At 45.8% G+C, this 109,229-nt stretch overlaps 2 protein-coding genes, 2 long non-coding RNA genes and 1 pseudogene across 4 annotated transcripts in view; all 5 read left to right on the top strand.

Annotated features, from left to right (window-relative positions):
• The window catches only part of LOC116978984 (probable E3 ubiquitin-protein ligase HERC4), a 76,427-nt gene extending 72,626 nt beyond the window's left edge, over positions 1-3,801 (top strand). The window contains exons 18-19 of the mRNA XM_033030365.1: positions 1,809-1,911; positions 3,440-3,801. Coding sequence (XP_032886256.1) covers positions 1,809-1,911; positions 3,440-3,654 — 318 coding nt within the window. The 3' untranslated portion in view covers positions 3,655-3,801. The remainder of the gene's footprint in view (positions 1-1,808; positions 1,912-3,439) is intronic.
• Positions 3,802-20,235: 16,434 nt separating this feature from the next.
• On the top strand, positions 20,236-105,203 carry LOC116979043 (probable E3 ubiquitin-protein ligase HERC4). The gene is made up of 20 exons (XM_033030494.1): positions 20,236-20,463; positions 25,183-25,339; positions 27,606-27,682; positions 28,402-28,623; positions 33,897-33,988; positions 35,991-36,121; positions 44,404-44,561; positions 45,366-45,442; positions 47,122-47,246; positions 49,434-49,490; positions 50,307-50,412; positions 56,322-56,408; positions 58,983-60,878; positions 62,931-63,071; positions 80,373-80,539; positions 93,607-93,673; positions 94,641-94,726; positions 99,059-99,239; positions 102,699-102,801; positions 104,331-105,203. The coding sequence occupies exons 1-20, from the start codon at positions 20,244-20,246 to the stop codon at positions 104,543-104,545; spliced, it is 4,365 nt and encodes a 1,454-aa protein (XP_032886385.1). The 5' UTR covers positions 20,236-20,243; the 3' UTR covers positions 104,546-105,203.
• On the top strand, positions 49,438-51,783 carry LOC116974412. The gene is made up of 3 exons (XR_004412357.1): positions 49,438-49,490; positions 50,307-50,412; positions 51,660-51,783. It is a non-coding gene; the product is annotated as an uncharacterized LOC116974412 (long non-coding RNA).
• On the top strand, positions 56,336-59,333 carry LOC116974425. Its single transcript, XR_004412359.1, has 3 exons — positions 56,336-56,408; positions 58,792-58,884; positions 58,983-59,333. It is a non-coding gene; the product is annotated as an uncharacterized LOC116974425 (long non-coding RNA).
• LOC116983673 lies at positions 64,736-64,826 on the top strand (annotated as a pseudogene).
• Positions 105,204-109,229: the final 4,026 nt, after the last annotated feature.

Here is a 109,229-nt window from a genome sequence, read left to right on the forward strand (position 1 = left end):
AGCCATGATTGAATGGTGGAGTAGACTTGATGGGCCGAATGGCCTAATTCTGCTCCTATCTATCTTTATTACTAAAAGTCTGATCTTGACCGCTTTTGGCTCGCTGTGGTGTGATTACCGAGAGAACGCCACCACCTACGGCCGTCATTTTTGGGCTACCTCGCTTAGAGCACCCCTCCGCCTTCCGGGACCGGAGGATTTTTCCCATCGATGAAAAATCAGAGAGATATTAATGTTTTTTAAAAATTTCCCATTCTCTCTGCTGCCCCCGCTGGCGGCAAGGGGGCAGGACTACAAAACCCGGAAGTGTAGTCCCTCACTCAGTCTCTGCCAGATCCAGGAAGCGAGAGGGTCACGGCTCTCTGAGCTGTGAATTACACTGTAAGGTGGCTGCTGCCCAATTGTTTGCCGCTTCTTTTTAACGAGTTTGTGTTCACAAAATGAATTTTGGTTGTCGGGTGGCTGCAGCCCAATTGCTTGCCTCGCCTTTTTAACAAGTTTGTGTTCACAGAATGAATTTTGGTTGTCAGGTGGCTGCTGCCCAATTGTTTGCCTCGCCTTTTTAACAAGTTTGTGTTCACAAAATGAATTTTGTTTGACGGGTGGCTGCTGCCCAATTGTTTAGGAAAAGGGGAGATGCAACGAGACCTGGGTGTCATGGAACACTAGTCATTGAATGTGGGCATGCAGGTGCAGCAGGCAGTGAAGAAGGCGAATGGTATGTTGGCGTTCATAGCAAGAGGTTTGAGTTTCGGAGCAGGGAGGTTCTACTACAGTTGTACAGGGTCTTGGTGAGACAACACCTGAAGTATTGCGTACAGTTTTGGTCTCCTAATCTGAGGAAGGACATTCTTGCCATAGAGGGAGCGCAGAGAAGGTTCACCAGACTGATTCCTGGGATGTCAGGACTTTCATATGAAGAAAGACTGGATAGACTTGGCTTGTACTCGCTAGAATGTAGAAGATTGAGAGGGGATCTTATAGAAACATACAAAATTCTTAAGGGATTGGACAGGCTAGATGCAGGAAGATTGTTCCCGATGTTGGGGAAGTCCAGAACAAAGGGTCACAGTTTAAGGATAAAGGGGAAATCTTTTAGGACTGAGATGAGAAAAACATTTTTTACACAGAGAGTGGTGAATCTCTGGAATTCTCTGCAACAAAATGTAGTTGAGGCCAGTTCATTGGCTATGTTTAAGAGGGAGTTAGATGTGGCCCTTGTGGCTTAGGGGATCAGGGGGTATGGAGAGAGGGCAGGTACAGGATACTGAGTTGGATGATCAGCCATGATCATATTGAATGGCGGTGCAGGCTCAAAGGGCCGAATGGCCTACACCTGCACCTATTTTCTATGTTTCTATGTATGCTTCTATGTTTGCCTCGCCTTTTTAACGAGTTTGTGTTCACAAAATGAATTTTGGTTGTCAGGTGGCTGCTGCCCAATTGTTTGCCTCGCCTTTTTAACAAGGTTGTGTTCACAAAATGAATTTTGGTTGTCGGGTGGCTGCAGCCAAATTGTTTGCCTTGGCTTGGCTTTTTAAATCGTTGCAACAGTTGGCTGCCAGCCCAAGAATCCATTCGGCCCACAATGTCTATACTAGCCCTCTGGAAACCAGTACCTTCGGCCTGCAACACCCATACTAGCGCAACAGAAAGCCCCCACCCCTCCACTGGCAATATTGGAATTGGTGGAGAGGTGGAATATTGCATTGGTGACCAGCCCTCCCGTGTGATGCTGGGACCCAACGGGTCCCACTTAGTCTAGTAACCTATAAACTTATGAAGTGTTTCTCTGCCCTCTCTGACAGAACGCCAGTTACGGGTCGGGCTACACAAGAATGGATGAAGCCATTGTCCAGTTCTGGCAGATGTTTCATGAGCTAACCCAGGAGGAGAAGAAGCATTTCCTGGGTGAGTCATCCAGCTGGTTTCACTCGTTCAGTCGGGTTTTGGTGAAGCGTACGAAGACCGTTTGGCGGCTCTGGGCCTGTACTTGCTGGGATTTAGAAGGATGAGGGGTGACCACCATCAGGGGTTAAGGGGAGAAGGCAAGTGGATGGGGTAAACCTCTTCTGCATCGTATCCAAAGTCTCCACATCCATCCTCTAGTGGTTGGGGGTGGGAAGCAAAGAGGTAAGTTATAGAATAAGTTAAAGTTTATAAAGGGGATTTACTGTCCAACTCATTCGGTGATGGAAGTTGGTCACATGCTCACCCGTCCACAGTCCCATACTCCCACAGGCTGGTTTCATAAGTTCCTAAATTCATAAGTCATGGGAGCAGAATTATCGAAAGATCGAGTCTACTCTGCCATTCAGTCATGGCTGATCTATCTTTCCCTCTCAACCCTATTCTCCCCATAACATTTGACACCTTTATTAATGCAGGAAAAAAACAGGAGAATGGGGTTGAGAGGGAAAGATAGATCAGCCATGATTGAATGGCATGATTGAATTCTGCTTCCGCTAGAGGAAAGATGTGGAGGCTTCAGAGAAGGTGCAGAATAGGTTTACCATAATGATGCTTGGTTTAGAGGGTATTAGCCACAAGGAGAGGTTGGACAAACTTGGATTTCTTAGTTTTCTTTGGCAAGTGGGAGGTTGAGGGAACACCATATGAGGTATATATTATTAGGAGAGGCATAGATAGGGTAGTCAGTCAGAACCTTTTAGCCCAGGATGGAAAAATCAAATTCTACACAACATGGCCTTAAGGTGGGAGAGGCAAAGTTTAAAGGAGATATACAGGACAGATTTTTTACACAGTGGTAGATTCCTGGAACACGTTGCAGGGGGGTGGAGGCAGATACAATAGTAGCATTCAAGAGGCTTTTAGATAGACTTATAGATATGCTGGGGATGGAGGGATATGGATAACATGTAGGCAGAGGAATGCATTTTAACAAGGCAACATGTTTGGTTCAGAATTGTGTGCCAAAGGTCCTGTTCCTGTGCTGTAATGTTCTATGTTCACCAACAGTAGCATAGAGCACATGGGTATTTTGCTCTGTTTCTCTGTAATAGTGAATAGTGTAAGAGGAGCGGTACAGTGGCACAGCAGATAGAGCCACTGCCTCACAGCCGCACAGACCCGGGTTCCACCCTGACCTCAGGTGCTGGCTGTGCGAAGTTTGGAAACCTGAATGGAAACCTCTGGAGACTTTGCGCCCCACCCAAGGTTTCCGTGCGGTTCCCGGAGGTTGCCGGAGGTTGCGGGTAGTGGAAGCAGGTAGGGAGACTGACAAAAACCTTTGGGAACCGCACGGAAACCTTGGGTGGGGCGCAAAGTCTCCAGAGGTTTCCGTTCAGGTTTCCTAAGTGGGACAGGGGCAGAAGGCAGCAACTCTACTGCTGTGCCACTGCCGCCCAAAATGTTTATTACGAAGCTTGCAATTGCTGACATATTGAGTTGTTGATTTCTGTTTTGTCACTGCTCCCAGCCTTCCTCACAGGTTGTGACAAGGTTCCCATTGGAGGCATGGGCAAGTTCAGGATCGTCATTCGGGAGGATTTCAGACCTGATCCGGATTTGTACTTCCCGACTGCTCACACCTGCTACCAAATGCTGGATCTGCCCCGGTACAGCAGTGCGAAGATCCTGAGGGAGCGGTTCCTCCGAGCGATTGGATGCAGTCGGGGGTTCGGGATTGCCTAGTGGCTGAAATCATCTGCTGCTCCTGAGCGTCTCTGAGCGAGTGGAAATCATGTTGCACGTGCCCAATGGTTCAGTGGTTTCTTTATTATCACGTGTAGCAAGGTACAGTGAGAAGACAGTCTCAGCAAGACCCAGGCAGAGATGAGGAGGCACCAGGCCATTCGGCCCACCATGTCAGCGCTGAACACAATGTCAATTTCCCAGCCACCAGTGCAAAGCACCACACAACGTGCTGGAGTAACTCAGAGGGTCAGGCAGCATCCGTGGCAACATGGGTGGGTGTTGTTTTCGTTCGGGTCGGGAAGGATCCTGAGGTATTCCAGCATTTTGTGTCTTGTTTGTTTGTAAACCAGCAACTGGAGTTCCTCATAATGACAGGTAGATCTGTTATCATAAGTGTTTCCATTAACACAGATTGGATGTCACACAACTGTTGCATTGGGGAACATCCCTTTTATTACTTTTATAACCTTTTATTGGTTATAATAGCATTTCGATCAGGAACTAGAAAACTGCTTAAATATAACTTTGAAAATTGCTAAGCATTAAAAAACCTGTCCTAGAGTCATAGAATGATACAGTGTGGAAACTGGCCCATTAGCCCAACTTGCCACACCGTCCCAGCTACACTAGTCCCACCTGTCTGCGCTTGGTCCATATCCTTCCAAACTTGTCCTATCTCTTTCCCAGAGTAGGGGAATCGAGAACCAGAGGACAGAGGTTTAAGGTGAAGGGGGAAAGATTTTATAGGAGTCTGAGAGGTAACTTTTTTACACAAAGGGTGGTAGTTGTATGAAACGAGCTGCCTGAGGAGGTAGTTGAGGCAAGGACTATTGCAACATTTAAAAAGCAATTAGACAGGTACAAGGATAGGACAGGTTTATAGGGATATGGGCCAAACGCAAGCAGGTGGGACTAGTGTAAATGGGACATGTCGGTCAGTGTGGGCAAGTTGGGCCGAAGGGCTTGTTGCCACAATGTAATAAAATGTGTTAAGAATTCATCAATCCCGTCCGTTAGGAATTCTTAACAATTGCACATGAAACGACAGAAATTAACGACAAATAGTTCTGCAATAATACATGTTTCCATAAAGCTCATTGGATACAACGTGATTTATGAACTAGAAACAGTATTTTTATTAGGCGGGCAAATTGGTTATAATGCCATTTCAATCAGGAACTGGAGAACTAATAAAAAGTGACTTTGGAAATTGACAATCAGGAAAAAAACTTGTCTTGGTGGTTGGGGTTGGGGGGGGGGGGAGTAAAAACTGTGTCCATGTAACCACCCCGTGGTAATCAGACATAATTGTCTCTGAAGAACACAGTCTGTCAGTTTCACCGCGGGTGATCATTGAAACTATCAAGCAGTCACTCTAGTGACGTGCAATGAAAGTCTATTAAACAATGTAACACATAGACTTGAGGATTTTTAGTTTGTACAAAAATAAACTTGTAGCTAGTGAAAACGCCTTTGGTTTGAAAGTCCAGCAGGGAAAATAACTTGTTACAGCAAGTCTAAAACTCTCAGCCCCAAAACACTTTTTTACATTGACAGAATTATTGTTAAACTGCAATTAGTCTCAGCGGTTTCTTCAAATTGTATCTATTGCATTATAGCAATACCACCTGTATTTTGTCAAAAAACTCTGGAATGAATTTCAGTTAGAGTAAAAGAGTCAAGAGTGTTTTATTGTCATGTGTCCCAGATAGGACAATGAAATTCTTACTTGCTGCAGCACAACAGAATATGTAAACATAGTACATAACGGGAGAAAAAAAGTTCAGTGTGTATATAAACACATGCACACATACTCAATAAATAAACAAATATAGTGCAATAATAATAATAGTCTGTTGCAGTTCAGAGAGGATTTGTTGTAGTGTTTAATAGCCTGATGGCTGTGGGGAAGGAGCTGCTCCTGAACCTGGACGTTACAGTTTTCAGGCTCCTGTACCTTCTTCCCAATGGCAATGGTGAAATGAGTGTGTGGCCAGAATGGTGTGGGTCTTTAATGATGTTGGGCACCTTTTTGAGGCAGCGACTTCGATAAATCCCTTCGATGGTGGGGAGGTCAGAGCCGGTGATGGACTGGTCAGTGGTCACAACTTTTTGCAGTCTTATCCGTTCCTGGGCATTCAAGTTGCCGAACCAGGCCACGATGCAACCGTGCTGTCGCTGTCGTGCGCTGGGGTAGCAGGACGAAGGCCGCGGACGCCAACAGTACTGTGCACCTGTAGAAGTTCAAGAGAGTCCTCCTTGACTTACCGACTCTCCGTAATCTTCTCAGGAAGTAGAGGCGCTGATGTACCTTCTTTATAAGAAACACTGAGCAGCCAACTTAACCAGATAACAAAAGTGTAAAACCACAGTCTGTAGTATATTCAAAACCAAGTCCATAGAAGATCATAGTTGCGGAGGCTATTGTTCAGGAGACTGATGGTTGATTGGAAGAAACTGCTCTTGAATCCGGAGGTTTTCAGGCTCCTGTACCTTCTTCCTGATGGGAGCAGCAAGATGAGAGCGTGGCCAGGGTGGTGTGGGTTTTTAACTATATTGGTTGCCTTTTTCAGGCAGAACTTCCGATAGATCACTTTGATGGTGGGGAGGTCAGTAGATACGATGGACGGGCAGTGTCCACCACTTTCAGGGGTCTTCTTCATTCCTGAGGGTTTGAGTTCACGCACTAGGCCATGATGCCAAGTCTTTACCAGTCGGGGAAGGAAGCGATTTCTGGGTCTTAACGTGCATTAATGCAATAACACAATAAATTAACAATCGGTAATATAACCAGTTCATACTTCTTCAAAACCAAAGTCCGTAGTGCAACCAAAACAATCTGCCTCAATTACCTGCTCTGGCATTCCATATACCCATCACCATTCGTGAAAAGGTTACCCCTCAGGTCCACATTAAATCTTTCCCCTCTCACCTAGTTCTTGATTTCCCTACCCTGGGTAAAATTCTCTGTGCATTCACCCTATCAATTCCACTCATGATTTTATACACCTCTATAAGATCACCCCTCATTCTCCTGCTCTCCAAGGGATAAAGTCATAGCCTGCCCAATGTCCCCCCTGTAGCTCAAGCCCTCCGATCCTGGCAACATCTTCGTAAATTTCTGCACTCTTTCCAGCTCAATGGCACCTTCCTATAGTAAGGCGACCAAAACAACACAAAACTGCACAGGCAGCACAGTGATGCAGAATGGAATCAGCAAATAGCCACCACCAAGTCTGTGCTAAACACTACCGAGGCAGCTGCTTGAAAGAGTTCCTCAATGAAGTAATTCTCTCCCTGACCTTTCCTCCCTGTCAACGTTCCCTTTTCTTGTGCAGTTATTCAATTCCCTTGCGAGAATCATATCTTTAATAAGAAGCTTCTCGAAGGTAGACAGTCAGAACCTTATTCCCAGGGTGAAAATATCAAAGACTAGAGGGCATAGCTTTAAGTTGAGAGGGGTAAAGTTTAGAGGAGATGTGCGATGAAAGTTTGTTTCTAAGTTGAGAGGGTGGTGAGTGCATGGAACGTGCTACCAGGTGGTGGACACAGATACACTAATGGCGTTTAAAGGATAGGCGACATTTCGGGTCAGGATCTTCCTGAGGAGGCTCCGCTCTTTCAACGTCTGCTGTAAGATGCTGCAGATGTTCTACCAATCAGTGGCGAGCACCTTCTTCGCTGTCGTGCGCCTGGGTAGCAGGACGAAGGCCGCGGACGCCAACAGAATTAACAAGTTAATCAGGAAGCCTGGCTCCATCCAGGGGGTGGAGTTATATTCTCTGGAGATGGTCTTGGAATGGAGGATGCTTCTCAAACTGTGGAGCATCTTGGACAATACAGCTCACCCCCTCCATGACACACTGGTCAATCTGAGGAGCACCTTCAGCAACAGACTGGATCCACCAAGATGCAACACAGAACGCCACAGGAGATCCTTCTTCCCTGTGGCTATCAAACTGTACAACTCCTCCCCCTTCTGTCATGTGGTAGACTGATTCCCTCCCCCCCCCCCCTCCAATCTTAGTGCATCCCCAATCCTGGACTTTCCACTCATCACTTTAATTTCATGTATCTTGTATCATGTCGTGTTTTATGACTGTTGGCACCAATTTCCATGCTGGGATAAATAAATTTCTATCTTATCGTATCGTACTGTAAGTGACGTTTCAGGCCGAGACCCTTCTTCAGACTCGTGGTCTGGAACTGGACCAGGAAACCAGGTCTGCTGGTGGCCGCGGGAGAGGCGAGGATTGGCCGAGTCAATGGTCGTGGGCTGCGCGCGGCTGGAGTGCAGGTGAGGGCCGGGGGTGACGGCTGCAGCCTGGCCTTGTGGTGATGTTTGGTAAGTCTGTCCACTATAACCAAAATCTGTTATAAACAGTCCGTAATGACGAGGGTTTACTGTACCACTGACTGTCTGGGTACAAGGATAAAGAGGGGCCTAGCGCGGGGGGGCACTGAGAACAATGGGGGCCCGGTGTGGGGGAGACAAAGAAGGGTCCAACATTATTTAAACAGTATTTTTTGTCGACGCCTTTGTGCACTTTGAATGCAAACCAAAATATTTCACTGTTCCTGGGTACATGCAACAAAATATCTTCATCATCACCTATGTGCATGTAGTTTCATCTCAGTAAATTTTTGTAATTTTTTGCATCTTGTTCTGTTTGACCATGTGTGAGTGCATGTTTGCACATGTTTACACATGCTCAAACATGTACCTGTATATTTTGGGGACGTTTAAACCTCCAGCGATGTATTTGGTGCATGAATTAGAGAACTCTTCTTGCATATTCATTGCATATTTCTGACTTTCTGGGAGGGATTTGGGAGGGACCTCAAGGGTGAACTGTTTCACTCAGAGAATAGTCAATAGCAAGGAATGAAGCCCTTCAGCCCAACTTGCCCACACTGATCAACATGCCCCATCTACACTGGTCATACCTGTCCACATTTGTCCCCTATCCCTCTAAACCTATCCTATCCACATTCCTGTCTAAATGTGCCTTTCTTAAACGTTGCCATAGTCGCTGCCTCAACTACTTTCTCCGGCAGCTCCTTCCATTCACCTATCACTCTCTGTGTAAAAAAAAAGTTACTCCTCAGGTTCCTATTAAATCTTCCACCCTCACCTTAAACCGATGTCCTCTGGTTCTCGATTCCCCTACTGTGGGCAAGAGACTTCTGTGCATTTACCTGATCTATTCCTCTCATGATCGTGTACACCTCTGTAAGTCGGAGTCTACAATGGGCTATGATTGTACGGTCTGCACAGGTCGGAGTTTGGATCAAACATGAGGCAGCACTTGTGTTTACACCTATTCATTTTATCCAGAGATGCTGCCCGAGCCCCTGAGTGACTCCAGCACTTTGTGTGTGTGTTCTGTGTAAGCCAGCGTCTGCAGTTCCTTCCTACACTTTCACACCGCTGGGCTGTTCTGTGCACCCTGCTCCCAGCGTGCAGCGCAGACACAGCAAGTTAGCGGGGCAGCGCTGTCCGCACAGAAACTTCCGCAGGTTCTCCTCAGCTGCCGGGGTAACGGAGCCGGAGCGGCAGCGGACCAGCGGAGGTCCCAGCGGGGAGAGGAGACCCCCATCTGCCCGCCCCCCTACTGACATGACCAACATCTCAGCAGCCTGGTCCTGAAGAGGCTGAACAGACTCTGCAAAGTTAAAGGCTGAGTGGAGCCCTGTTAGAAATCTATAACCAGTGTTGCAGTGCTAATGTTTTAGGTGCCGGAGCTGTCAAACAGGGGCGTCATTTCAGGTTCTGTTTGAGGGGGGGGGGGGGGGGGGCAAGCTAGTCTCCCGAGAGGGTCAAACAAGGCTATAGCCTATCACTACATCCCAGTGTATAACTAGTACAATAAAACATACAATACTTAATTTAATAATATGACAAAATATTGCACGGTTGTACTCACTAATTATCATGAAATATAATTATCAAGCAAGTAAAGAAAAAGGCGGTAATCATGTATTTTACCAATTTACAAGTAATTACCTACTTACCAAGTTTCACAATAATTTCCACAAAGGGTCGGGCATAATATGTGTTTGTGGGTCTGAAGCAACTCTTGTCCTGGTGTCTTCAGCTGATCTGTGGCACCGCAGCCATGATGTGACGTACGGCTCAGGATTCCACTGAACCAGAGGAGGTCCGACCGTGTAGTTTAACAAACATAAGTGCTGATACATGATTTATGAGAATTCTTGAGCGTGTTGGTGTTATTATCGTTCATGTGACTGAATCCCCTCTCACACTCAGCAGTACTAATAGGAATAACTTGTGAACAGCTCAGTAATGGGCCTATATCTTGGGGGATGTGGCGTCCACCATCCTCCACATGATCTGTGAAGGCATTTATTACAGAAGAAGAAGAAAGCTTAAACCGCTTACAGAGAAATGATATTGCAGCTTCTCCATAATTAGGTGGTATTTCAGCAGGCCAACAGCATTTACTAGGGACACACAATTCATTTAGCAGGGATTTATACATACCATGAGGTTCAGAAGAATGAGAACCTTTCAAGGATGTTGTGGTGAACATACAGTGCTGCAAATTGTTTATAAGACTAGTTATAAACTGTTGATTGATGGAGATGGTTTTGTTGTTGCTTGTTGAGGTAATTTCTCCAAACTTCCCCTTTTCCACTGCCTCTTGAGCTTCTAGACTTTTTGTACCTGGTTGCACTTTCAGTCCAGGCAGTGATCTTATGCTCGGTTGGATCAGTTTGTCTGCATAAACAATCATGGTAGTGCGTTTCTGTAAACACTGACAGTAAACCAAGTTCATGCAACGTGTCATACATTAGAGCTAAATCCAATAGAAACTGTTCTGAAGAGGGTCTTGTCAACAGACCTTCATAGGTTTTTCTGTTACTCCCAGATCTTGTTTCATCCTTCATTGTTTTTTCAAAATGAAGACACAGTGCTTCATAATTTTGCCACACTGTTGAAACTGTTTAAAACGGGTTAGCTACCCACCTGGTGCCCAGAACACGGCCTATTTTGTAAATTTGTTGTTCTAGTTGAGAGGCACATTCAGACACAACCCTTTGATTTAAAGGCGATCTACTGTAAACAGAGTACAATTTGTCCAAAAATGATTGAAAATGATTAATTCCATGAACTTCTCTCACCAAATCACCTACTGCAAGTTGTCTTCTGTGATTAAGACAATGCCAAATTATCACATCAGGATAATGTTCCTTGAGATTTGACACCAAGCATTACGCTCGCCCCATCACGTGCAAATGCTACAAGGTTGTGTTTCAAGTAAGAGACATCAGACCCATGGTTACTAAGACAGTTCAACAGATGTTTAGCAATAGTAGCAGCTTTCTGATCAGGGTCTAGATCTAGAAACATTAAATGGGGATCACTTGAGCCCCCGGCAAACACTCGCCAGTCCCGGCTCCCCGCATCTGTTCCAGCCGCTGGTTTTGCTCCCATCCCTCCTTCAGCCCCAGCTCTCCAACACTCGCGGACCATGCAGTTTATCCGAGTTTTGAAATTTTCGTTCATCACGGAATTTCTCACCACAGAGCGTGAGAAATTTCTGATCGGCGTGAGGGCGTGAGAGTTTGCTTGAGGGCGTGATTCTCACGCTCAAAGCGCGAGAGTTGGCAGCCCTGCAGCCCTCTGAGGCAGAGAATTCCACTGATTCACAACTGTGTGAAAAAGTGTTTCCTCATCTCCATTCTAAATGACTTACCCCTTATTCTCAAACTGTGGCCCCTGGTTCTGGACTCCCCAACATCGGGAACATGTTTCCCACTTCTAGCGTGTCGAAACCCTTAATAATATTATATGTTTCAATAAGATATCCTCTCATCCTTCTAAATTCCAGAGTATATAAGCCCAGCCGCTCCATTCTCTCAGCATATGACAGTCCTGCCATCCCAGGAATTAATCTTGTGATCCTATGCTGCACTCCCTCAATAGCAAGAATGTCCTTCCTCAAATTTGGAGACCAAAACTGCACACAACACAGGGCCCTAGTGTGGTCTCACTAGGGCCCTGTACAACTGCAGAAGGACCTCTTCTTACTCAACTCTTCTTGTTATGAAGGCCAACATGCCATTCGCTTTCTTCACAGCCCGTTGTACCTGCATGTTTACTTTCATTGACTGATGAACAAGGACCCCCAGACCCAATTGTACTTTCCCTTTTCCCAACTTGACACCATTTAGATAATAATCTTCCTTCCTGTTTAAACCTCACATTTACCCGCATGAAACTGCATCTGAATGGGACCCGTTAATCTCTACTCTTTGTTTCCTATCTGCCAACCAATTTTCTATCCATGTCAGCACTTTACCCCCAATACCATGTGCCCTAATTTTGCCCACTAATCACCTATGTGGGACCTATTCAAATGCTTTCTGAAAGTCCAGGTACACTACATCCACTGGCTCTCCCTTGTCCATTTTCCTAGTTACATCCTCAAAAAATTCCAGAAGATTAGTCAAGCATGATTTCCCCTTCGTAAATTGCCTTCTCCCTGGTAGGCTCCAGTACAAGCTGCTCTAAGAATCCATCACGGAGGCACTCAACAAACTCCCTTTCTAAGAGGTCCCGTACCAAGCGGATTTTCCCAGTCAACCTGCATGCTGAAATCTCTTATAACAACCGTAGCATTACCTTTACGACATGCCAATTTTACTTCGGAGTCACGTGAGTGACTACGTGAAGAACCCGCTCAGTGCGCAGGCGCGGCATTACGCCAGCAGTGCAACAGCGGCTGCAACGGGAGTTAGGCACTCCCGCTACAGAATGAAATGGACCGTCAGGTGAGTACCCTGAGGTCGGGTTTCTTTTACAGGTGAGCCTTTTTCTGCTTGTGTTTTTTACAGGCAGAGAAAAAGAGGCACTGCCCTCTGGAACAAAACTGCCCCCCGTTCAAGGAGGAACGTTTTCCCGTTGGGGAGGGGGGCAGCAACAGGCGGTAAGAGCGTTACCCGGTGTTCCTCTATTCCCCGACACCGTGCCGAGGCCAGCCCGCTAGTACCTGAGCAGCGGGCTGGATGCATAGCCACCCGAAGAGGCATCCGGCAGGTGTTCCTGATTACGGACGGGACGTCTCTCCACCCGCACGAGGGGAGAGAGAGCCGCCTGAGCCGCTGGAGCGGCTCACGGAGCAGGTGCCTGCGAGACGCGCTGCTTGAGGGGCGCTCTCGCATCTACAAGGCACAAAAGCTCCAGAAGAAGGCGGTAGGAACAATTACCGGGCGCTCCGCTATCCCCATCACCGCGCCGAGCCCAGTCCCGCTAGTGCCTGAACTACGGGCTGGATGTCTAGCCATCCGAAGAGGCATCCGGCCGGTGGCGTCCGATTCGTCGGACGGGGACATGTCTCCACCTAAATGGAGGAGAGACAGCCGCCTGAGCTGCATCCAACAGCTATTGGAGCAGCTCCAGCGAGATGCGCAGAAAGAGCGCTCTCGCGGAGGGAGGTCATGCACCCCCTCCACAGTGTTTCATGCACTGCCCTCTGCTCCCTCATTACTGGAGGCTAGCATTGGTGACCAGGGCTGAGCTGGTCTGGAACAGGGGCAGGCGGACGAATTCGGGAGTATGCCAGGGGTGCAGGAACAGGAAGAGCTGTTGGGTGTGATGGACCGCTTTGTAGCAACCCCACGGGCTGGAGCACCGCTGGAACCAAGAATGGCGGCCAGCATCAACCATCTATCCAATAAACCATTACTGGAAAAGGTGCTCGCTGAGGTGCTGAAACAACACACAGCACCAGAAAACTGTGAGGCCCTCAAAGTAAAAAATGTCAACAGCCAAATCTGGGGGCATGTGGGGTCACACATCCGGACCCAAGAACTCAAGCTACAGCGGATCCTAAGGCTCCTGACGTCGGCCATCACAGCCTTTGCTTGTTCCATGGAGACCACGGAGATGGATACCTGCCAGCAGGATGTGCTGGCATTAATGTGTACCACACAATTTGAGATCAACAATCTCCGGAGGGAAATCATAAAACCTGCCCTCAATCCCAAATTTACTGGCTTGTGTAAAGCCCCAGCTGCGGAGACGGACGCGCTACTATTTGGGAAAGATCTCAATAAAAAACTGAAGGAGATGGAGGAAGCATCAAAAACCTTTGGCCTAATGAGGGCAGGCCCCGGGACGAGCAAACCAAGACCTCCGATACCCAAGCGGCAGCACCCCACGGCATCCACCAGTCGACGTCCGCAATATGGGACTGGTGAACGCTTGGGGTCCGCACATTATCCCCAAAGATCTTTTTAGATCAGGGCCCGCAGCGGACCCTCTGGAAAATGCTCCTCCCCCCAACATCGCCAGCACGGAACCTTCAGGAAAATGAAGAAACAGAATCGCCAATAACCATGGAAGTAGGTGGGTCTGGTTCCTACCAGCATATAGAGAATAAGGGTGCTTTGTTAACAGGGGGGAGATTACACTTGTTTAAAGAAGCATGGGGTATGGTCACGAGTGACAAGTATATACTCAACAGCATTAGTGGATATAAAATACAATTCATGTCAGAAAAAACGCCGCCAGTTCAACATTGGCCCCAAAGGGTATTTCTCCCTCCGTCAAAGAGACGTGAGGGACAAGCTGAACTGGTGAGACTAATCACAAAGGGGGTCATCGAAAAGACCAAACATGAACCTTTGGAATTTGTATCAAATATATTTACTAAAACCAAAAAAGATGGTGGCTGTCGCATCATCATTGACTTAACATCACTAAACAAATTTGTTAAGTATATACATTTCAAAATGGAGACATTTGTTACTGCCAAACAACTGAATTCCAAAGGACACTTCATGGCAAGCATTGATCTTAAAGATGCTTACTATCTAGTACCCATATACAAGGATCATCGCAGATACCTAAAATTTATCTGGATGGTACAAAATGGGCTAACTTCAGCCCCAAGATTATTCACCAAAATATTGAATCCAGCCATGGCAATACTAAGAAAACAAAAACATATTGTCATGGCATATCTGGATGATATTCTGATAGTAGGGAAAACAATGGAATTGGCTGTGGCAGCAGTATCAGCTACAAAACAGCTCCTCGAAACTCTGGGGTTCGTCCTACATCCAGATAAATCTAAGTTGAAGCCATCCACTATCATGGACTACCTGGGCTTCACAATTAACTCAGTCCATATGACTGGTACCTTGCCAAAGGGAAAAATGGTTGAAGTAGCACAATCATGCAACAATTTAATGGTCAACGAGCGACCAACTATTTGACAAGTAGCAAGAGTAATTGGGGAAATGGTAGCAGCATTTCCGGCTACACAATTCGGACCTTTGCACTATCAAAAATTTACAAAGAGCAAAGGTACAGGCAATAAAACGACATACAGGTCACTATGGTCGTGTCATGAAATTACCCACTGAAGCAATATCAGAGCTACAGTGGTGGGTAGAAAATGTTTGGCATAGTTTCAGCCCTATTGTTATCACTAACCCTACTTTAGTTATTCAAACAGATGCCAGTGCTCAATGCTGGGGAGCGACTAACTCCATATCCAGCACAGGTGGTAGATGGACTAACCTAGAGTCATCATTACTACTTACACTGGGCATTAACTATCTAGAGATGTTGGGCGCCTTTTATCGTTTAAAAGCATATGTATCTAATATGCAGCACTTGCATGTTCGGTTACAAATTGATAAATACTACGGTGATGGCTATATTAACCATATGGGTGGCATAAAATCATTATCATGCGACAAATTGGTCAACATGATTTGGCAATGGTGTGTCGAAAGACATATTTGGCTATCAGCTACTTACCTACCAGGTAAGCTAAACACCCATGCCATGAGAAAATTAATCGCCTGGGTTGCAAGTTTGAACAGACCTTACCTGGAACTGGGATTGTCCAAACAAACCATCACCACCATGTCGGCATCCCTTCGAACATCCACCAAGAGGCAGTACTTAACCAGCATCAAAAAAAGGGAGAAGTACTGCCAGGAAACAGGGACAACATACGCAACAGCCACCAACATACTGGAGTTCCTGGCCTAGCTGCACCACGATGTAGGGATCAGCTACAGTGCCATCAACACAGCGCAGAGTGCTCTTTCTGCTTATCTCAAACCAGCGCCAGGACAACAGGCGATTGGATCCCATCCACTGGTTTTAAAACTGATGAAGGGCATTTACAATATCAAGCCCTAAGCCCAGGTATACCCATATTTGGGATATCAGTGTGGTCCTGACATATCTCAGGGAATGGCCACCAGCCAGATCCCTCGGCCTCGAGCAAGCTACATTAAAGACGCTCATGTTGATGGCACTTGTATCCGCTCAGAGGGTCCAGTCACTACACCTATTGCGACTGGACAACATGATCACAGATCCAGACCAGATCTGTCGTTATCCAGCGACTGATCAAACAGAGCAGACCAGGAACACCTAATCCAGTCGTGGCTTACCCACCAGAACCACGGTTATGTGCCATGACCCACCTACTATCCTACATAGACACAACCAAAATATTCGAGGGAGATGAAAAGCCTTGTGGGTCAGTCACAAAAACCTTATGGTCGGGTGACGAGCCAAACCATTGCGAGATGGCTCAAGCAGGTGCTAGAAACTGCTGGGATAAACACTAACATGTACAAATTTTATTCCACCAGGGCAGCATCCATGTCGACGGCGAAAGAATGGACATGCCTATAGACCACATCCTGGCTACAGCAGGATGGTGGGGGGGGGGAAAGACCGTTCAGAAATTTTATAATAAGCCGTTGGCAAAACCTGGTTTATTTGCAGTAAAGATTTACGAACTGCAAATATTTAATTTAAGCCCAGGGGAGCAACTTAATTCTTTGTTGTTATTGTTTAAAAAATACCATTGTGTTTTTCTACAAATAGACTCATTGGTTGATTACAATAACACTTCCTCCCTCAAGAACTTCGGCAGTGAGTGAAATGAAACTGTTACACGGTTTGAAATCACATAGCTTTGAAATCTTCACGTAGTCACTCACGTGACTCCGAAGTAAAATAGTAAGATTAAACGGGAACTTACCAGTTTGAAGTTTGATCTGTATTTTATGAGGAGTTACGATGAGGGATTACGTGCCCTCCGCTCCCACCCTCATTATATGGATCAAACTAATAAATTGATGTCTCCTTATCTTTACTATGTTTACTTCAAATAACTGTCTATCTGTTATTCCACACCGCTGCTTGGAAGTATGCCGCGCCTGCGCACTGAGCGGGTTCTTCACGTAATCCCTCATCGTAACTCCTCATAAAATACAGATCAAACTTCAAACTGGTAAGTTCTCGTTTAATCTTACTATTTTAACTCTTGATTCCACTTGCACCCTATATCCAGGCTACGTTTGGGGGCCTGTAGATAAGTCCCATTAGGATCTTTTTAGCCTTACAATTCCTTAGTTCTATCCATACTGACTCCACATCTCCTGTTTCAATGTCACCCCTTGCAAGGGACTGAATTTCATTCCTCACCAACAGAGCAACCCCAACCCCTTTGCCCACATGGCTGCCTTTTCGATAGGATGTATATCCTTGAATATTCAGTTCCCAGCCCTGGCCCTCTTGTAGCCATGTCTCTGTAATTCCCACAACATCATACTTGCCAATTTCTAACTGAGCCTCAAGCTCGTCCACTTTATTTCTTATACTTCACGCATTCATATACAACACTTAGACTTGAGTCAGGTTAAACATTGGCGCTGGCAAGAATCCTAATCAAAACTCTATATTTACTTTGACTGACAAGGCTGGGTTGGCAGTGACCATACAGCAGATGAGCATGAGCAGGTCAACAGTATTTGGTTACTCAAACCCAACTTTACTTAGACTTCAAGCAATGTGTTTTCTGAAGCTTGCATGGCATGCAAGTTCATGCCATCCATTAGTTACCAGGATTAAATCCCACACACTTAAGTAATGTTTTCCTATATAACTATTCAAAAAACAGCTACTTTCACTACAATAATCAAGTCCTTCAACCGACCTAATCCAACCTGGACAACATAACACTGTAGTCCACTTCTTGAACGACTCTGGATGTGTTTTTATTTTGCTCTTGTTTGTTTTTACACTAATGTCTTGTGTTTTACTGATACTTCTGTCACACTCTGGTGCTTTTCGTGCTTTACACCACTAGAGGGCGGTCATGAGCTACCATCTACCTCATTGGAGACCTCAGACTATCCTTAATCCGTCTTTACTGGACTTTATCTTGCACTAGATTTTATTCCTTTTATCCTGTATCTGTACACTGTGGACGGCTTGATTGTAATCTTGTGTAGAGTTTCCGCTGACTGGATAGCACGCAACAGAAAAGCTTTTCACTGCACCTCAGTACACGTGACAATAAACTAAACTAAACTATAATATTATGTGTAATTTATGTATATATTTTGAGGTGTTTGTTTGAGTCTATGTGGCTGTGATGAACAAAGAACATACAGCAGAGGAACAGGCCCTTTGGCCCACAACGTCCATGCCGAACATGTTAAGCTGATCTCATCTGCTTGTACATGATCAATATCCATCCCTCTATTCCCTGCGTACCCATGTAGCCTGTCTAAAAGCTTCCTAAACACCACTATCCTCTCTACCTTCTCTAGCCAGATTCCAGGCATTCACCACACTCTGTGTAAAAAACTTGCCCAGCACATCTCCTTTAAAATGTGCCCCTCTCTCCTTTGTCCCACCATCAGTCTGAAGAAGGGCCCCGACACAAAACTTCACCTATCCATATTCTCTAGTGATGCTGCCTGACCTGCTGAGTTACTCCAGCACTTTGTGTCCTGTTTTTATCCAGATGTGCTGGGGAGAGGGTGTTGTGTGTGGGTTGGAATCTGGGGTGCTGGGGGGGGGGGGTGGGGGATAGGGGGGGGTGAGGTTATTGATGTATTACTTAAACTAAATATTTTAAAGTGGCTGAGTTTAGAAATACAGCATGGAAACAGGCCCTTCGACCCACCGAGTCCATGCAACCATCGATCACCCATTTGCATTGATTCTATGTTATCCCACTCTCTTATCCCATCCTACACACTCGGTGTAATTTACAGAGGCCAATTCACCTACAAACCTGCACGTCTTTGGGATGTGGGAGGAAATGGAACACCTGGAGAAAATGCACGTCGTCACAGGGAGAACGAGCCGACTCGGCAGAGACAGCACCCGAGGTCAGGATTGAACCCGGGTCTCAGGCGCTGTAAGGCAGCAGCTCTACCAGCCACGCTACTGTGCCATTGGGTTAATGGGTGCCTCAAGCAAAGAGCTAAGAGAAAATTGCTGGAAGAACTCAGCGGGTTGGGCAACATCCATGTGCGGAGTGGGCAGAGGAGGTTTTGGGTGGGGTGAGTCTTAAGAAGGGTCCCGACCCTAAACATCAGTTGTCCACTCCTCCCACAGATGCTTTGTTTATTATTGTCACATGTACCGAGGTACAGTGAAAAGCTTTTTGTTGCGTGCTATCCATTCAGCAAAAAGACTATACATGATTACAATCGAGTCATCCACAGTGTACAGATATAGAATAAATGGTATAGAGTCATAGTGTGAATGAGTGAAACAGTGAGGAAACAGGCCCTTCGGCCCAACTCGCCCACACCGGGAAACAATATCCCAGCTATTCCTCTCATGATTTTGTATACCTCTATAAGATCTCCCCTCACCCTCCTGCGCTCCATGGAATAGAGACCCAGCCTACACAACCTCTCCCTACAGCTCACACCTTCTAGCCCTGGCAACATCCTCGTAAATCTTTTCTGAACCCTTTCAAGCTTGACAATATCTTTCCGATAACATGGTGCCCAGAACTGAACACAATATTCTTAATGCGGTCTCACCAACGTTTGATACAACTGCAACATGACCTCACATTCTATACTCAATACTCTGACTGATGAAGGCCAAAGTACCAAAAGCCTTTTTAACCACCTTATCTACCTGCGACTCAACCTTCAAGGAACCATGCACCTGTACTAGATCCCTCTGCTCTACAACACTACCCAGAGGCCTACCATTTATAGTGTAGGTCCTGCCCTTGTCCGACATCCCAAAATGCAACACCTCACACTTCTCTGTATTAAATTCCATCAACCATCCCTCCGCCCACCTGGCCAATCGATCCAGATCCTGCTGCAATCGTTCACAACCATCTTCACTATCTGCAAAACCACTAACTTTTGTATCATATGCAAAGTGCTAATCTTGCCCTGTATGTTCTCATCCAAATCATTGATGTGTATAACATTTAGTGCAAGATACAGTCCAGTAAAGTCTGATTGAAGATAGTTCCGATGATGTAGATAGGAGGTCAGGACTGCTCTCTAGTTGGTGATGGGATGGTTCAGTTGCCTGGGAAGAAACTGTCCCTGAATCTGGACGTGTGCTTTTTCACACTATATGTACCTCTTGCCTGATGGGGGAGGGGAGAAGAGGGAGTGACCGGGGTGAGACAGACATCTGCCTTAGTGAATGCCTGGATCTCTGCCAAGCAACGCACTAGTTCCCTGTCTCAGAGCTCAGCCACCAAGAAATGAAACTGAAACATACAGGCACTCACTCTCTGCCGAGCAACATGGAGAGAAGCATCTTTCACTGGGGGGAGCTGGGCAGTAGGTTCAGGGGATCGAAATCCAACAAAGTCCGAAAACTCATCCAGGCCACCCCTTGGGAAGAACTTGCCGACAACGAGGAAATTGACCACATCTGCTGCAGCCCTCATCTGACTGTGTTCATCCTGAGGGATGGCAGGGTTTATACACTGAGCAACAGCCACAAGAGGAGTGGACAACTAGGTGAGTGAGTTAAAAGACCAAGGTTTTAAAGACCAAGCAGTCTGAAGAAAGATCCCGGCCCGAAACATCACCCATCCTTTTAATCCGAATGCTGTCTGTCCTGCTGAGTTACTCCAGCACTTTGTACCTATCTTTGGTACCTACCAGCATCTGCAGTTCATTTCTACACAAGGTTTTTATTTGTTTGTTGCCATCAGGCAGCACAGTGGTGTAGCTGGTAGAACAGCTGCCTCACAGCACCAGAGACCCGGGTTCAGTCCTAACCTCAGGAGCTGTCTGCATGGAGTTTGCACGCTCTCTCCGTGACCGCATAAGTTTCATTCCACATTCCAAAGATGTGCTGCTTTGTAGGTTAATTGGCCTCTGTAAATTGCCCCGCGTGTGTAGGGAGTGGATGCATAAGTGGGATAACATAGAACTAGTGTGAATGTTGGTCAAGGTGGACTCAATGGGACGAAAGACCTAAACGTTTATACATGGGGTGATGGGTGCCTGGAACGTGCTGCCAGTGGCACACCTGCCCACGCTTGGCCCATATTCACAGAGTTACTCCGGCACTTTGTGTCTTTTTTTGTAGACCGACATCTGCAGTTCCTTCGCTGATGCCAGATGGCAGTTTTCTGGACTATTGAAAGTTATTCTTATTTACGCACCTGAACATTTTAAAATTCTGTGTAGTTTTAGATGTTGCAATGATTGCATAATAAATAATATAGTAGAGCAGGTGAGTTTAAAAGGTGAGCAGGAACAGTCCCTACTGAGATAACAGGGAATGGAGAGAAGGCAGGAAAATGGGATTGAGAGTAAGATAGATCAGCCATGATTGAATGGCAGAGTAGACTTGATGGGCCGAATGGCCTAATGCTACTCATGTAACTTATGAACTTTTGAATGTGGGAATTGGGGTTCAGTTGAGTTTCAAGGGAGTGTGGGAACAGTCTCTGGTGTGTTTAAAGGCAGCATACAAAGCATACCAGGGTAAGCCAGATACAGAGCCTTCACGCCCTCAAGTTTTACTGCCTTTAGTGTTAGATCTAATATTAAAAGTGTCCTTACGCAGGCAGTCTTACAATGATGTTAAGGGAATTATTTTTATATAACAAAGCGGCAAATATTTTGTAAATAATTTATTGTCATAAAATTAAAAAGAATAAATCTGGAAGAAGTAAATGATTGCTTCAATGAAATGTCTCAGGATAAGTATATATATATTGCTGGAACTTGTTGGAGGGAGTCCTGAATTTATTCAAAGATCTTTGCAGTGTAATAGATGTATTTACCTCTGTGACTTTGACATTTACTTTCACTTTCATTTCTGTTGGTCCAGGCCGTTGTAACGTTGAATAGAAATGTTTACGTTGGAAATCATTTAGCTCCACCCCGATGACACAACTTACATTGTTACAGTAAATCACAAGCACTGAGCCACAAGGATGTAATGTTGGGGCTTTATAAGGCCACATTTGGAATATTCTGAGCAGTTTTGGGCCCCATATGAAGTGGCGGCACTGCCTCAGCAGCTGCGGCTCGCCTGCAGACCATCTGTTTTTTCTTTTTTTTAGTTTTCTTGTCCTGTTTTGGTTAGTTAATTATAGTTATTAGGTTGTGTATGTGGGGGGGGAGGGGGAGTTTTGGTCTCTTCCTTCGGGGGAATGTGACCTTTCCTTGTCGTATCCCCCGTCTCCGTCTGCGCTGAGGCCTAATGGCGGAGCTGACGGCCTCCAACTGGGACCGACCTCGAGGCTCCAGAGGCTGAGCTGGCCAGGACTTACCAGCACGAGGCTGGCTGACTTCAGGGCTGTGGCGGCGTTCCAGCGACGGCGGCCTGACTTCGGGGCTGGGGTGACATTCCGGCGGCGGCGACCCGACTTCGGAGCCTCGGAGGCTCGGCCGCGGGCCAGTGGACGACATCGTCGGGAGCTCGCAGGTCACAGGTTGGTGACCTGTTTTTCCGGAGCTCCCGCAACAACAGCTTCATCCACTGGACTGGAGGGCGGCAGCTTCGGCAGCTTCGACCACCCCAGGCCGTGGAGTTTGAACCGGCCTGTTCGCGGAGCTCGGACTCAGCCGCGGGACTGACTTACTTACCATCACCCGGCGGGGTCACAACATCGGAGGCCTGGATCGCCTCAGCGCAGAGGGAGAACAAGGAGGGAAGAGACAAAGACTTTAAGACTTTTGCCTTCAATCTCAGCGAGGAGGTGCCTGGTGAACTTACTGTGGTGGATGTTAAATTTGTGTTTATTGTGTGTTTTTGTTATTTTATTATATGTATGACTGCAAGGCACGAAATGTCGTGCAGACCGGAAGGTCTAAATGACAATAAAGGATACTTTACTTTTTTTAAATATTTGAGGAAGGATGAGCCAGCTTTTGGAGAGGGTCCAGAGGAGATTAATGCGAATGATCCCGGAGACGATTGGGGTAACATACGATGAGCATTTGAAGTCTCTGGACCTGTACTCACTGGAGTTTAGAAGAATGAGGGGGTATCTCATTGAAATCTACCAAATAATGAAAGTCCTGGATAGAGTAGATGTGGAATGGATTTTTCCAGTAACGAGTTGGGCCCTCTGACGGCCCAACCTCACAATGAAAGGAGGTACCTTTAGAATGGAGATGAGAAGGGATTTCTTTAGCCAGAGGGCAGTGAATCTGTGGAATTCATTGACACAGACAGCTGCGGAAGTCAAGTCATTGGGTATTTCTAAAGCAGAGATTGATAAGTTCTTTGTTAATAAGGGCTTCAAAGGTTACAAGGGGAAGACAAGAGAATGGGGTTGTGAGGGGAAATGATCAGCCATGATCAAATGCGGAGCAGATTTGATGGGCAAAAATGGTCTAATACTGCTCCTTTATGGTGTTATAAGGAGATATTAGAGCAAAAAAAGACACAAGTGCTGGAGTAATTCAATGAGTCAGGGAGCATCTCTGGAGAACATGAATAGGTGATCTTTCTTAACCCTGATTGTAGTAGTAGGGAGAAAGCTGGAAGAGAGGTGGGGTGGGACAAAGCCTTACAAGTGATAGGTGGATTCAGGTGAGGAGGATTTGATTGTCAGATGGGTGGACAAAGGCCAGAGATGGAAAGAAGGCAATAGGTTGCGAGGGAAGGACAGAAGTGGTGTGAAGCATGAAGTCAGAGGAAGGGATGTGGGTGGAAGCTCAGATGTTGGTGAGGCTGCACTTAGAGTATTGTGTGCAGTTTTGGTCACACTGGTATAGGAAGGATGTCATTAAGCTGGAAAGGGTGCAGAGCAGATTTACAACAATGTTGCCAGGACTCGAGGGCTTACAGCACAGGAGACTGAGGGGTGATCTTACAGAGGTATACAAAATCATGAGGAGGATAGGTAGGGTGAATACAGTTTTTTCCCAGGGTAGAGAAATCAAGAACTTATGGGTGTAGGTTTAAGGTGAGAGGGGAAAGATTTAATAGGAACCTGAGGGACTCTTTTTTACCACAGAGGGTGGTGGGTTTATGGAACGAGCTGCCAGATGAGGTAGTTGAGGCAAGTACTATAACAACATTTAAAAAACACTTGGACAGGCGTATCGTAAAGATTTAAAACCGAGATGAGAAAAACTTTTTTCACACAGAGAGTGGTGAATCTCTGGAACTCTCTGCCACAGAGGGTAGTTGAGGCCTGTTCATTGGCTATATTTAAGAGGGAGTTAGATGTGGCCCTTGTGGCTAAGGGGATCAGGGGGTATGGAGAGAAGGCAGGTACGGGATACTGAGTTGGATGATCAGCCATGATCATATTGAATGGCGGTGCAGGCTCGAATGGCCGAATGGCCTACTCCTGCACCTAATTTCTATGTTTCTATAATAGGGAAGGTTTAGAGGGATATAGGCAAAATACAGGCAAATACGACTTAAATGGGGTATTTAGGTCAGCATGCAAGAATTGGGCTGAAGGACCTGTTTATTAGTCATGACTTTATAAACTCCAAGTATGCTTTAAGGAGCATTTTACAGGAGCATGCTGGAGAAAGGTGGGATTAAGGAGAAGTGGGATTAAGGAAGAGAATTCCAGAGATTAGAAGCCAGTCAGCTGAATATACGGTTTGTAGTTCTCCTGGTTCTTAAAAGGTTGATCAATGTAGCCGATAGACCATAAGCGAGTCTGAAGAAGGCTCCCAACCCGAAATGTCACCCATCCTTTTTCTCCAAAGATGTTGCCTGACCCGTTGAGTTACTCCAGCACGTTGTATCTACAATTTTAGGTATAAACCAACAGCTGCATTTCCTTCCTACTTCAATTTAGCAAATGTGCTCTCCTGTGGAATCTGTTATAACGTGTTGGAATGTCTTTTGGTTCACTCTATGGTTTGGTCATTGGCTTCTCCTGAATTTTGTAATCTTCTTCTTATCGAGTCCACACACAGGATTAGAAGTTGTTCAGCCAGAGCTGAACACGCCTCTCGGCATCTGCATACAATGGTGTCTGTCTTGTCGCTTCTTGTACTTCTTGTGCGTGGTGGTGGAAAGATTGGTGGAAACAGGGCCGCAACGTGAACGCTCTTTCCTTGACCCCAATTTTGTAATGAACACAAGCTTTGTTTACTATTGTGCAAAGCTACAGGTCGATCATAACTGAAGTGAAGAGATTTAAAATTCTGATTCCTCCCTTGATAAACCTTCCTAATAAAACCAGTGTGTGTTAAATTCTACTTTCTGCAGTTGCAATATTTTTTGTTCCCTCTCCTGCACAGAGCTGATCACTGCGATACAGGACGAGAAGATTCATACAGCGGACATCGGTGGCTCCAACATCCTCTACGTGTCTGAAGCAGGAAATGTATACTTCAGTAAAGTCCCAAACCAAAAATGTGGAGTGGCAAATAAATCTTTCATCGTCACAAAACCAAAGTAAGAATTATCTTGATTATTAGATTGTGATTGTGGTTCGGCTTTGGCTGCCGCTGCTCTCTCTTCACACTGTGTTTTTGATTTTCTGTTTTTGGATTGAATTCTGTTATTAATTTGTGTTTCTGTGATGTCTTTATTACTTGTTGTATTCCGATTATATGTTATTCCGATTACTATGTAAGGTGTCCTTGAGATGTCTGAAAGGCGCCCATTAAATACAATTTATTATTATTATTATTATCTGTTATCTGTTAGTTGACATCTATGTGGAGAGGAATGGTTAATGTTGTGTAGTTTAAGTTTAGAGATACAGCATAGAAATAGGCCCTTTGGCCATCCAAGTCCATGCCAACCATTGATCACCCGTTCACACTAGTTCAATGTTACCCCACTTTCTCATCCACTCCCTCTACACGAGGGGCGATTTACAGAGGACAATTAACCTACAAACCCACACGTGTTTAGGATGTGGGAGGAAACTGGAGCATTAGGAGGAAACCCACGCGGTCACAGGGAGAATGTACAAACACCACACCGACAGCACCCAAGGTCAGGATCAAACCCAGGTCTCTAGCACAGTGAGGCAGAAGCTCTACCAGATGCGCTACTGCCACCACAAAAATGTTTCAACTTTTAGCAGCGCTGGTTATTGGCCTAAAATATTAACCTTGTTTCACCCACCACTGAAGCTGCCTGATCAGCTGAGTATTATCAACATTTCATGCTGTTGATTTTTGAACTTCACCAACCATAACATTTAGAAGCGTGAAAGCATCTAGCACTGAGTCAGGAACAACTTGTTGCCCGCTGTTATCAGACTACTCAGCGATGCTCTCATAGGTAATGTAGTCCTCAACTTAAGGGCCTGTCCCACCAGCATGCGATTGCATGCGTCTAGCGTAACCAAACGGAAGTGGAGTTCGCCTTTAGTTTGCGCTAAATTTGCGGTAAGTACACGCAAGATTCGTGCGTGACGTAATTTACGTCAAACTCACCAAACAGCTGGGCAGGAGGCGGGCCGACTGAATTTGGACGTCGCACGACGTCGGGCGGTGACGTCATCGCGCAACGCCACGCGCTAGGCGTACACTGTCAAGACGCTGCGTACGACGTCAAGATGCTGCGTAGAGCATCAAGACGCTGCGTACGCCTATCGAGGAACTGCATACGGCCGTCGAGGCGTTGCGTACGGCCTCAATGCGGCTGCGGGCCTACAGGCCGTTGTCGCGCGGGAATTTTCGGAAAGTGCAAGATTTTTGGAGCCCCGCGCGATGTTGGGACCAGCCCCGCACAACTCCATTCGCCTCCGCCGATCGAAGTGGGACTGGCCCCGCCAGTCTGTACGCCCCAAGCGACCATGTTTGGTCGCGCTAGACGCATGCTATCGGATGCTGGTGGGACAGGCTCTTTACACCCTTGCCTCAGGGGGGCATCATTCAGATAGCCGTGTGGAAGAAGTTGTTCCTGAGTCTGGTGTTATGTGCTTTCAAGCTTTTGTATCTTCTGCCGCGTGGGAGAGGAGAGAAGAGGAAATGACCGGGGGCGAGAGCAGTACTGAGGGAGCGCTGCACTGTTTCTTTTTACCAAAAATAAATGTCATCAATTATTACAAGAATAATAGGCACAATACAAAACAATACCAACAAATCCACCACCATAGTTCAAAGTAAAACAAATAATCCTAAATATCAAATATACGGAGTATTATACAACTATGTTACAATCCTTGTCAAGGATATATTCCAACCCCCCGCGGTGCCCAACGGTCCTGTATACCCCCCAGGGTGCCCGTGGACAGCGCCTATTACATCTCTAGTACCAAACAGATGCGGACGTAACCCCGGAAAAGGGGCAGGCAGCCGGTTTGGGCCGAACCCTCTCCACCCTGGCAGAGGGGGCCCCCGGTCGACAGCAACCAAGTTCCAGACCCTCAGCAGGTCCCAGTAGAAGCTGCCACTGCATTGTCCTTCCACTGACTGGTTAGCATGCAACAAAAGCTTTTCACTGTACCTCGGAACACATGACAATAAACTAAACTGAACTGAGCACATTGTGTCTCTACGGTATATTCTAGCATCTGCAGTTCCTTTCTACATATCCAATTAAAGCTCTGTAATGTGGTTGATGGGTGACCAGGACCGCATGAGGACGGTTCAGTTGCCTGATAACAGTCGGGAAGAATGAGTAATGAGTAACACGGAGAGTTTCTGGGCTGAAATGAAGTTCTTGCCTGAGTGACTGACTCGTGGTTTATCTGTTTCCACAGGTTACTCAGCAGCTTTGCAGGGAGGTGTGTCGTTCAAGTTGCCTGTGGAAGCAATCACTCTCTGGCTCTCTGCAAAGGTAGGAGTATCACACGGCAGCAATGGGCCAGCTGATCACATTGGTCAATAGAACGCATCGGTCTGGGAAACGTGGACCAGGCAGATTGCCTCGCTGTGGGTGGGGCAGTACGGAGCCACTCTCGGCGTAGAACGATACCCTTGATCAGTAACGTTGTCAGAGATTATGGGGAGAAGGCAGGATAATGCGGTTGAGTGGGAAACATAGACCAGCCATGATTGAATGGTGGAGTAGACTTTATGGGCCGAATGGCCTAATTCAGCTGCTAGAACTAATAAAATTAGTACAGCACAGGAACAGGTCCTTTGGCCCACAATGACTATGCCAAACATGATGGTAAGTTAAATTAATCTCCTGTGTTTGCACGTGATCCTTATTCCTCCATTCCCTGTCCATGTAAGGTCTTTTAAATACCACTATTGTATCTGCCTCCACACCATCCCTGGCAAAGAGTTGCAGCTCGATTATAATCATGTATTGTCTCTCCGCTGACTGGATAGCACGCAACGAAAGCTTGTAACTGTACCTCAGTGTACGTGACAATAAACTAAACTAAACTAAACTACACTAACCGGTCCTGCACCCTCTCCAAAGCCTCCATATATGAAGTATCCAATGAGAATTAACCTAGCTTAATCGAATTATACGTGAGCAGATGTGACATAAACTTTCTGACGTGTAATTTTTGACAAGGTTTTCATTTTTATCTCTCCCTCGAGATGGTCAAGTCTTTGCGTGGGGCAAGAACACAAATGGTCAACTAGGAGTGGGCGAGGCCGTTGGTACCACACACAGTCCGCAGCACGTGACAGCGCTGGCTGGTATTCCCTTGGCTCAGATCGCAGCGGGAGGATCCCACACCATTGCAGTGTCTCTGTCAGGGACAGTGTTCGCTTGGGGAGCAAATCACCGTGGACAGCTGGGTCTAAACGATGTGAAAGGTAAGAAAAACGAGGACGGGGACCTTCCCAATTGTACTCATGCCCATCTCTGGGGTCCAGGCCTGGCCGTGGGGAATTTTAGTTTAGTTTAGTGTCGAAATATACCGCGAAAACAGGCCTTTCGGCCCACCAAGTTCACACTGACACTTGTTCTATCCAACACACAAAGGTTGATTTACAGAAGCTAATTAACCTATACCTGTCAGGGGGGAGTTCCCCCCGCCACGGGTACCATGTAATCCCGTGCTACCTGCTCCATGGTCGGATAGTCGGATAAACCGTCTCCCCCACCTTGTTTGCCAGGTGAGGAGGGGGCTGTGGACCTCCAGCAGGACCAAAAACAAGACCTATCAAAGGGCGGATGAGCTTCTAGTGAGCCAACGGCCATCCACACTTCAGTAGAAGTTGCGATCGCTGTCGTACATAGCATTGTAAGGCACCGTGCCCCTTGATGTTTTCAACGATGATGATGATGATGAATTAACCTACAAACCTGTACATCTTTGGAATGTGGGTGGAAACCCGGAGAAAACCCACGCGGTCACGAGGAGAATTGATTACTTAAGGATTACTTGATTAGTAAGGGTGTCAAAGGTTATGGGGAGCAGGCAGGAAACCCATGCGGTCACAGGAAGAACGTACAAACTCCACACAGACAGCACTCGAGGTCAGGAACTAACCCAGGCCTCTGGGCTGCTAAGAGGCAGCAGCTCTACTCGCTGTTGCTGTGCTGCACTGTTCCACATTCTATACCCCTTCAGATGTCTGCCGGCCTTTTCTGCCCTTTGGATTTCCTCTCCTCAATCTCTTCACCTCACGCCCCCTATAGGCTGTGGGCCGAGCATCAAAAATGTGTCTAGAAATAGGATTTCGTGACCCAAGTCACCAAACTACATGAAATTTTTTAGTCCAATCAAAGCACATTTAACATTGAGTTGTCTGCCAGTTGGCCAATCACGCGCTTTGTTTCAGGCTAGCACACAAAATGGCTGAGGGGGCTTCACAGATGCCTGTTTTACTGGAGATTCCGATGTGTTGTTCTGTGGAATAAATGTCGTGGAAACTTGCAGCAGGTTAATTGTATTTAGTGGGAAAAGCATTAAAAAGGCTGAAGAAAGTGCTGCGAAGTGGTTAAAGTGCAAGAAAGCCTTCAAAGTCCCTGCTGATGTGCTGGAACACAAAGAAGGCCCCCATGAATCAACTCTAACTGAAAGGTAAGACTAAAGTCTGAATTTATGAAAATCTATCTGTATGGACTTTAATTAATTTAATTGCACCCGTTTATAATGTGAATAAATTCATTCATTCATTCATTCATTCCTTATTCATTCATTCACTCACTCACTTACTCATTCATTCATTCATTCATTCATTCATTCATTCATTCATTCATTCATTCATGAAATTGAGGGCCTAAACTATAACACAGTCAATTAAACATTTTCACTAATGCCAGCTTGTTGTAGAGTAATAAGTCTTTAAGAGCTAATCTCGGAGCTGCCTGCGAAAACTTACCGGGACAAGGTGCTCCGACCACGGGGCCTATGTACGTGCGGTAAAGTGAAGCCACGGTCTCAATTAATAAGCGGCCGATTCGCGATCGCGGAGCCGCGGATCATCTCCGCGGGCGGGCAGAGAGGGGGGGGGGGGTGGAGGCTGTACATAGTGCCGTCTGTGGCGGTCGTTTTCAGACCCCGATAACGGGAGAAAAACGGAGGGATATCGATCGCTATTTACCGCGAGTACCTAGGTCCCGCGGTCGGAGCACTTTTTCCCGGTAAGTTTTCGCAGGCAGCTCCGAGATTATTTGTTAAAGACTTATTACTCTACAACAAGTTGGCATTAGTGACAATGTTTAATTGACTGTGTTATAGTTTAGGCCCTCAATTTCATGAATGAATGAATGAGTAAGTGAGTGAGTGAATGAATGAATAAGGAATGAACGAATGAATGAATTTATTCACATTATAAAAGGGTGCAATTAAATTAATTAAAGTCCATACAGATAGATTTTCATAAATTCAGACTTTAGTCTTACCTTTCAGTTAGAGTTGATTCAAGGGGGCCTTCTTTGTGTTCCAGCACATCAGCAGGGACTTTGAAGGCTTTCTTGCACTTTAATCCACTTCGCAGCACTTTCTTCAGCCTTTTTAATGCTTTTCCCACTAAATACAATTAACCTGCTGCAAGTTTCCACGACATTTATTCCACAGAACAACACATCGGAATCTCCAGTAAAACAGGCATCTGTGAAGCTCCCTCAGCCATTTTGTGTGCTAGCCTGAAACAAAGCGCGTGATTGGCCAACTGGCAGACAACTCAATGTTAAATGTGCTTTGATTGGACTAAAAAATTCCCGACATTTTTCCGGTTTTTCTCTAATTTAATAAAAATGTGCAAGTCTTCTTCATATCGAGTTTCAGGGGTGATTTATATACATTTTTTTACACAATATGTGAAAATTTCATGTAGTTTGGTGACTTAGGTCACGAAACTGCAGAATAAAGCTCCTCGGCCCACAGCCTACTACTTACAACCTTTGAAAAGTCAAAATGACACAGACGATGAAAATCCAAAATAAAAGTAGGAAGTACTGGAAACAGCAGGTCAGGCAGTACTTGTGGAGAGAGGAACAATATCAACATCTCAGGTCAATAGATTAACAAAACATGTCTAAAAGCATTTGGTCTGCACCGTATTACAACTTTCCCCCTGTTCCCACCACCCTTTCCTATCTCTGCCATTGAAGACAGGCTTGTTTTCTCCCTTTCCCAGTGCTGATTAACTTGAAACATTAACTCTGTTTCATTCTCCACAGATGCTGCTTGGTGTGCTGAGTATTTCTAGCATTTGCTATTTTTAAGACCATAAGACATAGGAGCAGAATTAGACCATTAGGCCCCTTGTGTCTACACAGCCATTCAAATATGGCTGATCTATTTTCCCCTCCCAACACCATTCTCTTGTCTTCTCCCAATAACCTTTGACACCCTTACTAATGAAGAACATATCAATTTCCACTTTAAAAATACCCAATGACTTAGGCTCCACACCGTCTGTGCCAATGAGTTGCACAGATTCACCACAGCCTGGCTAAAGAAATTCCTCCTCATCTCCATTCTAAAGCAACATCCTTTTATTCTGAGGCTGTGCCCTTTATCCTAGACACTTCCACTACTGGAAACATCCTCTCCAAGTCCACTCTATCCAGACATTTCATTATTCAGTGTAATCCCCCCCCCCACCCACCCTCATCTTTCTAAACTCCAGCGAGTACAGGCCCAGTGCCGTCAAACGCTCATCATACGTAACCCAGTCACCCCTGGGATCATTTTCTTTAACCTCCTCTGCATCCTCTCCAACACTTGCAGATCCTCCCTCACGTATGGAGCTTAAAACTGCTCACAATATTCCAAATGTGGCCTCACAAGTGCCTTATAAAGCCTCAGCATTATATCCTTGCTTTTATATTCTAGTCCCCACAAAATGAATGCTAACGTTGCATTTGCCTTCCTAACGTCCAAATTGATCTTTTCAGAATCCTGCCGGTTCATTCTTTAAATCCCACTTGATTGATCAAGCCTTCAATGTCACCTGAAAGCTGTTTATTTGACTTGTTGTCAAAGTTTGTCCGGCAGTTCCCCTCTGGGGTATTTTGATTAAAGGCACCAGAGAAATCAGGGTTGTTGTTGTTGTTGTTGTGAGACCAGCAACTGTGGTAACCGCTCTCCCTCTGGTGGTACACTGCAGAACTGCAGTTGGAGCGATGAAAGTTATTAAGATTCTACACAGAATACAGCGTTTAAAACAAATTAAATAATGAATATAGAATTATGCATTTGAGATCATTATGGTTGCTTATTATTCGCATAATATATTGATTTATAGGTATTTATTTGTGTGTTTTGTGCATTCTGTATGGTCGGCAGTGATACAGCTTCCCCCTCCAATGACGAGCCGTCTCCCATCTCCCACCTTCCCCCTCCTCTTGGACCCCCCATACTGGCCTCCCTCCCTCTCTGGATGTATGAAGAAGCGTCTCCACCCAAAACGTCACCTATCCATGGTTTTCAGGAATGCTGCCCAACCTGCTGAGTTACTCCAGCATTGTGTGCCCTATAATGCACACAGCAAAATGCTCCTTCTCCTCAGTGAAATATAAAGATTATATATTCTTGAAGTTTGGTTTAGTTTGGTGATATGGCATGGAAACAGGCCCTTCGGCCCACCGAATCCATGCTGACCATTGATCACCCATTCACACTAGTTCTATGTTACCCCACTTCCTCATACGCTCCCTACACACTGGCGGGAATTTACAGAGGGCCATTAACCTGCAAACCCACACGTCTTTGGGATGTGGGAGGAAACCGGAGTAACATGGAAAACATGCAAACGGGAGGAGCTGGGTGATAGGAGATGGGAGGTCATGGGATGAATCTCCTTGACCCCTACCCCCCCCCCCCCCCCACCCCCCACGTGTGATCAGTCCTGTATGAGGCAATGTCCAAGTTGCTGATCATCATCAAAGACCCACACCATCCTGGCCACGCTCTCAATTCACTCCTACCATTGGGAAGGATAGGGTGGATGTGGAGAGGATGTTTCGACCAATTGGAGAGCCTTAGGCCAGAGAGCACGGCCTCAGAATATGAGATTAAGAGGAATTTCTTTAGTCAGAGGTTGGTGAATCTGTGGAATTCATTGCCAAGGATGACCGTGGAGTCCAAGTCAGGGCGGCACAGCAGCGCAGTGTTAGAGCTGCTGCCTTACAGCGCCATCGACCCGGGTTCGATAGTGACTATGGGTGCTATCTGTAATAAGTTTGTATGTTCTCCCAGTGACTGCGTGGGTTTTCTCCGGGTGCTCCGGTTTCCCCCCACACTCCAAAGACATGCAGGTTTGTAGGTTAATTGGCTTTGGTAAAATAGTAAATTGCCCCTAGTATGTAGGATAGTGCTAGTGTATGTGGTGATCGCTGGTCGGCGCGTATTCGATGGGCCGAAGTGTCTGTTTCCGTGCTGTATCTCCAAAATCTAAAGTAAAGTCTAAAGTCGTTGGGTATTTTTAAAGCGGAGATTGACAGGTATTTGATTAGTAAGGGTGTCAAATGTTATAGGGAGAAGGCAGGAGAATGGGGTTGAGAGAGTAGGATAGATCAACCTTGATTAAATGGCGGAGTAGACTCGATGGGCCGAATGGCCTAATTTTGTTCCTATGACTTATGAACTTATGAGAGGGAGGCTGAATAACTTACCCTGTTCTCATCACAGCTCGATACCATCCCACTTGTGTGAAGCTTCTGGAGTGTAAGAAAGTCGTGCAGGTGTCCTGTGGGGCCCACCACACTGCTGTGCTGAACAAGGTTTGTCCCCGTCACTTCAGACGTAATCATTGTTGTAACCTGTCACACGGACCCGAATCACTGCATGTATCCCGTAACAACCAGGACATTGGTAACACCTCAATGGCAAAAGGAGTTTTTACTTAAAACTTTAGAGTTACAGCGTGGAAACAGGCCCTTCGGCCCACCGAGTCCGCGCCGACCAGCGAAAACCACGTTATATTACATTAACACTATCCTACACACACGGAACAATTTACAGAAGCCAATTAACCTACAAATCTGCACAACTTCAGAGTGTGGGAGGAAACTGGAGCACCCGGATAAAACACTCGTGGTCACAGGGAGAACGTACAAACTCCGTACAGCATTTTTCCTTAACAAGGAACTTTTATTCCATAGTTACAACTAACATAGTATTAAACGAAACTCGTCTTGAGCAGAGATCAAAATCCACTCTTTGGACGTGGTTTATTGGTTAATTGGCCTCGGAAAATTGTCCCTCGTGTGTAGGCTAGAACTAGTGTACAGAATGGACTGGCGATGTTTCGGGTCAGGACCCTTCTTCAGACTGCTCAAGATTTCAGCATCAGCATCTCTCGGGTTTAGAAGGATATGGGCCAAACTTCACTCATCTGTAGCCACCTCTCATTTGCCAGGTTTGTCCCAACCCCACCTCTCTTTGCCGACGTTTTCTCCCCATCCATCAGGCCAAAGAAGAGTCCCAACCTAAAATGTCACTTGTCCATTCCCTGACCTGCTGAGGTCCTCCAGCACATTCAACTTGTTCAAGATTCCAGCACCTGCACAACCTTGTGTCTCTGTGTCAGTATTTGTGTGGTTGATGTGCCTATAAGACCACAAAACCATAAGACCAGGGTGGAATTAGACCATTCATCCCAGCGAATCCGCTCTGCCATTTGATCATGGCTGATCTGTAGTTCCCTTTCAAATGCGTTCACCTGCCTTCCCCCTGTAACCTTTGACACCCTTACTAATCAAGAATCTATCAATCTCAGCTTAGAAAATATCCATTAACTTGCCCTTCACAGCCGCCTGTGGCTGCGAATTCCACCAAATTTACGCTCTGGCTAAAGAAACTCTTCATCTCCATTCTAAAGGTATGTCCTATTATTCTGAGGCTGTGCCCTCTGGTCCTAGATTCTCCCACTAGCGGAGACATCCTCTCCACATCCACTTTTAAAAATATATAAATACTGGTTCCATTCTGTTCTGTTCTTGCACAATCCTGCTGCATTGCCACCATCATTTCACTGTACATCTTGTATGTGACAAATAAATTTGACTTGACTCCATCTAGGCCTTTCATTATTCATCTGTGGTGTTATTGTGTTAATGTGCCTGTAAAGCCTCAGCACTGTATGCCTATGTGAGATACTGTGGCACCTCCACCCCCGTTGTGGACATTGGACTTTGTCTGTGAAACTGCTGTGTTACAATGCTGAGAACTAAATTCTGCACTCTATAGAAACAAAGAACTACAGATTCTGGTTAATACACAAAAGGACACAAAGTGCTGGAGTAACTCAGCAGGTGTGGCAGCATCTCTGGAGAACAATGATAGGTGATGTTTCGAGGTTGGGACCGTTTTTCAGACTGGTCTAAACAAGGGTCCGTTTCATGTTCTCCACATATGTTGTCTGACCCACTGAGTTATTCCAGCACTTTGTGTCCTTTTCTGCACTTTGTATCTTCCTCTTTGCTCTACCTATTATCACAATGTTTAAAAAAAACGTTTGGACAAGTACATGGTAGGATAGGTTTAGAGGGACATGGGCCAAATGCAGGAGAGTGGTACTAGTGTAGATGGGACTAGTGTAGGTGTGACACGGGGCCTGTTTCCTGTATGACTCTCTGACTCTATTGTACTTGAGTTTGAACTGATTGTATTTATGTACAGCATCATCTGATCTGTTCTGATCGAATGCAAGAAAAGCTTTTCACGGTACCTCGGTACACGTGACAATAATCAACCTAAACCTGGAAGTTGTGTCTCCATCAGGATGGGCTTGTTTACACCTTTGGAGCGGGAACGTACGGTCAACTCGGCCACAACTCTGACAGAGACGAGCTGAAACCTCGGCTGCTCGAGGGGCTGGATGGAATCAAAGTCTCCCAGATTGCCTGCGGGAGGTAAGCTACTAAAATGTTGAGATAAATCGCGACGCAGAGGATATCAATGTCATAGGAGCAGAATTAGGCCATTCAGCCCATCCGCCATTCAATCACAGCTGATCAATCTTGGAAGGATATGCATTACACGCAGGCAGAGGAGATTACTTTAAAGCCCCTGTCTCACGGTGCGAGTCCACCACGAGTGATCCCGAGTGAAAGAAAAAATCAAGCTCGTGGTTGTCTAAGAGATTCCAAGTTTATGTTCACGAGTTTAAACGAGTTCCCACGTGTATGTCTAAGTTTGCCGTTTACTTCTCATTTCTGCGATGAACCAAGTTCCTCTCCCGAGTTACTCTTGAGCCAACAACGACTACCGACGTGTAGAAAAATCATCACATGGATAAATATGTAATGCAGTTTTATTTTACTATAAAAGCCTCCCATGACCATGGACAGAACTGCCCCGATGATCAGCTTGTCCGTGTCTCTTATGTAGCTGCATGCTTCTCTTGTCATGTAATTAACCGCTTTTATCAAATCCTTGCCTATCATTCCTACAATGCAATAAATGGCATTTAAAATACTTGGCTGTAAATAACGTAAAGGTGTTTAAGAAACGGACGGCAGGGAGAACTTCAAAGCTTTTGTAAATCAATTACATTCAAGTAGAAGTTGAACTCAAGATTTAAATCCCCTGAAAGTTAGGTTTCTTAACACAGGATAGATGTTCTGCCAGAACGGAGTTGCTGAATAAAATCATCTCCCGTTTTCCTCCGTTTCTTGCATGATCTCGGCTTGCCAGCTTTATTTCACACTCCGTGATCTGTGTAATGTATATAAGTGTAAAATAATAAACTGACCAAGAAGGTCCAGTGTTCTCACCAGTTAGTATAGTTTAGAGATACAGAGAGGAAACAGGCCCTTTGGACCACCGGGTCCGCGCCGACCAGCGATCCCCGCACACTAACACCATCCTACACCCACTATGGACATTTTTACATTCACCAAGCCAATTAACCTACAAACCTCTACGTCTTAGGAGTGTGGGGGGATCTCGCAGAAAACCCACGCAGGTCACGGGAAGAACTTACAAACTCAGTACAGACAGCACCCGTAGTCAGGATCGAACCCGGGTCTCCGACGCTGCATTCGCTGTCAGGCAGCTGCACCACCGTGAATGAAGGCCTGTTTTAAGTATCAAATAGAGGAGCAAGAAGGTGATCAAGGCGGAGAAAGTGTAGAGGCCAATGCCCAGGTAGTCCAACTCGCAGGAGTGCAGGTCCACCATGACGAGCTTTGGGGGAGGTGCAGGTGACATTGGTGACCAGGCGAGGGATGTAGACCGTGGTCTGATTGATCCACCACACGAACCACCTGGCGTCGCAGGTGCAGAGAAAGTGGTTGCCGCTTAGCCGCAGCTCCCGAAGGTGTTTGATGGCGCTGTCCGGGAAACTGGAGGCCTGGATGGTCTTCAGGTTGTTGTAGCTGAGATCCAGGTACTGCAGGGAGGTCACGTCCCGCAGGAAGTCCTTGGTCAGCTTGGAGATCTGCTTGCGGGTGAGGTTGAAGACGCAGCGTCTGGGTGCAGTTGGGCAGCATGCGAGGCACCGTGGTCAACAGGTTGCTACCGAGGGCCAGCAGCTCCAACCAGCCTAGCAGGTAAAGCCTGCCCCAGTTAAAGCTCCACAGCTGGTTACCGCTCAGCACAAGCTCCTTAAGTAGCGGCGGCTAGTGGTCAAACATGTCGTGCGGCATGAACACGAGTTTCTTCCCCTAATAATCTGCTGTTATCTGTGTTTGAGAGCGAAAACTTGCAAAGGGCACGCACGGTTCCTCGCCAGCGAAGATGGACACAGAATGCTGGAGTAACTCAGCAGGACAGGCAGCATCTCTGGAGAGAAGGAATGAGTGACGTTTCGGGTCGAGACCCATTACTTCTCTCCAGAGATACGGCAACAGCACAGCACAAAACCAGTCTGAAGAAGGGTCTCGACCCGAAACGTCACCAATTCCTTTTCTCTAGAGATGCTGTCTGCCCCGCTGAGTTACTCCAGCATTTTGTGTCTATATCCCGTGGCTTATAATGTCACCTCACATTGTAAAATCATTATCTGAAGAAATGTCTCCTCGCTGGCTCAAACATAATCTATGTAGAACTCACGTTTCTCTCTGCTTCATATACGTGGGAATTCCCTCAGTATGGTCACTTTTCACGCGTCCCGCCCGGTGTTAACCCTTCCCATCAATGCTTGAGCCCCCATCTTCGCTCTGTACATTCAGCTTCATCGGCGGCTCTCTCCCATCGAAAGTATCCAAGTTAATTTCAGACCCCTATCCATCCATCCATTCATTCATTTCCCATTAAGATCTGACTAATCTTCAACATTTCTGGCACTCAGGCCAAACCCACGGTAGACTCAAGAGTCACTACGGTAAACTCACGGGCAACTACGTTCTTACAACGAGTTTAAAAGTTTCAAATTTTACCTTCAAGGGTAAATTTGACTCGTGGAAATCTTTAAACATGTTTAAAAATTTTCAAGAGTTAACAAGTTTCCCGGGTACCTGCCGTTAGCGCCACGAGTCGCTAAGTTGCGTCCACGAGTTCCGACGTTCCCGCTACGTTAATTGTACGTGATTACCATGAGTTTAATTTGTTTTAAACTCGGGGTCACTCGTGGGTCGACTCGCACCATGAGACGGGTTTAACTGTGTTTCATGTTTGGCAAAGACATTGTGGGCAGAAACACTATTATATTTCTAATAGTGCAAAGCCGCTGTACGTAGTGCAATCTTATACAAGCTCCATAGTTGATCGGTGCCGAGGTACGTTTGTATTTAGTGTTGCGCAGTGTTCCACAGCCTGACGGTTGCTGGGAAGAAGCTGTTCTTGAACCTGGAGGTCACAGTTTTCAGATGTTTCAAATCATGAGAGGAATAGATCGGGTAGATGCACAGAGTCTCTTGTCCAGAGTAGGGGAATTGAGGACCAGATGACATGGGTTTAAGTTGAAGGGCAAAATATTTAATTGGAATCTGAAGGATAACTCACACTCAAAAAGGCACAAGTGTTAGCTGTGCAAATTGAAAGTGCCATGCATAACGCCGAGGTGCTCAAACAACAGCAGATGGCATGCTCGGAGGGATCATTTAGTCCTGCATCCCATCAGATGAACACAGCACCAGTGCAAGGCATTCAGAGGCAATCAAAACACGGTCGCGCAAACAAGCAGTGTCCGAATTGTGGCCGGACACACGCTCCCGGGGAATGTCCAGTGTACGGTAAACGATGCAACACGTGTTCAAAGCTGAATCACTTCGAGAAAGTATGCCGGTCATCGAAGGAGAAGGTGTCATCGGTCCGCCAAGTAGACGATGCATCTCCTGGTGGACACGATGTGTACTCCATAAAGGACAGAGCTGACCAGGATGTTCGGTCAACAGGGACTTTAAAAAACTGCAAGGTCGAGATCGCTGGGACCTCGGTCTGGCTCCTCATAGATGTGGGGGCGAAGGTTTCAATTTTGAGTGTCGACCTCTACAAAAGGTATTTTTCGGATTACCCACTTGCTCCCCTGAGGGACACTCTTCACGCTTATGATGGTTCAACCATACCCACGAGAGGGCTAGTGACCGTTCCTGTCTGCTACAAAGGAGTTAAGCTCGATAGCTTCACATTCTACGTCACAGAAGGAAAGAGTCTGATGGGAGTCAATTTGTTTGATCAACTAGGGTTCAAGCTTCAGGACTCAACCGGCATGAACATCAATGTGATCAGCGACGCGGACTATGGACATGAGTACCCCTCTCTTTTATCGGGTTTTGGGATAGTTAAAGGGTACTGCCACGCACCTCGTGTAGACACATCACTCCGGCCGGTTTCACAAAGCCTACGGCGTCTACCATTTTCTGTTCGCGCAGAAGTCTCAACGGAACTGAAACGACTCGAAAAGGATGGTATCATTGAGCGCATCGATTCATCCCCTTGGATATCGAATCTGGTCATCGCGCGACGCAAGAACGGTGAACTCAGGCTGTGCATCGATCTCAAAGCGGTCAACAAAGCCATCATTTCGGACAAATACCCTCTGCCAACAATATAAGAGCTAGCTGCATCGTTCCACGGTTCAACGGTGTTCACAAAACTGGACATGCGCCAAAGCTACCTTCAAGTACCACTAGCAGAACGCAGTCAGCATTTGTCAGCATTCATTACACATGAAGGTGTATTTCAGTACCGTAGGATGCCGTATGGACTGTGCTCAGCGCCCAGCGCATTTCAAAAAATCGTGGCGTCGGTTCTGACAGGCATTGACGGAGCACTCAATCTTCTCGATGATGTCGTGGTCCATGGAAGGGACAAGGAGGAACACGATCGATGACTGCATGCAGTATTAGCTCGTCTCACGCAACACAACTTGACGCTCAACGCAGCAAACTGCACATTTACAGCATCCGAGATTGATTTTCTCGGGTACAGAGTGACAGCGTCTGGAGTTGAGCATACTCAGGACAATGTCCAAGCCATCAGCGTGATCCCCGCCCCAACTAACGTGAAAGAGCTAGCGCCATTTCTGGGCACCGCCAACTTCTACCGCAAGTTAGTGCTGCAGTACACGCAGATCGCAGAACCGCTACAGAAGCTGCTACGGAAAGACACACAGTGGGAATGGGCGGATGAGCAGGACTTCACGTTCAACACGCTGAAAGACAAAATAGCATCTCCGCCTGTTCTCGCACACTTCGACCCAAGTGCGGAAACGTACGTCACAACAGATGCTTCCGGTATAGCGATCGGAGCAGTGTTCTCGCAGAGTATCGATGGAAGCGAACGACCGATCACATTCGCGTCCCGTCCCTTGACTGCCACAGAACGCAAGTACTCCACCGGGGAACGCGAAGCATTAGCGTGCATCTACACGTGTGAACACTGGCACGTATACCTATACGGGAGACCATTTACTCTCCGTATGGATCACCAAACGCTAACTACGTTGTTGGACACGTCAGGCTCAGGACACCGTCCGCTCACGATCTACAGAAGGTAGAATACCTCGCAGGTTCACGCAGGTTGACGCAGACATGCTCAGTCGCGTCCCAACGGTGGCACCCGCAAACACACGCGATAGCGACGCTTCAAGCGACATCGACGAATACTTTCTCGCGGTAATTTCGCACGCGATGGCGAATCTCGTGACGCGGGGAGAGCTGAAAGCATAGTCGACAGCTGACGGCACACTGCAAATCGTCTGCCAGTATCTCAGGACAGACTGGCCCAAGGAGATAGCAGACGACTTGGTTCCGTACCACAGGGTACGCCATGAACTGGCTGTGGTTGACGATACATGTGTCACGCGCGGAACTCGAGTGGTTATACTCAAATCACTGCAACACCGCGTGTTACAACTGGCACACGAAGGACACCCGTGCATTGTTAAGATGAAACAACGGTGTCGCGAAGCAGTGTGGTGGCCAGCAATAGATCATCGCGTAGAAGATTTTGTTAAATATTGTGAAGCATGCACAATTAGTGAGAAAGCAACAAGACCATGTCCTGCCCCTCTTCAGCCAATCCCATGGTCGGACAAACCATGGAGGCACTTGCAACTCGATATCTCCGCAGAGGTGCAAGCTGCGCCAAGAAGCCAGCGGTTTCTACTTGTAGTACATGATCTCCACAGCAAGTGGCCTGAGATCGCAACTACTTTCTCAGTCACGACAAGCTCGATCATCGCGATTCTCGAAAAGCTGTTCACTAAGTGGGGACTGCCGGAGGTCATAACGACAGACAACGGCCCTCAGTTCATATCTGAACAGTTTCTTCACTTTCCTCGCGAGCTACGACATTCAACATCAGTGGACGTCGAGATATAACCCCCAATCGAACGGCGGGGTTGAACGATTCAATCGCGTGATTAAGGAAAGCATAAAAGCGAGCATGTCGGAGGGGAAAACGTTCGAACAGTCAATCCATATTCTCCACCGATCCTACAGATCCACACCACACACGTTGTCTGGGAAAACTGCAGCAGAGCTGATGATAGGGTGAAACCTGTGAATAAAATTGAATGCTCTTCAACCATCATCGCACCCAAATCCGGACACAAGAGCGAGGGTGGAAATGATAGCTCACAGACAAGCAAAAGGGAAAGCATACTGTGATGCCGAACGCAGAGTACGAGCGCCGCGGTTCAAGGTCGGCGACTGGGTACGAATCAGCCGCCCTAACAGACAACATAAGCTTGCAAGCGCACTCTCCAAGCCGATACAGATCAAACAGAGGTTCGGCGAGAACGCGTACGTCCTCCAGGATAACACCAAATGGAACGCGAGGCGTCTAATTGCAAGTAAACAGGGACAGGAAGAAGACGAATTGGACACTTTTCCTTTCCCAATATCCAATCAAGACAGTGATTGTGGTCAGCATACAGCAGAGCACACAGCAGAGCAGTCTATTCCCGCTCGACGCTCTCAGCGACAGAGGAGGAGGCCTCAATATCTGCAGGATTATCAGCTGTGAAGCCTTAAACGTTATGTGCACCGAGCTGTTATGTTGGACTGATTGCATATGGACATATTTGGGTGGATAACGGGACTTATATGTTAACCTTTGTTTATAAGGAGGGAAATGTGTTGTGTCCTAGAGTCACCACTAGAGGGCTCTGCCTCGCGATGAATGTTTCCGAAGGGGGGTCCCTGGGAGATCTGCTGGGGTTTTGCAGCAGCCACGTTAGGCTGGTAATAAACACACTTCGGGTTCTGTACATCAAGTGTAGATTGTGCATTATTTAGCCCTCGAACACAACTGGGAGCTCAGTATCGGTGATGGACTGGGCAGTGTCCACCACTTTATGCAACATCTTTCGTTCTTTCGAGTGGTATTCTGGTTACCAAAGCAGGCCGTCGCACAACCAGTCAGTATCTACTCCACCATGAAATGGGGCAACCATTTATTTCCTGCAAGTGATGGCTGCTGGCCCTTTGTGTCTGTGCCCAAAAAATGACGTATCCACAGCATGTTGTTCAATGAAATCAATACAGAATACGCTAGAAATACTCAACAGGGCAGGCAGCGTCTGTGGAGAAAAAAAACAGAGCAGCACGGTTTCGCAGTGGCAGCGTTGCTACATTACAGCGTCGGAAACCCAGGTTCGATCCTGACTACGGGTGTTGTCTGTACGGAGTTTGTACATTCTCCCCGTGCCCACGTCAGTTTGCAATTTTTCATTGTTTCAGTTTCCTCCCAGACTCCAAGGATGTACAGGTTTGTAGGTTAATTGGCTTTGGTAAAAATTGTAAATTGTCGCTAGTGTGCAGGATCGTGCTAGTGAACGGGGTGATCCTTGGATGGCGCCCGTCAAAGTAACTGGGAAGGAGAGAAAACAAGTTACAGAGGAAGTGCAGAAGAGATAGAAATAGAAAGGAGATATGACTGACAGGGTGAGGAGAGATGAACATAGAACCGTACAGCACAGCAACAGGCCCTTCGGCCCACAATGTCCATGCCGAACATGATGCCAAGTTAAAATAAATTCCTCTACCTGCACGTGATCCATATCCCTCCATTCTCTGCACATCCACGTACCTAGCTAATAGCCTCTTAAATGCCACTATTGTATCTGCCTCCAGCAGAGTGTTCCAAGCCCCCACCACTCTCTGTAAAAAGCTTGCCTCACATATCTCCTTTACACTTAGCCCCACAATGACAGATTCTTCCAAGCTGTTATTCGGCAACTGAACCTGTCTATTACCAACATGAGAATGGTCCTGACCTCCCATCTAACTCATTAGAGACCCTCGGACTTCGGACTATCATTAATCGGACTTTACCTTGCACTGAACGTTATTTACTATATCCTGTATGTGCACAGCATGGATGACTTAATTGATATCTTGTATTGTTTTTCCGCTGACTGTTTAGCATGTAACACAAAGCTTTTCTTTGTACTTGGTACATGTGGCAATAATCTAAACTAAAACAGTCTAAGTCTGTCCAACCTCTCAAACTAGCTAATACGCTCGAATCCAGGCAGCATTCCGGTCAACATAAAAACAAGCAAGCTAAGTGCTGGAGAATCTCAACGGGTCAGGCAGCACGTCTGGAGAACAAGGATAGGTGATGTTTCGATTCGCAACCGTTCTGGTAAATCACCTCTGCATCCGCTCCAAACCTCCCACATCCTGCAATGAGCCATCCTGTTTCTCTCTCCAGAGATGCTGCCTGACCTGCAGTGTGTTTTCAGCATTTCCTTACTTCAATTAAATTTCCAGCTTGTTGATTGTTGTGTTGTGTTTTGCAGCTCCCACACCATGGTGTTCAGTTCGGCATCGGGGCAACTCTATTCCTTTGGCCGTGGAGAGAACGGGCAGTTGGGAACCGGACAAACCATTGACCATTTTGTGCCTTGTCTGGTCACCTTCTCAACAGACGGGACCCACAACCTGCAGCCTGCTCCTGGTAGGAATATTCTGTATTGTCATAGAGGAATAGAGTCACACAGCACAGAATTGTCCATGCCGACCAAGATGCCCCACACAAGCTAGTCCCCTTTGCCCACATTTGGCCCAGATCCTTCCAAACCTTTTCTGTCCATTGTCCAAGTGTCTTTTAAATTGTATTATAGTACCTGCCTCAACTACGTCCTCTGGCAGCTCGTTCCACCTGTGTAAATATATTGCCCCTCAGGTTCCTATTCAATCTTTCCCCTCTCACCTTAAATGTAAGGTAGACACTGTCTGGTCCATCATAGGTCCTGACCTTCTCCACCATCGAAGGGATCAGTAAGAAGCATTGCCTCCAAAAGGCAGCTAATATCATCAAAGACCCACACCACCCTAGTTTTTGATTCATTTACCCTGGGTAAAAGACTGTGCATTTACCCTATCTATTCCCCTCACAATCTGAAACATCTCTATAAGATTAACCCCTCAGTCTCCTGCTCCAAGAAATAAAGATCCACAGCTTGCTTTGCAAACATTTCCTTATTCAGTGACTGTTTGTCTGTCTCTCCCTATTTTATCTCTCTTTTCCCATCTCTTTCCCTCTCTCTCTCTCTCTCTCACCCCTGCCTCTCTCTATCTGTTTTCCTCTTTCTCTCTTTTTCTCCTCATCCACACTTGTTCTCTATATCGCTTCCTTTCTCTATCTTTGTCTTTCCACCCCTCTCTCTCTATCCCTTCCCATCTCTCTCTGTGCCTCTGAAATATTTCCTAGGTGTGATAAAAAATTGAATTTATTTTTCTTCCTCATGACCCTCGACAGGAGGTCTGCTCCAACCAGCTGTGAAAAGGATATTTGCTGGAGCCAACCAGAGCGTTGCCTTGTGCTTTGGTGTTAAGGTAGGAAACATACTCGCAAATATTCTGCCCTCTCAGTACAGCCCAGCCGTGTCAGTATGATACCCTTACTGACACGGAGTGCTGGAATAACTCAGCGGATCAGGTAGCATCTCTGGAGAAAATAAATAGGTGACGTTTCGGGTCGAAACTCTTCTTCAGACTGGAGACGTCTGAAGAAGAGTCCCGACCGAAATGTCACCTATTTATTTTCTCCAGATATGCGGCCTGACCTGCTGAGTTACTCCAGCATTTTGTGTTTACCTTCAATGTAAACCAGCATCTGCAGGTCCATCCTACCCATTTGCCTGTGATTGGCCCTTTCCTCTCCATGTACCTGTTCAAGTGCCTTTCACCCAGTTTAGAGAAATCAAGAGCCAGAGGACATAGGTTCAACATGAGAGGGGCAAGGTTGAGTGGGAAGATGAGGGTTGGCCTTGAGTTCTCTGCCTTGCAGATAAGCCGCTACCACTTTGCATGTACGCACGCTGAGAAGCCACTACACCGGTCCCCAGTAACGTTTCGCAGCAGGTTAAATTGTTAATCAATGTGTGGAATAGCAGCAACGTCCTGAGCTCCTGGGGTAGCTGAGAGTGAGAGGCCATGCTTGAGATCACGGCTTGATATGGCATCAGCTCTGCCCCAGATCACAATACCGTGCAGAGAGCTGGAGATGTAGCCCACTCCATCACACAGACCAGACTCCCCACCATTCACTCCATCTACACTTCACGCTGCCTTGGGAATGCACTGTGGTGGTAGATACAGATATGATCATGGCAGTGTCATAAAGTCATACAGCGTGGAAATATTCCCAGCGGCCCAACTTGTCGTACCGACCAACATGTCCATCTACACTATCCCACCTGCCTGCATTTGGCCCATATTCCTCAAATCCTATCCTGACCCATGTACCTGTCTAAATGTTTCTTAAACGTTGAGATAGTACCTGACTCAACTACCTCCTCCGGTAGCTCGTTTCATGCACGCCCCCACCCACATACACCCGCTGTAAAAAAAGTGACCCCTCAGGTTCATATTAAATCTTTACCCCTCACATTAAACGTATCTCTTTTGGATCACAATTCCCCAGCTCTGGCCAAGAGACTCTACACATCCACCCGATTTATTCCTCTCATGACTTTGTACACTACTACAGTATAAGATCACCCCTCATCCTCCTGCGCTCCAAGGAATAGAATCCTAGTCCACTCAATCTCTCCCTATGGCTCAGGCCCTCGAGTCCTGGCAACGCACCATTTCCAGCTTGACAACATCTGTCCTATAACATGGTGCCCCAAACTGAACACAATACTCTAAATGTGGCCTCACCAATGTTTTAAACTTGCCACACTAAACTTGCTGCTAGAGGAGGTGGTGGAATCAGATACAATCACTACGTTCAAGAGGCATTTAGCCAGGCAGTACCTCCTCTGGCAGCTGGTTTCATATACCCACCAACCTCCGTGTGAAATATCTACCCCGCAGGTTCCTATCACATAGTAAATCTTTGGAGTAAACTAAACTAAACCAAACAAAACCTGGTGATATGCAGTATAAGGATTATCTGGTGATTTTCAGTATAAGACCACATATTGTGCCTTAATAATGGTGAATTTCTGTGCGGTTATTTGGAGTTTCCGGAGCAAGCTAGCTTCCTTGGTTTCCTTTGCTCATTGTAGGCCTCACACTCTGCTGACTACCAGTCTTCATTCAATCCTCTAAGGAGAATTGTCATGGCTGAAGACTCATTCTGGAACACCTGGAGCATTCTGGATAATGGGGAGCTACAGAAGGACATCAAAGAGTGAGTGTGACTTTCTTCATATTAAATGTGGCTCACATTGGTTTAGGGGCGGCACAGTGACATGGCTGTAGAGCTGCCGCCTTACAGCGTCAGAGACCCGGGTTCGATCCTGGCTACGGGTGCTGCCTGTGTGGAGTTTGCACATTCTCCCTGTGACCGTGTGCTTTTCCTCCATGTTCTCTGGTTTCCGCTCACAGTCCAAAGACGAGTAGGTTAATTGGCCACTGTAAATTGCCCCTAGCATGTAGGGGGTGAATGAGAAAGTGAGATAACATGGAAGAGTTTAGTTTAGTTTTGTTTATTATTGTCATGTGTACCAGTGTACAATGAAAAGTTTTTGTTTGCATGCTCTCCAGTCAAAGAAAAGACTACACATGAATAAATGATCAATGGTCAGCATGGAATTGGTGGGCTGTAGAGTCTGTTTCCATGCTGTATCTCTGAAGCAAAAAATTGGACAACCATACTCATAGATAGAAACAAGATACTGTGGGGTCAGAAGATCTAAGGTAAAATTAGAAAATGCCAGAATGACCCAACAGGATATGCTGTGTCTGTGGAGGGAGAAACAGAGTTAACATTACAAGTCAATGGCCTTTCGTCAGAATATTTGAAATGAATTAGGCTGCCAATGGGATAGAGATTAGCTACAACATTGAGCAAAGAAATGGCAGATGGAGTTTAATCTGAGCAAGTGCGAGGGGAATGTAAGGGGAAGGTATACAGTTGATTGGCAAGACTCTTGATAGATCCCAGAGTGGATCTTTGGGTCCAGGTCCACAGATTCCTGAAAGTGGCAAGTCTGGTAAATAGAGTGGTAAAGAAGGCATATAGTATGTTTACCTTCTTCTTCTTTCGTGTGGCGTGCACAGCCTAAAGTTGTTGGACAACTTGTTCTATTTGATCTTCCGTTTGTGCACGTAGAGTTGATTGCATTAGTTGAAACAGGGCGGACCACATGAAGGTTGCAATCTTCCACCCCAAGGCATTGGTATAAGAGTCAGGAAGTCATGATGCAGCTTTGTAAGACTTTAGTTAGGCCGCATTTGGGGTTAATATGTGCAGTTCTGAATGCCCCCATTACAGGATAATGCCTGGAGTAGGGGATATTAGCTACAGGGAGTGGTCGGACAGTATTGGAATGGTTTCTCTGGAGAGTCAAAGATTGAGGGGAAACTTGATAGAAGTTTCTCCCTCCCTCTTCTGTCCCCGCGGTATCTTTATTCTATCTATGCAGTGATAGACCTGATATAAGATTATGAGAGGCATAGACAAAGTAGACAGTCAGAACGTTTCATAATTTTATAAACTTCTATCAGGTCTCCCCCAAAACCTCCCCAACTCCAGAGAAAACAATCCAAATTGTCCAACCGCTTCTTATTGCTAATGCCCTCTAATCCATGCAACATTCTGGTAAACCTCTTCTGCACCCACACCAAAGCCTCCACGTACTGGACTTCTTGTAATGATGTGACCAGAACTGCATGCGATACTCCAAAAGCAGACTAACCAAAGTCTTATAAAGGTACACGTGATTTCATGAGTTCTGTTCTCAATATTCAGAATGCTCAGGAGGTCAGAAGTTGATATTTGATATCGGGAATGGGAGAGAGCTCGGATTTAGTTTAGTTTAGGAAGGAACTGCAGTTGCTGGTTTACACCGAAGATGGATACAGAATGCTGGAGCAACTTAGTGGGTCAGGCAGCATCTCTGGAGAAAAGGAATAGGTGATGTTTTGGGTCGATTAAAGAAAGTTCATAGGTTTCCATGAGGTAGATGGAAGGTCAGGACCGCATTTTGGTGCAAAATCAAAGTTCCATTCTGTTATATTTTCTGGTTTGCATTTATCACTCTTTGATTGAAAGACTAAACCATAACCACATCTGACATTGATCTGAGAAAATCATTTTTTACACAGAGAGTGGTGAATCTGTGGAATTCTCTGCCACAGAAGGTAGTTGAGGCCAGTTCATTGGCTATATTTAAGAGGGAGTTAGATGTGGCCCTTGTGGCTAAATGGATCAGGGGGTATGGAGAGAAGGCAGGGATGGGATACTGAGTTGGATGATCAGCCATGATCATATCGAATGGCGGTGCAGGCTCGAAGGGCCGAATGGCCTACTCCTGCACCTATTTTCTATATTTCTATGTTTCTATCTCAATAAACAGTGTCCACTTTTTTCCAGGGAGATTGGTCACATTTTCTCCACTGAATGCCTCAACGGGAGCTTCTTGGAAGTCAGGTAAGAGTAAAGAGTCTTGGATGGAGGGTGGGAACATGGAAATATATTCACCGAGAGTAGGTGTATGATGCAGAGATGTAGGCTCAGCACAGCAGGTAGTGCTGCTCCCTCACAGCTCCAGGGATCTGGGTTCAGAGTAAGGAAGGTTTGTGTGGCTGAATGGCCTGCTTTATCTCTTATGTTTTTATTAAGGATGACGGTTAAATAGAGCAGAGAGGTAGCAATCAACAATGGTGCTGAAAAGCCGCTGCCTCACAGCGGCAGAGACCCAGGATTGATCCTGACCTCGGGTGCTGTCTATGTGGAGTTTGCACGTTCTCCTTATGATTGCATGGATTTCCTCCAATTTCCTCCCACATCCCAAAAACGGGTTTGTAGGTTAATTGTAGGTCTTGGGCAGAGCTGTTCCCAAAGCAATCTGTGGTGCAACCTGACAGTATACTTTCTATGGTGCTTCTGTGGATGTTTGTAAGAGTCATTGAAGATATGCCAAATCTTGTCAGTCACAGCAGCAAGGTGTTGGTGTGCTTTCTTGGTTGTCGCATCTATGTGGTTGGTTCACAACAAATCATGGTGATATTAACACCAAGGAACGTGAAGCTCTCAACCATTTCCACATCTGCACCATTGATGCTGATTGGGGCATGTACTCCACCATGCTTCCTGAAGTCATTAACTGACTCTTTCATCTTGCTGACATTCAGGGTGTGGTTATTGTCCTGTCACAATGTCACTAAGTTCTGAATCATCCCAACCAGAATATACCCTAAACTACCAACTCTTGTGTAATGTTAATGGTATATTATCTTCTTACAGTGGGGATGAGCATTTCAAAACAGGCAGAGAAACCTCAGGAGTCGACCTGTCAGCTGCAAGTCTCTGGTTCGAGAAACTGGGAAAACATCCCATACTTTTGCAAGAGGTAATTGTAACGATTGAATCAATCACTCTGCACCTGAAAAGTACAACTCATAGTCCTACAGCACGGTAACAGGCCTTTATCCCAACCCATCCATAGCGACCAAGATGCCCCAACTAAGCTCATCCCATTTGTCCATGTTTAGTCCATATTCCTCTAAACCTTTCCTATCCATGTTTCTATCCAAATATCTTTTTAATGTTATTATTATAGCAGACTTCACTACATCCTCTGGTAACTCGTTCCATATACCCTCCTCCCTCTGTGAAAACATTGCCCCTCAGGTTTCAATTAAACTTTTCCACTCTCAGCTTAAACTGATGTCTTCGAGTTCTTGATTCTTGTACCCTGCGCAAAAGTCTGTGCATTCACCCTATCTATTCCCTCATGATTTTATACCCCTTTATAAGATTATCTATCAGCGTTACACACTCCAAGGAATAAAATCCCAGCCTATTCAGCCTTTCCCTATAGCTCAGGCCATCAAGTCCTGGCAAAATCAATTTAAATCTTCTCTGCACTTTTTCCAGCTAATAGCATCTTCCTATTAGCAGGGTGATCAAATTGAACACAATACTCCAAGTGCAGCCTCACCATTATCTTGCACAACTCTAATATGACATCCCAACTTATTTTCCCATCTCCAGTTTATTCCCCACCCCACCTCTACTTTCAGTCTGAAGAAGGGTTCTGACCCAAAACATCACCTTTTCTTTTTCTCCAGAGTTGCTGCATGACCCGCTGAGTTACACCATCATTTCGTGTCTATCTTCTATAACCAATGTGTGTGTTGGAAGGAATTGCAGATGCTGGTTTAAACCGAAGATAGACACAAAAAAACGGATTAGCTCAGAGGGTCAGACAGCATCTCTAGAGAAAACAAATAAGTGACGTTTCGGGTTGACACCCTTCTTCGGACTGGTGTGAAGAAGCGTCTCGACCCGAAATGTCACCTACTTCTTTTCTCCAGAGATGCTGCCTGACCCACTAAATTACTCCAGCATTTTGTGTCTATTTTCAATTCCCTGACTGACGAAGGACAACGTGCCAAAAACCTTCTACACTACCCTATCTACCTGTGACACCATTTTCAGTGAACAATATACTTGAGCTCCTCGACTCTTCTCTTCTTTACGGATCAACATTAACTTTTGTATGAATTTTGTAAGGACATTTTCTTGAATCACGTTGCTATATAAATATATATTATTTTTAACGATGATACATTAATCATACACTTTGATTTTTAGGTCACGACCACAGTGGAGGAAATTCTAATTCCCTCCTTGACCAAGTCTCCTGCTGGTGTGGAAGCTCTTCGAGTCTATCTTGTTCTGCCAGAACTCATAGATATCCAGATGGAGGAGAACAACTCTGTGAAACTTGCAGGTCTTCTGAGTACAGCCATAGTGGCTCTGGAAGAAAGCCAACTGCAGATACTTGGTATGAGCACAAGGAATTCTCCCAACACAATGTGTGGCCCAGGAAATGTTGATGCGTGGTTATGCCGTATTTGGAGTATTGCATGCAGTTCTGGTCGCCCCATTACAGGATAGATGTGGAGGCTTTGGAGAGAGTGTAGAGGAGGTTTACCAGAATACTGCATGGATTAGGCGGTATTAGCTACAAGGAGAGGTTGGACGGATTGTTTGGCATCAAAGGTTTACGGGGAGAAGGCAGGAGAATGAGGGAAAAACGATCAGCCATGATCGAATGGCGGAGCAGACAGTGGGCAGAATGGCCTTATTTATGGTCTTATGGTTTGCTCTGGAGCGTCGGAGGCTGAGGTGAGACTTTAGAGATACAGTGTGGAAACAGGCCCTTCAGCCACCGAGTCCACCCCGACAAACAATCACCCCGTAGACTAGCACTATTGTACACACTAGGGACACTTTACAGACTTACAAACTTACAAACCTGTACGTCTTTGGAGCACCGGGAGAAAACCCATGTGTAAGCTCCGCAGATACGATGTTTAAGCGACTTTTAATAGGCACATGGATATGCAGGACATGGAGAGATGTAGATCATGCGCAGGCAGATGAGGTTAGTTTATTTTAGCATCATGTTCAGCACAGACATTGCAGGTTGAAGGGCCTGTTGCTGTGCTGTCCCTTTCTATTTTCTATGCAAGAATAAAATGTGTGGATGCTGGAATTCTGACATTAAACAGAAACAGTGTAGCACTCTCCAGAGGGATTCAGAGAGAATTTTGTGTTTAATGTACCCTAATCTGGCTTACATGTGAGGCCCAGTTGCCCTCTTCATTGCGGCACAGATAGGAACAGACACAAAGAACATCTCATAGAGCAAGAGGTGAATTTCTCCAACAAGTCGGGTTATTCATGGCCTCACCAGTACGCATTGAAAAACACCCTGAGAGAATCCAAAGTGTTTCAAAGATTCGCAGCACCCACAGCATTTTTATATTCTCACGACACAATGGCTACATGTGCATATTACACCTATGGATCAATTGATCAATGTCTGCAGCCTTTCATCTTTGTTTTTCCCCAATGTTATCTGTTTGGTCTATTTATTGGTGTTAGAGGTTATGGGGAGAAGGCAGGAGAATGGGGTTAGGAGGGAGAGATAGATCAGCCATGATTGAATGGCGGAGTAGACGTGAAGGGCCGAATGGCCTAATTCTATTCTTATCACTTATGTTCTTATGATCCTATTGCCACATGTACAGAGATACAGTGAAAAGCTTGTTCTGCACGCTATCCAACCAAACCATACCTCATGTGTAGGAAGGAACTGCAGATGCTGGTTTAAATCGAAGGTAGACACAAAATGCTGGAGTAACTCAGTGGGTCAGGCAGCGTCTCTGGAGAGAAGAAATGGGTGACGTTTCGGGTCGAGACCCTTCTTCAGACCATACCTTACATTAGTACAATAGATCCTCTTGTGGAACAGCACACACAGTCGCCCCGTTCTGGCACGATCTTGTAACCCCAAGTCACTGAGATGTCCGATCTGCTGCTGTCTGTCTGTCTGTTATCTTTAACCTCCTGTGTCCTGTTACTGGATAAAACATTCTTCCATTTATCTAACAAATGGATGCCATAAAGGACACCTCTATTTCCCAATTAGTTATTGTCCTCAGCCTGGTTTAAAACTTCCAATGTATATTTTACGTTTAGTTCACTATGTTGTTGAATCTAACCACCTGATGAATCTATTCATTGCCACTCCTAACATCCTGTTCACTATGTTGGCCTCTTTTCCCATCATGCTACCGCAGTATGTAACCTTTTCGGTTAAACATATTACAAACTATTCATCTTCAATTTTACCTTCCGAGGTGAACTCAGTGCGGCACGGTGGTGCAGCGGTAGAGTTGCTGCATTACAGCGCCAGAGACCCGGGTTCCATCCCGACTACATGCAAACTCTACCCCAACAGCACCCGAGGTCATGATCGAACCCAGATCTCCAGCTCTGTGAGGCAGCAACTCTACTAGCTACTGTGGAGCCCTTGATATGAACCTTACTGACCTGTTCTTTGTTTTTAACCAGAATCGTGGTGGAGTAGCCTCAATGAATTTTTTTTCAACAAACTGGTGAATTTGTACAGAAGTGCATCACACTTCCTTCTTCAGGGGACCTCTAGCAAGCAAGAGACATTTCCTAAAGAACTTCACAGTTGTCTAGCTATTTTGCAGAGGCTTTTTAGGGTAAGTTCAAGCACTGTAAGGGAATGGTGATTTTTACTGTCCATGGCTGGGCCACTGAGTAAAGGAGGAATTAAATCAAACTAATCAGACTGGAGTCACATATATCAGGAGAACAGATTCCCTTCCCCTCCCCCCCCCCTCCCCCCTCCCCCAAGAGTATTAATATGCCAGAAGGATTTTTACAACAATCCACTAAGATTAGAGCATAGAACATAGAACACAGAGTGGGACTCTTCAGCCTATAATGTCTGGGCTGAACATGATGCCAAGTTAAACTAATGTCCTCTGCCTGCATGCGATCCATATCTCTCCTTTCCTTGCATATCTATGCGCCTATTTAAAAGCCTCTTAATCACCACTATCGTATCTGCCTCCATCACCACCCCCTGGCAGTGTGTTCCAGGCATCCACCACCCCCTGTGTAAAAAAACTTACCCCACATATCTCCTTTACATTCTGCCCCTCTCACCTTAAAGCTGTGCCCTCTAATCTTTGGCATTACCACCTTGGGGGGAAAAAAGTTCTGACTGTCTACTCTACCGATGCCTCTCATAACTATATATACCCTGTACTTCTAACAGGTCTCTTAATAGCCTTTGACACTCCAGAGAAAGCAATCCAAGTTTGTTCAACCTGTCATTGTAGCAAATACCCTCTAATCCAGGCAACATTCTGGTATACCTCCTCCACACCCTCTTCAAAGCCTCCACATCCTTGCAAACAATGTTCCAAATGCAGCCTCAACGCAGTCCTTCCTATAAAGTAGCAACATGACTTCCTGATGCTTATACACAAAGCCCCAACCAATGAAGGCAACCATGCCATATGCCTTCTTTACCACCCAATCAACCTCTGTTGCAACTTTCAGGGAGCTATCGCCTTGGACTCCCAAGTTCCCTCTGGATGTCAATGCTGCAAAGGGTTTTGCAAATCCTCGCCCTTGCTCGGATTAAACTCCATCTGCCATTTCTCTACCCATTTCTGCAATTGATATATATCCCGCTGTATATTTTGACAGCCTTCATCACCATCTCTGAAAGTTTTTGGTTTAAATTTTAAATCCCATAATTTCTGTTAGTTTAGTTTTTTAGTTTAGTTTGGAGTTACAGAGCGGAAACAGGCCCTTCGGCCCACCGGGTCCACGCCGATCAGCAATCTCCGCGTATTAACACTATCCTACACACACTAGGGACTATTTTTACAGTTACCAAGCCAATTTACCTACATACCTGTACGTCTTTGGAGTGTGGGAGGAAACCGAAGATCTCAGAAAAACCCCAAGTAGGTCACGGAGAGAATGTATAAACTCCATACAGATACCACCCATAGTCGGGATCGAACCTGGGTCTCCGGCGCGGCAAGCGCTGTAAGGGAGCAATTCTACCGCTGCACCACCATGACGCCCAAGTTACTTTATTTACTTGAATTTAATTTCCTCATCTACCTAGGTGGGGTTTGAATTTATATCTTTTGAATCAATGATGCAGAGCTCAGGACTCTAGTCCAATAGATTACTGGAACTTTCAATGCATTAAATGTTATTTAATACAATGGCTATACAACCATTACTGAATAATCATTGAGTTACGCAGCATTGAAGCAAGCCCTTCGGCCCAAAATACCCATGCCAACCAAGATGCAACACCTACACTCGTCCCACCTGCCCACATTTAGCTCTATTCCTCTAAACCTTTCCTATCCATGTCCAAATGTCTTTTAAATGTTTTTATAGTACCTGCCTCAACTACCTCCTCTGGCAGCACGTTCCATATACCCACCACCCTCTGAGTGAAAACGATACTTCTCAGTTTTTTATTAACTCTTTCCCCTCTCACCCTAAAACTGTCTTCTTATTCTTAATATCCCTATCCTGGTTCAAAGACCTGCATTTACCCTATCTATTCCCCTCATGATTTTATACACCTCAATAACATCACCCCTCATCCTCCTGTGCTCCAAGTAATAAAGTCCTAGCCTACCCAACCTCTCCCTTTAGCTCAGGCCCTCAAGTCCTGGCAACATCCTCATAAATCCTCTCTGCACCCTTTCCAGCTTGACAACATCTTTCATACAGCAGGATGACCAAAACTCAAAAGGAACTCAAAATGCACCTCTTGATGTCAACATTAGCATGGGATTCACCAAGGGCCTACTGAAGATAATCTAATTGCACGCTTTACAAAAGTTATTTAAAATGTTAATAAAGTAAGAGTTTTTATTTCTCTGTTCACAGATCAATTCCACCAGAAAGCCTAAATACCAGGAGAACAAATTCTACATCTGTGCACAAGAAGTTTTTGGTGACACACGTGTCTACTGTGTGAGTTCAGATAACTGATGCCCAATATTTATTCCTATATATCGGCGTTTCTAGGAGTGGATTCCTGTATATTGGCAAGACCAAGCACAGATTGGGCGATCGTTTCACTGAACACCTACGCTCAGTCCGCCTTGGCCTTTGTGATCTCCCGGTTGCCAAACACTTTAACTCCCCCTCCCATTCCCACACTGACCTTTCTGTTCTGGACCTCCTCCATTGTCAGAACGAGGCTAAACGCAAATTGGAGGAACAGCACTTCATGTTTTGCTTGGGAAGCTTACAACCCAGCGGTATGAGTCTGATTTCTCTAATTTCAGGTAACCCTTGCATTCCCTCTCTCTTCCCTCCCCCCCCCCCCCCCCCCCCCCTTCCCACCCTAGTCTTCCTACTAGTTTCACCGTCAGCCTGATTAATTTCACCATTCATATCCCCTCATTATCACCTTTTCCACAGCCAACAATGGACCATTGTGGGCTCCACCTTTCCTTGATCATCAATGCTGGCTTTGATTTGTTCTTTTAATACTTTTCATCAATTTGTTCTTTGTACCTTTTCATATCTCTAGTTTCCCTCGCCCCTGGGTCTCAGTCTGAAGAAGGGTCTCAATCCGAAACGTCACCAATTCCTTTTCTCCAGAGATGCTGCCTGACATGTTGGGTTACTCCAGCATTTTGTTTCTGTGTTTGGTGTAAACCAGCATCTGCAGTTCCTTTCTACACTTTATTTCAGATCTCTTCAATACAGCACTTTGAACGAGTTATAAACATTAAGTTAAAGCGAAAAGAACGTACAAATTTACTTGAGGAACTCAGTGGGGCAGACAGTGTCTATGGAGGGAGACATAAGGAACTGCAGATGCTGGAATCTTGAGTAAAAAAAACAAAGTGCTGGAGCTCAGCACGTCACCGCCCCTTCCCCTCCCTATCTCTACCAGTTATGTCCTCTCAACTCCATCAATCAACTCCATCAATCGCCATCAAAACATCATCTATGCAATAAAAATAAACTGTAAATGCTGGTTTATGCCAAAGATAGACACAAAGTACTGGAGTAACTTAGTGAGTCAGGCAGCATCTCTGGAGAAAATGGATATGTGACATTTTTTGACTGGAAGCAAGTAAAGACCAGGACAAATCAACCCCGGCAACAGATGACCTCAGGCAGGGAGGTTCCCTGATAGGCTGATTGTTGGCTAGAGACGGTGTGATCGCAAAAGGGATACATTGTTGTGAAGTGTGGAACTGGTTAACTGAGTATATGTGGGGGGGAGAGGGGCGGGGGGGGAGAGGGGCGGGGGGAGAGGGAGAGGGGCGGGGGGGGGGGGTGCGGTGGAGTGTTTGTAGGAATTACCTATAATTTTGAGAATTCAACATTCATACCATTAGGTTGTAAGCTACCCAAGCTAAATGTGTGGAGCTGTTCCCCCAATTTAAGTGTGAACTGTCTTGGGCAATGGAGGTGGCCCTGGACTGAAAGGTCAATGTGGGAATGGGTAGGGGAGTTAAAATATTTGGGAAATGGGAGAAACATCGCCTGTCTATTCCCCTCCACAGATGCTGCCTTCTTTCTTTTGCTCTATATTCCAGCATCTGCAGTCTGTTATGTTCTTTACATTTATTACATTTACTATTGGTTCATTAATGCAGAAGCATCTTGGCAGGACTCCCTTGCCTGTACAGTACTTTGCTTCATTGCATTTGTACTGTCACTAAGATAAGACAGAGAGAAGAGCTTATAGTATAAGCCCCCACCCCCCGATGCGGGAGCTGAACGCCTCGACGTGGAGGGCCGAAAGCCGCCAGCTGCGGGACTCAAGACCGTCCCGTCAACGTGGGGGCTCGAGGCCCCCAACTAAGTAAGAACAACAAGAGAAGGACTTGGAACTTTATTTTCGCCTTCTATCACAGTGAGGAATGTGTAGGAGTCACTGTGCTGGATGTTTATGTTAAAATGTGTTTTCTGAGTCTGTTGCTTTTTTTAAATTGTATGACTGACCTGGCCAGTGAATTTCACTACACCAATTGGTGTATGTGACAATAAATGAACATGAACTTAACATCCAGTGCTTCTTAAACGATTTCAGTATCATTCACCCTTGAGTCTTTATCACTAAATTTCATTCGCCCTTGACTATATTTTCCTGTGTTATTTGGTAATTTTCGTCTCATTCTCCCTTGTGTATAATATCTGAATAAATTAAATCATTCACCCTTCATTCACCCCTCTAGTTTAATTCACCCCAAAATAATTTCATTCATCCTTTGGTGAACCATTCACCAGTTTAAGAAGCACTGGTATAAACGATGACAGTCAAATACAGAATGTTACAAATACTAATGAAAAAGTACAAATCTCAATTGTTAATTTCCTTTTATTTTCACAGAAAGCATTGCTAGAACTAATTCCCTACCCTTGTATTTTTAATATGGAAACCAAAGTTAAGATTTTTACGATAATCTGTCAGCTGAGTATTTCTGTAAGTCTTATTCTATTGATCTGGTTTATATTACAATTATAGGTTTCTCATTAGATTGTATAGAAAAAAAAATTCTAATGTTGTTTTATTTCTTGCAGAATGAGAATATCACTGATTACGGTATAATATTGGGCAATATTAACAGCACTAATGCATCTGCTGGGATTATCAATGTACCTGCTGGTTTAGAAATGGATGCATGTACTGAAAACATTGTTGCTTCTGCTGGAGATACTGTTACATCCACTGGGATCGTTGAGGCTTCTGCTGGAGATACTGATACATCTACTGGGATCGTTGAGGCTTCTGCTGGAGATACTGATTCATCTACTGGGATCATTGAGGCTTCTGCTGGAGATACTGATACATCTACTGGGATCATTGAAGCATCAGCTGAAGATACCGATACATCTACTGGGATCATTAAGGCTTCTGCTGGAGATACTGATACATCTACTGGGATCGTTGAGGCTTCTGCTGGAGATATTGATTCATCTACTGGGATCGTTGAGGCTTCTACTGGTGATATTGATACATCTGGGATCATTGAGGCTTCTGCTGGAGATACTGATACATCTACTGGGATCATTGAGGCTTCTGCTGGAGATACTGATACATCTACTGGGATCGTTGAGGCTTCTGCTGGAGATACTGATACATCTACTGGGATTGTTGAAGCATCAGCTGAAGATACCGATACATCTACTGGGATCATTGAGGCTTCTGCTGGAGATACTGATACATCTACTGGGATCATTGAGGCTTCTGCTGGAGATACTGATACATCTACTGGGATCATTGAGGCTTCTGCTGGAGATACTGATACATCTACTGGGATCGTTGAGGCTTCTGCTGGAGATACTGATACATCTACTGGGATTGAAGCATCAGCTGCAGTTACCGATACATCTACTGGGATCATTGAGGCTTCTGCTGGAGATACTGATACATCTACTGGGATGATTGAGGCTTCTGCTGGAGATACTGATACATCTACTGGGATTGTTGAAGCATCAGCTGAAGATACCGATACATCTACTGGAATCATAGAAGTCTCAAATGAGAACACAGAAATACCTACAAGGGCCATTGAAGCCTCAACTGGGAACCCTAATGCATCTGCTGGGATCATAGATCTCTCAGCTGGAAACACTGATGCATCTAACAGTATTCTTGATGCTTCCAGCGCAAACATTGAAGTCTCTATGCAGAACAGTACATTCACAGATATCGATCATAGTTTGGAGTTTGATATTTCTACCAGTGTAACTGACGAACCTATCGGGATTGTTGATGCCCCACAGAGGAACACTAATGGCCCTACTCAGATCAATGATGTCTTGACTGCAAGCACTGAGACATCCACTGGGAACATTGAGATATCTACTGGGATGATTGAAATGTCAGCTGGAGATAATGAGAGCACTGAAACATCGACTGGGAACACTGAGCCATGTGCCAGGATGAATGATGTACCAAATGGGAACTCCGAAACAGCTACTGAGATAGCTACTGGGATAATTGAAATCTCAACTGGGATCAGTGATTCACTTACTGAGATCATTGAAGCCTCAGCTGGAGATAATGGGAGCACTGAAACATTGACTGGGAACACTGAGACATGTGCTGCGAACATTGAAACATCCACTGGGAACACTGAGGCATCTACTGGGATAATTGAAATCTCAGCTGGAGATAATGGGAGCACTGAAACATCTACTGGGATGATTGAGATTTCTACACGGAACCCAGAATCATTGACCGAAATCATTGCTACATCTGCCAGGACTATTGAGTCGTCTACTGGTAACACTAATGACTCGAATGGGATCGTTCCTGCCCCTGCACTAAGCCTTGAGTTATCTGGTGGGATCGACGAGAACTCCACTGATGTCGATTTTGAATTTAATTCAACTGCTGAAGAGGACGATTGGGTGGATGACTCTTTCTATTTTGACTTTGAAATTACTCCCGATGTCCTTGAAAGGGCACTGGCAATTGCTGATAGGATTTTAAATATTAACAGATGTTTTCTACATATCAACAGAAACGAGATCCTTCAAAACACATTGACACAACTACGATCCAAAAATGCAACTGCATTGGGTCACAATTTTCTGGTAAAAAATGCATTTTTTCGTAAAAATCACATTTTTATTTTTGTTTTCTGGGAGCTTGATGTGTGTAAATCGATCTCCCTCCTGCTTACATAACAATTGACTTTACTTAAAAATAAGTTTAAGATTCCCTATGGTACTAATAAAATAAAAGGAGGTTTACAAGAATGATCCTAGGAATAATTTGGTTAACATATGATAAGCGTTTGACGGCACTGGCTCATATCTGCTGGAGTTTAAGAAGTATGAGGGGGGACCTCATTGAAACTTATCTAATTGTGAAAGGCCTGGATAGAGTGGATGTGGAGAGAATGTTTCCACTAGTGGGAGAGTCTAGGACCAGAGGGCACAGCCTCAGAATAAAAGGACGTACCTTTAGAAAGGAGATGAGGAGGAATTTCTTTAGTCAGAGGGTGGTGAATCTGTGGAACTCATTGCCACAGACAATTGTGGAGGCCAAGTCAATGGATATGTTTAAGGCAAAGATTGACAGATTCTTGATTAGTAAGGGTGTCACAGGTTATGGGGAGAAGGCAGGAGAATGGGGTTGAGAAAGAAAGATTGATCAGCCATGATTGAATGGGCCAAATGGCCCAATTCTGCTCCAAGAACATATGAAAGGGAATCACCTCCTTGGGGAAGAAATTAATCTGTATCTGTAATTCATATTGCTTGAGGATCTTCCTGTATTTCATGTGGGTCTAGTGTAGATGGGACATGTTGGTCGATGTGGTCAAGTTCGGCTGAAGGGCCTGTTTCGATGATGTATGACTATGTAAAGACATGTTGCTATTGGCTTATTATTGTTGTGTGTACCAAAGTGAAAAGCTTTTATCTGCGTGCTACCCATTTAAATCAGATATACCATACATGAGGACAAGTACAGCAGGTACTACAAATAGAAAAATACCAGAATTCAAAATATAGTTTTACCGCGTCATAGTATTACAGTTTAGACTTTATCGATACTGCATGGAAACAGGCCCTTCAGCCCACTCTGTCCACACTGTCCAGCAATCATCCCGTACACTAACATACACACACTAGGGACAATTTTACAACTTATCAAAGCCAATTAACCTGCAAAATTCTACGTCTTTGGAGTGAGAGAGGAAACCGAATCACCTGGAGAAAACCCATGTGGTCACAGGGTGAACATACAAACTCCATACAGCCAGCATCTATAGTCAGGATCAAACCCGGGCCTCTGGTGCCCCAGCAACTCTACCACTGCACCACTGTTTTGCCCCCCTACATTGAAAAGTTACTGGGAAAAAGTCTAGCGTCCACTAGGAGGTAGGTTCGAAGGTTATGACTACCCCTTAACTAATCGGAGAATCATTTAGGAGCCTGATAACAGAGGGGAAGCAGCTGTTCCTCAGTAGTGGTGTTTGCTTTCAAGCTCCTGTGTCTTCTGCCCGACAGGAGTGGGAAGAAGAGTGAAAGACCCGCTGAAGAATGTCCTTCAATGTATTGATTATGGTGGCTGCTTTCCCAAGACAGTTCTAACCATCTGCCAAACAAAACCTCCTCTCGCCTATGTCCACCTGTTGCATGCCATGTTTTGTCCTGCCTTTCCCCCTTTCCAGCTTCCCCCCCCCCCCCCCCCCCTCTACAATCAGTATGAAAGAGGTTCTACACCCAAAACATCTCTGGAGACCCATGTTCCCCAGAGATGTTGCCTGGCCTGCGGAGTTATTCCAGCACTTTGTGTCTTTTGTGTATTAACCTGCAGTTGTTTGTTTCTACTCTCTATCTCTTTATGTAGCTGAGGGTCAGATATTGTTTGATAACCATCAGAGGTCTTTTATTAAATACACAGTGGTTGTGTAAAGGATTTAAGAGAAGACAATTGAGAAGCTGTAAATCTGAAAGAAAATAAGATTATTTAAAATTTAACTCTGTTCCCATTCATTCCAACCTTCTCAGGTCATATTTACAGGTGAGATCGCCATTGACGAAGGTGGAGTTTCACGGGAGTTCTTCTCTGTTATTGCCGAGGAATTTTGCAGTCGACCAAAGATCCTCAAGCAATACGATGAATCCAGACTTGTTTGGTTCCCGGAATGGGTAAGGGAATCAGAATGGTAGACATGTCCTGTTTCCCTCTGAACCTTTCCTACCCACGTACCTGTCCAAATGCCTTTCAAATATTGTTATTGTACCTGCCTCAACTACCTCCTCTGGCGGCTCGTTCCATATACATACCACCCTCTGCTGCCCCTCAGATTCATATTAAAACTGGTCCTATTTGCCTGCATTTGGCCCAATGTTTAAGGGAGATATGGGGGGTAATTTTACTTCTGAGTCACGTGAGTGATTCCGTGAAGAAGCCCCGCCAGTCCGCATGCGTATCATTACGTCTTCCGCACTGGCGAGGCACCGGTCTGGCAGGCAACTCATTCCTGCCTGCGGTAAGTTAAAAACCTGCAGGTAAGTTTCAATACTTACCAGGTTGTGTTTTTCCTGCAGGAACCTCCTCTTACAGAGGTTTCCTGTTGGCTATAGTAGCGCAGTCCGGTCGAGCCACGGGGAAACCGTCATTGGGCTGTGGGAAGACCCAAGTCCAGACCGCAAACGCGGGAGCCGGCGGACGTCGGGTGCGTTACTCCAGCCGCTGACAAGGCAGTCAGCGACTTCCAGACCGCGGAGGTTCCCATGGAGGGGTAAGTACTTACGGTATTAGAGTGCCGACTGCACCGTGGCAAACCCGGGGGGGGGGGGGGGGAGAAGTGCCACACAAAATCAAACCCGTGAATCGGGCCAGGAGGATACACCTCCCAATAAAAACGACGTCTGTGGACGTCTGGTAAGATGGAGCACCTGATAGAAGGGATACTCCATCACGACAGGCTCCAGGAGGAGCTTCATACCCAAGAGGTCACCCCAAGGGCCGTGGCAGCAGCTTCAGGTAAGGGCTGTATAGAGAAAATCAGCTCCAGGAACAGGAGCTTTATATCCACGGGTCCTCTTGGGGGGGCACGGCAGCAGCACCTGTAGACCGGCTGCATTATGTCTCCCTCATGAAATAGATTTGAGCCTACTAGGGCAGAGTTATTCTGTCACTGAGGTTGGAGGTATTGGAAAGCATACCCCAAGGCATAAAGCCAAGTAAGGCTGTTGAGCACAGCTCCAGCAGGATATGCTCCAGTAAGGGAGCTTTATATTCGAAGGTCTCTTCAGGAAACTCTGGTTGCAGCACCTGGTCATGGCTGTCCAAAAATCCTCTATCTATGAAAGAGTACCAGTGGTCAGTGTAACCAACTTCAAAAAATTCTAAAAGCATGTCTGTGGAACGTACTGGAATAAATACGTATGGACACAAGGGAATCCTCGCAAACGAAGGTGTAAAATACCCGGAAGGGGCTAGAGTTCCCCTCATGCTATAAATGATGGGAATAAAACCGCTTCGGTGGTGACATTAAAATAAGCCGCTGAACTATCTCTTAAGGTAAAATCCTATTCAACAAGTAAAAATCTGGATAAGAAGCAAAGTTGTCAGGCCAATTGAGGTACCATTAAAGAGCAAAGCTTCGTCGTTGTGGCAACAACACAAAAAACCCCACGCCTTCGTTGACAGTAAACAGTTCACTGAAGCTGGTGGCAGCATGAAAGTTGGACAGAGTAAAATCCGAGACCCAAGTCGGGCTCAGGGAAAATATGGGACCATCTACAAGTTGGCAATAATTACACTTGTTGGTACTAATGATAATGATAACATGTGTTTGGGTCATGTGTTGTATGAAAATAGCATTTTCCCTTGATAAGGATGAAGGGGCCCTAGTGGCCTTACAACACACAAATGGATGAGATCTAACGATGTAAAGCAGCACAATGCTAAGGATCCAAGCACAAAAATTGTCCAGAGTTGTCTTTCAGGGCAGGCTCAGTATTATGGCCAGGAATGGCTTTCGCGACGTAAAGATGTCTGGGAGCACCTTATGGAAAGAATGCTCCATCATGACGTTTTCCAACGTGAGTACTATACTCATGGGCCACCCCATCAGCCCACGGCAGCAACCTCCAGCAGAGGTCTATACAGGGAAGACCCGTACCAACAGGAGGAACCATACCTCCGCGGGTCTACATGAGGCCCATACCAGCAGCGCCATGTCAAGGGCTGCATGAAGCCTCCCTCATGCAAGAGGAAGGAGAGCCAGGGCAGTATGGCACTGACCCTGATGTTGGAGGTATAGCGGAGGAGCATACCCCAAGGCACGAGAGCATAGTTCCAGGTGTGCCGGATGTGGCAAGCAAATTCGCCATACCGGCAGGAACTGGTGAGGCAATGGAGGAATTTGGCTAACAACATCAACTATATGACCTCTCACCAGTTCCAAGAATCAATAATGGAAGAAACATCCAAACGCTATGAAACACCTGTAAATTGTGCCTCACTCAGAGTGCCCACCGTGAACCAGGCTACCTCGGGGCAAATGGTTGCAACCATGCGATCGCAGGATCTAAGGCTGCAGAAAGTATTAAAACTTATCGGATCGGGCATAACGGCATTTGGGCGGTCAGTCGAAGGGGCACCACTACTGGACACACTGCAGGATACATTGGGCCTGCTGTGTAACGCTCACTTCGAGATTAACTGCCTGAGAAAGAACGCCATCAGACCGACATTAAATCTGAAGTTTGCTGCACTGTGCAGATCATCAAACATACAGCCACCAAACTTGTTGTTTGGAGAAGACCTGGCTAAGCAAGTCAAGGACTTAGATGACGAGGCGAAGACGGTCGGCCTTATCAAGGCACATCCGACTAGCAGGATGCCGCCTCGTCGACCATACCCCTTCAGACGGTTCACAGATGCTGGTGCGGGGCAAGGACCAAGCCGGGCTCTCCCATCACTATGCCATTGGTGTGCACCAGTGCATACTCCCACTAAAATTCGGAGGCAAAAGAACCCAGCAACCATGGAGGTACGAGCAGCTGGACTTGTCTAGGACATATCCTCTATAGACCAATCACCAGTGGGGGGTAGATTGCAATTGTTTTACAATGAATGGTGCTGCATAACATCAGATCCGTTTATACTGGACAGGATTCAGGGGTTTCGAATTGAATTTATTTTTGAATTACATCCACCCACTCAACATACACCGTTGGAAATTGGTGTTTTCAAAAACAGAAACTTTACAGGTAAATGATGAAATTGAAACATTATTCACAAAAGGTGTAATTGAAAAGACGGTTCATCAGCCTCAGCAGTTTGTGTCTAATATATTTCCCAAGTAAAAGAAGGATGGTGGGTGTCGAGTCATTCTTGATCTAATCCGACTAAATTCCTATGTCCAGTATAAACATTTAAAAATGGAAACATTCAGTACTGCTAAGCAATTGGTTTCCAAAGGATGTTATATGGCAAGTATAGATCTGGGGGGGTGGGGGCGCTGCAAGCCGGCGCCCTGCCAGCAGCGTGTTCGTTTTTTCAACTTTTTTTATTTTTGTAGTATGTTTTAAAATGTGTTTTTAATGTTTCTTTGTGTGTTTTATGTGGGGGGTGGTGTGGGGGGGTAAGGGGGAAACCGTTTCGTTCACCTCCTCCACGGAGAGGCGACTTTTTCCAGGTCGCCTCCCCCTTGGCCTAACAGCGAGGATCGGGCGGGCCTTTACCGGAGACGCGCCTGGGGCTTCTGTGGCGGGCGCAGGCGGACTCACGGCGTGGAGCGGACGAGCCCTCGCTGGGGCTAGCCGGAGGGGAGCGCTCCATTTCGCTGGCCCCCGGCAGCCTGAAGCCGCGGCCTGCAGAGCTCTAGCTGGCGCGGCGTCTGCAGCCCTGGATCCCTCGTGGGGGACCCGGGGGGACGAAGAAGCTCCATCGGCCGGCCCGCTGCCTACTTCTACCGCGGGTGCGGCGTGAACTTACCATCACCCCTGGAGGGGAGCTTCGACTGCCGGCCCTGCGGTCTGCGGTGCTTCTGGCTGCGGCGCGGCGGGGACTTTAAATCTTCGACCGCCGGCCTGCGGCCTACACCATCTTGAAGCCGCGGTCTCAGGTGGGGAGGCACCGATTCAGGGCTTATCTGGACTTACCTTGTCTGCACATCTGGACGCCCGCAGCGATGGCTGTGGAGGGTTGAGGTCCCGACCGTGATGAATGCTGTGGTGGATGTTTGTGTTACATTTTTATTGTGTATTGTGTGTTCTTTATCATTGTACCGCTGCTGGTAAATTCATTTCACTTGCACTTTATGTGCACTGTGACGAATAAAACCGTATTGTATTGTATTGAAAGATGCATATTATTCAGTACCAACGTTCTGTCTGACTGTCATATGCAGCTATGCTTCCCGCTTTGTCGGGAATAAGAATACAACCTTTTATGGTTATTCTTAACATAAAATTTGCTGGTTTAGCCTGTGGATCGGTAAACCAGCCTTTATAAATCAATTATTCACATAGATTCTGAGTGGACCGATCCTGCGATCGGATTGTCAGTCCAATTCATGTCTGTGCTCGCTGCAAATGCAGGGATAGCACCAAGAAAGGAAAGCATTACATTTCCTCTTCAGGAAATGGGAAGTGTTTAAATACTTAAGTTACACCTAATACGGCACAGCAAACTGACAGCTTGGAGTTCGTTTCAAATGGGTCTTTGACAAAATTAAGTTATAGGACCATTAACTGTGCCCAACATGCTTTCCCATCTTATTTACTGCAGCACTAGGGACCCACTGGCGGGTTTCACCCCCTAATATCGAGTTATAAAGGATATTTTTGACATAAGTTCTCCCAGGACAAGCACAGGGCAGTATGAGATATTGATGTGGTATTAACACTATTTTCACCAGGGGGCTCCAGCTACATCCTTAGTTGGCTCGGCTCTCATAAGGTAGTTATCCTCAAGGCGCTGGTCAGCCAACGGGTTCAGTCACTACATATTGTGACTGGATAGGATGATTACATCTGCAAATAATATTGTGTTTTAATGTTTGGTTAAGCATAGTAGACATGAAGTCTCAAACTAGTTTCATGACATACCTCATGAACCTTCGGTTATGGTCACACATATATAACAATACGTCAAGTTCACAAAGAGCTTAGAGGCTCGGAACTAGCAATGTTGATAATTACAAAAATCTTTTAAAAGGGTATTGGGTTGCACCATCCCCAGGTGATTGAAACTGGGCTTGGCTCATACAGGAGTAGATACTGATATATTTTCGAGTCTCACTGCACCAGGGCTACTACATTATCAGCAGCAAGGGTTATGAAAAATTCATAATAACCCATGGCCAGACCCGTTACTCCCGAATGAGAGGAGTTACTATTATCTATTCATTATGAATGTTTCCCTCATCTGACAATGAAGCAGCCATGGTTGTGGAGACTCATTTCTCACGGCATGAAATCACAGAGCTTTGAAATCTTCACAGAATCACTCACGTGACTCCGAAGTAAAATAGTAAGATTAAACGAGAACTTACCAGTTTGAAGTTTGATCTTTATTTTATGAGGTCCCGGCCCTCATAATCGCAAAGATCATCTGGTAGTTCTAGTCTTCTCTAAGTCTTACTAAGTTACTTCGACTGCTGTTATCTGTGATTTCATACCGCTGCTTTAAAGATGGATACGCATGCGGACTGGCGGGGCTTCTTCACGTAATCGCTCACCATAACTCCTCATAAAATAAAGATCAAACTTCAAACTGGTAAGTTCTCGTTTAATCTTACTATTTTAATGCACACAGGGTGGTGAGAGCATGGAACGTGCTGCAGAGGTGGTAAATGAAGCAGATACATTAGTGGCATTTAAAAGACCTTTGGATGGATATGCAGAGAATGGAGAATGGGTTATTATCTAACAGAGGTGTATAAAATCATGAATAGATTGAGTAGGCGCACTGAGACTCTTACCCAGAGTAGGGGGACTGAGAACCAGATGACATCAGTTTAAGGTGAGGGAGGTTAGATTTAATAGGAATCTGAGGGGTAGCTTTTTCACACAAAGGGTGGTGGGTGTATGTCGAGCTGACGGAAGAGGTAGTTGAGGCAAGCACTATCGCAACGTTTAAGAAACATTTAGACAGGTACATGAATAGGACAGTTTAGAGGGATTTGGGACAAACACTGGCAGGTGGGACTAGTGTAGATGGGACATGTTGGTTGCTGTGGGCAAGTAGTGCTGAAGGGTCTGTTTCCTCGCTGTGTGACTCTGTGGAGGGAGATAATGTTTGGCACAGACATTGTGGGCTGAAAGGCCTGTCCTTGTGCTGTAGTGTTCTATGTTCTAATCCCACTCGCCAGTTCCAGATGTGAACTCGCTAGTTTCAAGTGCCCAGTTGCCCAGCCAAGCTGTGATGTATTCTGATAGTTCAGTTTAGTTTCTTTTAATTTAGCTTAGCTTATTGTCACGTGTACTGACATACAACGAAAAGCTTTTTTGTTGCAATCTAGCTGTCCTTATATAGATACAGGATAAAGGAAACCCCGGACACCCGTACTATTCAGAATCTGTCAATCTCCACCTTAAGAATACTTATTAGCTTGGCATCCATAGCTGTATGTGGCAATGAATTCCACAGATTCACCACCCACTGACCAAAGAAACTCCTCCTCATCACCTTTCTAAAGGTACATCCTTTTATTCTGAGGCTATGGCCTCTGGTCCTAGACACTCCCACTAGTGGAATCAGCCTCTCTACATTCACTCTATCCAGGTCTTTCGCTATTCGGGCAGTTTCAATTATCATTCTTCTAAACTCCAGTGAGTAGAGACCCAGTGCAAACACTCATCATATGTTAACACAATCATTCTGGGATCCTTCTCGTAAACCTCCTTTGGACCCACTCCAATGCCGGCACATCCATCCTCAGATATGTGGCACAAAACTGCTCACAATACCACAGATGCAATCTGACAAGTGCCTTATAAAGCCTCAGCATTATATCCCCATCTTTGTATTCTAAGAATAAATTTAATTTTACTTCGGAGTCACGTGAGTGACTACGTGAAGACACCGCCAGCATGCATGCGCGACATAGCGTCTCACGCAGTGCAACAGCGACGGGCGGGGGTGGAGCGCTCCCGCGGCAAAATTGAAACGGACCTACAAGGTAAGAAAAATTATATTGAAGTTGTATTCTTCCCCTTGCTGTGCTTTATGTTACAGCACGTTGGACAAGGGGAAGAAAAAACGGTCTCCAGGACCGCAGGCTGCGGGGAACCAGGAAGGTACCGACAGCCATGGGTGACCAGCGGCTCCAGGACCGCAGGCTGCGGGGAACCAGGAAGGTACTGACAGCCATGGGTGACCAGCGGCTCCAGGACCGCAGGCTGTGAGGAACTAGGAAGGTTCCGGCAGCCGACAGCCGGGTACGACCGGCGCAGGCTGAGCCCAGCACCGCGAACCTGGAAACAGCACAGCGGGCTGCAGGCAGGCAGAACAGGAGTCAGTCCGGCCGATAGACTCAGGGAGTCTGGCCAGGAGGACGCACTGCCCAAGGGCAGTGGAAGTGACCGTTGGAGTGGTTACTAAGGTCCACTTACCGACTCCAACTCTGCCAAGCTGAATCCAGCGCCATGAGTCGTACAGCTCAAAGCAGCACAGCAGGCAAAGCCCAGCAAGATTCAGCCCGGCCGATCATAGAATCATAGAATCATAGAAAGTAGGTGCGAGAGTAGACCACCAGGTCCGTCGAGCCCGCACCGCCATTCACTCATGGCTGAACACTAAACAGACACACTTACCCACAAACAGTAGACACAAGACACAGAACACAAGACACTACCCTCCCCTTTATACCGCTATCACCCCTCTCCACCCCAAGAACCGCGTGATCTCCTGGGGGAGGCAAAAAAACGGATAAAAACCCAGGTCCAATTCGGGAAAAAAATCCGGGAAATTCCTCTCCGACCCCAATCCAGGCGATCGACACTTGTCCAGGAGATCACTCAGGTCTACTATACTAACCATACCTAGGTCCATATCCCTGCCCTCTCCCCGTAGCCCCTTATCCCCTTGGCAGCTAAAAAACCATCTATTTTTGACTTAAATATATTTAACGTTTCTGCTTCCACTGCTCCCTGGGGCAGTGAATTCCACAAACTAACCACCCTCTGGGTGAAGAAGTTCTTCCTCATCTCAGTTTTAAAAGAGCCCCCCCTCACTCTGCAACTATGTCCCCTAGTTCTAGCCTCCCCGATCATTGGGAACATCCTCGGTGCATCCACCCGATCAAGGCCCCTCACGATCTTATACGTTTCAATGAGATCGCCTCTCATTCTTCTAAACTCCAAAGAGTAGAGTCCCAGCTTACTTAACCTTTCCTCATATGTCAATCCCCTCATTGCAGGAATTAATCTTGTAAACCTTCGCTGCACTGCCTCCAGGGCTAGTACATCCTTTCTTAAGTATGGACCCCAGAACTGTACACAGTATTCCAAATGTGGTCTCACTAATACCGTGTACAGCTGCAGCAAGACCTCCGTGTTTTTATACTCAATCCCCCTAGCAATAAAGGCCAAAACTCCATTGGCCTTCCTGATTGCTTGCTGCACCTGCATACTGACTTTTAGTGATTCATGTACTAATACCCCTAGATCCCTTTGCGTTGCATTACAACGCAGCTCCTCCTCATTTAGAAAATAACTTGCCCTATCATTTTTTTCCCCAAAGTGAATGACTTCACATTTATTAGTATTAAATTTCATCTGCCAAGTTGTTGCCCACTCACCTAGCTTATCTATATCCTTTTGCAGACTCTTCCTATCCTCCTCATCCCCTACTTTCCCTCCCATTTTCGTATCGTCCGCAAATTTTGATATATTACACTTGGTTCCCTCCTCCAAATCATTTATATAAATTGTGAACAACTGGGGTCCCAGCACCGACCCTTGCGGAACCCCGCTAGTTACCGGTTGCCATCCCGAGTATGAACCATTTATCCCCACTCTCTGCTTCCTATTCGTTAGCCAATCCTCTACCCATGCTAATATATTACCCCCAATCCCACAATTTTTTATTTTTAGCAATAGTCTCTTATGTGGCACCTTGTCAAAAGCCTTTTGGAAGTCCAAGTATACCACATCCACCGGTTCCCCTTTATCCACCTCAAAGAATTCGAGCAGATTCGTTAAACACGATTTCCCCTTCACAAAACCATGCTGGTTCTGTCTGATGAAGTCATGTTTATCCAAGTGGCCCGTTAGTGATTCTTTAATAATTGTCTCCAACATTTTACCCACCACCGATGTTAGACTAACCGGTCTATAGTTACCCGCCTTCTGTTTACTTCCTTTTTTAAATATAGGTGTTACATTGGCCATTTTCCAATCCACTGGGACCGTTCCTGCCTCCAGGGAGTTTTGGAAAATTATCACCAATGCATCCACAATCCCCACTGCTATCTCCCTCAAGACCCTTGGATGTAATCCATCAGGCCCAGGGGATTTATCCTCCTTCAGTCTCATTAATTTCCCTAATACCACCTCCTTGGTGATCTTAATAGTATTTAGCTCCTCCATTCCTACCGCCTCCTGTTTATCCAGCGTTGGAATATTTTTTGTGTCTTCTATGGTGAAGACTGATACAAAATACTCGTTTAATGCCTTTGCCATTTCCATGTTCCCCACCAACAACTCTCCAGTCTCACCCTCCAATGGACCAACGTTCACCTTAACCACCCTTTTTCTTCTTATATAGCTATAAAAACTCTTACTATTAGTTTTTATGTTGTTCGCTAAATTCCTTTCATAGCCTATTTTCCCCGTCTTAATTAATCTCTTAGTTACTTTTTGCTGACCTTTAAATGCTTCCCAATCCTCTACCCTCCCACTACCTCTGGCTACCTTATATGCACTTGCCTTCAGCCGAATACTATCCTTTATAGCTTTACTGAGCCATGGCTGACTGTTCTTACCCTTACCCCTTTTTTTCTTCATAGGAATAAATTTATCTTGAAGGTTATACAGTAGACCTTTAAACGTACACCACTGCTCATGTACCGTCTTATTCTTGAGTCTGCTATCCCAGTCAACTTTGATCAGCTCAGTCCTCATACCTTCATAATCCCCCTTATTTAGACTAAGCACCCTAGCCTGAGTTTCAACCTGCTCCCCTTCTATTTGAATATGGAATTCGACCATATTGTGGTCACTTGTTCCCAACGAGTCCCTAACTATGACATTTTTAATTAATCCTGCTTCATTACACAGGACCAGATCTAAGATTGCCTCCCCCCTTGTCGGTTCCGTGACATACTGTTCTAGGAACCCGTCTCTAATACATTCTATAAACTCTTCCTCTAGTCTACCCTGCCCAGTTTGGTTTGCCCAATTAATATGAAAATTGAAGTCCCCCATGATTACAGCAGTTCCCTTTTTACATGCGTCAACTATTTGCAGATTTATGTTCTGACTAACAGCGTCACAGCTATTTGGAGGTCTATAAATTACACCCACTAGTGTTTTTTTCCCTTTGTTATTCTCTATCTGTACCCAAGCTGTTTCACTATCCTGATCCTTCAACGCAATATCCTTCCTCTCCATTGCCGTTATTCCCTCCCTTATTAAAAGGGCCACCCCTCCTCCCTTTCTTTCCTGTCTATCTTTTCTAATTGTCGAGTACCCCTCTATATTTAACTCCCAGTCCTGATCCCCTTGCAGCCATGTCTCCGTAATGGCCACGATATCATAACTATATATACTTAATTGCACCGTTAATTCATTTATCTTATTTTGAATACTCCGCGCATTTAGATAAAGCACTTTCAGATGATTTTTACTACCCTTCCTTTCCGTTTTTGCCCCTTTTACATCTAGAGCTTTATCTTCACACATTCTGGATCCTCCTGTCACATTTTGATTTTCCGCTTCCCTAGCCTCCCTAGATGAGCCCTCCAATCTATCCTTCCAAAGCACTGCTGTAATATCTTCCCTGACTAGCAATGCAACACCACCACCTCTTGCCCCTCCAATTCTATCACACCTGAAGCAATGAAACCCTGGAATATTTAGTTTCCAATCACAGCCCTCCTGCAACCACGTTTCACTGATCGCCACAACATCATACTTCCAGGTGTCTATCCAGACTCTAAGCTCATCCACCTTTCCTACAATGCTCCTAGCATTAAAATATGCATATTTAAGAAACCCCCCGTCTCTTCTTCTCTGTTTATTTCCTTTTTTTTCCTTCTCCTCTTGTGTCCGAGTGCTTCCCTTTTCTGCTTCCTGCCTCCCATTCGATCCACTAGCTTTCTCTATTTGAGTCCCTCGCCCCAACCATTCTAGTTTAAAGTCCCCCCAGTGACCTTTGCAAATTTCCCCGCCAGGATGTTGGTCCCCCTCGGGTTCAAGTGCAACCCATCCTCTCTGTACAGGTCCCACCTTCCCCAAAAGAAGTCCCAATGATCCAGAAACTTGAATCCCTGCCCTCTGCACCAGTCTTTCAGCCACGCATTTATCCTCCACCTCGCTCTATTCTTACTCTCACTGTCGCGTGGTACAGGCAGTAATCCTGAGATTGTTACCTTTTTGGTCCTTTTCCTTAACTCTCGTCCCAACACCCTAAATCCTCCCTTCAAGACCCCTTCACTCTTTTTACCTATGTCATTTGTACCAATATGTACCACGACCTCAGGCTCCTCTCTCTCTGATTTCAGGATATCTTGGATGCGTTGAGACACGTCCGAGACCTTGGCACCAGGGAGGCAGACCACCATCCTGGTCTCCCGACTGCGGCCACAGAAACGCCTATCCGACCCCCTAACAATAGAGTCCCCAATTACTATTGCCCTCTTCTTTTTTTCCCTACCTTTCGGAGCAACAGGGCCGGTCTCTGTGCTGGAGGCCCGTCCGCTGTTGCTACTCCCGGGCAGGCTGTCATCCTCATCCGTACTCAAACAAGAGTATTTATTTGCAAGGTGTACCGACATTGGAGTACTCCCTCGTTCCTGCCTCTGCCCCTTTCCCTTCCTTAGCGTGACCCACATGTCTCCCTCCCGAGGTTTTGGAGTGACCACCTCCCTATAACTCCCCTCTATGACCTCGTCACTCCCCCTGACAAGACAGAGGTTATCGAGCTGCTGCTCCAGGAACCTAATACGGTCCCTTAGGAGCCCCATCTCTCTGCACCTGGTGCAGATGTGGACGTCTGGAGGGACATCCGACACCATGACCTCCCACATCTGACATCCAGAACAGTACACTGCTCTGACTGTCATTCTCTCGTCTTACCCTGGATCCGATACCAGTACAATACAATAGAAACTGCTGGGAGAAATCAGCAGGTATCTGACTCACAACAACTGCTCCCTCTTGCCCTTTAAACTGTACCTTCACTATATAAACAAAAAGCACTGTACCTTTAGCCCACTGTACCTTTAGCCCACTGTACCTTTAGCCCACTGTACCTTTAGCCCACTGTACCCTTAGCACACTGTACCTTTACTAAATCACTGTACCTTTAACCAGAAAGCAGAAATGCTAACCTGAGGTTGCACCCAATCAGCTGCTTCCTCTAGTCTGCTCCCACCAATCAGCGGCTTCCCCAGAAACCCTCCCTATGGAGTGTGGAACGTTACGGGATTTGGTAAGCCCTGACCCTCCTCCACTGTCTCCAACGGTCCTGGGTCTCTGTGAGAACAAGCCCCGTGCCCGATTCAAGCCCTCACCGCCCTGACCCTCCTCCACTGTCTCCAACGGTCCTGGGTCTCTGTGAGAACAAGCCCCGTGCCCGATTCAAGCCCTCACCGCCCTGACCCTCCTCCACTGTCTCCAACGGTCCTGGGTCTCTGTGAGAACAAGCCCCGTGCCCGATTCAAGCCCTCACCGCCCTGACCCTCCACCACTGTCTCCAACGGTCCTGGGTCTCTGTCATACTCATCTGAGTCCGGCCGAAGGGGCACGCTGCCCGAGTGCAGCAGAGGTCCGCCCGTGACTTGCTCCGGGGACTTTCTGTCATACTCATCTGAGTCCGGCCGAAGGGGCACGCTGCCCGAGTGCAGCAGAGGTCCGCCCGTGACTTGCTCCGGGAGATGGAGCAAGCTCACTATGGGACTCTTCTCACTCCCACAACAGCACCTTATCGAGGGCTGTAAAACAATGCATCTCCCTCGACAGAGGAGAGCGTTGTGGACCAGGGCTGGGCTGGTCCTGAAGAAGGGGACTTGGCTGAAGAAAACGGCAGTGTGCAGGGGTGCAGAATCCTAAGGAGCTACTGGGAGTGATCACCAAAATTACGGATCAACGAAAAGTACCATTACAGACCAAGCTGGCGGCCAGCATTGACTACCTGAACTTCCATCCTCTGCAGGAACAGGCAACGAAATTACGGTGAAGTATTGGCCTCCTGTGAACTTTACTTCGTTAAAAATGCCAGCGGCAAACAATGCCATCTGGAGGTACAGTGGGACTGGCACAAAAACCCAGGAGGTCAAACTACAGAAGTTTTTAAACTTCTGACAGCGGGCATATCATTGGTTGCTCGCCCAGACGATGGTACAGAGATGACAGCAGGATTGACATTGTTGTTTTCGGAGACATGGAGGGATCATTGTCGATACCTAAAATTTAACTGGATGGGGCAACTATGGCAGAGTATAGCGTTGCCTAATGAGTTAACTTCAGCCCCAAGACTATTCACCAAGATATTAAAACTGGCCTTGGCAATATTAGAAACAAAAACATATTGTCATGGCATATCTTGATGATATATCAATTGTGGGGAAAACACCCTGGATCTAGCTAAATCAGCAGTTTTAGCTACCAAACATTGGGTGAAACTCTGGGGTCATCTCCATCCAGATAAATCTAAGTTGACGGCATCCACAACTGGACTTTCTGGGATTTACAATTAACGTAATCCATATGTCTGTAACATTGCCAAAGAGTAAAGCAGACTTGGTGGAAGCCTACAACAAAATTAATTATTACAAAATAAACCATCTATTAGACAGGAGACAAGGGTAATTGGAAAACTAGGAGCAGCATTTCCAGCTACTCAGGTTGGGCCTTGCATCATTAAAGCTCAAAAAGGGTAAAAGTGCAAGAGCAAAAACACCTTGCAGGTCACTTTGATCGACCTATGCAGTTACCAGCCTAAGCAATTTGGAGTTATAATGATGAAAGGGAATACTTGGCATAGTTCCAGCCCATCATTATTAGTAATCATCATTACTAAAAACACTGGTGTTGGGTGCGTTTTATGGGTTAAAAGACTACTGCTCACAATGCACCATCTGCATGTCCGCCTACAAATTGATAATATCACAGTGGCGGCATATATTAATCATATGGGAGAAAAGATCGATATCATGTGTCAATCTGGCCAATATATTTGGCTATGGTGTGTTAACATACATATTTGGCTATCAGCAAACGTACCTACCAGGTAAGCTCAATACAGTGGCACACACCAGGTCATGAAAATTCAATGACAGCACCGAATGGCTGTTGGACCACAAAAAAAGTTGCTGATATTACTAAAAGAGGGACACCAGATATCGATCCATTTGCATCTAGACCCAATCACCAGTTACCAACATATGCCGCTTGGGAACCACACTTGGGGCAGCAGCAATGGACGTTACTCACTGAATGGGGAATAATTGTTTACAATGTTTTCCCTCCTGCCTCATCAGTCGGATCCTAAGTAAAAACACATATGGACTCAGCATCAGGTGTCTTGAAAGTACCTGATTGGCCTACACAGCCATGGATCCCTGTGGTCTCGGACATAGTCTCTGAACCATAGTCCACCATGCTAGATCCGGGCTGGCGGACAGGACCATGAGCTTGATCATGTCGGCCTATCAAGAATCAACAAGGACTGGTGTAGCGTATAATACAGCGACAACCACCAACGTCCTGGGAATTCCTATCCAGCCTTCATGTCAATGAAGGACTGAGCTGCAGTACTATAATTATGCAGGAGTGCCCTGTCAGCTTGCTGATGGCAGGCGCCACGACAACCCTCCATGGGATCTCACCCTCTAGTTGCCAAACTTATGAGGATTATTTATAACACTAACCCTCCTAGAGTGAGGTACTCCCAGATCTGGGACGTCAGTGTTGTACTAACATTGCTAGGGGCACCAGCAATGTCCCTGTCCCTGGGGGGGGGGGGGGGGAAACTGACATTTAAAAACAGTATGCTGATGGTACTGGTCTCAGCTCTAGGGGTCCAGTTTCTACATAAACTGAGACTGGGATAAATGATGGCATTTCCAGAAAAGATAACTTCACATATTAGAGCTTGTTAAACAAGATAGACCAGGAACATCAGGACAAAATTTGGAATTCCAGGTATACCCATCTGACACCCGACTATGTGTAATGACACACCTTCTATTATACCTTAAGATTACTAAAACTTAAGAGGAAGTAAATTGGCACTATGGGCAACCATAAACAACCTAATGGCCGGGTATCAGCACTAACCATCGCTAGATGGCTCAAACAGGTTTGGGAACTGCTGGGGTGGATACTGACATCTTAAGTTTCTATCCACAAGGGCAACAGCAACACCGGCAGCTAGAGACAAGGAAGTGCCTATGGACCATATCCTGGCAACAGCAGGATGGTCTAGAGAAAGACCTTCCAATTCTTTATAATAAGCCAATAACCAAACCTGCGGTGTTGCAGAATCAAGTTTGAATTCTGTAATATATTTAGCCCTAGGGAGGATTATTTTGTTAAAATAAATTGTTATTGTCTGAATTGGATACATGTCTGAATACAATAACATACTTCCTCCCTTGAATGACTTCGGCAGTGAGTGAAGCATGGACTGTTCCACGGCTTGAAATCACAGAGCTTTAAAATCTTCACATAGTCACTCACGTGACTCCGAAGTAAAATAGTAAGATTAAACGAGAATTTACCAGTTTGAAGTTTGATCTTTATTTTATGAGGAGTTACGATGAGGGATTACGTGCCCTCCGCTCCCGCCCTCTATTATAAAGGTCAACTGGTATATTAGTTCTTCCTATCTTACTATGTTTATTTCAATTACTATTACTGTGATTCCACAGCGCTGCTTTGAAGAATGTTGCGCACCCGTGCTGGCGGGGTCTTCACGTAATCCCTCATCGTAACTCCTCATAAAATAAAAACCAAACTTCAAACTGGTAAGTTCTCGTTTAATCTTACTATTCTGAAATAAATGTTAGCATTGTATTTGCCTACATCACTACTGATTCGACTTGCAAATTAACTTTTTGGGAATCCTGCACCAGCACTCTCAGGTCCCTTTGCACCTCCAATTTTTAAATTCCTTGCCTATTTGGAAAATAGTCTGTCTTTATTCCTACTGCATGACTCTACACTTTGCTATGCTGTATTCCATCTGCTACTTTTCAGGCCACTCTCCCAACCTGTCCAATAGATTGGGTAGACACACAGTCTCTTGCCCAAAGTAGAGGAATCGAGGGTCAGAGGACATACTTTTAAGGTGAGGAGAGGAATGATTTAAAATAAATCTGAGGGATAGCTTTTTTCACACAATGGGTGGTGGGTGTATGGTGAAGGTAGTTGAGGCAGGTACTATCGCAACGTTAAAGATACATTTAGACAGGTATGTGGATAGGACAGGTTTAGAGGGACAGGGGCCACATGCAGGCAGGTGGGACCAGTGTTGACCATGTTGGCCAGTGTGGGCAAGTTGGGCCGAAGGGCCTGTTTCCACACTCCATCAATGGTGTGGATGTGCAGTTTACCAGGGAGTACAAATACCTGGGAGTGTACCTGGACAGTAAACTGGTCTGGTCCAGGAATGCTGAAGCCCTGTACAAGGGACAGAGCCACCTGTACTTTTAGAGAAGGCTCCGTCTGCAATGAGATGCTGCAGATGTTCTACCAATCGGTGGTAGCCAGGGCGAAGGCTGTGGACGTCAATAGGATCAACAAACTCATCAGGAAGGCTGGCTCCGTCCAGGGGTTGGAGTTGGATTCATGGGAGATGGTCTTGGAGGGGAGGATGTTCCTCAAACTGCAGAGCACCCTGGACAATACAGATCACCCCCTCCATGACACACTGGTCAATCTGAGGAGCACCTTCAGCAACAGACTGGATCCACCAAGATGCAGAACAGAAGGCCACAGGAGATCCTTCTTCCCTGTGGCTATCAAACTGTACATCTCCTCCCCCTTCTGTCATGGCGTAGACCGGGACTGAGACTGACCCCCCCCCCCCCCCCCCCCCCCCCACCTCCCCAATCTTTGCACATCCCCAAAGCCTTACCACACATCACTTTAATTTCATGTTTCATGTATTGTGTGTTTTTTATGACTGTTGCCAAATTAATTTCCCTCCTGGGATAAATAAAGTTCTATTGTATCGTATCGTATGACTATGATCAGTGACACCAAGACAAGTAAAGAGTGCTGATGAATGGGTTACATTGTTCACATTTAAACACACAGGAGCCAGAAATCAATGATGTATTTCGCCTGCTGGGCATTATCTGCTGGCTGGCCCTGTACAATGGTTATGTGGTGGACTTCCACTTCCCATTGGCCCTCTACAAGAAGCTGCTAAATGAGCAACCTACTCTCGATGACCAGAAGGAACTCTCCCCAACAGTCGGCCGGTAAGTGATGCTCATAAGTTCATAAGTCAGAGGAGGAGAATTAGGTCATTCGTCCCATCAAGTCTACTCAGCCATTCAATAATGGCTGATCTATCTTTCCATCTCAACCCCATTCTTCTGCTTCCTCCCCATAACCCCTGACACTCTTACTAATCAAGAACTTATCAATCTCTACCTTAAAAATATCCAATGACTTGGCCTCCACAGCTGTCCGTGGCAATGAATTCCACATATTCACCAACCTCTGACTAAAGAAATTCCACATCCTTTCTTAAGGTCTGTCTTTTTATTCTGAGGCTAAGGCCTCTGGTCCTATATGTTCCCACTAGTGGGAACATCCTTATCACATCCACTCTATCCAGGCCTTTCACTATTCGGTAAGTTTTAATGATGTCTTCCTCTCATCCTTCTAAACTCAGTCTCAGATGCTTCGTTAACTCTGGTTGAGAGCCATGGAGCTGGGCTATTAACCTTCATTGGTCTCATTTGATCAATCCAACGTAGTCATCAGAACGGAGACACAAGAAACTGGAAACAGATGCTGGAATCTTTACCAAAACACCAAGTGCTGGAGGAACTCAGTTATTCAGGCAGCATCTGTGAAGGGAATTAAAGGCCAGATGATGTTTCGGGTCGGGACCCTTCTTCAGGCTGATTGGAGTAGGCGGGAAAAGTGGTGGGGAAAGGACAAAGCTTGGATACAGATGAGGGGGGTGATTTGATTAGCAGATGGGTGGAGTAAGCGACAAAGGCTACAGGTGACAAGGAGACAAGAAGATGTCAGATAAGGAGAGGAGAGGAGGAGTGAAATGAAAAGCCGGACGGAGGAATTGGGTGAAAGGGGATAGGGAGGGAAAAGATGGGGGACAAAAGGGAGATGGGGGACTCGGGGATTGGAGGAGGAGAAAGGAACAGGGTGACTGGAGGTGGGAGAAATGTGTGTCACAGGTGGGTGGCAAGGGAAAGAGAAGGTGGAGGAGTAAGAGGTGGGGATGCAAGAGTTACTTGAAGTTAGAGAAATCAATATTCTCTATGATTAGAATGGTGGCCGATTAGGAAAGGGGGAGATGCAACGAGACCTGGGTGTCATGGTACACCAGTCATTAAAAGTAGGCATGCAGGTGCAGGAGGCAGTGAAGAAGGCGAATGGTATGTTAGCATTCATAGCAAAAGGAGTTGAGTATAGGAGCAGGGAGGTTCTACTGCAGTTGTACAGGGTATTGGTGAGACCACACCTGGAGTATTGCGTACAGTTTTGGTCTCCTAATCTGAGGAAAGACATTCTTGCCATAGAGGGAGTACAGATAAGGTTCACCAGACTGATTCCTGGGATGTCAGGACTTTCATATGAAGAAAGACTGGATAGACTCGGTTTGTACTCGCTAGAATTTAGAAGATTGAGGGGGGATCTTATAGAAACTTACAAAATTCTTAAGGGGTTGGACAGGCTAGATGCCGGAAGATTGTTCCCGATGTTGGGGAAGTCCAGAACAAGGGGTCACAGTTTAAGGATAAGGGGGAAATCCTTTAGGACCGAGATGAGGAAAACTTTTTTCACACAGAGAGTGGTGAATCTCTGGAATTCTCTGCCGCAGAAGGTAGTTGAGGCCAGTTCATTGGCTATATTTAAGAGGGAGTTAGATGTGGCCCTTGTGGCTAAAGGGATCAGGGGATATGGAGAGAAGGCAGGTACAGGATACTGAGTTGGATGATCAGCCATGATTATATTGAATGGCGGAGTAGGCTCGAAGGGCCGAATGGCCTACTCCTGCACCTATTTTCTATGTTTCTATGTTTCTAATATTCATACCACTGAGTTGTAAGCTGCCCAAGTAAAATATGAGGTGCTGTAATTCCAATTAGCGCTGGGCCTCACTCTGACAATGGAGGAGGCCCAGGACAGAAAGGTCAATGTGGGAATGGGAGGGGGAGTTAAAGTGTTTAGCAACTGGGAGATAACGTAGGCCTAGGCGGACTGAGCGGAGATGTTCAATGAAACGATTGCCGAGCCTGCACTTGGTCTCACTGAAATATGGAAGTCCACACCTGGAACAGCTGACACAGTGGATGAGGTTGGAGGAGGAGCAAGTGAACCTCTGCTTCACCTGAAATGTCTGTTTGGGTCCTTGGATGGAGTCGAGGGGGGAGGTAAAGGGACAGGTGTTGCATCTCCTGCGGTTGCAGGGGAACGTACCTGGGGAGGAGGTGGTTTGGGTTGGAAATGATGAGTTAACCAAGGAATTGCGGAGGGAACGGTCTCTACAGAAAGCGGAAAGGGGTGGAGATGGGAAGATGTGGCTGGTGGTGGGATCCTGTTGGAGGTGGCGAAAATGTTGGAGGATTTTGTGCTGTATGTGACGGCTGATGGGGTGAAAGATGAGGACGAGGGGGGCTGTTGCATCTGGAGGGAGGGGGAGCAAGAGCGGACCTGTGGGATACTGGGGAGACCTTAGTGAGGGCCTCATCTATGATGTGTGGAAGTCCCAAAAGCCGTGAACACATTAAAAGAAGCTGCCAGTTGGTATCTGTTATTTAACATATTCATTTTCACTACCTTTGAACTCCGCTCCATGCGGTTTCAGGAGACGATAGCTATTATCGACTATTTAACATACTCACTGTTATTTCTCCTCCAATACACACAGACGCCATTAACACATTTGTTATCGCTACCTTTGAATTCCACTGCGTGCAAAGTTCAGAGGACGCCAGCTAGTATCAATCAAAGATCTTATAGCGATCTTTGGTATCAATTGTCAATATATTCATTGTCCTTACCTTGACACATACAGCACACAGATGCCACCAACTAGTATCTGCTATTAAACACATTTACTTCCTTATCTGTGTACCCAATTAAGCCAAGACCCAAACAGTCGCAATCCAGTGTCAAATTATTAACACTGGATTGTTAATAATTATTAACACTATAAAATTATTAATTATTAAGTACGCTTACCTTTGTATCTTGTTGCAAGCGGAACCGAGAAGTCGCGACTCTTGTACAATGTAAAAGTAAACCACAAATCCTGTAATTAATCAATCAATCTGTCAATCAATCAACCTTTATTGTCATCTTGCAAGCAACAGTTGTACAGTGCAAAATGAAAAGACGTTTCCCAGGGAATACCGGAGCATCGCACATGAAATTTAAAACATTTCACACATAATAACACTAAAAACAATCCAGTCCCTGATGGAACAGTATAAATAGTTAAAAGCAGGTAAAACAACAACGTTAAAATACAGTAAAACCAATCATAAAAATGTCCGGGGCAGCTGATTTGAGTGGCCAGTGCCAGTTATTAAAGTGGCCAGTGCCAGTTATTAAAGTGTCCGTGCCAAGCCGCAGAATCAGGTGACTGAGTACAGAGTGACTGTTTAGCAGCCTCACAGCATCAATCTACCTCACATCTGTACTTCCTCAGTTGGTATATTTTTTGGTGTAGAAATGTCCTGCTGTACTGACTTAACTTTGGAGTTGTGATCACAATCTTTGACTGAGACACTTCCCCCCTTGGGCAAGTAAAACCCACTGCTGATGGTTACTCTTATAATAATAATAATAATAATAATAATAATAATAATAATAATATTTTTTATTGTCATTGCACATAAGCTAGGTATGTTACAATACTTGCCTTCAGCGGCGCTGCAATTCTGCCACTGGCCGTGTGCGCGATTTTGGCGTGTTTGAGGGGGGGGGGGCGGGGTTAAAACACGTTTTTTTTCCGACCTGGTCCTGAATTATATTTTGTTGGAGTGCAAGATGTTGCTAAAGAATCGTTCCGAAGGCCGTTCTGTGTGGGTTTTTTTTTAATTTGCCCCATAAGTTAATCGCTGGAGTGATTTTAAAATCAGCTTCTGAAACCGTCAACGCCGACAACGAGGCCGGATTTTATGTAGGGGACAGGTAAAAGAAAGTAGTTTGTTTTTATGTATAAAAGTGTTTCTTAAGATGTATTTAATTCACATTTTAAGTTGCGAAACGGCGAATTAGTCCCCGAACAAACCGGCAGTGTATTTGCTGCCGATATGGGGGACTAACTCACAGCAACCTCAACGTTCCAAATGGTCCCATTCCAGAAAATCCCACTCGCAAGCTGATTTAAATGGCCATTAATTTACAGGTATTAAACATTAAAATTAATACAGGTTCCTTCCATTTGGCCTATAAACCCATGACAATGAGATTTAAAAATTATGTTATATTATGAATTCTTGTGTGAATGTTATTTGGACACTTAGGCTATTTAAAAATGTTAATCTATTCTTAAGAAATGGATAGATGTTTAGATCTAGTAATTTAATTTTGTCATTAGCTACAATTAGGTAACTAACTAACTATATGCTTTAATTTCATCTAAGTAAGATTGTTTCATATTTGTTTCAGAATGCTTCAATCTATAATAACTGAACATTTCTTTCAGTTCTCTTAAATTTTAAGAAAGTTATGGGCTTTTAAATGTTCTCTATCACAGCTTTTGTGTTAAGTCAATGAAAAAACAATAGGGAACAAGATGCCAATTTCCGAGTATGAAAATGGCCATAACCTTTTTAATACTGAAGATATGAAAGTGAATTAGGTGTCAAATTATTCTTTTTATGCTTTATCTGATGGGATAAATTAAAGACGATTATTAAAATCGCAAGATTTTGTAACATTGCTACATAAGCGCAACGAGATTTCGTATGCAGCTTCCATCCGATGTCATAACATAAATAGCTAATAAAATAGTAAGATTAAACGAGAACTTACCAGTTTGAAGTTTGATCCTTATTTTATGAGGAGGAACGTTGAGGGACTACGTGAAGAACCCGCTTACGACGCATGCGTGTCATTCTTCAAAGCAGCGGTGTGGAATCACAGATAACTATAATGACTAAACATAGTAAGATTAGACAACAGATACCAGTTCAGACTATGATCAAGGGTGGGAGCGGAGGGCACGTAGTCCCTCAACGTTCCTCCTCATAAAATAAGGATCAAACTTCAAACTGGTAAGTTCTCGTTTAATCTTACTATTTTACTTCGGAGTCACGTGAGTGACTACGTGAAGATTTTAAAGCTCTGTGATTTCATGCCGTGGAACGAGTCCATGCATCACATCTGCCTTGATTTTTGTGGAGAGTAGAGTTAACAACATTAGACATCAATACGATATTGAAATCCAACAGTAAAATTATGAACACCAATTATTGCCCCTATTTATGGGTCTATTATATTACAGAACTTAAATTTGTTTCTGTAAATGTTTCAGGTTCAATGACTGGTTTGTTATAAAGTCGTTGGAAAATTCCTCCGTTGGCCATCCTGCTGTCTTGAGGATTTGGTCCATTGGTACGTCCAACTTAATAGCTGCTAATGTAGCTGCAGCCCTGGTGGAGTGAGATTTGAAATGCTAGTTCCCACTCCAGCCTATTTAGGACTTGTTTTAGCCATCCAGAGATGGTCTGGACCGTCACTGTTTTAAATGGCTGTTAGTAGCTGATTAAAGTGACATTCCTCCCCTCTGATGATCTTAGTATACTTCAAGTATGATAGTAAGTGTGTTATAATACAGAGACGACCATCTGTAGGGTAGACCCTGAATTCTGTTTTTTAGGCCTGCTGACCGCTGTCTGTTCTGTATGACTATTACACTGATGTAAACCATAAATTCCAGATGAATTAATCATGTTGTCCAACCTTGTTTTCTGTGGTGACTGGACCCTTGTGGCGTGACCAGGACCATCAGCATGACTGTTTTCATAGTCAGTTCCCGTAGGAACAGAGCTGTAGCTGGAGACCAGTTTCTTAACATAGTCAGTACAATGCTCACATCCCATATTTGGGAGTACCTGGTTCTTGGGGACTAATTTTAAAATGCCCCTCATGAGTTTGTTTACCAGGGTTTGTCCCAACAGAATGCCGCTCTGTACCTTCATTCCAGCATCTGCAGTTCCCTTTTGAACACCTTCAACAGGTATATTGACAGAGCACCTCTGGCGCAGTTGATGGCACTATGACTGAGCCTCTCATCATAATGGAGGCTTGCCAGGAATTCCAGAACAGACGGGATGTTCATAGATCTGTGGGTGATGATTATTGTTGTGACAGTACTTCCCATTACTAGATGATACCAAGTACTGATGTTTAGGTGGACTGTCTGTGACCCGCTGAAATAATTCCGCATTCGGTCCGTCAGTCCCAGGTGTAGAAGAGGTGCTTCCAACTCTAAATAAATAGGTTAATATATAATAGTGACGGGTAACTCCCCTTGTTGCGGGAAGACCCAGTAAGTTAGGTCTATGATGGATGGTGATGTATGGTTCTGACCCATGTTGATATCACCAGTACCTCTGGTTGCGTAGGGCAATCAGGTATTATCCAAATTCGAGACGTGAAGTCTATAGTTTCTTCCTAAATAACCGACTGATGAGGCAAAATGGAGGGATGCATAAATGATCCCCCAATCAGCGAAGATACATCTGAACCACTGCCCCAGGTTCTGGCTCCCAAGAACATAATTTGATAACTGGTAAGACCATGGATGTGAATAGGTCGTTATCTGGTGTTCCATACCAGCTGTTCCAGCAATACATATTTTATCCAACATCCATACAGAGTTTTTAGACTTAGCGTGACCTGTTGTCTGCCACTAAATTCAGTTTTCCTGGTAGTTGGAAGCTGATATCCAATCTCTATCTGGATACGCTATTAATCCAGATTAATAGAGACAGTGACTCTAAGACTATTGCCTGCATCAGTGTGGAGGTACCCGGTGAACTCACCGCGGCTGGATGCCAGCCCGTGTCCATTGTGTGCTGCTAGTATTACATGTATGGCTGCAGGCAACAACATCTCGTTCAGCCCGAAAGGTCTGATTGACAAGAAGGATTCAATTCAATTCACAAATATTGTTGGCCAGATAGTCACATGGTGTCGATATGTTTCTACCCATATGGTTGACATATGCTACCCCGGTGGTGTTGTCAATTTGTAGATTAACATACTGGTGATATAACCCAAAACAATTTGACTTAAAGCCATGACTAGCTCTCACTTCCCCAGGTATATATGCCCAACGTTAGTAGTGATGCCTCTTGAGCATTCCATCTCCCCCACAGATGGAGATGGAATTAGTAGCATCCCAATCCAAGGCCCATCAGTATGTGGTTCCATAGACAGATAACTGTGTTTGGTTGTTTCATAAGTCGGTCAGAATGACCCCCACATAATTTCTTGAGTGACACGTGTAGCGCTCTGTACTATGATTATGTAAAGGTCCGATATCATGTGGCTGTCACGCAGCCCCTAATGCCAATTATTCTACTACCAGTCTGATGGCTGGTTTAGTTCCCTGGAAGCCTCCATAAAGGCTGTACCCTTTCTTACGGCAAAGTTACTGCCATGTGAAGTGTGTTAACGGTGGATCGCAGATGATCTGTTGTGTTAAATACATCTGTGGGCACCTTCAATGAGTCCTATATAGCAAGCGTATTTTAATACCATGCTTGCCATGTAGTACCCTAGGATCAATCCCTTAGTTGCACCAAAGGTTCCCATTTGTAATGAATATAAAGTACGAAGTATTCAAATTAGTCAATCTAAGATGAAGTGGTAACCACCTCTAAATTATGAGAAGGATATTTAGGACACGAATCCCTGTGATTCGTGTGGATGTCCTCCATAGGTCCTATAATATATGGGCACTGTAGTTCAGTATGCGCTTTAGTTGTTTCTTTCCCTGTAAGCATGAACATTCAGTTCGGTACATGCTGAACTGGAGGGTAATGGAATGAAGAATTCTAAGGTATACCCCTGTACTTCTGAATTTTAAGTGTCGGTAGAATAATTCTATGCATACAGATAGATCTGTTATCCACTACCAACCTCCCTGGTTCCTATTAGTAGGTTAGTTACTATTTCGGCATCCTCCGTGGTCGTTGAGGTGCCGGTGTCTGATGAGGGTAGCACATTTCTCAGGAAGTAGTTCTTAACACGTTCCTTAATGTGTCCCAGAGTTCCCTCGATGTGAAGATCTTTCCCTGTTAAGATAAGATGCCTCCAAATTTTAATATTGGAGGTTGGGAGGTTCCAGGTTTTCATCTGTTAGGACTTAGAACATTCTTTCGTTTCAATTCCCTGCCCTATCAAGTTTAGGTTGATACTGGGAACATTCAGGTTTTGCAGTTCCCTGATGGTAAGTGTTTTCCCATAGGGTTTCCGCACCCTAAGTGTACTAGGGGTATGTTCTGCTCCTCTGTTCAAGTGGAAACATAGAAACATAGAAACATAGAAAGTAGGTGCGAGAGTAGACCACCAGGTCCGTCGAGCCCGCACCGCCATTCGCTCATGGCTGAACACTAAACAGACACACTTACCCACAAACAGTAGACACAAGACACAGAACACAAGACACTACCCTCCCCTTTATACCGCTATCACCCCTCTCCACCCCAAGAACCTCGTGATCTCCTGGGGGAGGCAAAAAACCGGATAAAAACCCAGGTCCAATTCGGGAAAAAAATCCGGGAAATTCCTCTCCGACCCCAATCCAGGCGATCGACACTTGTCCAGGAGATCACTCAGGTCTTACTATACTAACCATACCTAGGTCCATATCCCTGCCCTCTCCCCGTAGCCCCTTATCCCCTTGGCAGCTAAAAAACCATCTATTTTAGTCTTAAATATATTTAAAGTTTCTGCTTCCACTGCTCCCTGGGGCAGTGAATTCCATAAATTAACCACCCTCTGGGTGAAGAAGTTCTTCCTCATCTCAGTTTTAAAAGAGCCCCCCCTTATTCTGCAACTATGTCCCCTAGTTCTAGTTTCCCCGATCATTGGGAACATCCTCGGTGCATCCACCCGATCAAGGCCCCTCACGATCTTATATGTTTCAATGAGATCGCCTCTCATTCTTCTAAACTCCAAAGAGTAGAGTTCCAGCCTACTTAACCTTTCCTCATATGTCAATCCCCTCATTGCAGGAATTAATCTTGTAAACCTTCGCTGCACTGCCTCCAGGGCTAGTACATCCTTTCTTAAGTATGGACCCCAGAACTGTACACAGTATTCCAAATGTGGTCTCACTAATACTGTGTACAGCTGCAGCAAGACCTCCGTGTTTTTATACTCAATCCCCCTAGCAATAAAGGCCAAAACTCCATTGGCCTTCCTGATTGCTTGCTGCACCTGCATACTAACTTTTAGTGATTCATGTACTAATACCCCTAGATCCCTTTGCGTTGCATTACAACGCAGCTCCTCCTCATTTAGAAAATAACTTGCCCTATCATTTTTTTTCCCCAAAGTGAACGACTTCACATTTATTAGTATTAAATTTCATCTGCCAAGTTGTTGCCCACTCACCTAGCTTATCTATATCCTTTTGCAGACTCTTCCTATCCTCCTCATCCCCTACTTTTCCTCCCATTTTTGTATCGTCCGCAAATTTTGATATATTACACTTGGTTCCCTCCTCCAAATCATTTATATAAATTGTGAACAACTGGGGTCCCAGCACCGACCCTTGCGGAACCCCGCTAGTTACCGGTTGCCATCCCGAGTATGAACCATTTATCCCCACTCTCTGCTTCCTATTTGTTAGCCAATCCTCTACCCATGCTAATATATTACCCCCAATCCCATAATTTTTTATTTTTAGCAATAGTCTCTTATGTGGCACCTTGTCAAAAGCCTTTTGGAAGTCCAAGTATACCACATCCACCGGTTCCCCTTTATCCACCCGGGTTGTTACTTCCTCAAAGAATTCGAGCAGATTCGTTAAACAGGACTTCCCCTTCACAAAACCATGCTGGTTCTGTCCGATGAAGTCATGTTTATCCAAGTGCCCCGTTAGTGTTTCTTTAATAATTGTCTCTAACATTTTACCCACCACCGATGTTAGACTAACCGGTCTATAGTTACCCGCCTTCTGTTTACTTCCTTTTTTAAATATAGGTGTTACATTGGCCATTTTCCAATCCACTGGGACCGTTCCTGCCTCCAGGGAGTTCCTGCCTCTGTTGGAGCCCAAACTTGACCCCCTATACTCCCCTCTGATGAGGGAGAACACTGTGCAGCCCTACAAGAGGTACTGCTGTAGGACTTACTAGCTGCCCCTCTGTGACTAGTCTCCATCTCATGGAGCTGCCACTTACATGCTCCAACAGCCGCTCCAGCTGGTCCCGATGCTCTCGGGCACCCAACCGGCTCCAGTGCACATGATCACTGGCCATCGCGGTTGCTCCTGAAGCCGTTACTCCTGAGGCTGCTCTTGCTGCAGTTCCTGCAGCCACTCCATCCGGCTCCAATGCTCACGGGCAATGGCCGTCACGGCTGCTCCTGAAGCTGCTCCTGTTCCAGCTCCTGCAGCCAGCCCAGGATTGAATCTCGGTGTTCCCCTCTGATGAGTGAGAAACTCTGTGCCGCCCCACAAGGAGTACTGCTGTGGGGCTTATTAGTTGCCCACTGTGGCTTTGCCACTTTGGAGTATTTCCACTCTGCAGCCCCACAAGGGGTACTGCTCCTGCAGCCGGTCCAACCGGCTCCAATGCTCTCGGGCACTGGCCGCTCCCGGCTGCTCTTTATCCTGCATGCTGCAGCCGCTACAACCGACCCCGGTGCTCACGGGCACCGGCCGCTCACGGCTGCTGGTCATGCTGCAGCCGCTACAGCCGACCCCGGTGCTCACGGGCACTGGTCGCTCGCGGCTGCTTGCCATCTCCTCCAGCCGCTCAAACCGACCCCCATGCACACGGGCACTGGTCGCTCGCGGCTGCTTGCCATCTCCTCCAGCCGCTCAAACCGACCCCCATGCACACGGGCACTGGTCGCTCGCGGCTGCTCCTCTCCCGACCGGCCGGGGCCGGCGTGGGAGCGAAATCGGGCACAGCTGTTCCCATTACGGGAGATCAGCGTGCCGTTTGCTGCTGCTGCTGCCGGCTGCCCGCAATTTTGCAGGTTCTCCCCCGCCAGCTTTCTCGCTCCTTCCAGCGCCTCGGACCCATGTATAGGTCCGTGGGGCTGTAGTCCGAGTCGTCGGAAATGACTGCTCCAGACATGCTCCACCGCTGTCGGCGTGCTCCTGGAGCTGAAGTCGGCTCCGGCTCCCGTTTTAAGGGAGATAGCAGTGCCCCGGCCGTTGCTGGCTGCCTGCAGTTCTGCAGACTCTCCCCAGCCAGTTCTCATCAGCCTTCTGTAGAAAGAAAAAAGGTAAGTAAAAGAAACGACGTTCCCTCACCTTACTGTTACAGGTTCAACCCCTGCCGTTTGGGAGGAACATCCTTCCTCCAGCAATGACGAGTTCGAATGCGTCGTAAGCGGGTTCTTCACGTAGTCACTCACGTGACTCCGAAGTAAAATTTAGATTTAGATACCCCGAGAACATGGATTGTAAAAAGAACATTACAACAGTACAATAGTCAAAACAGTTCAACAGACTAAAGTGCAGATGTGTCTGTGTGGCATGACCATCCGAGGGAGACAGTCCAGGGGGGATGGGGGGCACTCAGCAGGGCCGGTTCAGAGCCGCTATAGCTCTGGGAATGAAGCTGTTCCTGAGTCTGGAGGTTCGGGCGTAGAAGGCCTTGTAACGTCTGCCGGAGGGAAGTAGTTCGAACAGTCCATTACAAGGGTGTGAAGAGTCTTTATGGATGCTGACGGCCTTCCTGAGGCACCGTGTGTGGTAGATGCCCTCCAAGGCTGGTAGCTGTGTCCCAATAATCTTCTGCGCTCTGTGGACGACGCGCTGAAGAGCTCTCCTCTCCGCCTCCGTGCAGCTGAGATACCACACAGAGATGCCATACGTTAATATGCTCTCTATGGTGCAGCGATAGAAGGTTGTCAGCAGCTGTTGGGGCAGACCAGTCTTTTTTAATGTCCTCAGGAAGAACAGTCGTTGCTGTGCCTTCTGACCAGCGCAGTTCCTTGAATATTATTAAAGGGTCCACTTCACCAGTTGGAAGAGTGGATTCCCCGTTCCCTAAAAAATGAGGAAATCTCTGATGTCCTAGTTTGGAAGATGAATGAACTTTGCTGCCTTCCCTAACAGTGGAAACGTTGATTCCGCTGTGTGGGGATGTTTATGTTAAACTCTATCGTGTATTGTGTTCTTTTTTATCCGTATGGCTGTATGGTAACTCAAATCTCACTGTACCAGTTGGTGCATGTGACAATAAATGTAACTTGAACACCTCATCTTGGGCGCAGATGGAGGAATTGGGAGTAGGGGATAGAGTCTTTGCAGGAAGCAGGGTGGAACGAAGTGTAGTCTAGATAGCTGTGGGAGTCAGTAGGTTTATAATAGATGTCAGTCGATAGTCTATTTCCTGTGATGGAGACGGTAGGATCAAGAAACGGAGATGGTCCAAGTGAATTTGAGTGCAAAATGGAAATTAGTCGTGAAGTTAATATCACTAGCTACTTATGTTTTTTAATGGGTTTGTTGACCAGATTCATCATGGACTACATTGAAATCAGAATTGATCTGGGATTAAATGTTCCATGAGGCAGCGTTCCAGGATTCTGAGAGGCAGGAAATTGTGCAGCGGGTTCGGACTTCAATAAACCCTTGTTTTTAAATCTGAAAGTTTCATGGATTACAAGAACAGTGATAGCTCTACACGATCCTGGTCAAAGTTGAGTTCAGTTTAATTTAGAGATACAGCGTGCAAACCGGCCCACAGTTCCACCGAGTCATTGCTGACCATTGAACACACCTGCACCAGGTCTATTCCACACACGAAGGACAGTTTACAGAAGACAATTCACCTACAAACCCGCATGTCTTTGGAATGGGGGAAGAAACTAGAGCACCCAGAGAAAAGCCACTCAGTCACAGGGAGAACGTACAAACTCTGTACAGCCAGCACCCGTAGTCAGGATCGAACCCGGATGTCTGAAGTTGTAAGGCAGCAACTCTACTGATGTTGCTAGTTTGGTGCCCCAGATTGTTAACGCAGTCAGTGGTGGAGCAAGAAAGCCAGAGCCAATGAGGCATCAGCCGCTTGCAAACTCGAGTTTGCTTCAATCATGTTTCCCACAGCAGTTGGTCATTGATTTGCTTTCCTTCTTCCTGCAGAAATCTTCAGGAACTTCTCAATTATGAGGGTGATGACTTGGAGGAGATATTCTGCATGGATTTCACAGTAAGTCACGGTTGCCTTTCTCTTAAGCTTGTTCTGATCTTTGTCCCTCTGCTCTGACTGGAGCTCAGGTCCCGATACCCTAGCCCCAGCTCAGTAAATTCTCCCATTTTAGGTAGCGCCCATTCCCTTTTCCCCCACCCCCACTGTCCCCCACCCTGGTGCACAAACTCATATCTCCCACCATCCCACCCCATTTTCACTTCATTCCCCAGTCCCCTTCCTTCAATATCGCTCCCTCTGGCTCTTCATTTCACTCCTCCTCTTCTTTCCTTATCTGACAATTTTTTGTCTCCTTTTCATCTCCAGCCTTGGTCCACTCATCTGCCAATCACTCTCTCCCCCCCATCACCTGTATCCACCTATCACTTGCCAGGCTTTGTCCCATCCCTACCTCTTTTCCAGCTTTTTCTCCCATCTCCAGCAGTCTGAAGAAGAGTCTCGACCCAAAACATTACCTATCCATTACTGACCCGCTGAGTTACTCCAGCACTTTGTTGGGTTTTATTTTGGTAAACTATTATCTGCAGTTTCATGTGCCTTCATTCAGTCTTCATAGATATCATAGTGGGAGTGTCATTCTGCACTAGAGGAGACATGGAAGTGACTGAAGGGCACTCTACAATCCAGGACATACCCTTCCCATAGACCTCAGCACCAAATACCATTATCCATCCCAACTGAAACTTCACCTATTCGTGTTCTCCAGAGATGCTACCTGACCTACTTTGTGTCTTTTTTTGTAAACCAGCAGCTGCAGTTCCTTGTTTCTCCAATTTTTAATTTTATCTAGTTAACCAAGCCAAACCCACACCCACTGAACTAATGGCTCTGCAAGGAATATGATGCGTTTTCATACAAACTTAGTAACTATCTGAGTAATTAAGTTGCTTGCTGTCATTTCCAAAAATGTGCATTAAAAATAATCTGTTGGCATCTTCTCCTGTCTCATGTTGAATTTATCTTTTAGATTGGGGCAGACATGGCTGATGGATCAATAACCAGACATGAACTCATTCCTAATGGGAAAAACATTCCAGTGCAAAGCCACAACAGGTCAGTTTTTTCAGACTTTAGACTTTAGACTTTAGAGAGATACAACGTGGAAACAGGCCCTTCGGCCCACTGAGTCCGTGCCGACTATCAATCACCCACACATTAGTTCTATCCTACTCACCAGGGACAATTTACTGAAGCCAATTAACCTACAGACCTGTATGTCTTTGCTGGGAGAAAACTGGAGCACCTGGAGAAAACCCACACGGTTCATGGGGAGAATGTATAAACTCCGTTCGGACAGCACCCGTAGTCAAGATCACACCCGGGTCTCTGGCGCTGTCAGGCAGCAACTCGACCGCTGTGCCACCGTGCCGCCCTAAGCTCTGTGTTCTACACAAAATTCCAGCATCTATAGTTCCATGCTTTATGCCCCGTAGGTAATTTCTCAATTTGCTATGGTATAGAGTCATACAGCATGGAAACAAGCCTTTCAGCTCAATACGTTCATGCTGATCAAGTTGCCTCCTTAGCTGGACCCATTTGCTTGCTTTTGGCCCATATCTTTCCAAACCATTTCCTGTCCATGTACCATCCAAAGGTCTTTTAAATGTTGTCGTAGTACCTGCCTCAACTACCTTCTCTGGCGGTTTGTTCCATATACCCACCATCTAGGCTCTTTAGGGCACTAACTACGGTATCCTGTGCAATGATTATCCCTCAATTAACATCAGGCTATTGCCCCATCATTGGTGTCTTGAGCAGGAGCTGGCTGTATCCAAAATTCCATTTCAAGCAGGGTGCAAGGCCACCAAATTCAAGTGCATTTTCTTACCACTATGAGCAGGGTGCAAGGCCACCAAATTCAAGTGCAGTTTCCTACCATTTCAAGCAGGGTGCAAGGCCACCAAATTCAAGTGCAGTTTCCAACCACTTCAAGCAGGGTGCAAGGCCACCGAATTCAAGTGCAGTTTCATACCACTTCAAGCAGGATGCAAGGCCGCCAAATTCAAGTGCAGTTTCATTCCACTTCAAGCAGGGTGCAAGGCCACTAAATTCAAATGCAGCTTCATACCATTTCATGCAGGGTAAAACCACCATAAAACCACACAAAACACCAAACTTACAGTTCAGTAGACATTCAGTGTGTTCAGTTGATTCACAGCTCAGACAGTCGTGACCTCTCCCTCCCCCATCATGCAGAGACTGAGCCACACCCACACTTCCAGGTTTTATAACCCCTCCCCCTCCCACCGGAAAAGGTGTGGCTTTCATGGCGTGATTGACAGGAGAGAGATTCTCAACATTTTTTAAACACTAATAACACTTTTATTTTTAATTGATGGGAAGAATTTTCTGCACCTGCTCAGCGGAGGGGAACTGAGTAAGATGGCCAAAAATCACAGCCATAAGTGGTAGCGTTTTATCTAAAATCAATATACAATGCAAACAGGAAATCAGTGCATTTGCAGTAGTGCCTTTTAACTTCAAGCCAAAGCACCCAAGCCGCCATTTGCAGTAAGTAGTACCTTTCAACTTCACGCCAAAGCACCCAAGCCACCATTTGCAGTAAGTAGTGCCTTTCAACTTCAAGCCAAAGCTCCCAAGCCACCATTTGCAGTAAGTAGTGCCTTTTAACTTCAAGCCAAAGCACCCAAGCCACCATTTGCAGTAAGTAGTGCTTTTCAACTTCAAGCCAAAGCTCCCAAGCCACCATTTGCAGTAAGTAGTGTCTTTCAACTTCAAACCAAAGCTCCCAAACCACCATTTGCAATAAGTAGTGCCTTTCAACTTCAAACCAAAGCTCCCACGCCACCATTTGCAGTAAGTAGTGCCTTTCAATTTCAAACCAAAGCTCCCAAGCCACGATTTGCAGTAAGTAGTGCCTTTCAACTTCAAGCCAATGCACCCAAGCCACCATTTGCAGTAAGTAGTGCCTTTCAACTTCAAGCCAAAGCACCCAAACAACCATTTGCAGGCAGTTCCTTTTTACTTCAAACAAACCATATTTTCATTTTCAGTGTTCAGTTTTCATTTGTTCAGTGTTATTCAGAGCTCAGAGAGACGTGACCCTTGGTTTCATCCCTTGCAGAGACTGAGTGAGGCACACCACTTCCTGGTTTTATAGTCCCTCCCCCTCCCTCCAGCAGGGGCCGCAGAGAGAATGGTGAATTTTTGAAAAACATTAATATCTCTCTGATTTGTCATCGATGGGAAAAGTCATCCGCACCCGTAAGGCGGAGGGGGGCTCTGAGCGAGGTGGCCAAAATGACGGCTGTAGGTGGTGGCGTTCTGTCGGAAATCGCAGCACAGTGGGCCAAAAGCGGTCAAGATCAGAGTTTTAGTAATATAGATTTGATAGACACTTGGACAGGTACATGGATAGGAAAGGTTTAGAGTAATATGGCAATATGCTTCCTTAGATGGGGCAGCTTGGTCAACATGTTGGCCGAAGGGCTTGTTTCCCAGCTGTATGCTTCTATGACTATTATCTTGCCCTTATAGGCCCGATAGCCAAAGAAGTAATGCGAAAAAAAATGACCACACATTTAGTTCCTGGAAACTGGGATAATCCAGAAGAGTTGATTGTAGGAATGCGCTGGAATCCAATTTATTGATGGCAGTAGTGTTATCATAAAATCGTTGAGAGTCATATAACTACGTAGCGTGGAAACAGGCCTTTCAGCCCAACTGGTCTATGCTAACAAAGGTGATTAACCAAACTAATCCCACTTGCCAGCATCTGACCCACATTCCTTCAAACCGTTCCATCAATATGGATTTGAAGGGTGGAGAAGGTTTCACCTGAATTCACTACTGATTTGTAGATCACTATCTCACATTTATGGCCCCTAATTCTGCACTCCCCACAACAATCAGACTACTGTTATCAGACAGACACAAAAAGCTAGAGTAACTCAGGCAGCATCTCTGGATAAAAGGAATGGGTGTCATTTCGAGTCGAGACACTGCAAAAAGTTGTGAACACTGCCCAGTCTATCACTGGCTCCGACTTCCCCACCATCGAAGGGATTTATCGAAGTTGCTGCCTCAAAAAGGCAGCCAACATCATCACGGACCCACACAATCCTGGCCACGCACTCATTTCACCACTGCCATCGGGAAGAAGGTACAGGAGCCTGAAAACTCTAACATCCAGGTTCAGGAACAGCTTCTTCCCTACAGCCATCGGGCTATTAAACACTACAACCTCAAATAAGCTCTGAAGTTCAATAGACTATTATAGTTATTATTATTGAACTACTATTGTTTGTTTTTTGAGTATGTGTGTGTATGTATATTTGTGTGTGTGTGTGTGTGTATATATTTATATGTGTGTGTGTGTGTGTACTTGTGGGTATGTGTATATATACTGAACTTTTTTTCTCTCGTTTATCATATTGTTTACAGTGTACTATGTGTACATATTCTGTTGTGCTGCAGTAAGTAAGAATGTCCTTGTTCTATCTGGGACACATGACGATAAAACACCCTTGACCCTCTTCAAACCTGAAACGTCACCCATTCCTTCTCTCCAGAGATGCTGCCTGTCCTGCTGAGTCACTCCAGCTTTTTGTGTCTATCTTCAGTTTAAACCAGCATCTGCAGTTCCTTCCTACACATACAGTTATCAGACTACTTCAGTCCTTCCACAGCTAGCCCAATTGTCCAACCTACCTCATTGCGGACATTGCACTTTTCTCTGTAACTGTAATGCTATAAACCTGTAACGATATATTCTGCACTCTGATATCTTTCTCCTTGTTCTACTTGTAGTACGTGTGCATGGCTTCATTGTACAGGGATGTTGTATGATTTGACTAAATAGAATATAAGCAATGTCTTTCCCTGTATCTCAAATATACGAGGTACAGAAGTGTGAAAACACACACCTCCGGATTTAGGGTCAGTTTCATCCCAGCTGTTATCAGGCAACTGAACCATCCTATCACCAACTAGAGAGTAGTCCTGACCTACCATCTACCTCATTGGAGACATACAGACTATTTTCAATCAAACTTTACTGGACTTTATCTTGCACTAAATATTATTCCCTCTATCCTGTATCTGTACACTGTGGATGGCTTGATTGTAATCATATATGATCTTTCCGCTGACTGGATAGCACAAAACAAAAAAGCTTTTCACTGTACCTCAGTACATGTGACAATAAACTATATAAAACTAAAATAATCTAGACAATAGCAATAGTAATTGTCCAGTCTCAAGAAAGGTCTCAACCTGAAATGTCACCTATTCCTTTTCTCCAGAGGTGCTGCCTGACCCGCTGAGTTACTTCAACATTTTGTGTTTATCAATAGGAAACCAACACCAATACCAACCGATACAACTTCAGTTTAATAATCTCTCTCATGGATTTTTCTCTCTCAGGAAGTTATTCGTTGACAAATATGTGGACTACATATTTAACACATCGGTGGAGAAACATTTCCAAGCTTTCTCTGAAGGGTTTCGATATGTTCCTTTGCCAGTTGTAGATTTGTTCCTTCCTGACGAATTGATGGCTCTTCTCCAAGGAAACATGCTGTACGACTGGCCTCAGCTGGAGGAGGTAAGCGATTCATTGATGATACTTTATTGTCACATGTTCCGAGGCACTGTGAAATGCTTTGTTTTGCACGCAACCCTGTAAAATCATACAGCAGACCTTACCCCTTACGATTAAGGTGTAGGCCATTTAGTTATGAGATGAGGAAAAACTTTTTCTCCCAGAGTGTTGTGAATCTGGAATTCTCTGCCACGGAAGGCAGTGGACCCCAATTCACTGGATATTTTTAAGAGAGAGATAGATTTAGCTCTAAGGGCTAACAATCAAGGGATATGGGGAGAAAGTAGGAACGGGGTACTGATACTGGATGATCAGCCATGATCATATTGAATGGTGGTGCTGGCTCGAAGTGCTGAATGGCCTACTCCTGCACCTATTTTCTATGTTTCTCTATGTTTCTAGGCAGTACACAGGTGTCACCACGTTTCAGGCACCGACAAAGTTACAAAGGTTCACCAAACAGCTATCTTCTGCCTGCCGACGCACATGGCTGCAGGAGGTCTCCAGCTGGGTCCCCCCTTCCCCCATCACTCTTGGTGACCATCCGTCGGGTCACACTTCATACTCGCCCCCCCCCCCCCCCCCCCCCCCTCACCAGGTAGCACTTGGCGTCCCTCCTCAATCTCGACAGCCCTCTCACTCTCGGCGGCCCCCCTGTGCGATGATGGTTCTGCTCTGCCCACAACTCTGTCTCACAATCAGCTTCAGTTTCATTGCACCTTACCTTAAATGTAACCACTCTGGTTTCAGATGCCTCTAAGATCTAGCTGGAATCTCAGATTATTTCAAAGCAACATTATCAAAAAGGCAAGTTGTCAGAAGTGCTGCGGCACAGTGGCGCAGAGGTAGAGTTGCTGCCTTAAAGCCCCAGAGTCCAAGGTTCGATCCTGACTGTATGACTAAGCGTGGTGGATGCCTGGAACTCACTGCCGGGGGTGGTGGTGGAGGCCTATGTAATAGTGGTGTTTAAAAGACTTTTAGATAGGCACATGGGTATGCAGCGAATGGAGGGATATGGATTATGTGCAGGCAGATAGAAGTTAGTCTTGGCATCATGTTTGACATGGACATTGTGGCCTGCAGGGCTGTACTGTGCAATGTTCTATCCTGATAAAATCCCGACAGCCAGCACATTGGATCTACAGTCTGAAGAAGGGTCCCGACCCAAAATGTCGCCCGTCCATTTCCCTCCACAGATGCTGCCCGACCCGCTGATTTATTTCAGCACTTTGTGCTTTTCTCAAGACTCCAGTATCTGCAGTTCCTCATGTCCCCAAGCTCACAGGACCCGTGGGTGGGGTGGGATTTCCTGCCCTCACACTGTTACTTGAAGGATGAGGGGTGACCTCATTGAAACTTACCGAATAGTGAAAGGCTTGGACAGAGTGGATGTGGAGAGGATGTTTCCACTAGTGGGAGAGTCCAGGACCAGAGGCCATAGCTTCAGAATAAAAGGAGGTACCTTTAGAAAGGAGATGAGGAGACATTTCTGTCGCCAGAGGGTGATGAATCTGGAATTTATGTCACAGACGGCTGTGGAAGCCAAGTCATTGGGTATTTTTTATTGTGGATTGATAGATTCTTGATTAGTACTGCTGTCAGGGGTTATGGGGAGAAGGCAGGAGAATAGGGGTTTGAGAGGGAATGATAGATCCGCCATGATTGAATGGTGGAGTAGACTTGATGGGCCGAATGGCCTAATTCTGCTCCTATCTATCTTTATTACTAAAAGTCTGATCTTGACCGCTTTTGGCTCGCTGTGGTGTGATTACCGAGAGAACGCCACCACCTACGGCCGTCATTTTTGGGTACCTCGCTTAGAGCACCCCTCCGCCTTCCGGGACCGGAGGATTTTTCCCATCGATGAAAAATCAGAGAGATATTAATGTTTTTTAAAAATTTCCCATTCTCTCTGCTGCCCCCGCTGGCGGCAAGGGGGCAGGACTACAAAACCCGGAAGTGTAGTCCCTCACTCAGTCTCTGCCAGATCCAGGAAGCGAGAGGGTCACGGCTCTCTGAGCTGTGAATTACACTGTAAGGTGGCTGCTGCCCAATTGTTTGCCGCTTCTTTTTAACGAGTTTGTGTTCACAAAATGAATTTTGGTTGTCGGGTGGCTGCAGCCCAATTGCTTGCCTCGCCTTTTTAACAAGTTTGTGTTCACAGAATGAATTTTGGTTGTCAGGTGGCTGCTGCCCAATTGTTTGCCTCGCCTTTTTAACAAGTTTGTGTTCACAAAATGAATTTTGTTTGACGGGTGGCTGCTGCCCAATTGTTTAGGAAAAGGGGAGATGCAACGAGACCTGGGTGTCATGGAACACTAGTCATTGAATGTGGGCATGCAGGTGCAGCAGGCAGTGAAGAAGGCGAATGGTATGTTGGCGTTCATAGCAAGAGGTTTTGAGTTTCGGAGCAGGGAGGTTCTACTACAGTTGTACAGGGTCTTGGTGAGACAACACCTGGAGTATTGCGTACAGTTTTGGTCTCCTAATCTGAGGAAGGACATTCTTGCCATAGAGGGAGCGCAGAGAAGGTTCACCAGACTGATTCCTGGGATGTCAGGACTTTCATATGAAGAAAGACTGGATAGACTTGGCTTGTACTCGCTAGAATTTAGAAGATTGAGAGGGGATCTTATAGAAACATACAAAATTCTTAAGGGATTGGACAGGCTAGATGCAGGAAGATTGTTCCCGATGTTGGGGAAGTCCAGAACAAAGGGTCACAGTTTAAGGATAAAGGGGAAATCTTTTAGGACTGAGATGAGAAAAACATTTTTTACACAGAGAGTGGTGAATCTCTGGAATTCTCTGCAACAAAATGTAGTTGAGGCCAGTTCATTGGCTATGTTTAAGAGGGAGTTAGATGTGGCCCTTGTGGCTTAGGGGATCAGGGGGTATGGAGAGAGGGCAGGTACAGGATACTGAGTTGGATGATCAGCCATGATCATATTGAATGGCGGTGCAGGCTCAAAGGGCCGAATGGCCTACACCTGCACCTATTTTCTATGTTTCTATGTATGCTTCTATGTTTGCCTCGCCTTTTTAACGAGTTTGTGTTCACAAAATGAATTTTGGTTGTCGGGTGGCTGCTGCCCAATTGTTTGCCTCGCCTTTTTAACAAGGTTGTGTTCACAAAATGAATTTTGGTTGTCGGGTGGCTGCAGCCAAATTGTTTGCCTTGGCTTGGCTTTTTAAATCGTTGCAACAGTTGGCTGCCAGCCCAAGAATCCATTCGGCCCACAATGTCTATACTAGCCCTCTGGAAACCAGTACCTTCGGCCTGCAACACCCATACTAGCGCAACAGAAAGCCCCCACCCCTCCACTGGCAATATTGGAATTGGTGGAGAGGTGGAATATTGCATTGGTGACCAGCCCTCCCGTATGATGCTGGGACCCAACGGGTCCCACTTAGTCTAGTAACCTATAAACTTATGAAGTGTTTCTCTGCCCTCTCTGACAGAACGCCAGTTACGGGTCGGGCTACACAAGAATGGATGAAGCCATTGTCCAGTTCTGGCAGATGTTTCATGAGCTAACCCAGGAGGAGAAGAAGCATTTCCTGGGTGAGTCATCCAGCTGGTTTCACTCGTTCAGTCGGGTTTTGGTGAAGCGTACGAAGACCGTTTGGCGGCTCTGGGCCTGTACTTGCTGGGATTTAGAAGGATGAGGGGTGACCACCATCAGGGGTTAAGGGGAGAAGGCAAGTGGATGGGGTAAACCTCTTCTGCATCGTATCCAAAGTCTCCACATCCATCCTCTAGTGGTTGGGGGTGGGAAGCAAAGAGGTAAGTTATAGAATAAGTTAAAGTTTATAAAGGGGATTTACTGTCCAACTCATTCGGTGATGGAAGTTGGTCACATGCTCACCCGTCCACAGTCCCATACTCCCACAGGCTGGTTTCATAAGTTCCTAAATTCATAAGTCATGGGAGCAGAATTATCGAAAGATCGAGTCTACTCTGCCATTCAGTCATGGCTAATCTATCTTTCCCTCTCAACCCTATTCTCCCCATAACATTTGACACCTTTATTAATGCAGGAAAAAAACAGGAGAATGGGGTTGAGAGGGAAAGATAGATCAGCCATGATTGAATGGCATGATTGAATTCTGCTTCCGCTAGAGGAAAGATGTGGAGGCTTCAGAGAAGGTGCAGAATAGGTTTACCATAATGATGCTTGGTTTAGAGGGTATTAGCCACAAGGAGAGGTTGGACAAACTTGGATTTCTTAGTTTTCTTTGGCAAGTGGGAGGTTGAGGGAACACCATATGAGGTATATATTATTAGGAGAGGCATAGATAGGGTAGTCAGTCAGAACCTTTTAGCCCAGGATGGAAAAATCAAATTCTACACAACATGGCCTTAAGGTGGGAGAGGCAAAGTTTAAAGGAGATATACAGGACAGATTTTTTACACAGTCGTAGATTCCTGGAACACGTTGCAGGGGGGGTGGAGGCAGATACAATAGTAGCATTCAAGAGGCTTTTAGATAGACTTATAGATATGCTGGGGATGGAGGGATATGGATAACATGTAGGCAGAGGAATGCATTTTAACAAGGCAACATGTTTGGTTCAGAATTGTGTGCCAAAGGTCCTGTTCCTGTGCTGTAATGTTCTATGTTCACCAACAGTAGCATAGAGCACATGGGTATTTTGCTCTGTTTCTCTGTAATAGTGAATAGTGTAAGAGGAGCGGTACAGTGGCACAGCAGATAGAGCCACTGCCTCACAGCCGCACAGACCCGGGTTCCACCCTGACCTCAGGTGCTGGCTGTGCGAAGTTTGGAAACCTGAATGGAAACCTCTGGAGACTTTGCGCCCCACCCAAGGTTTCCGTGCAGTTCCCGGAGGTTGCCGGAGGTTGCGGGTAGTGGAAGCAGGTAGGGAGACTGACAAAAACCTTTGGGAACCGCACGGAAACCTTGGGTGGGGCGCAAAGTCTCCAGAGGTTTCCGTTCAGGTTTCCTAAGTGGGACAGGGGCAGAAGGCAGCAACTCTACTGCTGTGCCACTGCCGCCCAAAATGTTTATTACGAAGCTTGCAATTGCTGACATATTGAGTTGTTGATTTCTGTTTTGTCACTGCTCCCAGCCTTCCTCACAGGTTGTGACAAGGTTCCCATTGGAGGCATGGGCAAGTTCAGGATCGTCATTCGGGAGGATTTCAGACCTGATCCGGATTTGTACTTCCCGACTGCTCACACCTGCTACCAAATGCTGGATCTGCCCCGGTACAGCAGTGCGGAGATCCTGAGGGAGCGGTTCCTCCGAGCGATTGGATGCAGTCGGGGGTTCGGGATTGCCTAGTGGCTGAAATCATCTGCTGCTCCTGAGCGTCTCTGAGCGAGTGGAAATCATGTTGCACGTGCCCAATGGTTCAGTGGTTTCTTTATTATCACGTGTAGCAAGGTACAGTGAGAAGACAGTCTCAGCAAGACCCAGGCAGAGATGAGGAGGCACCAGGCCATTCGGCCCACCATGTCTGCGCTGAACACAATGTCAATTTCCCAGCCACCAGTGCAAAGCACCACACAACGTGCTGGAGTAACTCAGAGGGTCAGGCAGCATCCGTGGCAACATGGGTGGGTGTTGTTTTCGTTCGGGTCGGGAAGGATCCTGAGGTACTCCAGCATTTTGTGTCTTGTTTGTTTGTAAACCAGCAACTGGAGTTCCTCATAATGACAGGTAGATCTGTTATCATAAGTGTTTCCATTAACACAGATTGGATGTCACACAACTGTTGCATTGGGGAACATCCCTTTTATTACTTTTATAACCTTTTATTGGTTATAATAGCATTTCGATCAGGAACTAGAAAACTGCTTAAATGTAACTTTGAAAATTGCTAAGCATTAAAAAACCTGTCCTAGAGTCATAGAATGATACAGTGTGGAAACTGGCCCATTAGCCCAACTTGCCCACACCGTCCCAGCTACACTAGTCCCACCTGTCTGCGCTTGGTCCATATCCTTCCAAACTTGTCCTATCTCTTTCCCAGAGTAGGGGAATCGAGAACCAGAGGACAGAGGTTTAAGGTGAAGGGGGAAAGATTTTATAGGAGTCTGAGAGGTAACTTTTTTACACAAAGGGTGGTAGTTGTATGAAACGAGCTGCCTGAGGAGGTAGTTGAGGCAAGGACTATTGCAACATTTAAAAAGCAATTAGACAGGTACAAGGATAGGACAGGTTTATAGGGATATGGGCCAAACGCAAGCAGGTGGGACTAGTGTAAATGGGACATGTCGGTCAGTGTGGGCAAGTTGGGCCGAAGGGCTTGTTGCCACAATGTAATAAAATGTGTTAAGAATTCATCAATCCCGTCCGTTAGGAATTCTTAACAATTGCACATGAAACGACAGAAATTAACGACAAATAGTTCTGCAATAATACATGTTTCCATAAAGCTCATTGGATACAACGTGATTTATGAACTAGAAACAGTATTTTTATTAGGCGGGCAAATTGGTTATAATGCCATTTCAATCAGGAACTGGAGAACTAATAAAAAGTGACTTTGGAAATTGACAATCAGGAAAAAAACTTGTCTTGGTGGTTGGGGTTGGGGGGGGGGGGGGGGGGGGAGTAAAAACTGTTTCCATGTAACCACCCCGTGGTAATCAGACATAATTGTCTCTGAAGAACACAGTCTGTCAGTTTCACCGCGGGTGATCATTGAAACTATCAAGCAGTCACTCTAGTGACGTGCAATGAAAGTCTATTAAACAATGTAACACATAGACTTGAGGATTTTTAGTTTGTACAAAAATAAACTTGTAGCTAGTGAAAACGCCTTTGGTTTGAAAGTCCAGCAGGGAAAATAACTTGTTACAGCAAGTCTAAAACTCTCAGCCCCAAAACACTTTTTTACATTGACAGAATTATTGTTAAACTGCAATTAGTCTCAGCGGTTTCTTCAAATTGTATCTATTGCATTATAGCAATACCACCTGTATTTTGTCAAAAAACTCTGGAATGAATTTCAGTTAGAGTAAAAGAGTCAAGAGTGTTTTATTGTCATGTGTCCCAGATAGGACAATGAAATTCTTACTTGCTGCAGCACAACAGAATATGTAAACATAGTACATAACGGGAGAAAAAAAGTTCAGTGTGTATATAAACACATGCACACATACTCAATAAATAAACAAATATAGTGCAATAATAATAATAGTCTGTTGCAGTTCAGAGAGGATTTGTTGTAGTGTTTAATAGCCTGATGGCTGTGGGGAAGGAGCTGCTCCTGAACCTGGACGTTACAGTTTTCAGGCTCCTGTACCTTCTTCCCAATGGCAATGGTGAAATGAGTGTGTGGCCAGGATGGTGTGGGTCTTTAATGATGTTGGGCACCTTTTTGAGGCAGCGACTTCGATAAATCCCTTCGATGGTGGGGAGGTCAGAGCCGGTGATGGACTGGTCAGTGGTCACAACTTTTTGCAGTCTTATCCGTTCCTGGGCATTCAAGTTGCCGAACCAGGCCACGATGCAACCGTGCTGTCGCTGTCGTGCGCTGGGGTAGCAGGACGAAGGCCGCGGACGCCAACAGTACTGTGCACCTGTAGAAGTTCAAGAGAGTCCTCCTTGACTTACCGACTCTCCGTAATCTTCTCAGGAAGTAGAGGCGCTGATGTACCTTCTTTATAAGAAACACTGAGCAGACAACTTAACCAGATAACAAAAGTGTAAAACCACAGTCTGTAGTATATTCAAAACCAAGTCCATAGAAGATCATAGTTGCGGAGGCTATTGTTCAGGAGACTGATGGTTGATTGGAAGAAACTGCTCTTGAATCCGGAGGTTTTCAGGCTCCTGTACCTTCTTCCTGATGGGAGCAGCAAGATGAGAGCGTGGCCAGGGTGGTGTGGGTTTTTAACTATATTGGTTGCCTTTTTCAGGCAGAACTTCCGATAGATCACTTTGATGGTGGGGAGGTCAGTAGATACGATGGACGGGCAGTGTCCACCACTTTCAGGGGTCTTCTTCATTCCTGAGGGTTTGAGTTCACGCACTAGGCCATGATGCCAAGTCTTTACCAGTCGGGGAAGGAAGCGATTTCTGGGTCTTAACGTGCATTAATGCAATAACACAATAAATTAACAATCGGTAATATAACCAGTTCATACTTCTTCAAAACCAAAGTCCGTAGTGCAACCAAAACAATCTGCCTCAATTACCTGCTCTGGCATTCCATATACCCATCACCATTCGTGAAAAGGTTACCCCTCAGGTCCACATTAAATCTTTCCCCTCTCACCTAGTTCTTGATTTCCCTACCCTGGGTAAAATTCTCTGTGCATTCACCCTATCAATTCCACTCATGATTTTATACACCTCTATAAGATCACCCCTCATTCTCCTGCTCTCCAAGGGATAAAGTCATAGCCTGCCCAATTTCCCCCCTGTAGCTCAAGCCCTCCGATCCTGGCAACATCTTCGTAAATTTCTGCACTCTTTCCAGCTCAATGGCACCTTCCTATAGTAAGGCGACCAAAACAACACAAAACTGCACAGGCAGCACAGTGATGCAGAATGGAATCAGCAAATAGCCACCACCAAGTCTGTGCTAAACACTACCGAGGCAGCTGCTTGAAAGAGTTCCTCAATGAAGTAATTCTCTCCCTGACCTTTCCTCCCTGTCAACGTTCCCTTTTCTTGTGCAGTTATTCAATTCCCTTGCGAGAATCATATCTTTAATAAGAAGCTTCTCGAAGGTAGACAGTCAGAACCTTATTCCCAGGGTGAAAATATCAAAGACTAGAGGGCATAGCTTTAAGTTGAGAGGGGTAAAGTTTAGAGGAGATGTGCGATGAAAGTTTGTTTCTAAGTTGAGAGGGTGGTGAGTGCATGGAGTGCTACCAGGTGGTGGAGGCAGATACGCTAATGGTGTTTAAAGGATAGGCGACATTTCGGGTCAGGATCTTCCTGAGGAGGCTCCGCTCTTTCAACGTCTGCTGTAAGATGCTGCAGATGTTCTACCAATCAGTGGCGAGCACCTTCTTCGCTGTCGTGCGCCTGGGTAGCAGGACGAAGGCCGCGGACGCCAACAGAATTAACAAGTTAATCAGGAAGCCTGGCTCCATCCAGGGGGTGGAGTTATATTCTCTGGAGATGGTCTTGGAATGGAGGATGCTTCTCAAACTGTGGAGCATCTTGGACAATACAGCTCACCCCCTCCATGACACACTGGTCAATCTGAGGAGCACCTTCAGCAACAGACTGGATCCACCAAGATGCAGCACAGAACGCCACAGGAGATCCTTCTTCCCTGTGGCTATCAAACTGTACAACTCCTCCCCCTTCTGTCATGTGGTAGACTGATTCCCCCCCCCCCCCTCCCCCCCCCCCTCCAATCTTAGTGCATCCCCAATCCTGGACTTTCCACTCATCACTTTAATTTCATGTATCTTGTATCATGTCGTGTTTTATGACTGTTGGCACCAATTTCCATGCTGGGATAAATAAATGTCTATCTTATCGTATCGTACTGTAAGTGACGTTTCAGGCCGAGACCCTTCTACAGACTCTTGGTCTGGAACTGGACCAGGAAACCATGTCTGCTGGTGGCCGCGTGAGAGGCGAGGATCGGCCGAGTCAATGGTCGTGGGCTGCGCGCGGCTGGAGTGCTGGTGAGGGCCGGGGGTGACGGCTGCAGCCTGGCCTTGTGGTGATGGTTGGTAGGTCTGTCCACTATAACCAAAATCTGTTATAAACAGTCCGTAATGACGAGGGTTTACTGTACCACTGACTGTCTGGGTACAAGGATAAAGAGGGGCCTAGCGCGGGGGGGCACTGAGAACAATGGGGGCCCGGTGTGGGGGAGACAAAGAAGGGTCCAACATTATTTAAACAGTATTTTTTGTCGACGCCTTTGTGCACTTTGAATGCAAACCAAAATATTTCACTGTTCCTGGGTACATGCAACAAAATATCTTCATCATCACCTATGTGCATGTAGTTTCATCTCAGTAAATTTTTGTAATTTTTTGCATCTTGT

The sequence above is a fragment of the Amblyraja radiata genome, chromosome 1, assembly GCF_010909765.2.
Source record: "Amblyraja radiata isolate CabotCenter1 chromosome 1, sAmbRad1.1.pri, whole genome shotgun sequence".
NCBI classification, from domain to species: Eukaryota; Metazoa; Chordata; class Chondrichthyes; order Rajiformes; family Rajidae; genus Amblyraja; species Amblyraja radiata.

Excerpts from the sequence above, each read along its gene's own strand:
- LOC116979043 (XM_033030494.1), top strand. The coding sequence starts at position 20,244 with ATGGAGAGAAGCATCTTTCACTGGGGGGAGCTGGGCAGTAGGTTCAGG. Across the intron at positions 44,562-45,365 it reads CAACCTGCAGCCTGCTCCTG|GAGGTCTGCTCCAACCAGCT; the intron begins GTAGGAATATTC and ends GACCCTCGACAG. Across the intron at positions 49,491-50,306 it reads GGGAGCTTCTTGGAAGTCAG|TGGGGATGAGCATTTCAAAA; the intron begins GTAAGAGTAAAG and ends ATCTTCTTACAG.